The sequence below is a fragment of the Platalea leucorodia genome (genome assembly GCF_965183815.1).
Source record: "Platalea leucorodia genome assembly, chromosome: W".
Classification (NCBI taxonomy): domain Eukaryota; kingdom Metazoa; phylum Chordata; class Aves; order Pelecaniformes; family Threskiornithidae; genus Platalea; species Platalea leucorodia.
This window is the reverse complement of record NC_138859.1, coordinates 36,671,084-36,815,262: the sequence shown is the minus strand read 5'-3', so window position 1 is coordinate 36,815,262 and position 144,179 is coordinate 36,671,084. Positions and strand designations below refer to the sequence as shown.

Genomic DNA, 144,179 nt, shown 5'->3' with positions numbered 1-144,179 from the left:
ACACTCTGTTCTTAGGAGGAGGAGAAAAATAGGAACATTATATTAAAGTGCCTGTTTATTTGGTTTCTTTCATTGGGGATATATCTCTAAGCAACAAGAAGTGAAGCAAATCTCCCATGCTATCTATCTCATCATTCTCTCTTGATCATAAAGGAGTAAAGCCAAAAAGGGGGTTGCTTGTTTCATAGTTTGCATTTGAAATAAAACTTCTGAATGTTGATAAAATGACCTGGGTTTATTTTCTGCATGAAATTAAACCGGGCACCACCACCTTTTTTTGGTAGTAATATTTATACTGCCACAATGTTCTTTTCTCCACCAGTCACACTGGGGATCCCCAAATGGCCAGTTTTAGCTTCAGTGAGCTAGCTGGTGACCTTCCCTTTAATCTGACTTGTTTAATTATTATGCTTAAAACAAGGAACCATTTGATACAGGAATTTTAAATGTTAACGCCTGTAGTTTCTAGCTAGACAAGGCCTGTAACTGATGTCCTATTATGTCAGGTTGTGGCATACAGAGCACTTTGAACCAAGCTGATACAGAAGAAAACCTGAGTCGTGTTCTTTTGAGAAGTGAACTTTCATTGGTGTCCTGCTGGGGAGTACATAGTTCTGGAGTATTTTGAATCTGCATGGCTGTTAGAGGAGCTTTTTAGCAAACACATTTAACAGCCTGGAAGAGTTTTCCCAGAGATAAAGAATTTCCTGAGAAGTAGTATGTTGCTTGAGCCTGGGGTCTGGCCTTTGCTTTTTCACTCTGGTTATGAACTAATAAGTATAAAGGTTCAAGGAATTCAAGGCAAGCCTGTCAGATACTTAGGTTGATCGAGTTGTGTGAAGGATTCTTCCTCAATGAGCTTTGCAAATGATTCTAGAGGGGTTCAAGGCTGCCTTTGTCTTTCTTCATGTAATATTTTAAAATAAGTCTTTATCTTGTTTATATCAGTTTCATTTTTCTGGTCTTGGTTTACATAAGCCCAGCAGTTATTGTTCAATAATGTACATACTCTGTCCTGTGCTACTAACAGGTAGTCTAAGGTTAATCAATTCTGTAGTACCATTTGTGATAATAATTTGATTTCTTCCTGTAGGGCTATAATACTATCTGCAATTTCATTAATGGCTTTTTCTAATTCTTTTGACACATTTACCATAGCTCTTTCTAGTTTTGCAACCCCTAACCATGGGATAAAAGCTCTTACAAACAGGTGGAACTTAGTGCCACGTTCTATCAGAGGGTTGTAACACTTTTTTTTCCATATATACCAGTAGTTATGAGCTACAGAGGCAGAAGAGATACTGGTTCTAACCTGTGCAGATGGTATTAATGCACTTAGAATATACTTTTCAGCTCAGGTTGAGGGTAAATACTTGAATGCCCTTTCTCCACCTATCCAACATTGCCCTGGCAGTTGTGTAAACAGGGTAGTATAATCTTCAAATATATCTGAATCATATAAATTATTTCCTGTAAAAGGGTTAGCATGTGCTGGATTTGGTTGTTTAGGTAAACCAGTAAGGTTCAGACCCAGATTAGATGACTCAGAGCAATCGGGATCCTATAGGCCCGTAGTGGAAACCAATATTTTATAATTATCTTTGGTTTGATTATGGTTTCCTACAGAATACCAAGTTAATCTACCTGCAAATATCCACATTGTCTCGGAGTCTGCAGGGCCTGATAAACTCCATCCAGGAACAAATCTACAGCGTGATGTCTTATTATAATAGGTTTTATGTAAGGGCTTCTGGAGAATTTCCCTTTCATACTCAGTGGATGTAGTATATAGTAAGGTTTTGGAAGAATCTGTGGAGGAACGCCGATTGCCTTTAGGCATAGGAACAGATCTACAGAATATTCCAGCCATAAGAATCCTTTTTTCATCTATATGGTCCCAAGATCTGAATTGTCCATTTCCATTAATTTTATTAATGTTAAAGATATATTGGCATTTTCAATTCCCAGCCCTTACAAAGTGAGCAAGCTTGTCAATAGGTTTGCTCTCCAAGCATACCCAGGGGTCTCCTTTCAAACTAGTGACAAACCCTTCTTGGCGGAAGGGTGGTATCCTTCCTTTTTTTAGTGAAAATCCATAATGTATATGCCCATCCTTGTACCATTGAGAATTCAATGGGACAGAAACCCAGGAGAGTTGATTTCTGGTAGAGGATAGGCTTTTAGCGCATATCCAACAGTCGGGCTTATCTGCTGCTGCTGTATTAGTTTGAACTGTTGCTATGGCCGAATTATGGAATGAATACGTATAATCAGTATTCCACCACAGGCTTATAAGAAAGGGTATCATATTAGAATCTAGGCTTCCAAACCACTATTAACAGGAAAAGCAAACAGACACAAATAGCAAAAATAATTATCCCTTGGTTGCACTCTAATTCTAAGCAAGGATATGGTTCAGTCCACATGCAATTCATAAGTATCAGATTACTTTCCACTTTCCTGTTGTCGAATTCTTATGCAAGATCAGTGGTGTCACAGCCAATCCGCTGGCTCTGCGTAAGTTCCCAGCTGCGGGTGAATCCGTCTCTGCAGCGGTGGATGTTCCCTTAGTGGCAGGAGGGTTTCCTGCTTCCGCTTCCAGACCAGCTGCAGCTTTTAGGTGGGAATGATGGATTCAAGTCGATTTTTCTTCCACCTTTACTGCTGAGAAAGGTTAGCAATACCAAAAATGGTCCCTACCACCGAGGAGATAAGTTATCTTTTCTTTTGTGTACTTTCATCCAAATGTAATTCCCTAGACTGAAGGGGTGCAGAGCCCCTCCTAGAGGTACTGGTTGTATTAGCTGTGCCTGGGCCTGATGGTATTTTAGTAATTTATGAATGTGTAAAATATACTGGGTCACATTTTCATTTCCTGCTAATAAACTTACATGAGCGGGTACATCAGTTCTGAGGAGTTGTATCAGTCTTTCAAATAGTATTTCATAGGGAGACAGTTTTGTTGTTTGTTGGGGTCTTTGTTGAATATTCATTAAAGCTACAGGTAGTGCATGCAAGACACAGTTACCTATTTGGCTGCAGCATAAATTTTTGGTGCGAACTAATTCTTCAGCACTGTGTGGGCTAGTGCAGCAGTCCCAAAATGCCTTAGATGGTGATGCATTTTTGCTATGGGAATTGGATATTGCTTAGGTGAAATAGGAAGGCTTTCCATACTTGCTTTCCATATTCCCTGGGAATTTTTGGTCGCTTCATATCTTTTCCTAGTGTCAATTTCTTCAGCAGGAACAGTCAAACATATCTTCAGGAGTGGGCAACACCAGGTTGGATCATTGGACTGTTTGTAAGCCCAGTGGTTCGTATGGCTGTTGTGCTGCAGCTTTAGTGGCAATATCTGTTAGACTATTTCTTATCTCTTTTGTTCCTTCCGCTGGTATGGGCTGGCTGATGAATGATAGCAAGTTTCTCTGGCAATCGTATGGCTTTTAACAGTTCAGTAATTTGAGGAGCATTTGATATTTTATTTCCACTAGAAGTATAAACCCACACAGCTTCCATAACGGCCCAGTAGCGTGGTATACTCCAAATGCATATTGAGAATCAGTATAAATATTTACAGTCTTTTCTTTGGCCAGCTGATAGGCCTTTGTTAATGCAATTAATTCTGCTGCTTGTACACTGTGCTGAGGACTCCAGAGCTGGATGCAGTACTCTAGGTGGGGTCTCACCAGAGCAGAGTAGAGGGGCAGAATCACCTCCCTCGACCTGCTGGCCACGCTTCTTTTGATGCAGCCCAGGATACGGTTGGCTTTCTGGGCTGCGAGAGCACATTGCTGGCTCATGTCCAGATTTTCATCTACCAGTACCCCCAAGTTCTTCTCCTCAGAGCTGCTCTCAATCCCTTCATCCCCCAGCCTGTATTGATACTGGGGGTTGCCCCGACCCAGGTGCAGGACCTTGCACTTGTCCTTGTGGAACCTCATGAGGTTCATATAGGCCCATTTCTCCAGCTTGACCAGGTCCCTCTGGGTGGCATCCCGTCCCTCAGGCGTGTCGTCTGCACCACTCAGCTTGGTGTCATTTGCAAACTTGCTGAGGGTGCACTCGATCCCGCTATGTCATTGATGAAGATATTGAACAGCACTGGCCCCAGAACGGACCCCTGAGGGACACCACTCATCACTGTTCTCCATCTGGACATGGAGCCATTGACCACTACCCTCTGGATGCGACCATCCAGCCAATTCCTTATCCACCGAACAGTCCACCCATCAAATCCATATCTCTCCAATTTAGAGAGGAGGATGTTGTGGGGGACCGTGTCAAAGGCCTTACAGAAGTCCAGATAGATGACATCCGTAGCTCTTCACTCGTCCACTGATGCAGTCACTCCATCATAGAAGGCCACTAGGTTGGTCAGGCAGGACTTGCCCTTGGTGAAGCCGTGCTGGCTGTCTTGAATCCCCTCCCTGTCCTCCATGTGCCTTAGCATAGCTTCTAGGAGGATCTGTTCCATGACCTTCCCAGGCACAGAGCTGAGGCTGACAGGTCGGTAGTTCCCAGGGTCCTCCTTTCTACCCTTTTTAAAAATGGGTGCAATGTATCCCTTTTTCCAGTCCCCAGGGACTTCACCTGACTGCCATGACTTTTCAAATATCATGGAGAGTGGCTTAGCAACTACATCAGCCTATTCCCTCAGGACTCTGGGATGCATCTCATCAGAACCCATAGACTTATGTATGTACAGGTTCCTCAGGTGGTCGCGAACCTGATCTTCTCTTACAGTGGGAGGACCTCTTCCCCCCTGATCCCCATCAAATGGCCCATTGACTCAGGAGGTGTGAGGAGAGAGGTTGCCAGTGAAGACTGAGGCAAAAAAGTCATTGAGTACCTCAGCCTTCTCCTCGTCTATTGTTACCAGCTCTCCACTTCTGCTCATCAGAGGGGGTATGCTTTCCTTAACCTTCCTTTTCTGGTTGGCATACCTGTAGAAGCCCTTCTTATTATTCTTTGCATCCCTTGCCAGGTTCAGCTCCAGCCGAGGCTTGGCCTTCCTGATCCCATCCTTACACAACCGGGCAGTGTCCCTGTACTCTTCCCAAGATACCAGTCCCTTCTTCCACTGCCTGTGCAATCTCTTCTTGCCCTTTAGTTTGACCCACAGGTCATGGCTCAGCCATGCTGGCCTCTTCCCTTCCTTGCCTGATTTCCTGCACCTGGGGATCGAGAGCTCTTGTGCCCTATGGAAAGCATCCTTGAAGACCTGCCAGCTCTGTTCTGCTCCCTTGTCCCTGAGGGCCATTTCCCAGGGGGTCCTGTTGATTAACTCCTTGAAGAGCTGGAAGTTTGCTTTCCCAAAATTCAGGGTCCTGACTATACTCTTCACCTGACCCTTACCTCTCCAGACTGTGAACTCTACCAGTGTGTGATCACTGCAGCCGAGGCTGCCTCCAGTCCTGACATCACCAATGAGCTCACTTGCATTGGTGACCACCAGGTCCAGTACTGCATCCCCACTGGTAGGGCTATCTATTACCTGGCTTAGGAAGTTGTCCTCCATGCACTCCAGGAGTCTCCTAGATTGCCTACCGCCTGCCGTGTTACTTTCCCAGCAGATGTCAGGGTGGTTGAAATCCCCCATCAGGACAAGAGCCTGTGAGTGCGAAGCTTCCTGTAGTTGGAGAAAAAAGGCTTTGTCAATAGGCTCCCCTTGATCAGGCAGCCTGTAGTAGACCCCAAGCACGAGGTTCCCTTTGTTGCCTCGGTCTCTAATTCTTACCCATAAACTTTCAACCTGCTCGTGGCTATTCTTCAGGGACACTTCTTCACATTCTATCCATTTCTTGAGGTAGAGGGCAACGCCTCCGCCCCTCCTACCTCGCCTGTCCCTTCTGAACAGCCTGTAGCCTTCGATAGCTGAACTCCAGTCATGGGATTCGTCCCACCAAGTTTCAGTGATGGCAACTAGGTCGTAGCTTTCTAGCAGCACGGTAGCTTCCAGCTCCTCCTGTTTGTTGCCCATGCTGCGTGCATTGGTATAGAGAGGCACTTCAGCTGGGCTGTCGTCCTTGTCACCTTCTTGGAGGAACACCCCTTGGTTCCCTTGAGGAATTTCTCTGATATTTCCCTGTTGGCTCCTATTACTTCAAGAGCCCCCTTCTCATCCCCGTAAGACTTCGACTGTGCTGCAGTGTCTCCAGCATGCCTCAGATCAACAGGCTGAGGGCCCCTGCTAGCATCCCATCCCCCACTAGTACCTTGTCCCTCTAACCACAGCGTGCCATCCCACCCCTTGTCACAGGCAAACCTGATATCGACCCCCTCCCCCTTCAAATCTAGTTTAAAGCCCTGTCAATGAGCCCTGCAAGCTCCTGAGCAAAGACCCTCTTCCCCCTTTGAGAAAGGTGAATACCATAAAATTGAGAGGTCCTTTTGGGAAGCCCTTTGGTCATACTGGGCATTCCTGTTTTCAATGACCTTGTTGTCCACAATAATTACAACAGCTTCCTGTTCCTTGAGGCCCATTGTTCCTAAAATTTTTTCCTCTGCTTCTGCCTCGAAGACCTCTGTATCCCCATCCCCTTAGTCTACGATTGCTATTCAGTGTTGCTGCCAATAGACTAGCTTTCTGTTCCTGTTCTTTTTTTCTTTTTTTTTTTCTTCAGCTGTCTTTCATCTCTTCCATTAAACATGAACATAGCAATGTTGACTATTTAATCCAATTCTTTGCCCTGCCATCCAGGCATATGTTTAGAAAAACTTTTTTAATATCTGGTGCTGATTGATCTACAAAGAAAGATACTATTAGAGTCCAATTTTCTTCATTTTCAGGGTTGACCTCTCCAACTATTCTCACTTGTTCAACCAATCGGGCATAATATTCAGAAGGATGTTCAGCATTTCCTTGCTGGCATTCTCGGACCTTAGCCCAATTTACAGTCTTCCTTCCTGCCAGTTCTAAGGATTTTAATAATTCCCCTCTCATTCTTTGCAGCATATCTCTATCAGCTGGTAAATTTGGGGGACTGACCTGGGTCATTGGCTGGTCATGGGGTTCTGCCCTATGCTTTCCCAGGCCATCTGTGATTTGTTTCCCAGATTTTAATTTTTTTCATCAGGAGTAAAGACAGTCTCAAATAGTTGCTGCATGTCAGCCCACATAGGGTTATAAATGTGAAAGATGCCATATATAGTTTGTATCACCTTCTCTGGATCATTCCACAGTCTGGGCACTTCTTGTTGCCCCAAAACCAAATCAGTGGGTGTCAATGGTATGTGGACTGTTCCCAAAGAAAGCTGGCTAGGTTCCAGTCCTGGCCATATATTTTTTGTCGGACAGTTGCTTAAAAACCAGAAGCAGTAGCAATAGCTGAAGCAGAAACCACAGTAGAAGCAGAAAAAAAAAGAGCAGTAGGATAGGCAGGTAGAGCTCAATGTAGAACATCCCTGATTTTCCCGTTCAGCTGGAGATTTTACTCAATTTCCAACCCGAAGGGGAAACTTCTCTCTGTTATCTATAAATCCAGAATGTAAAGAGATCCTATTTTTCCCTTTCATTCAGAGATCCTTACTTATTCTCTTCCGCGGAGGAGAATTTTTTTTTATTATTCCTGATATACCAATAGTCCAGTAATTATCCTAGATATACCAATAGTCCATTTGTGATGGGAACCAATCTTCCAATTCCTGGCATAAATAGCTCAGCTTAATATCATTAAAAGAACCAGACTGTGGCCACATTTGGTACGCTTCACCAAAGACAGTCACTTCTGGCCAAATTTCCTGACACAGGGCTTGGGCTTTTGATGACCCAGCCATCCCATCAATAAATTTCCAGTGTTGCAACAATTCATCTACTGGTGACCTCTTCACTATACTTTGTCTGCCTCCTATTATTACAAAAAAATCACCTCCGTACTGACAAATAAGAACCACGGCTCACTCTCCCTGTGCCTGAGTATCTCGATGTGAACTCACCCACAAGCTGGCAGTGCAGATCATCAGGGTCCAGGTGGTAATGAGACATTGGATCAGGTGAGTCGGCTATGTCCCTTTGTGGTTGCCAAACCATTACGAAACTTTCACAACTGGCCAGTGCCATCGAGGAGAGAGACTAGGATGCAAAGTATAGAATTACAAGAGTAATTCTTTATTCATGTGCATGAGGGGTCCCATTCAAATTGGGGCACCCCAAATGTGGTTTTACACAGGGTTCTTATACCTTTCAAGTGTTCAGGTACAACGTGATTTGACCAATCACTACTTAACACGCACTACTGTTTTGCAAAGCAACTATAATTCTATGGTGTCATCATCTATCTGCTTCTTTCTTGATCTAAATGTCCCTGGAGTCGGTCTTGCTACAGTTACTTATCTATGATGCCAGATAACAGGAGGGTTTCACAGAGGTGTCGGAAAGGCTGGGATGCTGGCGTGATCTGGGTAGTCCAGGAGTACTCTTTATTCTTCAGGGTGGGGGCTGTCATCCTCCTCCTTGCAATGAGCTGGGGTCCTTTAGTCATGCTTACTTAACCATGACTATGCAGTATACAATGTAAACTATATATATCTTAAGAAAGTTCATACAATTTCATACTATAATTGGTACAATGGTTAGGGAATGAGATTTTTCCTAACATTCTTCTGTCTATTTACGTATAAACGAGGCATTTATTTTGTGCTGCTGTAAACTACTTCTCCATTCATATATTGTTTTGAAATTTATAAAATGTATCTAGGATTTTGCAACTATTTGATGATACTGTTTTTCTGTTGAACATAATAAGGTCGTTCCTTGTATTTTACTTACAAAGGTACCTTAAATCCATCAAAAGGAAGAAGAGCATTTAGCGATATAGTGCTGGAGATTGACAACAATGGGCAGAAATGCTTGTTGTATGAGAAATTCAGCTTGTCATTTGTTATAATAACTGGCTGTCAAAAAAAAGTAGGTAGGTCAGTAAAAGATAAACTAGATCCTAGCTGCAATATGGTTGATTGCTGTATGTGTGTGGTGGGTTGACCCTGGCTGGACGCCAGGTGCCCACCAAAGCTGCTCTATCACTCCCCCTCCTCAGCTGGACAAGGGAGAGAAAATATAACGAAAGCCTCATGAGTCAAGATAAGGACAGGGAGAGATCATTCACCAGTTAACGTCATGGGCAAAACACACTCGACTCGGGGAAATTAGTTTAATTTATTACCAATCCAATCAGAGTAAGGTAATGAGAAAATAAAAACCAAATCTTAAAACACCTTCCCCCCACCCCTCCCTTCTTCCTGGGCTCAACTTCACTCTCGATTTCTCTACCTCCTCCTCCCGAGTGGCGCAGGGGGATGGGGAATGGGGGTTGCAGTCAGTTCATCACACGTTGTCTCTGCTGCTCCTTCCTCCTCAGGGGGAGGACTCCTCACACTTTTCCCCTGCTCCAGCGTGGGGTCCCTCCCATGGGAGACAGTCCTCCACAAACTTCTCCATTGTGAGTCCTTCCCATGGGCTGCAGTTCTTCACGAACTGCTCCAGCGTGGATCCCTTCCATGGAATGCAGTCCTTCAGGAACAGACTGCTCCAGCGTGGGTCTCCTGCAGGGTCACAAGTCCTGCCAGCAAACCTGCTCCAACGTGGGCTCCTCTCTCCACAGGTCCACAGGTCCTGCCAGGAGCCTGCTCCAGCGCAGGCTTCCCATGGGGTCACAGCCTCCTTTGGGCATCCACCTGCTCTGGCGTGGGGTCCTCCACGGGCTGCAGGTGGATATCTGCTCCACCATTAACCTCCATGGGCTGCAGGGGGACAGCCTGCCTCACCATGGTCTTCACCATGGGCTGCAGGGGAATCTCTGCTCTGGTGCCTGGATCACCTCCTCCCCCTCCTTCATTGACCTTGGTGTCTGCAGGGCTGTTTCTCTCACATATTCTCACTCCTCTCTCCAGCTGCAATTGCACAGTTTTGTTTTTTTTTTCCCCCCTTCTTAAATATGTTATCACAGATTGGCTTGGCCTTGGCCAGTGGTGGGTCCGTCTTGGAGATGGCTGGCATTGACTCGATCGGACAGAGGGGAAGCTTATGGCAGCTTCTCACAGAAGCCACCCCTGTAGCCCCCCTGCTACCAAAACCTTGCCATGCAAACCCAGTACAATGGGATAGTCATTGTTAGAAAGAGACTTTGCAAAGCTGAGCTTTCTGTGCAGAAGAGTGGCTTTGAGCAATGCGCTAGCTACTTTGAGACTACTGAATGGTGAATTCTGTCCCTTCAGTTGTTAGGAGAGGGTGATATCCTGAGACTTCCTAAATGACTGTGTAGTATGTACTTCTACCAGAAATATCTCCTCTCCCAGATCTGGTCCTTTTACCAAGCATAATGGTTAAGAAAGAAATAAAAAAGTTGAATGTGGTGTAATCAGAAAGCAAGACTAGATATAAAAAGCATTCTTTAAGTAAGTCTCCTGTTCAGCCTTGGTGTTTGACTATGCTTCTGTACTGTAGTTGCACCATATCTAAAAACTGATTGTTTAGGCCTGTTTTGAGGCTGCATTCATCAGTGGTGTTAGAGCTCTGTGCAACTCCTGAACAAAATATGCTGTGCAAGAAACATGCATTCATATGGAGGTAGAATGAGCCTAATTTTGAAGAATTAATTTTAAAGCCAAAGCAATCGAGCTAAATTAGTTTCAAATCAAAGATTGGGGAAAGTCAATAAAAATTGAAACAGAAGAAGGACTGAACGTGGGCTTTCTTCAGAGAGTCTGCAAACTGCTTCTTTTCTTGTGTAAGAGCATAGTTCTGCCTCAGCGTTAGACTATCCTCCATTATAGTTGACTCAGCTAATTTTTTTAACCTGTCCTGTTGCTACTTTTGACAATTGATTTCTTATACTACATATGCTAGTTGAGTTTTTGATTTCACCACAAAAGGAAAGTGTTCCCTCTGGTTTTGCTTGAGTATCGGCAGTTAATGCATGAGGTATTTCTTATAGGACGGATATGATTATACGTGAAATTTTTAAAGGGATGCATACAAAGACAGGTGCAGGCCCAGATGCAGGTAAAGAAGAGATGGAAAAATAAAGTTTCTTTCATGTTTAAAAGGAAATTACAATCAACAAAGATTTTTTTCAGAAATGTTGACTTTGATGCTGATACATGAGCAATGCCTCTGGGTCCATTTAAAATGCAGAGGAATTTTCCCAAGGCCTGTGAAGAAGAAATTCATTGCAGTGACTACCACTAGATAGGTTCCTTCCTTTCCTGGACTAGATCCTACAAGTGGAGTAGCAGTATATGAAACCTTATTGGTTTTAACTCTGAGGAAAGCAGAGTAACATGTCTAAATGATCTATATTAGAAATAATGAAAGAATGGAGACTGCTCAGTGTCCTTCTGTTGTTAATTTCTCCACTTCCTTGCAATATATCAGAAGACGGTATATGAATCTCTAACACATAAGAACAGAGAACAGCATTATTGTACAAGAGGTTTTATTTAAGGAAATGGTTTTATATATGGAAATGCAAAATTAGCGAAGCAAAATGCAGGTGAAATTTAGAAAGTCTTGAAGAAATCTGGAGGCCTAAGAGATCATACAGTTCTGTGCACTGGATGTGTAGATCATAACAAAATACTTTCTCATTAGGTCAGATAATGTTGGAGAAAGAAAGGGACTCTTCCTCCTGTTTTACAGATGGGGGGGAAGAAAAATAGTATATTGCACAAGGATAGCCTCTGGCAGTACCAGAAATTGAATCCACCCTTAAGAAAGCTACAGAATAAAAGGTATGTGAAAGCAGCACTATAGTGTATCACAACTTGATGACACCAAACAAATTTGAAAGGCCATTTAAAATAAATAAAGAAGGGAAGCAACTCAGCTTCTCTGCAGTGTGGGAGGGCACCAACAGAAGTAATTCAAGCTTGCTGTGATAGTAGAGCATTCCATAAAACACTCCCAGCATTTGATAAACTTTTCCATTGTTCAGTTTCTTTAACACAGCGTGAATACTTCATCACTGCTGTAAATAATCAGCAATAGGGCCTTGTGCAGGAAATCAGTAAACTAAAAATGTATTCTTAGCCCAATACACTGGCCAGTTTGTGAGCAAGAGAGAGTGTGCACTTGCTTGGCTAAAAATGTTCTGATTGCCTTGTACTGAGGTTGTACACTCACTGTATTCTTCCAAGTTATTATAATAATCATTTTGCAAGTACGAAGCAATGGTTTAATGAAAATCAAGTTTCTGGACTGGATCATTTGAACAATTTTCCAAAATAAGGGGAATTCTAGTACCATTGCACTGTGCTGTTAGATTCATAATGACCTTGATAGTTCAGGAACTCCTCGTCTTACAGATATTCCTCCTCTTGTTCCCTGTGGGGACAGATGTTCTCAGTTCAGTGACTAGGAGGATCACCATATTGATTCTTTATCCATTAACATTAAAGTGTACCAACAGGGAGCTCCCCTAATACTGTTATGGATGCTTCTTGTTGTCTTTTCTGAATGCATTATAAGAATCTTGTGCTTCTCAGTTTTTTATTAGTTCTCAGAAAAATGAGTTTCGGCAGCAGACATCTGCAAGATAACCTCCTGGTCTTTCCATTTTAATGGAAATTGCTAGAGGCTTCCTTTAATTCATTCTGAATCCTCTGCTTTCTGTAGTTTCAGCTTCCTTCTGTCTTTTCATCTGTCCCTGAATATATTGCCTTGCTTAATTATATCCTGTTTTGTGTTTTGTGGAGAAAGAGAAGGAGGAAGATGTTAATGCTTGTCAAAATGACCAACAATCTCCTTTCCCTGATTCCCTTTCAAATAAAAATGTCTGCCACAATGTTTGGTTAGTTTGTCTAGGTTAGCTGTAAAAACAGATATTCTGTTGGCTTCTCTTCTCAGCTAGTAGAACAGAGACAGAGCTCATCCCAGCATTATACAGATCAGAAACAATTAAAGACTGCAGCGTGCCTGTTTATCCTTCACTTCCAATTCTCCTTCTACTACATCATGGATTAATGGAAGCGTGTAGTGCTGAGGGAGCATGTACATGCACATGTATTGCATTCATGTTGACATGGAGCCAGAGCAATTTTGGCACCAGTCTCCTCTCTTCATTCCCACACAACTGTTTTGAAATTAATTATTAGAATTAACTAGAAAATTCTTTGGCTGAGAAGCTGTTTGTTCTTTGTTTGTATAGTACCTAGCACAGTGGAAACCTGGTCCGAGAGTAAGGATCTTAATAGTAACATACAGTAATTATATCTGATAAATCCCATGGTTGTCCATAACACACACACACAAATCAGTCCCAGCCCTACAAAGCTCATGCAAAGATTTTTTTTAAAGAGTTTTTATAATATGCCTCTGAATAATGGGGAGATTTCTTGTGCCACTTAAGAAACAGTATATTTAGACTTTGTGTAGTTGTTTAGCTCTGCTTTTGGCACTGATGTCTTCTGCATTCTGAAGGCTCTATAGGCAGCAGTACTTTTCCAGGCTTGGTCATCTGTGTAGCCCTCAGCCGTGGGATACAATACATAGAGATTCACTGGGGGGGAAAGAATTAGTGGCTATGTTACTCTGATAAAAGTTCTGGAAAGCATGCTTGCTCATATGGAAGAGCCAACCCTGCCTCTAAATGGTGCTGCAGCTTGGCTCAAGGCTGCAAATATCTGTACATGAGCCCAGCTCAGTCATGGGTGTTTTCTACAGGAAGTGGCAGTCACTTCTGTGCTGGGGACTGAGCCCATTTTTCATGCATACAATTTGAATTGAGAAAGGTTGCGTGCATCTCTTCACACTGGGGTGTGAAATTCAGCCCAGGATCAAGGCAGCAGCTCCTAACGCTGGACTCTTAATTGGTTTTTGAGTCTTTGCCAAAGGTAAAGCTGTCATGGTGCATTCCCCCCCCCCCACCTCTCCTGGACCGCTTTACGATCTCAGGAATTCCCATCAAGACTTGGCCTTTGTACAGTGAGTCTGGCGGTTAAGCATCCCTTGACCATACCAGGAACTCTTGCATGGCTAAGGTGGGGAGCAGCACTGACTGTATCAGGAACTCCGGTTGCCTGGCCAAGGTGGAGAATGAGAGCGCCTTGACCATACTAGGAATAATCAGTCATCCCCTGACAGCCTTGGAACATCTCTTATCTGAATCATAACTCGGGCGGGTCGGTACCAGCATTACTGGAATTTTTGAGAACTCCAGTAATTACCAACCCGGATTGTGGCCAGGATAGAAATTCATAGAATCATAGAATCGTTAAGGTTGGAAAATACCCTTAAGATCATTGAGTCCAACCGTTAACCTATCACTGCCAAATCCACCACTAAACCATGTCCTCAAGCACCACATCTACCCGTCTTTTAAATACCTCCAGGGATGGAGACTCAACCACATCCCTGGGCAGACTGTTCCAATGCCTGACTACCCTTTCGGTGAAGAAGTTTTTCCTAATATGCAACCTAAACCTCCCCTGGCACAGCTTGAGGCCATTTCCTCTTGTCCTGTCCGTTGTTACTTGGGAGAAGAGACTGACCCCCACCTCACTACAACCTCCTTTCACGTAGTTGTAGAGAGCAATAAGGTCTCCCCTCAGCCTCCTCTTCTCCAGGCTAAACAACCCCAGTTCCCTCAGCTGCTCCTCATAAGACTTGTTCTCTAGACCCTTCACCAGCTTCATTGCCCTTCTTTGGACACACTCCAGCACCTCGATGTCCTTCTTGTAGTGAGGGGCCCAAAACTGAACACAGTACTCGAGGTGTGGCCTCACCAGTGCCCAATGCAGGGGCACTATCACCTCCCTGGTCCTGCTGGCCACACTATTCCTGATACAAGCCAGGATGCCATTGGCCCTTTTGGCCCACTCTCTGGGCTCGGCCATTTTGCCAGTTTTTAACCCAGCGGAGAGTGCACTTATCTAAGCCATGAGCAGCCAGCTTCTCCAGGGGAATGCTGTGGGAGACAGTGTCAAAGGCCTTACTAAAGTCCAAGCAGACAACATCCACAGCCTTCCCCTCATCCACTAAGCGGGTCACCTTGTCATAGGAGGAGATCAGGTTAGTGAAGCAGGATCTCCCTTTCATAAACCCATGCTGGCTGAGCCTGATCCCCCGGTTGTCCCGCACGTGCCGCATAATGGCACTCAAGATGACCTGCTCCATGACCTTCCCTGGCACCGAGGTCAGGCTGACAGGCCTGTAGTTCCCCGGATCCTCCTTCCGACCCTTCTTGTAGAGGGGCATCACATTTGCTAGCTTCCAGTCATCTGGGACCTCCCCGGTTGACCAGGACTGCTGGTAAATGATGGAGAGTGGCTTGGTAAGCTCCTCTGCCACCTCCCTCATTATCCTCGAGTGGATCCCATCTGGCCCCGTAGTCTTGTGGGCATTCAGGTGGAGGAGCAGGTCAGTGACTGCCACCTCTTCGACAACTGGGACTTCACTCTGCGTCCTATCTCCATCTCCCAGCTCAGGGCCCTATAAACCCCAAGGATGACCAGTCTGACTATTAAAGACTGAGGCAAAGAAGGCATTAAGTACCTCAGCCTTATCCTCATCCTTTGTGGTAATGTTTCCCTCTGCATCCAACAAAGGAGGGAGATTCTCCCTGGCCCTTCTTTTGTCGCTGATATATTTGTAAAAACATTTTTTGTTGTCTTTAACTGCAGTGGCCAGTTTAAGTTCTAGCTGGGCCTTTACCTTTCTAATCTTCTCCCTGCATAACCTCACAACATCCTTGTAGTCCTCCTGAGTTGCCTGCCCCTTCTTCCAAAGGTGGTAAGCTCTCCTTTTTTTTCTGAGTTCCAGCCAAACCTCTAAAGTGAAACATCTCGCGTCCCTATAAATAGCGGTACCTAGTGAGACCCTTTGAGCTCTCCTGGACTGCAGCAGGCTCTGCCAGTATGTCCCTCTGAGTGGGACGCCTCTCAGAGTTTGCGAACTCTTAAGTTTGCAAAGTACAGAGGCCTGGCGACAGGACCTGGGCTGAACTCCAGTCCCCCTCCACTCCTTGAGGCTCAACCTTCGCCGGTTGAGACATTCATTTGAAGTGTGTATTTCACTGAACTCGAGGGGAATTTTTAATAGGTACCTTTATATGCATATTGTGTGTGTGTGTGTGAATCAATTCAATTATTGTAGTAAATCCATTCTAATCACTTTGTAGATGCTAAATTAATCATTGTTTAATTGCTGCTAAATTCCTGTGATTCTCTCTTTAACTGTGAATAGACCTTAAACTGCTGCTAGCTATTTTCTTTTTTCTTTATATATATTCCATTCATTTAATAAGTAATACAGTGAACCTTGCCATTAACTTTTTGTTAAATCACACTTTTATAAATTTCTATTAAGATCACTTTTTGCAAATATCTTTGATGGTGATTCTTTAAGCGTCCTAACCACTCATCTGTGACATCCATATGTTTTTCATCACTTCTTTTCCAAATACAGAGCAAAGCATATATGGCTGAATAAGGATGAAACAAAAGAGACTGAACTTCAAGTATTTAATTTTACAAATTGGTTGAGCACTGGAATAGTTTGCCTAGGAACACTGCTGAAGCTATGGCATGAGATGTCTCAGAACAGGTTAAAAAAACATCTGTCAGGACCAACACAGCTAGTGCAGGGAGGCAGGGGAGGGCTCTTGTCGTGGTTTAACCCCAGCCAGCAACTAAGCACCACACAGCCGCTTACTCATTCCCCGCCCCTGGTGGGATGGGGGAGAGAATTGGAAGGGTGAAAGTGAGAAAACTTGTCAGTTGAGATAAGAACAGTTTAATAATTGAAGTAAAATAAAATAGAATAGTAGAAGTAGTAGTAGTAGTAATAATAGTAATAGTAGTAATAATAATAATAATATACAATAATAATATACAAAGCAAGTGATACACTGTACCATTCACCACCTGCCGACCGATGCCCAGCATGTCCCCGAGCAGCGATCGCTTGCCCCCAGCCAACTCCCTCAGTTTATATACTGAGCATGATGTCATATGGTATGGCATAGCCCTTTGGCCAGTCTGGGTCAGCTGTCCTGGCTGTGCCCCCTCCCAGCTTCTTGTGCACTGGGCAGAGCATGGGAAGCTGAAAAAGTCCTTGACTAGTGTAAACACTCCTTAGCAACAACTAAAAGGTCAGTGTGTTATCAACATTATTCTCATCCTAAATCCAAAACACAGCACTATACCAGCTACTAGGAAGAAAATTAACTCTATCCCAGCTGAAACCAGGACACTCTCCAGCAGAATTTCCCAGTGTATGAGGCATGCCTCACTAATGAAGAATTTCTAAACACCAATGAAGCATGCAGCACTCCAGGGATGGCCTGTGCTGAGGTGCAATAAATTCTTAAGTGGTTGAAGTGAGGCATGAGTTAGAGAGGCTGGGAAACACCAGGTTACACAAGCTCCAAAGGTTCAGACCCAGCTGTATTTTGATGTAATTCTGATACTTGTTGATGTTGTCAGTCATGGAGCAATATTGCTCTTTGAAGAGACAATACAGTGTTATATAATCAGAAAGGACAAGGTTAAAAAGTACTACAGTGTTTATAGCAATCTCAGTTGCCCTTCATAGATATATCAAGCTATTATTTTATGGTATTCATCTTCTCAGGGGAAAAGCAGTAAGCTTTCTGGAAAGTGAGAAGTTTAAGATATTATGCATTTGTGAAAAGGTCAGATTCTCCCTTCGTACATGCTTAAAGTGTATCAAAGTTTCTCTTACTTGAAAGGGCTAGCTAGAGCTCTTTGGAGAGCATTGATTGACTGCAAAGACAACTACAAACGGATTTATATTTGGGGTCATGAAAGGCAGGGCTTCTGAAACCCACAGTTTATTGATTACAGAATTTGTTTCTATGATAACAGAGAGTCATATTGTCACCTGGACCATTTATCATCCTTTAGGTTTCAGCATAGTCCAAATTGCTGGTACTTGAGAGACTGGACCATCCACAGCTGGATCAGAAAGAGCTTAAAATACAGTGCACAAGACAAAGCCTTATACACATTAAAAAACAAGGTAAGTTTTTACAAGGAAAAGCCATGACTATATTTGATCAGCTTTTTGAGACGTGTGGCTTACCTGGAATTCCTATTGCAGCCAGGTCTGTAGACTGTGGTTTTAAGTTCAGATATTTCTTTGTCAAAACAAAAATTAAAGTTGGACTTAAATTTCAGCTAAAGCTCTTACAGCTTTTATTTCCTCTTCTTTCCCAGGAAGCTTTTTGTTTTTAAACAGTGCTGGTGTCCAAAACATGCTAGATGCAGGAGAGACATAAAAACCTGATAGGCAGCACCCCTCCTGGTCCCAAAGGCTCAGATAAAGCATCAAAAAAAAATCCAGTACATCAAAAGTTAGAAGGTGTACATCACAGGAGCAGTGCTAATAAGCTCCTTGTGATACTTGACTAACTGTCACATTGCACCAGTGTGCAATGCCATGGTTCTGATCTTTCTGATACCTGCAGCACTATGCTTGGGAAGATTTGAACAGCAGATTTTTTCACACTGATTCTTTCCTTCTTCTCTTCAGGTTCAGTATGGAATTTTCCCAGATGATTTTATGTTCAGTGTTTTGTTGGATTTTTTTATAAAGCAGAAGAAATATGAAGGTAAGAAACTGTATACCAATTCTGCATCCTCAGTTGTATGCTCTTAAATCTGCAGAGCCTTTCATTGAATTAAAAACTTTTAGACATATTTTCTTTGAAGTCACCGTAAAAACACACCTTCTCCTTCCTTCTTTAAACTACTTTTCTGCATGTTTATCATAGAATCATAGAATAGCTTGGGTTGGAAGCGACCTTTAAAGGTCATCTAGTCCATCCCCCCTGCAATTGGCAGGGACATGTACAACTAGATCAGGTTGCTCAGAGCCCCATCCAGCCTGGCCTTGAATGTTTCCAAGGATGGGGCATCCACCACCTCTCTGGGCAACTTGTTCTAGTGTTTCACTACCCTCATTGTAAACAATTTCTTCCTTATATCTAGTCTGAATCCACTCTCCTTTAGTTTAAAACCATTACCCCTTGTCCTATCACTACAGGCCCTACTAAAAAGTCTGTTTATGTCTCATTTCTGTTGGGATCTTATTCATCATATAATTTTGAAACACGTGCAATTCACAGAGTTTCTACCATGATTAATCCCATTCCAAATGTAAGCCACCTTCTTTCCAATTTTTATCAAGTCCAGCTTACATGCTAATGATATCTTAGGAGTTATTAATGAGAATTAGAGTGTTATAAGAATTTAAATACATGTTGGTAAGGTTCATCCTACCTATATTTAGCTATTCATAAAGCTGCAGACTTTCTGTCTGTCACTGGAGAGAGCCAGTTATGCTGGATTGCCATGTTGAGGTGCCTGTCTTTCACTATTGACTATTTAAGTGTTGAGATGAATAATACTCTCATGGGATTTTGCCTTCACTTTTCATACACCAAAATGATAAATCCAAATCCTGTTTGCAGAAGTGGTGTGTCATTAGAGATCCATTATCTGACCTTGTGTGGGCTCTTGCTCATTAAAATAAATTGTACTGGGGATGAGACCATTCTGAATTTATTGTCCATTTATGTATTTTATGATTAAGTAGGAATGTTGTATCCTATACTTTTGGTCTGGGGAATTAAGTAAGGCTATATCCCCTCCCTTTTATCTTTAAAAGTCATCACGCTGGTGATGATAACAATGTGAAACACAAACAGTTGTTCATTAGGGCATAGCTATATGATGAGCGCATTTTATTTGATGATTTTATTTCTGATTTGTGCTGTGGTAAAAATCAAATACACCAGGTTAAAACTAATCTGGCCTATAGTTCCAGGAGCAGTAATCTTTTCTTCGGCCGTCAGCTTCCATTGTTGCTGTCACGACCTTTGGACAGTTGTTCTGGACACAGACAGTTGTTCTTCTAAAGAAATTTCAGAAGTTAAAAGACTAGTATCCTATGGTTTCACCTCACCAATACACACTTTTCCCTTGTTTAATTTTTATTTACATAAATTATTTGCCACTAATCTTTAGATATTAAACTTGTTTTTTAGGCACTTTTAGAACTTTCTAATTAAAGTGTTTGGGAATCAGTGGGTGCTCAGCACATGATAATTAATGCCTGGATGAATTACAGTGAGTTAAGTAAACACAAGTGCCCTTTGAAGGAGGGATTGAGACATTTTTATGAGTCTCTCATTGTCCATCCATTGTCTACCCCTGAATAAAATAATGCAGAGTGCTCAAAACAAGGCCTAAATGTCAAATTGGGAACAGACTGGTGCCAAGAGGGTAGTTTTCTCATCACCTCAACCTTTCCAGAAATTCCATAATTAACCCCAGTTCAGGGATTCCCTGGTGTGGTAGTGAGTGCCCTGACATTGAGCCAACAAACCAGTCTCCATCCTTAGCTCTAAGGTCTCACCAGAAAAGTCTGAAGATAAGGAAAGACATAGCCCTTGTGTGAAGTCTAGGCATCCAACAGTAATTTAGATATAAACAAGCCACGATTTCTGGTTGTCTGGATGAGAAAAAGAGTTCTCAAGTCAGAATGCCATTTCAGCTAAGCCTGGAAGAGCTCTCAGACTATTCTCTCAAATCCATTAGGCCAGCAGCAGCTAGTCTTCCCAGTTGAACCCCTGGACACCTACAGGTGTAGTTTAGAGGGCAGAGATAGATGTTCACTAGAAATCCATGTAAGTCTGAGGGAAGGTGGCAGCTCTGAAGCAACCTGGTGATGTTGGCATTCACAGCCACTGTCCCAGCACATTATCTGCCCCTTGTGTGATGTAGCCCCAACACAGAATCTGCACTTCTGCTGCTGAAAACACTTCTGTTGCACTTTGTCTAGCCCTGCATTAGCCAGCATGTCCCAGTCTTTCTCCTGGTGCTCAAAACCAATTGCTTCTGTCTCGTGCTTGCCCAGTTCCCTTTCACAAGTCATACACCTGGGTATGTGAGGAAAAGCGTGTGGATTTGCTCCAGACATACAGTTCCTGCCTAGAACTGTAGCTTGTTCTGCATGGCTTTTGTACACATACTTGGACTTCATGTCTAATACCAACCTTCAGAACAACCATTTGTAGAAGTACCTGAAAAAGCCACGGCAGCCTAACTAACAGATATGATGTGTGAGAGGCAGCATGTCCTTCACTTCCACTAAAACAAACAGGACTTGAGGGCATTTGACTCCTTCCAGATAAAGCCTTTAGAGCTGTGAAGGGAATGAGACATGGACTCCGCATATGAGTTCAGGCAAAGACAAGCGAAGACCCTTTATTTTTACAATCTGTCCCTTTTATAATATGATCTAGTGTTCGCGAGCAAGCAAAACTTATTTCATTGGTTACTGTCTTACGTTCATGCGTCTCTTCCGCGCTGCTTATTGGTTCTTCAAGTTGGTGCACGCGACTTTTCTCTTTCAGAAACGTATCTAATCACATCCTTATTTTGCTGCCTCTAAGTTTTCACAAACTTGTTTGTAACAAGCCTCAAGGGCACAGCTGCATCCCTTCAAACCTGTTTGTAACAAGCCTCAAGGGCACAGCTGCATCTCGTCAAAGTCAAACACAGCTTCATTTATTCCCACAATTCCCCCTTTTTGTTTTTCTACCACAAAAGCTTGTTTACTCATTATAGTAATTAAAAAAAAGATCACAAATCCACAACACCATTTACAGACGGGACAAAGAGACACTCCTGGTCTCCAACGATGGACACAAACTGCTCTCACGTTCGCGTGGGGGTCATTCCCCATCAGTCTTCTCGGAGTTCAGTGTCTTCTGCTGCTCGTTCCTGTTATCCGATGCAAGAGCCGGTCTTACGCACCTTGCAGGTACCCACTTAGGTCCTACATCTGTTGAGACACAAGCATACCCTCGACCCCAAGTTAGTAGCCGATATGGCCCTTCCCAACACCCAGTATTTAAATTTTTCATCATTACCATCGCCTTCTCCTGTGATATATGTGCCATTCCCGACTCCATAGCTTTAAAATGTTTGACTATGGGTATGACATCTTCATGTTGAAAAGGCAGCGATAAATGGTTTAGTACATATATAGCTTTTCCTAATCTGTTTTGGGGAGATTCCTGAGCTTCCCCCTCTTTTTGTTTTTGCAATAGAGTTTTTAAGGTTCTGTTTGCACGTTCTATAATAGCTTGCCCTGTGGGGGAATGGGGTATCCCTGTCTTATGAGTGATACCCCATGTGTGGAAAAATTTTTGTGTCGCATGGCTGACATATGCAGGGCCATTATCTGTTTTTATTTCTTTTGGAATACCAAACGCTGCAAAGGCAGCTCGGAAATGGCTTTGTACGTGCCGGCTAGTTTCACCTGTCATTGCAGTGGCCCAGATTGCATGGGAGTAGGTATCTATGGAAACGTGAACATATCTCTGCCGACCAAAGTCGGGTACATGAGTCACGTCAGTTTGCCAGAGCTGAAGGGAGGAGAGTCCCCTAGGGTTTGTCGCAAACAATGGGCGGGATGGTTGTTGTTGACAGTCTGGACATGTTTGCACAACGAGTTTTGCACCCCCCATAGAGATTGCAAATTGTTTCACAAGAGCTTTGGCAGATTGGTGGAAAAATTGATGCGATAATTGAGCTTGAGAAAGTGTGTTTGGTACTGGGGTATGTAATGCAATGTTCGTTAGGTAATCGGCTCGTGCATTTCCTTCTGTAAAGAACCCGGGTAAGTTTGTATGGCTTCTAATGTGGATTACACAATAGGGATGTTTTCGTTGTTCTATTAAGAATAATAGCTCCTTAAACTTCAAAAACAAGGCTTCTTTCAGTATATGTTTTAGTTGTGCCCTTTCAATGCGTTGCACAATTCCTACAGCATATAGTGAGTCTGATACAATATTTAGTGGAGTTAGAGGCCATTCTCTAAAAGCCATGGTAATGGTGTGCAACTCGACTAATTGAGGTGAACCCTCAGTTTGTTCTATTTTGTGTTGCCATTGACCTTCTTTTTGCCATGTGATGACTGCTTTTCCTGTTTTCCCTGAGCCATCGGTGAACACCGTTTGACCCTTAACCGGTTGCCACTGGTATAGTGGCGCCTCTCCAATTTTTACATTATTGTGAAAGGTGAACATTTTATGAGGGGGGTGATGAGTATCAATTCTTCCACTAAACCCTGCTAAGGCCATTTGAAGTTCTAGACTATTTTGTAAGCACCAATCTAAGTAGTCCTTTACGACAGGAAGGACAATGAGATGAGGCTCTTCTCCAGCCATTTCTACAATTCGTTCTCTGCCCTTTTTTATCAAGGCGGCGAACATTTCGATACGAGTAGCCAGGGTTTTCGCAGGTTGATGTGGCAAACACACCCATTCCAACATTATGAGAGGGTCTATTCCTTTGTTCTCCCATTGTCCGATGATTGCTAGAGGCTGTTGTTTTTGGTTGCAGATATATAATGGTATGGGTAAATTTTCAAGTTGTCGGTGACATTGTTGCAGTGAGAGTTTTTCATTTATGATTCTCAGTGTGTTTTTTGCTTCGGTCGTCCATTGGCGTGGTGCGTTAATATCGGTATCTCCTTTAAGTGGCTCAAATAAGGGTGTTAATGTGTAGTTATCAATATCACACTGCGCTCTAATCCAATTTATGTTTCCCAATAGTTTTTGTACATCATTCAAGGTTTTTATGTCTGCTGAAATGATCACATTTTGAGGTTGGATACTTTGTTATAAGATTTTCCACCCAAGATATTTCCATGGTGCTTCCATTTGAATTTTTTCTGGTGCGATTTGCAGTCCTTTGCTTTGCAATGCATATTTTAAAACAGGTAGTGCTTCACGCACCATGGTGTTCGTGGGGCCTGCTAGTAAAATGTCGTCCATATAGTGATAGATATACATAGTGGCATCAAGACAATCAAAAGGGACTTCAGAGAGCTAGGGCGATTGCTTGAAGGATCAGGAGCACAGGTGGTGTTTTCCTCCATCCCATCAGTAGCCGGGAGGCATATGGAAAGGAACAGGAAGACCCACCTCATCAACACGTGGCTTGGGGGCTGGTGTCAGTGACGGAATTTTGGGTTTTTCGACCATGGGGCAGTTTATACAGCACCAGGCCTGCTGGAGACAGATGGGGTCCACCTGTCGCAAAGGGGGAAAAGGATCCTGGCCCAGGAGTTAGCTGGCCTAGTTGAGAGAGCTTTAAACTAGATGTGAAGGGGGAAGGGGATAAAACCAGTCTTGCTAGGGACGAGCCTAGGGGTGGCATGCCTGTGTTGGAGAAGAGATCTATAGCCCAACTGAAGTGCATTCACACCAATGCGCGCAGCATGGGCAATAAACAGGAGGAGCTGGAAGCCACTGTGCTGCAGGAAAACTATGATGTGGTCGCCATCATGGAAACATGGTGGGATGACTCACACTACTGGAGTGCTGCAATGGATGGCTACAAGCTCTTCTAAAGAGACAGGCTAGGAAAGAGAGGGGGAGGGGTAGCCCTGTATGTTAGGGAGTGTTTTGACTGTCTGGAGCTTAATGACAGTAATGATAAGGTTGAGTGCCTATGGGTAAAGATCGGGGGAACGCTAACAAGGCAGATATCGTGGTGGGAGTCTGTTACAGACCACCCAACCTTGACGAGGAAACAGATGAAGTATTCTACAAGTGGTTGGCTGAAGTCTCACAATCTCTAGCCCTTGTTCTCGTGGGAGACTTCAACTTACCAGATATCTGCTGGAAATACAACACGGCAGAGAGAAAGCAGTCTAGGAGGTTCCTGGAGTGTGTGGGAGATGATAACTTCCTGACGCAGCTGGTAAGCGAGCCAACCAGGGGAGGTGCCCCGCTGGACCTGCTGTTTACAAACAGAGAAGTCCTGGTGGGCGATGTGGTGGTCGGAGGCTGTCTTGGGCACAGCAACCATGACATGATAGAGTTTTCAATTCTTGGAGAAGTAAGGAAGGGGGTCAGCAAGACCGCTACCCTGAAATTTAGAAGGGCAGACTTTGGATTGTTCAGGAGTCTGGTTAACAGAGTCCCTTGGGAAGCAGTCCTGAAGGGCAAAGGAGTCCAGGAAGGCTGGACGTTATTCAAGGAGGAAATCTTAAAGGCGCAGGAGCAGGCCGTCCCCATGTGCCACAAGTCGAGCAGGCGGGGGAGAAGACCGGCCTGGCTGAACAGAGAGCTTTGGCTGGAACTCAGAAAAAAAAGGAGAGCCTACTGCCTTTGGAAGAAGAGGCAGGTGACTCAGGAGGACTACAAGGATGTTGTGAGGATATGCAGGGAGAAGATCAGAAAGGCGAAGGCGCAGCTGGAACTTAAACTGGCCACCGCCGTTAAAGACAACAAAAAAAGTTTCTATAAATATGTTAGTGACAAAAGGAGGGCCAGGGAGAATCTTCCTCCCTTGTTGGCTATAGAAGGTAACCTTGCCATGAAGGATGAGGATAAGGCTGAGGTACTTAATGCCTTCTTTGCCTCAGTCTTTAATAGTCAGACTGGTCATCCTCAGGTTTTTCAGGCCCCTGAGCTGGGAGACGGAGATAGGACGCAGAGTGAAGTCCCAGTTGTTGAAGAGGTGACAATCACTGACCTGCTCCTCCACCTGGATGTGCACAAGTCCATGGGCCCAGATGGGATCCACCCGAGGATAATGAGGGAGCTGGCAGAGGAGCTGGCCAAGCCACTCTCCATCATTTACCAGCAGTCCTGGTCAACCGGGGAGGTCCCAGATGACTGGAAGCTAGCAAATGTGATGCCCCTCTACAAGAAGGGTCGGAAGGAGGATCCCGGGAACTACAGGCCTGTCAGCCTGACCTCGGTGCCGGGGAAGGTCATGGAGCAGGTCATCTTGAGTGCCATTATGAGGCACGTGCGAGACAACCGAGGGATCAGGCCCAGCCAGCATGGGTTTATGAAAGGGAGATCCTGCTTCACTAACCTGGTCTCCTTCTATGACAAGGTGACCCGCTTAGTGGATGAGGGGAAGGCTGTGGATGTTGTCTGCTTGGACTTTAGTAAGGCCTTTGACAGAGTCTCCCACAGCATTCTCCTGGAGAAGCTGGCTGCACACGGCTTGGATGGGTGTGCTCTGCGCTGGGTTAAAAACTGGCTGGACGGCCGAGCCCAGAGAGTGGTGGTGAATGGAGTCAAATCCAGTTGGCGGCCAGTCACGAGTGGTGTTCCCCAGGGCTCAATACTGGGGCCGGTCCTGTTCAACATCTTCACTGATGATCTGGATGAGGGGATTGAGTGCACCCTCAGGAAGTTTGCAGATGACACCAAGCTGGGTGGAAGTGTCGATCTGCTGGAGAGTAGGAAGGCCCTACAGAGGGACCTGGACAGGCTGGATCGATGGGCCGGGGCCAACTGCATGAGATTCAAGAAGGCTAAGTGCCGAGTCCTGCACTTGGGTCACAACAACCCCATGCAACGCTACAGGCTGGGGGAGGAATGGCTGGAGAGCTGCCTGGCAGAAAAGGACCTGGGGGTGTTGGTTGACAGCTGCCTGAACATGAGCTGGCAGTGTGCCCAGGTGGCCAAGAGGGCCAATGGCATCCTGGCCTGTATCAGGAATAGTGTGGCCAACAGGACCATGGAGGTGATAGTGCCCCTGCATTGGGCACTGGTGAGGCTGCACCTCGAATACTGTGTTCATTTTTGGGCCCCTCACTACAAGGAGGACATCGAGGTGCTGGAGCATGTCCAAAGAAGAACAACGAAGCTGGTGAAGGGTCTAGAGCACAAGTCTTATGAGGAGAGGCTGAGGGAGCTGGGGTTGTTTAGCCTGGAGAAGAGGAGGCTGAGGGGAGACCTTATTGCTCTCTACAACTACCTGAAAGGAGGTTGTAGTGAGGTGGGGGTCAGTCTCTTCTCCCTAGTAACAAGCAATAGGATGAGAGGAAACGGCCTCAAGCTGCACCAGGGGAAGTTTAGGTTGGATATTAGGAAAAACTTCTTCGCTGATAGGGTGGTCAAGCATTGGAACAGGCTGCCCAGGGAAGTGGTTGAGTCTCCATCCCTGGAGGTATTTAAAGAACGGATAGATGTGGTGCTCGAGGACATGGTATAGATGGATTTGGCAGTGATAGGTTAACGGTTGGACTCGATGATCTTAAGGGTCTTTTCCAACCTTGACGATTCTACGATTCTATGATTCTATGATTTTTGGGAAGTTTAGTCATACAGGATGTATGGCTTTAGCCACATATGTTTGACAGATCGTTGGAGAATTATTCATTCCTTGAGGCAGGACAGTCCAGTGGTATCTATCCATTGGCTCGCCTCGGTTAATTTTTGGTACTGAAAATGCAAAATGAGGTGCATCCGTAGGATGTAGTGGGATAGTAAAGAAGCAGTCTTTTAAGTCTACTATGATTCTGTCCCAATTTCGGGGTATCATTTTTGGCGAGGGCAAGCCGGGTTGGAGCGCTCCCATTTCTTCCATAGCTTCGTTTATTTGTCTCAAGTCATGTAGCAGTCGCCATTTTCCACTCTTCTTTTTTATAACAAATACAGGAGAATTCATGGGGCTGGTTGTAGGAGTGATATGTCCTTGTTGAAGTTGTTCTTTGACCAGTTCTTGAAGGGCAGCGACCTTTTCTTTGGGGAGCGGCCATTGATCTATCCAAATGGGTGTTTCTTTTTTCCAAATAAGTTTCATTGTTGGTCGCTCATCAATGGCGCGTGGGTTGTGTAATGTAACTGTAAGTGTCAGTCTTGTACTGGCGATGTCTGTGGCCCAAAAAATCGCAGGAGGCCCTGTTGATCCGAATCCCGCGTTGTGCCGCGTGCGATTTTCAGCTCGCGGAACTGTGGCTTTAAACAGGATTAGTTGAGTGATTCTGGTTCCCTTAGGTATAAATACTGGGGGAGAAGGAGTCCAAACCATTGCTTAAATTTGCCCCTCATAGTCGGCATCAATTACTCCAGGCAAAACAAAACAGCCTGTTAAGGTGGTGCTTGATCTACCTAATAATAGTGCACTATATCCTTGTCCAATGGGTCCTTTCACGTTTAGCGGGGTTTTTTGCACACGGGATCCCCAAAGGGTAAGATCTGCTATTGTGGCGACATCCAGTCCGGCACTCCCTCTGGTCTGGGCGGCGAGGGTGCCCACGGGGACGATGTCTGTGAAGTTGCCGTCACTGTTGCAGAAACCGGCCTCTCGGCCAGCATTGCCCTTGGCCGGAAACCTGGCGCTGGCCGTCCTTTCGGTCCGGGAGGCGGTGGAGCTTGTGTCATTGAGCGGCTCCGCCCCATGCTCCGCCTCCCATTTCCCTGCCGTGCTGGCAGGGGTTGTCCTTCCGCATTATATTTCGAGCGGCACTGGTTAGCCCAGTGCCACCCTTTTCCACATCGTGGACATAGGGTAGGAGGATTGGGAGCGGCACTTCGGCCGGCCCGCTGTGGGCAATCAGCAGCTAGGTGTCCGGTGGCATGACACCGATAGCATCGCCGTTCCCCGTTGGCACCCTTCCCAATGTTGAGGGCTGCAGCAAACGCTCCTGCCAACGCGGCAGTATGATGTTCAATAGATCCGACTCGATTACAAGCCTCTATCATCTGCACCAGTGTGGCGTTTACAGGTAGCGCCTGCAGTAATTTTTTACAATCTGTATTTGCATTTTCCACTGCTAGCTTTAGTATTAGGGCTTCTTTTGCCTCACGATTTTCGATTTGTTTATCCAATGCATCTCTTAACCTATCAATGAATTGCATATATGGTTCTTGGGTCCCCTGCCGAATACGATTGCTCTGGCTTTCCCACTTCGGGCGGCCGCAACATCGCCTGAAGAGCTAATGCCGCGGATTGTCGAAGGATATTTGGGTCTAATCTAGCCTGCAACCGGGGATCCAGCAAAGGGTCAGTACCCATCAGCTGGGGTATCCCTGCTCCGGCAAGGGGATCTCCATCCTGTTGCGCTAGATTGTTCAGGGCGGCTACCTCACAGTGTTCCCTCCATTTTTGCTCCCAGAGCAATCGCTGGGTCGGTGTTAAGATCATTGCAGCCACTTGTCGTGAGTCAAATGGGGTTAATAACTGTCCCGTCATAACATTTTCCAACAGTGATTGAGAAAACGGCGTGTTTAAACCGTACACAGTGACGGTTTTCCTTAATTACTTAATCAGATCCCATTGAAAGGGGATCCATTCGTTTGGTCTATTATCTTGTACCCGCACCGGGAACGCGAACCCCGCGGTTTCTCCATCTTTCAGCGCTTCCCTACGGAGCTGCTCCCACCGATCCCGGGGGTCGAAGGCTCGCTCAGGCTGTGGTACAGCCTGCGGCGCGGGCGGCTGCATCGGACACGGGGGACAGGACGGAGTGGGTTTCATTGGAATGGAACTTGGGGGAGGCGGTCTGAGTCCTGTTCCCTTGCTTGTTTCACCCAAGTTCTCATTCTTTTCATTTTCCCCCAAGTCTATAAGAGCTTCCTTGTCTTGGGGCTTGCTTTCACTCAGTTCATCATTCCCTATCTGCACCGCTTGAGCGACTGCATTTTGTACCTTTTTTTCAGCTTGCCATGAGCGCAAGGTCTCAGTCACTAATCTCCAAGTGGTCATGACTTCGGTGGCGGTGGTGTCCCCTCTGGACGCCGCCTCCCAAATCGTCTCCCCTGCCCGTTCCCAAGTTTTCACATCAAATACTGCAGAGACTGTAGAGGGAGCCCCTTGCTTTTGCAAGAACTTCAGTAATAATTTTATTTTATATGTGTCATACTTCACTCCTCGTTTCATAATAGCTGCATTAAAAGTTTAACTATAGCTGCTTCTTCAGCTGATATGTTAGCTCCCATGATTACTGACCAGCTGCTCACCTGTTTCTTAAGGTGATGTCCCAGGATTAAAGCCACGGTCCTGCCGTCAGCTTGAGTCGTTCAGCTGGGTTCCCTCCGGACGCTACTTGCAGCGCTGCCTCCTCCAGATCACGTCGGGGTCACCATTTGAAGGGAATGAGACACGGACTCCGCATATGAGTTCAGGCGAAGACAAGCGAAGACCCTTTATTTTTACAATCTGTCCCTTTTATAATATGATCTAGTGTTCACAAGCAAGCAAAACTTATTTCATTGGTTACTGTCTTATGTTCACGCATCTCTTCCGCGCTGCTTATTGGTTCTTCAAGTTGGTGCACGCGACTTTTCTCTTTCAGAAACGTATCTAATCACATCCTTATTTTGCTGCCTCTAAGTTTTCACAAACTTGTTTGTAACAAGCCTCAAGGGCACAGCTGCATCCCTTCAAACCTGTTTGTAACAAGCCTCAAGGGCACAGCTGCATCTCGTCAAAGTCAAACACAGCCTCATTTATTCCCACAGAGCTGTAATTCATGTTGTAATTACCTGTTTTCAGATCCCGTATGCTAAGGGCTACTACTCAGTACAGTGTTCCTCAGGCAATTCCTTCCATCTGTGTCAATGATCAGCATTTTCATAGAATCATAGAATGCTTTGGGATGGAAGGGACCTTTAAAGGCCATCTAGTCCATCCCCCCTGCAATTGGCAGGGACATCTACAACTAGATCAGGTTGCTCAGAGCCCCATCCAGCCTGTCCTTGAATGTTTCCAAGGATGGGGCATCCACCACCTCTCTGGGTAACCCGTTTCAGTGTTTCACCACCCTCATCGTGAAAAATGTTTTCCTTGCGTTCAGTCTAAATCTACCCTCCCTTAGTTTAAAACCATTACCCCTTGTCCTATTGCAACAGGCCCTGCTAAAGAGTCTGTCCCCATCTTTCTTGTAGGCCCCCTTTAAGTATTGAAAGGCCTCAATAAGGTCTCCCCGCAGCCTTCTCTTCTCCAGGCTGAACCACCCCAGCTCTTTCAGCCTTTCCTCATAGGAGAGGTGTTCCAGCCCTCTGATCATTGTTGTGGCCCTCCTCTGGACCCAATCCAACAGGTCCATGTCCTTCCTGTGCTGAGGACCCCAGAGCTGGATGCAGTACTCTGGGTGGGGTCTCACCAGAGCAGAGTAGAGGGGCAGAATCACCTCCCTCGACCTGCTGCCCACGCTTCTTTTGATGCAGCCCAGGATACAGTTGGCTTTCTGGGCTGCAAGAGCACATTGCTGGCTCATGTCCAGATTTTCATCTACCAGTACCCCCAAGTCCTTCTCCTCAGAGCTGCTCTCAATCCCTTCATCCCCCAGCCTGTATTGATACTGGGGGTTGCCCCGACCCAGGTGCAGGACCTTGCACTTGGCCTTGTTGAACCTCATGAGGTTCATACAGGCCTACTTCTCAAGCTTGTCCAGGTCCCTCTGGGTGGCATCCCGTCCCTCAGGCGTGTCAACTGCACCACTCAGCTTGGTGTCATCTGCAAACTTGCTGAGGGTGCACTCGATCCCGCTATGTCATTGATGAAGATATTCAACAGCACTGGCCCCAGAACGGACCCCTGAGGGACACCACTCGTCGCTGTTCTCCATCTGGACATCGAACCGTTGACCACTACCCTCTGGATGCGACCATCCAGCCAATTTCTCATCCACCGAACAGTCCGCCCATCAAATCCATATCCTTCCAATTTAGAGAGAAGGATATTGTGGGGGACTGTGTCAAAGGCCTTACAGAAGTCCAGATAGATGACATGCGTAGCTCTTCCCTCGTCCACTGATGTATTCACTCCATCATAGAAGGCCACTAGGTTGGTCAGGCAGGACTTGCCCTTGGTGAAGCCATGCCGGCTGTCTCGAATCACCTCCCTGTCCTCCATGTGCCTTAGCATAGCTTCTAGGAGGATCTGTTCCATGACCTTCCCAGGCACAGAGGTGAGGCTGACATGTCAGTAGTTCCCAGGGTCCTCCTTTCTACCCTTTTTAAAAATGGGTGCAATGTATCCTTTTTTCCAGTCCCCAGGGAACATATTTTATCACATAAATGCTAGGAACACCCTCTCTAAAAGCAATGCTCCTTCTCTGACTGTCTGCATGCAGAGCCCTGGAAAATACTTATAAAAATCAATGCTTTAGCCACTTAAGAATGTGCCCTTTTGGTACCTGCAGGACATAGAGCCTTCTACTTTCCTAAATTAGTTTCACTGATGTATCACAGCAGAGCGGGGAAGATTCCAGGAGTTCAGTGGTATCAGTAATGGGTTAGGAGAGAGGTCCTGCTAGTTTCCCGTTTGTTGCATTTCTTCTAGTTCAATTTCATACTGCTTAAGTTCAGCACACAAACCCCCTTTTCAGCACATCCTTGGTAGTGGGTAGTAGGGAGTCTGAATGATCTAACAATTATATTTAAACTGAACATCTAATCTGTAAGCATGATAATAGTTGTCAGGAATTACGTTCCTTCCCCAGACCCCAACTGTACTGTCTCTTCATATTTCTCACTGATGCACTTAATGACATCTCAAACAAAATAGAGATTAATACACCTAAATGTTGCCAAGTTTGGTTTTAGTCCAGTAGCTTCAAAGCCATTGTTTTTGTTTTCATTCTTCATCATAAAATCAAAAAGCCGACAATGCCAAATACCCAAGCCCCTCAGACCTGCATGCCTAGCATTTTAAAGAACCTTTAATCTGCTATCTGTCCAGTTCAAACCTTCAAGGGTCTGGCTAAACACAGCAAAGCCTTTGCAGTTGTGTTGGCTAAGGCAGGGAGAAGTGGAGAGGCCTCAGAGGGGACATCACAGTTTTCTGTGGGAGAACAAGGCAGAGCCTCAAGGCAGGAGCTGAGGGGCAGTGCCTTTGCAGATTATTGCGAGCGTGAGCTGGGGTAAGAGGAACACTGTGGGCCAGCAGCACAGCGTGTAAGCTTCCAGTGATAACTGGGAGTGGAAATGCAGATATCTGCATGGCCCCAGAATTGCCATTTTGTTTGGAGGTAAATGATCCCCACATCTTCTTTCCATCATCCTGCAATGCAAAACAATAGGCTTTATTCAAAGGGCCCATGAAAAAAGCATGGGTGTACCTTTCTTTAGGACACCTACTTACTTTAAACATTTCTGCAAGTGCTCAGCTCAGTAAAACATTTTATTTAAAAGAACAATCAGGAAAATATGTTGCTATCATCTAATGAATGAGCAAGGGTTAAAGAATCTGCCAGTGCCATGTCATCTTCCTCCCCCAGGAAACTCCTCCCTGGTTGTCTGTGTATCTGTATTTTTAAGGCAGTTAATCAGCTTGTTAGTGAGCCATCAGGCTAAAGAGTCCAGAAAGCCAGAAACAGTATGATTCATCTTAAGTGAATTAATATTTTTATGCTTAGTTACAGCTTAGAATATCCCTGAAAAAGTATTATTACTTGCTTTAGTGCTATTGTACAGGCTGTGTAAGCATAGTCAAGCCTCAGATCACAGTAATTAACTGCTGGGGAAAAAAAATTCATGAGAGTTACTTAGTATGCCATTAGTAAGAGAACATTTAAAGTTATTTGCATCTGTTGAGAGGGATGCTAATGCAGGCAGTGTGGAGCAAATCATTCAAGTGTTTTGAGTTAAGACATAAAACCAAGGTGTTTAGATTATATTTGTTGTAGTTGACTGGTCAGCTGATCTTTGTTTATACCAGATAACTGAACTTGGAAAAATAAAGAGAATTTCAATGTTTAATGAAAATGAAATTTCATTGTTTCAGTTTTATTGCTCAAAAAAGTTATTCTAGAGGTTAGCATTTCAAGAAATGGTACCAGCTACCGCAGTCAAAACACTTTGCTAGGATAAAATAGTTACCTGACCTGTATAGCCCAGCTAATAGATTCAAACAGCTATGTATTGGTTGTTATAGGGAAGTATTTTGTGGCTGATGATTGATTATTTTGTGACTGACTGGCTCTCTCCTCGCTTCCCACCAAGTCTCTTTTTATGACAGGAGCTGTACTCTAAGCTGCATTCACTTGGCAATGTTGAATCTGAAAGCCTGTTAATCCTGACCACCCAACTTGTCAAGGAAAAGCTGCCAGCATGTGAAGTGGAAGACACTGCAAAACATGAGCAGAAGCTAAAGGAGTGGGAGCAAGAACAAGCACTTCTCACTGAGAGAGAGAGAGGAGAGAAAAGGCTAAGCAGGAACTGGAAGCTAGGAAGCTAGCTAAAGCATCTGTTTAATACTGGAACTCAGACTACCGTAATGGTATGCATTCCTCTGTTAGTGAACTGAAGTGCTCACCATTATTAATATTTCACTTTAATCCTGCTGCAAGTGTGACTATATGTGACTATTTACTGTATTCAAATTAAACTATTTCTATTTTACCTGTTTCCTGAAGGACACATGGTTTAGAAATCATCATCCTGTAGATGATATATTTCCTTCTACCATAAGCCAGGCACGGGGTGGAATGGAGACAACACAAAGAAACAAGGGCATAAGAAGTAGCTTGCCTGCGATGAAAGGTGTAGAGGGTGGAAGAAACAAAAGAGGGAAGAATTTCAAACACAAGTTCTTTCAATAGGAATTTCTCACAGGAAAGAATGCCTTGGCTACTCTGAACTTCAGACACTAAGAGGATTAACGTATATTGATTGGTTTTTTTTTTCCGCAACCCATTTGGAAAATTCAGGGTACTATACATGGAACTGGAAACCTAACTTTAGACTGTTTCAAAAACTACTTTTAAAGAGTTTTAGCCTAGTGCATTAGCACTTGCACAGGCACTCAGATGTGCCTTCCCTGTAAGGAAGCTAGGAATTTCTGACTTCACTAGCGCTACCCTGCTCCACTTTTAAGGTCAATAGAGAAACATGCACAATCACCTTGGCAAACACCAAGGAGCCTCATACTGCAGTGCAGTTTCCTTTTATTTTCTGGGTGCAGTTTCATGGGGTTTTTGACCTAATTCCCTTTTTGCCTCATCTGTGTACATGGTCCCATGCCTCATTCTTCAGATTGGTAAAACAATGTAGCTATTCACAGAGAGCACAAGGAAATGGCAAGGGCGGAAGGGATCATAGCATATTGGTTGTGAGGTGCATCAGCATTCATCCCTGCTTACATTCCCTGTCACCACAGAATTCAATCAGATGCAGCCAGCAACTTTCTACAGCTCCTGGCAGGGCAAGTTCCTTAAAAATAGGGAGACCCTAGCAACAGCCCTGCTGTATTGCAGCTTATTATGGCAATTACAGTGTTGTCTCATTGTGCTTTACCACAGGGTCTGATAAGTGTTTCCAGTTTTATCATGCACCTGTCTAGTCTTACAGCTATAAAACTTGCATCACAAACTCACTGTAAATCCAGTGAGAACACACTGAAAATCTGTGAAGTGAACTTGTTTTAAGTGTAGGAAAGCATCTTATCCGCATCCACCAAATACCTCTCATTCCCAGTGAATGCCCTAAAAGCCTGATTGCTCTTTCACATCCAAAAACATGGCAGTAAGGTCCTTCACTCCATCTTGTCAGCAAGTCCCATAGTTTCTTCCATACTGCAGTAAGAGAGTGCTGTCTCCAGGTAAGTGGATGATTTTTGTGGCTTGGCCTAACTAAACCAACAGTGAACTTTCCCAAGCAAGTTTTCTCTCTCAGGTCTCCTGAAGTTTTTTCCTCTTTCTTGGTCTAAATGCTTTCTGATTGCTAGGAGGAGAAGTCAGGGAGCCTTAAGGAAGAGTGGGAGGCCAAACACACTCTTAACAATTTTCTTAAAACTGGTGGCTTCAAAGAAGTCATCACTCCTAGTCCAGCCACAGGAGACCCAAGTGTCCCTCCCCTGCCCACACATTTCATAGAATCATAGAATCATTAAGGTTGGAAAAGACCCTTAAGATCATCGAGTCCAACCGTTAACCTATGACTAAGCCCACTACTAAACCATGTCCTCGAGCACCACATCTACCCTTCTTTTAAATACCTCCAGGGATGGAGACTCAACCACTTCTCTGGGCAGCCTGTTCCAACACCTGACTACCATTTTGGTGAAGAAGTTTTTTCTAATATCCAACCTAAACTTCCCCTGGTGCAGCTTGAGGCCGTTTCCTCTCATCCTATCGCTCGTTACTAGGGAGAAGAGACTGACCCCCACCTCACTACAACCTCCTTTCAGGTAGTTGTAGAGAGCAATAAGGTCTCCCCTCAGCCTCCTCTTCTCCAGACTAAACAGCCCCAGTTCCCTCAGCTGCTCCTCATAAGACTTGTGCTCTAGACCCTTCACCAACTTCATTGCCCTTCTTTGGACACGCTCCAGCACCTCAATGTCCTTCTTGTAGTGAGGGGCCCAAAACTGAACACAGTACTCGAGGTGTGGCCTCACCAGTGCCAAATACAGGGGCACTATCACCTCCCTGGTCCTGCTGGCCACACTATTCCTGATACAAGCCAGGATGCCATTGGCCTTCTTGGCCACCTGGGCACACTGCTGGCTCATGTTCAAGCAGCTGTCAACCAACACCCCCAGGTCCTTTTCTGCCAGGCAGCTCTCCAGCCACTCCTCCCCAAGCCTGTAGCATTGCAGGTTTTCTGTATCAGGACATGGGTTGTTCCTCCAAAGGTTTACAATTACTCATACATCCTCCAATTTCTTTCTCAGCTTCTTGCTACAGGCACCACCTCTACTTCCTGGTATCTTCTCTACACCATCACAGTTTTAATACCCTCCTTGCTGACACATGGCCTCTAGCCACTACAGCTGTTGATCCTGTTGCTTATGAGACACTGTTTGGCTAGGCCACAATGGACACTGCCACATTTCTCCTTGTTTCTTGTTAGCATTGTTTTTTTAGCAGCACAAGGAGCCTGTTTCTGACCCTACCTCCACCCTCCCTCACCCTGCTCAGTAGATATGCCAGGCTGCTAATGCTAATTGAGCTCCAGCAAGCTGCCAGCTGCTGTACCACCCCACTCTCTCACAGACCATGCTTCAATTCCCTTGCAACTAACCCCCCCTTTCCATTTATTTAGACTTAACTATTATAGCAGTAGAAAAAAAAAAAATCCTCCTCTAAGCTCTGAGTAACCTGTTAATTAATATTACAGGTTGCCACCTTTTTTTACTGCAGGCATTGTGGGTTTGAATGCTCTGAGCCCATCCTGAAGCCAAAACTCAAACACTGTAGATACAACCTTTCACCCAGACATAGACTTTAAATGAACTGTGGAGAACACATTTTGTGTAGTTTTGTCCTTCAGGAAAGATTTTCCTGCACCACAGGTAAACCGGATACTCTGCATTCAGCTCTAATAGCAACCAGCTTCTGCCAAACCAGTGTTTTCTCACCTAGCAAATTCTCACATTTCCCACAAGCCTACCTGCACCTTCTTGAGCTCACCAGCAATCCTCTTCATCAGTTTTCCCTGCTTCCCCCTTGACCCCCTTCATGTTCCTCCCGTACATCATCTCACATTTATTTCTTCCCCCCTCCAAGGAGGCCAACCATGTATTTTTGCCCCCCTGTCTCAGACAGCAACGCACCCTCAGCTCTGCAGACCACAGCCCGGGGCACCCAGCACTCGGGTGCCCTGAGGTTTCAGGTCCTTGGATGCAGCTCACTCTCAAGAGATTGGAAACATGAATTAGCAACTGAAACTTGAGGGAGGGGGGGAAGGTACTCTTCAGTGCTCTCTCCTGCCTGCTACCTTTGAGCCAGGTCAACAGTGAGGCAGACAAATTGTGAGATGGGGGAATTCAGAGACTATCTGAGACCAGTACTGTTCAGGCATGTGCTCAGCTTCCCAAGGGAGACACAGACAGTAGTTCACCACAAATGCAGCAGCATGAAAAATCAACAATCAACTAACTCAGCTCAACTTACCTGCTTTTCTCCTTCCCAGTCCAGGAAAAGTAAGATAGACTTGACTGTTCGCCCCTTTGCATGATTAACGTTGTACACACAGCCTGTTTTTCAGCTGCTTGCTGGAGTACTCTTAAAAAGGAGTTTGAACAACACTCGTAGCAACACCTAGGAGTGAAACTGGGCCCCAGATAGTCAAAAGCTCTTCCATCTGCATGTCCACGGCTTTGCATGCACTTCTGAGAGCCATCAGTGCTATGATGCAGCCGGCTGCATTTAGAAGGGGGGCACAGAAGCCATACAGCAGCTTTTGATCTGCTGCTGCTTAAATGTGAGCTCTGATGCTAAGGGAAGAATGTGGATGTGTATATACATGCATATAAAAAAGAAAGACTTGTATGCTCTACGAACACAAAAAGCTTCTGAGTTAATCCAGTCCTGTGCCCTGGTACTCATTTGATGCAAGCTCATAACCCAGTTAGCGCTTCCTCACTAGGACATTCTCAAGTTTTTTGAAATGTTGCTGCTCCTTGCTGCAACATTTCAGACAGCTGCCTAGACATTTCTACATATGGATGAGACTGTCAAAATATTTCCTGGAAGGGACAGACCAAAATCTTTCTTGGTAGTAACACTATCTCCTTTTTTTGGATCGCCTCTCCTAGAAAAGTTCCTTCACATCCTGTTTTCTTTTGTGACTACAGCTGTGATTTGGATTAAAGCTATTGCAGTTTCTCCCTTGTCAGTATATTTCTAAATCACAGGAGTGCATCTTTCTTAGTGAAAGTTCCCTAGTCATTATCTTGGTATCTGTATAGCTAAAGGCACAGGAAATCTTCCAGTGCTAGAAGCAATGCATTTGCATGCAGTCACTAAGTTGTGCATGCAAACAAGGTGACTACCAGTCTAAATAATACCTGCCTGCACTAACACTTATGGTACAAGCATTGCCAGATTTGCACATGCTCGGTGGTGTTAACAGCTTCCCCATGTTTTCCCAGGTGTGGGAGAGACCCTTCTCTCGACAATACTAGCCAAAAGAAACAGAAACCAGTACAAATGCAAAGCCTGTTTGGTATGTTGGCATGAATTCGGCTGCTGTTAGGAGAAATGCCAGCACTTTAAGGGTTAAAGCTCTTCCTTTTAATTCAGAAAGCAGCTTCCCAATTCAAATCCATGGCAGACTCCAAATATGTTGCTGATTAGGTAAGCAAATGTATAACTCTTCCTCCCACAAGTGTCACTGGCAGAACACTTCCAGTGAAGCACTGAAGATCATTATCCATTATTCAAAAGAAGAAAATTACATATTTATTGACTTGCAGCTCAAATAAATGTTGCCCAAAGCCTTGCACAGATGAGCTACATTTATGGCAATACCCAACCTTGTCAAAATAAGGTTACTAGATGCACTCGGGCCTGGTCAGACACTGTGTTCTACACACAGCGCTGATATCGAGTCCCTTCCCATAGCTTTGAGCGCCTGCTTCCTGCCTGTCCTCTCTGGTCACCCTAAAACTATGGGATCGTGCCCGTGACCTACTCCAGCTGCAGATGAAGGTTGACTGGTGCAAGGGGGTTTCTGACCTGAACAGCCATCGCTGTGCCGCCACTGAGACAAGCAGAAGACACCCCGGGGCACAGGTTAGTAAGTGTCCTCTCTTCCTCCACCTCCTTAGAAAACTGGAGTCATATTTACAAAAGAGAGTTGCACCACTGACTTCAAGGGATGCAAGATCTGGTCCACTGAACAGCATCTGATTCTGCAAGTACTGTTGCTGATTTTACTGGGCCTGTTTATGTAGAAACTACAACTGAACCTTGCAATATGTATTTCTAGTGAATATTTGAGCACATTTGTGGAAAGTAAAGTTAAATTTAACTTCCCAGATATATAATTATAGGAAATGTTAATATGAGGACAAGGCTCTTCCACTGTAGAAGAGAAACTACTGACATAAGTAAGTGCCAACCTGAACCTGGGATAGTGACTCTTTCAAAATAAAACTGTTGAGAATAAAGTATAGGCCAAGACTTAGTCACAAAACATTAATTCAGGAGTAATTTAAGATAGTAAATGTGATAGAAAACTATGCAATCTACTCTGGGTCAATCTCCCCATGGAAATATTTACACCTTTCAGTAATTACAAAGTTGTTACCAAACTCAGCTAGCCATTGCATAGTACTAATTCTGTTGGTGCTCTTAAACCTTTCTGATAAACTCAAGTCCACCCAACTCATTCTAAATTGCAGATGCCCCAGGCACAGAAATAGCATTAGAGCCCCATTGACAAGCACATTAGATTATCAGGACAAAATTCAGCTTTCAATAGATCTTGTTTATTGCAAATCCTGACAATTCCTCCCTTGAATTGGGAATGAAACTTGCAAGCCTATTCTGCTCTAATACACATGGTAACTGCTGCTATAATTGCATCTTTAGAAACTGTAAACTCTTGCTGGAAATACTGACTTGCACTCTGGGGGAGTCATATTAAGTATTTAAGTGGCTCAGTGGTTCAGTTTACCTTCAATGCTTTAAGCTATGAAAGCAACACAGCTGGGCTGAGATAATATGAGGTTTGTAAAAGCTCAGTCAAAATGAGTTTCTAGACTTTAACAGGTATACAGGACATGACATAACCTCAGTATATATAGAAATAGTTATGTATATTTAGCTTTGTTTGTATTAGGACATAAGTTCCATCTATTTCACTTATCTTCTCTCTGTAATTCACAAGCACAGGTGATGGGCCGAGCTGCAGTATGATGTGTAAATCATGGCATATGCAATCGTTTTGGCAGTGAAGCTGACAGCAGATGCAGTCACACTCTGCCCCTGCCTTGCCAGCTATTCACATTGGGGCCAGTAACACTGGAGTTATTGAACTGCAGAGAAGCAGCTACATCAAGTGATAGGGACCCATGAGAACCAGCAAACAGAGCTCATGCAGACTAGAGTGCCTGCTGATTTAGTTCTTTATTTTTATTCCCTTAAATATTGAAGAGGACTAATTTCATTTCTAGTGGAAACAATGCTGAGCATGCAGCAAATCCTCTGGTAAGTTGAGGGCATTCAACTTTGCTCATGAGACAGCCTCTGGTGGGTGTAGGCTGAATCTGAGGAAAGCATACACAGAGAAACAAAGGATGACGCCCTGAGGGCTTCATGCTAGCCTGGACTGGTCATGCCTGTAGGAGGTGGAGGTAGGGACCACAGCAATAGGTGGTGGTCAAAAACTGTTCACTGAACAAGGGGCACAGGCAGTGCTCATATAGCAGAAGCACTGCAAGCCCAGAGACACCCTCTAGGAAGCCAAGCTTTGCTGTAATGCTAGGAATGAGATGGAGCTATGAAGTATCACCATGGCTATTACTCAGGAGATCCCTGGACACCTCTTTTCATCCCATCCTAGGAACCATGAAAAGCTACAATTTCCTCTCAACCATAAAATGCTAGAAATCAGTATTAAACAGCCTCTAGGTCTGGGATGCCACAAATTCAGTCCTTCATTTTAGATAGACCCAAGAGGGTCATTTTCCCATGCCATCTGAAATACTTCACAAGCTGATTGAATTTGTTCATTAACAACATTAGTGGAAATAAAATTTCTCCTCTTCAGCAGCTGTGTTGAAGAAAAGAGCTTTCACTTGGCCTCTGGAAGCAGCAAGCCAAATGCTACAGACCAAGCTGGCCTACCCCTATCCACAGCTACCATGGGTGGTCCCACCCGTGCAAATCCAGAGCTTCACTCTGCAATTACAGATGAATAATTGAGGCTGAAACCTGACCTGGTCTGTTTTGCACAATTGTTTTAATATATTTTAAGTAGCATTGGGCTACTCTACCACAACATCTCAAAAAAATTAAAGCAAACATATGCAGGATTATACTTGAGATATAAGATTTGAAGCAGTTGATTCCCCTCATCTGATCTTCATTTTTCTCTACTTTGCCGCACTCAGCTCAATTCAAGCCAAGCACAATATTTCTTATTAATGTCATTGGAAGTTACAAAGGAAACCTTAGAAGCTGGAGACGGATAAGGGCCCACAGTACTGCTGTCTGAGGACAAAGGAAATCTCACAGACCCACTGCTTCTCCTGGGAGTGAGCACCCCTTGCTCCGTGCTCCCCAACCTTTACCTGCTTTCATGTGATCACCATCTCTGGCTCACTGTTCACCGAGGAGAAAAATGTAAGCAAGCCTTGAATGCTGCACCTCGCTACAGGAGGCATGGCAGTGTCAAGCAAAACTACAAAGGCAGAAAGCCTGCTCCTACAGCATCCCTTTAACAGGAGTAGAGGACAAGTCTGTTGTTTATAAAGTAAAAAACTCAACTGAGAACCCAGCTTCTCCCAAATGCCCCGTTTCCTCTCACCAGGATTATTGGGCAACAGCGGTTGTGAAGGGTCCATGTCCACCGGAGACAAGCCGCGCATTCTCATTAAACTTGGATTGGATAAGTGCACTTATGGCTTGGATAAGTGCACTCTCTGCTGGGTTAAAAACTGGCTGGACAGCCGAGCCCGGAGAGTGGTGGTGAATGGAGTCAAATCCAGTTGGCGGCCGGCCACAAGTGGTGTTCCCCAGGGCTCAGTGTTGGGGCCAGTCCTGTTCAATATCTTTATCGATGATCTGGACGAGGGGATCGAGTGCACCCTCAGTAAGTTTGCAGATGACACCAAGCTGGGTGGAAGTGTCGATCTGCTGGAGGGTAGGAAGGCCCTACAGAGGGACCTGGACAGGCTGGATCGATGGGCCGGGGCCAACTGTATGCGGTTCAACAAGGCTCAGTGTTGGGTCCTGCACTTGGGTCACAACAACCCCATGCAACGCTACAGGCTGGGGGAGGAGTGGCTGGAGAGCTGCTTGGCAGAAAAGGCCCTGGGGGTGTTGGTTGACAGCCGCCTGAACATGAGCCAGCAGTGTGCCCAGGTGGCCAAGAAGGCCAATGGCATCCTGGCTTGTATCAGGAATAGTGTGGCCAGCAGGACTAGGGAGGTGATAGTGCCCCTGTACTCAGCACTGGTGAGGCTGCACCTCGAGTACTGTGTTCATTTTTGGGCCCCTCACTACAAGAAGGCCATCGAGGTGCTGGAGCATGTCCAAAGAAGAACAATGAAGCTGGTGAAGGGTCTGGAGGACAAGTCTTATGAGGAGCAGCTGAGGGAGCTGGGGTTGTTCAGTTTGGAGAAAAGGAGGCTGAGGGGAGACCTTATTGCTCTCTACAACTACCTGAAAGGAGGTTGTAGCGAGGTGGGGGTCGGTCTCTTCTCCCTAGTAACAAGCATTAGGACAAGAGGAAACGGCCTCAAGCTGCTCCAGGGGAAGTTTAGGTTGGATATTAGGAAAAACTTCTTCACTGAAAGGGTAGTCAGGCATTGGAACAGTCTGCCCAGGGAAGTGGTTGATTCTCTATCCCTGGAGGTATTTAAAAGATGCATAGATGTGGTGCTCGAGGACATGGTTTAGTGGTGGACTTGGCAGTGCTAGGTTAACGGTTGGACTTGATGATCTTAAGGGTCTTTTCCGACCTTAATGATTCTATGATTCTAAACTGCAACAACTTTGGAAAAGACCTCTTTTTCCAAACCAGGGTAGGGTCAGTTTCATAGAATCATAGAATCATTTAGGTTGGAAAAGACCTTTAAGATCACTGAGTGCAACTGCAAACTGCACTGCTGTCCTGGTTTCAGCTGGGATAGAGTTAATTTTCTTCCTAGTAGCTGGTATAGTACTGTGTTTTTGGTTTAGGATGAGAATAATGTTGATACACTGATGCTTTGGTTCTTGCTAAGTAGTGCTAAGCTGTTGCTAAATAGTTGCTAAGTAGTGCTTACACTAGTCAAGGACTTTTCAGCTTCCCATGCTCTGCCAGGTGCACAAGAAGCTGGGAGGGGGCATAGACAGGACAGCTGACCCAGACTGGCCAAGGGGCTATTCCATACCATATGACATCATGCTCAGTATATAAGCTGGGGGAAGGAGGAGGAAGGTGGGGATATTCTGCGTGAAGGCGTTTGTCTTCCCGAGTAACCGTTACGCGTGATGGAGTCCTGCTTTCCTGGAGATGGCTGAACACCTGCCTGCCAATGGGAAGTAGTGAATGAATTCCTTGCTTTGCTTTGTTTGCATGCGCAGCTTTTGCTTTACCTGTTAAACTGTTCTATTTTATTTTACTTCAATTAGTAAACTGTTCTTATCTCAATCCACGAGTTTTCTCCATTTTACCCTTCCAATTCTCTCCCCCATCCCACCAAGGGGGGAGTGAGTGAGCGGCTGCGTGATGCTTAGTTTCTAGCTGGGGTTAAACCACAACAACTGCCAAGTCCACCACTAAACCATGACCCTAAGCACCACATCTACACGTATTTTAAATACCTCCAGGGATGGGGACCCAACCACTTCCCTGGGCAGACTATTCCAGTGCCTGACTACCCTTTCACTGAAGATTTTTTTCCTAATATCCAATCTAAACTTCCCCTGGAGCAGCTTGAGGCCGTTTCCTCTTGTCCTAATGCTTGTTACTAGGGAGAAGAGACCGACCCCCACCTCACTACAACCTCCTTTCAGGTAGTTGTAGAGAGCAATAAGGTCTCCCCTCAGCCTCCTTTTCTCCAGGCTAAACAACCCCAGTTCCCTCAGACACCCTTCATAAGACTTGTGCTCTAGACCCTTCACCAGCTTCATTGTTCTTCTTTGGACACACTCCAGCACCTCAAAGTCCTTCTTGTAGTGAGGGGCCCAAAAATGAACACAGTATTCAAGGTGGGGCCTCACCACTGCCGAGTACAAGGGGATGATCACTTCCCTAGTCCTGCTGGCCACACTATTCCTGATACAAGCCAGGATGCCATTGGCCTTCTTGGCCACCTGAGCACACTGCTGGCTCATGTTCAGGCGGCTGTCAACCAACACCCCCAGGTCCTTTTCCGCCAGGCAGCTCTCCAGCCACTCTTTCCCAAGCCTGTAGCATTGCAAGGGGTTATTGCTACTTCATTCTGCTCCCCGTCCCTGTCTTCCAGCTCAGGGGGCTGGGTACCCTGAGAACAACTGGTCTGACTATTAAAGACTCAGGCAAAGAAGGCATTAACTACCTCAGCCTTTTCCTCAGCCTTTGTCACTATGTTTCCCCCCCCCATCCAGTAAAGGATGGAGAGTCTCCTTAGCCCTCCTTTTGTTGCTAACGTATTTGTAGAAACATTTTTTATTGTCTTTTACAGCAGTAGCCAGATTAAGTTCTAGTTGGGCTTTGGCCCTTCTAATTTTCTCCCTGCATGGCCTCACGACATCCTTGTAGTCCTCCTGAGTTGCCTGCCCCTTCTTCCAAAGGTCATAAACTTTCTTTTTTTGCCCTGACTTCCAACCAAAGCTCTGTGTTCAGCTAGGCTGGTTTTCTCCCCTCCCAGCTCGTCTTTTGGCACATAGGGACAGCCTGCTCCTGTGCCTTTAAGATTTCCTTCTTGAAGAATGTCCAGCCTTCCTGGACTCCTTTGCCCTTCAGGACTGCCTCCCAAGGGACTCTCTCAACCAGGCCTCTAGACAGGCCAAAGTCTGCCCTCCAAAATTCCAAGGCAGCAGTTCTGCTAACTCCCCTCCTTACTTCTCTGAGAATCAAAAACTCTGTCATTTCATGATTGCTGTGCCCAAGACTGCCTCCAGCCATCACATCACCCACAACTCCTTCTCTGTTCGCAAACAACAGGTCCAAACAACAAAGCGCCTTCCCTAGTTGGCTCCCTCACCAGCTGTGTCAGGAAGTTATCATCTTCCACACGCTCCAGGAACCTCCTAGACTGTTTCCTCTCTGCTGTATTGTATTTCCAGCAGGCATCTGGTAAGTTGAAGTTCCCCAGGAGAACAAGGGCTAGCGATTGTGAGACTTCTCCCAGCTGCTTATAGGATATTTCATCTGCCTCTTCATCCTGGTTGGGTGGTCTATAACAGACTCCCACCATGATATCTGCCTTGTTGGCCTTCCTCCTGATACTTACCCATAAACACTCAACCCTGTCATCACCATTGTCAAGCTCTAGACAGTCAAAACAGTCCCTAACATACAGGGATGCCCCACTGCCTCTCCTTCCTTGCCTATCCCTTCTGAAGAGTTTATAGCCATCCATTGCAGCACTCCAGTTGTGCAAGTCATCCCACCATGTTTCCGTGATGGCAACTATATCATAGTTTTCCAGCTGCACAATGGCTTCCAACTCCTCCTGTTTGTTGCTCGTGCTGCGTGCATTGGTATAGATGCACTTCAGTTGGACTGTTGAGCTCGCCACCTTTTTTGAGGGAGAAGCCCTAATTCCCTATGTGACCATTCTCAGATGCTTCCGTGGTTTCTAATATGTCAATAATCCTTGCATCTTTGCTGCCGCATGGATCTCCATCCCCTACCTCCACTGAGATGGCAGACTGAAGGACCTCGCTAGCACACCGTCCCTCAAACATTGGTGTTCCACCCCCAGGCTTATCTCTAGCAAGCCTGGTTTTCTCTCTTTCCCCCTTCCAATCTAGTTTAAAGCTCTTCCAATGAGCCCTGCTAACTCCTGAGCCAGAATCCTTTTCCCCCTTTGAGACAGGTGTACCCCATCTGTCACCAGCAGGCCTGGTGACATGTAGACTGACCCATGATCAAAAAAAACCCCAAAATTCTGCCGGTGACACCAGGCTCGGAGCCAGGTATTGATCTGCTGGCTCTTCCTGTTTCTTCCCTCATCGTTCCCTGCAACTGGAAGGATAGAGGAGAGCACTACTTGTGCTCCTGATCCCTTAACCAGTCGTTCCCAAGGCCCTGAAGTCTCTCTTGATCGCCCTTGGACTTCTAGTTGCAACTTCATTGCTGCCTACCTGAAAAACCAATAATGAATAATAATCCGAGGGCCGTACCAGGGTAGGAAGCTTTCTCTTCACATCTTTAACCTGGGCCCCAGGGAGGCAGCAGACTTCCCTAAGAAGTGGGTCCGGTCTGCATATTGGGCCTTCTGTTCCTCTCAGGAGAGAGTCTCCTATGACAATGACCCATCTTTTTTTCTTTATGGAAGCGGTTTTGATGCAGGGTGTAGGCTGACTTAACCTTGGCAACACCTCCGACCTAGATGAACCATTGTCCTCGTCATTGTTCGGTTCCACTTGCAGAGCCTCGTACCTATTATGCAAGGGCACTTGGGAAGGTGGGGTAGTCACAGAGGAGACACGCTTGCTGTGCCAGGCAGGACCTTGTCACCATTCCCCTCTACCCCTTAAGTCATCATATTCAGCCAGGTGGAGAGAGGATAGGGAATCCTCTGTATCATGGGTCCTGTCTGCCTGGTGGGCCTGTCCCAGGGAAGGTAGGGTGCGGTTCCAGTAGTCTATCTCCCTCTCGGACTCCCTGATACTCCTCAACTTACTCACCTCCTCCCGGAGCTCTGTCACTAAGGGGAGGAGTTCCTCTACCTGGGCACACCTCCCACAGGTGTGCTCACTGCTGCCATCTGGTACTGGCATAAGAGTAGGGCACACCCCGCAGCTTGACACCTGAGTGGCAGTGTGTTCCCACCGGAGCTCTGTCTGGGAAGCTGCATCAGTCGTGGTGGGTTTAGAGCGGACATAGCCTTCTGCCGAGTGGATACCATTGCTCCCTGGTCGAGCCAGCAGAGCTACAGAGCCCTTCCTGCCATGCCACGCCCTATTTGCCCACCCTGTTCACGGTGCTCCTGGTCGCTAGTGCTCCCTAGGGACTTCTTTTATACGTGGGGAGCTTGGCCGCTGTTGCTCCTGGCCCTGCTCAGGTCTCATCATCCGCTGTGTTGGGAGCTGCGGGCTCCTGGCGCCTCTCTTGGCTCCCCCTGAGGTTCCCCCGGTTAAGGAAACCCCCCCTGTGCACCGCACTGATGTGCTCCACTGCGGATCCTGCCAGCACCAGAGCTGCTCGCCTCAGCGATGTAGCTTTATTGGGTATCATCTCTGACACAGCCCCTTGAACGTGTACTTACTGAAAATGAGGTATTTTCTCATGCTGCTGAAGGATACAGAAATGATAACAACAAAAAGCAGCCACATCATGGTACATCATGGTAATCTTTTACACCACAAGAAATAAAAGTAATCTTCAGCATTTATTTCTCAATTTCTAAATAAAGATTGATTCTTATCTAGTATTTAAGTAGTCATTGATCTTTTGAGGAAAAGTCCATATAGTAGATAATCATGATTGAATGAAAGGGAAAACTTACAAATACATACATACACAAAGACAAGAAATGTCAACACCACTTTACCACTTTTGTATTTTATTGTGGAACTGAGTTTGTTTCCTTTACATCAAATATCCTCAGTGGAAGAGGGGACATTGCACACAAATATCATAAAAGCACTACATATTACTTTCACTGGAAACTAATTTTCTACATTAGATATGACTGGATAGAAGTGATGCAGGATTATAAGACATAATACCATACACAGCTGCAGACTGACACAAACACCGTTCAGAACAAGAGAGAAGAGGTGTGTGAGGTGCTTCTCAGCCAGCAACAAGACTGTTTCTTTCCATAGTTTGGAAGATGATGACTGCATGCAAATGCGTGAAAGCATATTTCAGATTTCCTCTTTTACAGTTGTGATTACAGCCCAGTCTTGAAGAGGTAGCTCTGCCATCTGGAGCTCCTAGCTAGTCTACTGCAGAGAAGCTTTTTTTTTTCTGCTTTTTTTTTTCTTTCAATATTTTTATGCCATTGTTTTATTTAGTTACTTATTTTTTTAGATTTTTTTGTAAAGTCACAACAGACTTTTTTCTTTTTTTTTATTTTAGATAGCAAACATTTTTAAACCAGGTGAATAATAATAGCATTCTAAGAAATGCTTACCCCTAGTTGCTTTTAGTGTTTTGTTCAATTAAGTGAAAAGATGAAAGCTTACAGTTTCTTACAAGTGTAAACATTATACTTTTTCCTTTTCTAATAAATCCAGACCAACAAAATTACTATTTCTCTCAAAACATCATTACTGAGCAAGAACCCCTTGCGACAGATGAAGAGAAGCATATGACAGAAATGTCCTAAATGCACAGTAAGTGCTCTTTGGAGCTGACTTGCTTTATGGTGAGAGGGATTGAAAATTCAATTAACAAATTGATTAAATCTTAGTAAATGAGTATCAGAACTCTCCTAAAATGCATAAGCTATCGTAGACAATTAAAAAAACCCATTCATATACAGTTAGCTCCATTCACCACAGTATGTAAGATAATAATAAAAAAATCAAAAGTGAATTCTATGAAAGATGGGGTGAAAAGTAGAGGTCAATGAAGTCATGCCCACCACAGGACTTTGAAAAGGCATGCAAGAGAGGCCCTGTCCAAGTTCAGGAGTGGGGCGTGATCTCTAAAGTTAATTCTTCATTGAATTTTATGAAGCAGTATAGTAATAGCATAAAGATCATGACTGGGGATGCTGTTATGGGTAATACCATCATTTAAATGGAGCGTCCTTTACACTCAGATATTGAATCTTTATAATTAACCAATAACAAACCATGCTTCTAGGAATCTATGCTGATCAACAGCATTCATCATTAATGTACATGGTACATTTTGATGACTGTTACTAAACTAATTGTGTAGTATTATGATTAGCACAGTTAGATTAGTTCCACAGGCAGGGGAGACATTAAGGGCAAGAGGAGCTAATGGAGGAGTTCATTGCTGTGTTACACCCAGGCATGATTACCATTTAAAAGGGAATGGATGGAACAGGCATTACAATACCTCAGAATAGCCAGACTGGGATTTTAATATTCTTGTAGCAGCAAAAAATGAATGAACATTTTAAAGTTGGCTGTAACTGCCTAATTATTATTATTTTTAAAGTAAAACTAATGCTTGAGCCATCACAAACTTACTTGGGGAGATTTAAGGCTTGATTCTAATTTCAGTTACAGTAGGACCAAATGACTGTAACTTCCCTGATTGATTGTAGTGAAATTGCTCCTGATTCACAAGAGTAAGTGTCATAAGTAAGTGAGATTAGTCTCAGGACCACTGCTGTACTTACTTAGATTTTCTACCAAAGACGAGGTACAAACCATTTCAGATATTGTCAGAAAATCAGAAAATCTGTTCCCACCCACTCAAAAAGTTTGAAATCTGACCTGTATAAGTAGACAAAGCAGAATTGTAGAAATAGTACAACTATTCTGCCAAACATTTTGCCTATAACTTTGAAGACTATATATTACAAAAGCAATTTTAAGTGAATGATTATGAGCCCAGCAAACATGCTTGTTTTCACAATACATTTCCATTTGCCTTTTCCGCCATAGTCATTCCGAGTTATTCTTAACGACTTAAAAGGTATAGTAATAAATAAAACAGCATTGCTAGAGATACCTAAAAAAAAGAAGACATTAAAAATAAATCAAAAACCTCAACAACTGACAAACAGTAATTCACAGCATTAAATAGGCCTCAGGAGCCCACATTTAAAGGACCCTAAAGCAGTATAAAAAAAACCCTCATAAAAATTAGGAATGCAAACATATACCTATTAAACAAAAATATCCTAACAACATAAAATTGAAATAAATTATAAGTAAAGAAAATAAAATGAGTCACAGTTCACTACGTTGTGAAACTTAATACCAGCCATAATGGTGAATCATACAGACCAGCACATATATTCATTTTGGAGGCCTTTACACCTTCTTTAAATTCAGATTTGCAAACCTTCTACAATGTAACAAGATTTTTTTATTGGGATAAAACTTCTGAGACTAAAAGATCTAAACTATCTTAAATGATGGAACTGTTCTACATGCTGTTCTGCTGCAAGCAGTCTAGAGAAGGAAAGGAAGGGGGAAAGGAAGAGAGAGAGGAAGGAAGAAAGGAAAGGGACTTATTTTAGCTTATTGCTTATTCTATCTTTTTTCAAGATCTTGTGAGGATTGAGAGTGTAGGTTACACCCTTGTAAATATTAGGCAATCAACATTTCAGATCCCATTTTCCGTCATCATCAATAGGTTAATTTTACCACCAGGGTGCCCCTCCCCACCACCCAAAAAAGGTATTGGCAGTTGACTATTTTCAGTAAATCTTACCTCAATATCCATTCTCACTAGAACCTCAAACAACATTATTAATTTATCTTACAAAACTACTAAAAAAATTGCCTTCACCTGAAAAATTTTTCTTTGCATTTTACTGTAAATGAAAACTTTTCTTAAAAATCTATTAAAAGTTCATGCAGCACTAAAAAAAAAGGTTTCTGTACATTTGTTCCCATATTTACTCTTAAATGAAAAAAATAAAATAAGGTAAGACAAAGGAAGGTTGAATACTGTACAGACTCGCAGGTAACCTTTTTCATCATCCTGAATGTTTCACTAAGTTTTGCAACTCTGATACTGGACGCCACTTCAATCTTGCTTCCACAGTACAAAAGAAGCTTTAAAGAAAAAATGCTCATCTTGCCTTGTTGAGCTGTCCTGGTGCATCAACGAATTGTTCACAGAACTAACATACGCAATTCATAGCACCAAGCCGTTTGACCAGTCAGATAGGTTTGTAGTATCACACATGCACACTCACACTTCTTTACTGGTGTAACTATGATCCTACACAGATGTTTTATAAATTTGCTGTCTCAACATTAAAAAATAAATATATCAAGTTTCTTTGTACATTCAAGTCACTTTCTAAGGCAAATTGTCTACTGTATGTACTCCCAACTGTTTGGTATTTTGCTTCAGTTAATTGACAGTGGACATGGGCATTTAAGCATGTGGACTGATCAGTTCTGACTGGAGTGAGTGGATTTTTACTGGGAGCATGCCTTAGACCAACAATTCTGCATGTTGAAAGAAAGGTTTTAGAATTCTGAATGGGGTTCAAACTACGTGCATATTTCGCCTACGATTGTTATGGTATGTCAGTATGCAGAGTTCAAATTAAAGAAGTGGAAAACTGCTAATGAGCATTAGGTTGTACGTCCCTTCCTAGCCACATTCTGCTTCTTTTTATTTTCCAGCTAACTTAATTCTGTAAAGTAAGGACCTCCTTTGCGATAGCTCAGATATTGATACAAATTTAAAACCTCCTTTTCATGTGAGTGCATAAACAGACTGCAGTAAGCGATACAGCTATTGCCATGAGACTACTGGAGATCTAATTATTTATTACTTTCTTCTCCTACCCCTCTCTTTCTTTCTCTCTCTTTGTGTTTCTTTAGAGGGCAAATGCCTCTACCTGGCAGAAGTCAGTTGGGGTTGGTAGTACATGGTTTCCAAACATTCAGCGGAGATGAAACTGGATCTGTATTTTCGCAGTAATTTGAACCCTACTATGGGAATACCGTTATTTCCCTTAGCAATCAGCAAAGACTGAAAAATATTAATGACTTGCATCGCCGTGATACAGTATAGCATTTTGCAGGTATACAGTTCAGCAGTTGAAATATATGGGTTGAATTTTTAGAAAAGGTGTTTTCAAACTGAAGAATTTCTGAAAACAAAGTTAAATCTTGTGGTGCATGGTCTTGTTCTTACAGTTCAATCTTGCATGCGGGAAAAGATTCATCTTGCATAACAACAGTGCTGCTGCTTGCCAAAACCATTATGTTGAGGTCCTGCTGTTTCTCATGGGTCTCTTGGTACCATTCCCTCATCACTTCCGAGTCATGGGTTGGGATTAAGGTCACCTACAACACAAAACAGGAGAACTCCTGAGGAATGGACAACAGAAACAACTGATAAGAAAAATGTCTTTGTAAGAAGTCCTGGCCAACAAATATGATTCCCTTTTGGATAGAGTGGATCTTTATGCAATAAATACTTAAATAAATGGATGGATAAAAGGAAATAAACAAACATGTAGATAAGATAAAATGACTGTAAAGAAGCAGTTTATCAAAATAAAACCTTGGTTCTCTAAGGTGCTGAGATGCAACTTTCCAGAGAAGTAGCAGTCTGCAGTCTGCACCGATAGCTCTTCAGTTTATGGCCAAATATTTTGTTTACTTATTTATCATGTTGGAAAGGCACATGAAGTTTCCAAGTGTATGTGATTACCATATAAACCATGAAACATTCACTTTTCTTTCCTACTTACAAACTGCAAGGTTTCCAAAGTTGGATCATATATGGTATAGCAACAAGATGAAATAGCCAAATGGCCCTGTAAACCAGTTCCCAAATGTTTTATTCTCCAGAGATAGGTCAGAAGGGCCAGAAATGGGGGAGCAATTGAGTATGGTGCAGCTCTGTGCTTCACTTGGGTGTCCTCTCACATCACTGGTGAAACAAGGTGCCCAGGCCGGGAACTCCTGTCCCCAGCAGCCACCGCCCACTCCAGAGGCACTCTGGCTTCCTGTAATTGCTTCCCAGAGAAGATTAAATTTCCAGGTAGAAATACTAGTGAAGAGCCTACCTGCATGTTACTCTCCCACTGGGCCTTGCCCTCCAGCAGGGAGTCCAGAACAGCCCTGCTTGGCTCCTCAGCTGCAGAATCATTCCCGCTCACCACGTAGTAGGATGACCGCACCCTCTTGAAAAACTCAACATCGACATTCTTGCTATTGCTGTGGTTGGGAATGTACACCAGATCCAAATACGCTGGAGGTCCTGGAGGCATCGCTGTAGATTTTGCTGACTTACTATTCCCAGGTCCTTTGGAAATCAAACAACAAAAGAATATATCACAGGCTGGTTAAAAACATGCATTTATTAATTACCATTATAACCACTGAGATGATATTCTTAAAATTGCTAGTGTTGGTTAAGCATTACATAGCTACAATTGCACTTCTGTGTCCCCTGAAACAATTATGGCATTACCCTCCTACATCCAATGACACGTTCCAGCTTTGTTGTATGCCAGTTACGATTGCACTGGGAGGAAAAAAATGGAATAAAAGTAACTATCTATATAATACAATAAAAACTCACTACCACATAACCAACATTTGACTGAACCTTTCCCAGTAATATACTACTATTATCCAACAATTACTATACAAGGCTGTGATTACTGAATTACCATTCAACAAATGGCACTATTATTTTCCAAGTTAAGAAGTACAGATTTTCGAAAGTCTCAGGTATGCATGATTATAAAAGCTAGAGTCACATGGGGAGCCATGCAGAAGTGGTCCTGAGATTTGGGGTATCAGCACATAGCAAGACATAGTAGCTGTTGATATGCTCATACTGTCTTACAGGTGCATCAGGAAGCTACTACATGTGAGCAGAAAGAGGGGCAAAGAGGAACTTGGGAGAACAGAGAAACTTCCTAAAGCAATTACTTCAGGAAACTGAGAACAAGTGTTTATTTGCCTGCTGGATCCTTATTTGCATACACAAACTAGCCACATAACAAAAAGTAGAGGGAAGCATGTTTTTGCTGCTATACATAGTGTAGTATCTGTTCTAAGAAGAGGTTCAGTCAAAAGGAAGTTCAAAGTTTACACACACATTAAAAATACTACCAAAAAAAGCTGGTTTTGCTACACACTGGATCATGGTGTGAACTGACAATCAGGATTCAACCAGTAATTGTATCCAGATGATCATCATTTATGTTTTATTGGCCTTCTCATGATGTTACAGAGGATGAAGTTTGGTAAACTAAATTATCTGAGCAATACACTCTATTTAGGATCACATATTGTAAAGCCAGGAAAGTCCAATACAATTGTTCAGTGTGACCTGCCGTTCATCATAGGGCAATATGCCAAATAAGCATCATAATATGATAAGATTTCCTGAATTAGAGAGTTTTTAACTATTGGGTATGTTACAAAATCTTTTATCATCTTTCATCATAAAAAATCTGTGATAAATCTTTCTGAATTGTGGATACCAACACTGGATAAAATATTAGACATTACAGTTTACACTTAAATGTCATTATCAAATAGAGCCTTGTCTTCAGCTCTAGCATATACCTGAGAAGTATGCTTCAAGGAAGAAGAATCTAATATAAAGCTAAAGTGCTGGAGAAATGTACAGCATGAGGAACTGTACTGCTGCTTTGAAAAGCATCTACTAACAGAGACATGCAAACGATGATGTAAGAAAGGAACAGCAGACAACTTAAAATAGGGAAGCTACAGATAGCTGAAAGCTGGCTTGCTTGCATTGAATCCTAGACCTGTTCCTTGTAAAAAGCTTTCAATAGAATATCAGTTCTGACAACAGCAAAATCAAAGTATCCCCAAAGCACTCTCTAACAAGATCTGCCGGAAACAACATATTAGCACAATGCCTCCTTCAGTAATCTAATTCATATTTTATTACTACTTAGAATACACAACAGTCATTCAAAATGACATTAAATTTCTGTATGTTTAGTCATCACTGATTGCATAAGACTTTAACTGGATTATATGATATACATGCTCAGCTCACTGAAAGCGCTCTTACTACTGCTATCGTTTTTTAAAAATACTCTTTTTAAAATTAATCCAGCAAAGTAATAAAAGCATCCAATGTCTGATAGTACCTTTGCCTCTCACAATATTAAATTGCATTATTTTATGTTAAGAGCATTGTGCCTACATGATTCTTACAATGAATAAAGTGGATCACTTTACTACTGAATTCACTTCACCTACAAAAGTGGTACTTTTAATTCTATTAGTTGGTTAACAATTCAGACAGCTAGTATTAAGTCCTTTATATTTGATGTACTCTCTCTAATTCTTTACATCTGAGCAAATTGACACATCAAGTTTCTCAGATTGCAAAAGTTAATTCAGTGAATTTAATCCATTTAAATGTGGCCTTAACACGCCAGATTTATATTTAAAACATGGACTTTCTTTGGGGGTTTGCTACAAACCACATTCTCAGCTGATATAAAGGCAACTTAGCTTCGCTGCAACAACTAAGAAAATCTTAACATTAGGGAACTCCTATCTGTCTTTACCTGTGGTTGCAGTCTTTGCTGACTTGGATGTTGTTGTATTTGCTGCATTCTTGGTGTCCTTATCTTTCTCTTCCACTCGAGACTTTACTTCTGGATTAGAGATATTTTTGGTTGCCTTCTCCACAGAATCCTTCTTTTTTGGAGAAGCTGTTTTGGAAATTTTGTCTAAAGATTCTTTTACAGCTGGTTTTGGTGAAGCCACTTGTTTTGATTTACCATCACTTTTTTTAACAGGAGAAGATGACTTGGTCTTAGTACCCTGCTTTTTTGTCTTTGTCTTTTCTTTGAGGTCCTTCTTCAAAGGTTTACCCAAATTCTGATCGATGGGCAAAGTCTCTGGATCAACCATGGAGACATCAGGGTGCCTAGGGGAAGGGCTTTGATCCTGCATTGGGACAGGTGGTGGGTCAATTTGTTTGTATGTAATTGTCTTGTCTGTCGGAATGGTTTCTGACTCATCTTCCGAGTCAATGTTAGCATCTGCAGTGATGGAAGGGCATTCCTCAGTCTCGGGGGGAACATCCGAATCAGTCTGAGATGGGGCAGACTCGCTCACGGATGTGGGAGGAGTTTCATCACACTGCCGCCCTTGCTGCTTTCCCCCAGAAGGTGGCTGGGCTCCCCCACACTGAGTTAATGGCTTCTCTTGATCTTGAGATTGTTCTTTACTTGCAAACCACTCAAGGGGATTTGGGTTGATAAATGAGGGTGAAAGTTCAGTTTTAGGATGTTTATATTCGCAGGAGGACACAAGGCATAAGTCAACATCTTGATGGGATTCTGCTAACGATTTTCCTGGAGTAAAATGTGCACTTGCTTCATAGGAATAGCTAGTAGCTTCAGATGACCTGGTGGTTTTCCCAGTTGTCTTAAATGAGTAATCTGTGTCTTCAGGTGAGCTGGTGGCTTTCCCTGTTGTCTCATAGGAGTAATCCATAGCATCAGGTGATCTGGTAGCTTTCCCTGTTATCTCACAGGAATAATCTGTGGCCTGAGGTGATCCAGATTTTGCAACTGCCTCATAGGAGTAGCTAATATCTTCTGGTGACCTAGTATTTTTCTCTGTGGCCTTGTAAGAATAACTAATTTCTTCTGGTGATCTGCTGCTTTTCTCTGAATCTTCTTTTTCTGGGCTGATTAAAGGTTCTGGACTGTGCTTTGTTAGGGGTTCCTGGTAACCAAATGCTTTGACAGGGGATACTTGTAGCAACAACGAAGATGTATGACTAGCTGACACTGCTTCTGTGATTGCAGGAGGTGAATCTGGAAAACTAGGAGAGTACAGAGGAGAAGATTCCCTTGGAGTTAATGGAGATAGGTCAGACTTTGGTGACAGCTTTTCTCCTAGGCTCTGCACCTTTTCTAAAGTAAAAGAAGAATGCAGTGACATATCTCTGGGTGGAACAGCACCTGAAAAAGTTTCTTCCAGCAGTGGCGAAGTTAACTGGGAAGGTGTATGAGCCGATGAAGTTGAGGATGAAGCCTCAATTTGAGAAACTGAAATAATTTCTGAAATATCCTTCTCCTGAGAGTAAGATGACTGCTCCATGGGGGAAATCTTCTGTGCAAAAGTAGGCTCCTGTATATCTGAAGGGCTATAATCTACTTCTGTTGGTCCATTTTCGGATATATGGTGTATACTAGTGCCTACAGTAGGATAGTCTGGAGATTGCCTACTGAAGTCCATTGCTAAAGACTGCTCAGGGGACTCCTGACCAAATTCCACTGACATCATAGTTGACTGCTCAGGAGATCTGTGATCGTGCACCGGGGTTCTTGATTTTGTGGTTTTAGGTGAGAAATCTAGTGGAGAAATTGACATGGGCCTTGGACACTCTTCCTTAGATGGAGACATGTCTGTTTCCTGAAATGTTGTTGGTGTTTGTACAACTGACACTGAAAGGGAATCATCAACTTCAGTAGAGTGGGGGGATCCAACCTCAGCATGCAAAGAAGGAGATACATCATCAGTAGTTGGTTCTGGAAATGAACTAGTAGCAACAGATGCTGTAGAGACAGAAGCTACTCCTTCTATATGGGAATAGGTGTCTTCTGCTACAACCTCATCAACTGGAGTTGCAGACTTGTCAGAAACAGTGCCTTCAGAAATTGACATTTTGGTGTCTTCTTTTAAGGAACCGAACTGACCAATATCTATTTGAGTAGGTGAGAGATCACCTGCTAGCTTCCGCTCATCCAAGACCAGTGAAGACTGGGAGCTGCTGGGTTCTGTATCCTCCATTTTCCTTTCTAGGCTGAAGCCTTCCTTAATTACCATAAACTCCACGCTTTTTTCATCTTGTTTTTCTTGGCCCACAGAGCTGGCTTCAGAAGCTGGGCTCATCTGAACAGGTGATTTTTCTTTTTCAGGTTTCCCCTCAGAAGGACTTCCATAATCTCTGGTGGGAGACTTTACATCAGCACTCAAAAATGTATCATAAGTGGTCTCTGAACCTATCAGTGGTGGACTCCGTAGAGGCGAGAGAACCTTTTCAATAGGAGATTCTGAATCTGGCACAGGCTCATCCATAGGGCTTATTCTGGGTTTTGCAGGCTCATCCTTAACTTCACTGAGTTCAAAGCTAACAGGAGCTTCTGTTGACTTTTCACTGGTTTCAGAGGGAAGCTGACTGGATTTTTCATCAGTGGGAGACTGATAATAAGGTGTGTGGCCAGCACTACCAGCAGCAGACTGTGAGGGAGATGCTATTTCTAATGTTTTATCTTCAGGGCTTGCACAGTGCTCTTCAGCAACTTCTTGATGTATATCAGGCAATGTAGCAATAGGGACAGGCTCAGCCGAGACCTTGATCTCATTGGGAGTGAGTGAAAAGTTCACACTACGTTCACTCAGTGGTGTTTTGGCAACGGGTGATGGAGGGGACAAACTCTCAGCTGGACTACATTTTCCACCATCTTCTGGATAGGGTTCTTTGATTTCTAATTTGGCAGTGCCTTGGATTTCACTTCCTTTTTGCCAATATACATCTTGGAATGCAGATTTGCAGAATTTGTCTTCCTCTAATGAAGAAGGTGGTGAGATGGTAGAAGCTGAGGCATTATAGTCTTTACCTTCTGTGGCCTCTGTTTTCGATCCTTCTGATAATCCATTAAAAGCATCCAGAAGTGGAGAAAGTTTAGGTCTAGCAAATTCTTGAGAGTACAGTGATGTCTCATGCTTGGTAATGTTCATATACTCCTGAGAAGGTGACTCGCTTTCCTCATTGTTAGTTTCATCACTCATGACATCCCGGGGTGTAGACATTTCATCCATTGGAGTTGGTTCACTTGATATTTCAATGGTAGACTGTGTATAACCTGAAGTAGCAGTGAATTCTTCAGGTTGATCTTCTTTATCTTCTTCATCAGAAACAGTGGCTTCACTTTCTGAACCACCAGGTAATGTTTCATCATGGATAGAAGAGGCTGGTTCAACTGCTGGAGACTGAGGCTCTGAGCGTTTTGTTTGTGTAATTATGAGTAGGCCATATTTATCTTCAACTTCACCAGCTTCTGCAGCTTTGTCTACCACAGCCATCACATAATCTTCTTCAGCTTCTATTTTTTCAGTCTCCTCTTCATCTCTGATGTCTTCTGCTTTGTCTTCCTCCTCTTCTTCAGTTTCTGCCTTTTCTACTGCTTCTTCCCTGTCTTCCTCAGCCCGTTCATCTGATGCCTCATCATCTGCCTTTTCAATATATTTTTCGGCTTTAATGTTAGCATCTGCTTCAGCCATTATTTCTGCTGAAGTCTCTTCCATTTTTCTTGCTTCCTCCATATATGGTTTTGTGATGTCCAGTGGTGTCTTTTCTTCCTCATCTTCACCTCGTTCTTCAGCTTCTTCTGTCTCTGCCTTTTCCTCATAATCTCCTGCTTCATATGATTCTTCCAAGCCAGTTCCCTCATCTTCAAACTTTTCATTGTCATCAACCCTGTGCTTTTCCACAGGTTCCAATTCTTCGGGTGTTTGTTCACACTCACCCTCAGCCTCTGTGGTAGTTATGCCTTCATCAGAGGACTCGGCAGGTCCTTCATTATCTATTTTTTCTTTTTGGACTTCAAAGGCTTCTTTTTGTTCTGTGCCAGTGAGTTTCAGTTCATCCTCTATAAGTGCAACTTGAGGTTTTGTTTCTTTTATTGTTTCTACTTCTTCAGCTTTTAATTCCTCAAAATCCTTTGTTAAATCCTCTGGTGAAGACATAAGAGATCTATCCACTTCAAGTTCTTTTCCACTAGCTGTAATTTCTGCAGCTGCTACAGTTGTGGCGGTGGCTCCAACTGCTGCAAGGGCAGCTTGCACTCCACTGACTTTGATCTCCTTCTTCACAGTCTTAATATTTCCTTTTTCCTTTGGCTTTCCAGTAGGTACTGCTTCTTTTTTAGCAGGTTCCTCCTTCTTTCGTGGTTTAGGCTTTGCTGATAGCTTTTTTACTTCAGTTGAAGAAGCAGCTGTCTTCTTTGTTTCTTTAGGAACCTTTTTGATGTCCTTTTTGGCTTCTTTATCTTCCTTCTTAATTTCCTTCTTCTCTTCTTTTTTACCTTCTTTTTTAGCTTCCTTTGGTGGAGCTTCTTTCTTCACTTCCTTCTTAGTTTCCTTCTTCTCTTCCTTTTTCACCTCTTTTTTAACTTCTTGCTTGATCTCTTCTTTTTTGGGTTTTTCCTCTTTTTTGATGGGTGTTTTCTCCTCTTTTTTAGAAACCTCTTTCTTTGGTTTTTCTTTTTCCTCTTTCTTTTCTTCAGGTTTTGCTTTGACTTCCTTTTTCACTGGCTTCTCCTTTGCCACTTTTGGTTTTACATCTGTAGCTTGTTTTTCAGGAGTTTCGGATTTTACTAATTGCTCTTCTTTACTTGTTATGTCTTTTTCTGCCACTATAGGTTTGGTCTCCACTTTTGCTGGTTTCTCTTTTTTAACTGGAACTTTTTCTTTGCTTTCCAATTTCTGAAGCTTTTCCGGTGCTGGACTAGGCTTTGCAGGCTCTGGTGTTTCTTCTTTAGATTCCTTTCTGACGGGCTTGCTTGATGGTGTCTTTGCAGCAGGCTTCAGACTCTCCTTGCTGTCTGTTTGTTGTTTCAACTTTGCTTGTTTCACAGCTGGACTAGCAATGTTCCCAGTTAGGTCTTTTTGTGTAACCATTGGTTGTTTAAGGAAGTCTAAGTGTTTGAGTTTTTCTAGTCCTTCTAGAATATTATATTGGGTGCTGTTTCCAGGAAACAGAACTCGGATTATTTTTTCTGCAGGATTAGCTGGATGCCACACAATCAGGGATGAGACAGAGGTGAAATAGGATAATGGAATGTCTAGTTCTTGGCCATTTGGTAGCAGGAATTCAGCTTTATTTTTGCTAGTATCACTCCACTGTTGCATAAAATATTGCATCTCTTTGCTATTTTTAACAGGATTAAGCACATACATCTCAAGTTTGCCAACTCCCATTTTCTGAAATAAAATGATGGGGTCAATGGTATTTCCTACATTTCTGAAAAGAGGTTCTGGTTTCATAGACAACTTATGTAAATACTGGAGAGTAAAACAAGCTTCTTCTACACTCCTTTTTACTCTAAAGTTAGGATCCAGGTTCTTCAGGTTCTCAGGTACATTAAGGAATACAACTCCTAAATCAGGTGAGATCAGATTTTTCATCCAGTCACTGTTGGTAGTAGACCCTTGGGACTGTTCCTCTTCTAATTCAGCTATCTTTCGCTGAAGCATGCTATTGATTCCTGGCAGGTTATCATCTCCGATGTGAGTGAGTAGAATAGAATCTACCCTGTCCAAGTGACGGATAAGTTTCCAAAAGCAAGATTTTCTTTCAGATCCTCCATTGATAAGCATGTTGAATCCATTCACTGCAAACAACGCAGAGTCCCCTCTTCCACCCGGGAAAATATAACAGCAGGGTCTGGAGAGTTTCAAGAAGCCTCCTGAAGTTGGAGGTTCCAAAATGTCAAAGGGTGATGGCACTTCTACTGATTCTGACAGATACTCTGTGAATTCAGAGAGTCCTTCCATTTCGGGCAATATGGAAACTGAGTTGAGTTTAATGTTAATAAAGTCTTGAAGGTTGTGTCTGTCAAGGTTGGAATTTTTCCAGTCTCCTTCCTCAGGGCAGAAAAGAGTTAAGCTGGCTTTGTTGGCAGGGTGTGTGGTGCTCAATAATTCACCAATCTAGGGTTGTAAAACAAAAACACAAGAAGATGCATGTAAATTCATTTTTTAATGACAATTATTAATGTCAAAACATAATATTTCCTGATCAGATATAGATAAAACATTTTTCATTCACTTCTGCACTGTTGAGTACCTGTCTCAGAAGCTAAAGGAACCTGTTAGCACAATTCATTTACTACTGTATTTTTTTAAATACAAAGGAGCAGCCTATGAGGAAAGGTCCCTTCCTCATTGCCCAAAGGAGGAAAGTACCCCAAGGTTCCCCCTTCCCTCCTCCACTCTTTATAGGAGGACAGTACAAGCTTTTATATTTAGAGGGGATGAGGACTATGAGGCTAATGCTGCCAGAGCTGCCACTATCTTGGCCATTGGCTCATGAGTCTCCCTGCTGCCCCTGTCCATCCAGAAGAGCCAGCCAAATATCTAAGGGAAACAGCACATCCTCTTAACAGGCAGAGAATAACTGCAGCCCAGAGGCCAGCATCCTCCCGAGGGGCAGCTGCCTTCCTCATCCCCTCCTCACACAGGATGTATTCCATGACACCATCATTACTACAGTTCTTTCTGCAGGCTGGCTCCTGACTCCCAGATTAGCATGACTGACTGCAGGACAGTTTTCCAGGACATGAAGAAATGATTTATTGCATCAAAAATCCAAACAGTTGCAAGTTTTGTATTTGTGAGATTGTGAGGTACATATATTTATATATGCTACATTGTGCTGGTTTTGACTGGGATAGAGTTAATTTTCTTCATAGTAGCTTGTATGGGCCTATGTTTGGGATTTGTGCTGGAAACAGTGTTGATAATACAGGGATGTTTTAGTTACTGCTGAGCAGTGCTTACACAGCATCAAGGCCTTTTCTGCTTCTCACATTGCCCCGCCAGCGAGTAGTCTGGGGGTGCACAAGAAGTTGGGAGGGGACACAGCCAGGACAGATGACTCCAACTGACCAAAGGGATATTCCATACCATATGACATCATGCTCAGCAATAAAAGCTGGGGGAAGAAGAAGGAAGGGGGGATGTTTGGAGTTATGGTGTTTGTCTTCCCAAGTAACCATTATGTGTGATGGAGCCCTGCTTTCTTGGAGATGGCTGAACACCTGCCTGCCAATGGGAAGTAGTGAATGGATTCTTTGTTTTGCTTTGCTTGCATGCACAGCTTTTGCTTTCCCTGTTAAACTGTCTTTATCTCAACCCATGAGTTTTCTAACTTATACTCTTCCGATTCTCTCCAACATCCCACCGTGGGGGAGTGAGCGAGCAGCTGTGTGGTGCTTAGCTGCCGGCTGGGGTTAAACCACAACACGGGCTAATGAATATACTGGGCCAAGGTTTGGGGTTAGTCCTATCCAGTTTATATTATACCATATTTGGATTGCTGTTTCATATTGCTAAATTCTGACTTTTTTTGCTCCTAAAAGTTGGCACACATAATGCAGACAGTGTTAAGCCACTGGTAGCGCAGGCCAATGAAACTTTGTAGAAAAATTATTCCAGACATAGATCATATCTGTTAGGAATAGTGAGTTCAGGAATGCCCTAGAAAAGGCTTTAATGGATTTGCATTTCAAATATCAACAGTTCCATTGCTTACGCTATTTGATAACACAGAGATGTAACTTCTCATTCTCTTCTCTGGATTCAAAGTCACTCTGGGAGCAAAGAAATGTATCTGTGAACCTGATCATCTTTTCAAGCACTGAGATACATCTGTTGAGGAATCCTCAAGTTTTAAAGGTGTTACAGCTGGTGAAGGCAAACAAGTGGGCTGCTCAGAGAAAATACAAGGTTGTTTCATACCCTGGACCACAAAGGTAAAAAAGAAAGGTTTTCCTCTGCTAGCTGTTGTTGCAGAGGCAGTGGAATGGGACATCTTCAATCTTCTGGCATGGAAGAAGTTGAAAACAACACTTTTAGGCATTGCTTGCAGGGAGTTCTGCAAGCTAGAGATGGATTTCTGAATAAGACTTCATAAGATTATCCCTTAAAGAGTATTTGCTTATTTGTAAGCACATCCCATGACCATAGTTTAGGTTTGGTCCAGTGAAATAAAAATGGACAGAGACCAGAAATACCAACTTTACTACAATACTCATCAAACCGTACATGCTTATGGGTCAGGACAGCATGGGAATTCTTTCTTCTAATCACTAGTTAACAAACCACTAACCACTTTTTTCTAGCCCTTTCTTAGAATAGAATAGACTAGACTAGACTAGACTAGACTATTTCAGTTGGAAGGGACCTACACTGATCATCTAGTCCAACTGCCTGACCAATTCAGGGCTGACCAAAAGTTAAAGCATGTTATTAAGGGCATTGTCCAAATGCCTCTTAAACACTGACAGGCTTGGGGCATCGACCACCTCTCTAGGAAGCCTGTTCCAGCGTTTGACCACCCTCTCGGTAAAGAAATGCTTCCTAATGTCAAGTCTGAACCTCCCCTGACGCAGCTTTGAACCATTCCCACATGTCCTGTCACTGGATCCCAGGGAGAAGAGATCAGCACCTCCCTCTCCACTTCCCCTCCTCAGGAAGCTGTAGATACGAGCAATGAGGTTGCCCCTCAGCCTCCTTTTCTCCAAACTAGACAAACCCAGAGTCCTCAGCCGCTCCTCATAGGACATGCCTTCCAGTCCTTTCACCGGCTTTGTTGCCCTCCTCTAGATGCATTCAAGTCCCTTAACATCCTTCTTAAATTGTGGGGCCCAGAACTGCACACAATACTCAAGGTGAGGCTGCACCAATGCTAAATATAGCAGGATAATCACCTCTTTTGACCAGCTGGTTATACTGTGTTTTGATGCACCCCAGGATGTGGTTTTCCCTCTTGGCTGCCAGGGCACACTGCTGACTCATATTGAGCCTACTGTCAACCAGCACTCCCAGATCCCTTTCTGCAGGTCTGCTCTCCAGCCACTCCTCTCCCAATTTATACTTGTGTCTAGCATTACTCCATCCCACATGCAGAATCTGACATTTGGACTTGTTAAATTTCATGCCATTAATGATTGCCCAATGCTCCAATCTGTCCAGATCCCTCAAGAAAGTCAACAGCACCTCCCAGTTTAGTATCATCAGCAAACTTGCTAAGGGTGCATTCAACTACTGCCTCCAGATTGTTGATAAAAATATTGAACAGATCTGGCCCTAGAATTGAGCCCTGAGGAACACCGCTGGTGACTGGTTCGCCAGTCAGATGTATCCCCATTCACTACAACCCTTTGAGCCCTGCCCTTCAGCCAGTTCTTCACCCAGAGCACTGTGACCTGCTCATCCCACAGTTGGACAGCTTGTCCAGAAGGATGCTGTGAGGGACAGTATCAAAAGCCTTACTAAAATCCAGAAAGACTCCATCCACCACCTTCCCTTCATCCACTAGGCAGGTGACCTTATCATAGAAGGATATCAAATTAGTTTGACAGGACTTTCCCTTTGCGAACCCATGTTGACCGTGCCTGAGGATTGCATTATTCTTTAAATGCCTTTCAATAGCACCCAGTATGATCTTCCCCATAATTTTTCCAGGTACTGAGGTTAGACTAACAGGTCTGTAGTTTCCTGGGTCTTCCCTCACACCCTTCTTGTAAACTGGAATAATTGGCTAGCTTCCAGTCAGCAGGGACCTCCCCAGACTCCCAAGACCTTTGGTAGATGATGGAGAGGGGTCCTGCTGTAACATCCACTAGCTCTTTCAGTACTCTGGGATGAATCCCATCAGGCCTCATGGACTTGTGAACATTCAGCTGATACAACTGATCCTTTACAATTTCAGTGTCCACAAATGGAAAGTCACTGTTCCCGCACTCGTGGTCCTCCGACTCAAAGGACTGAGCAGCCCAAGGTCTATCAGTATTATTAAAGACTGAAATTTTTTCTAACCTTTTTTCCAATTTGTAGACTACCTAAAAATTTCCCATTAATGGGACCCTTTAAAAAATGTTACATACACAGACTGCAGTATGGCAAATATGATCTTTCTTTGCTTTTGTAAAATCTTTTAGAAGCAGTGGGAGCCCAAGGTTTCAGAGACAATAAGCTGGAAGCCAACCCTTTAAAACAGCCATGCTGGCTGGCTGGTGAACATGCTGCCAGCAGCAGAGACAAGTCAAGTGAGCTTTACTCAGAGACCATGGGAGTATGCCCTGCATTCCCACCACTGCGGCAATCCTTCAGTGGCTGTAACTCATAGCCAACCACCACTGCTCCGCTTTCCAGCCAATGGTTTGGCTTCCTAACTGTAATGGTAGGATTTGCCCCTAGTTTTGCATGTAGTCATAAAGTAATTATGTGTCGCTAATTAGCCAGTGATGCAAGGAGCTTGCGTTTGCAATTTCACAGAAAAGTAACTGTGAACTGACAGTGACTTTTAGGCATCACGTGTTTCAGAGAGCAGGAATCCAGTTCTTTCCCCAACCCTACAACCAAATGGATACAATAAGGTCACACTGGGGCTCGTGCAAACTTTGCTTTTTCAGTGCTGAACTTTCAAATCTCACTCCACTGAAATGCTCCTAATTAATTTTGGAAGCTAAATACTTAGGGATGCAGCCGTATAGTTTATTCAAATATATGTTTTACAGAGCAGCCAAATTAAGTGTGACAGCTTGTTTACTATGGGTTCCTGCCCTATGGGAGCTTTCAGACACAGTACATTAAGCAAGACAGCAAAATAACAAGTCATGAAAGAAACAGCATTAAATATTGGTATACTTCATACTTATATTTTTGGTATGCAAAAATCACAAAATTTACAGATTTCACTAGCAAAATTTTAAACACTACAGTAAAGAAGCCAAGCAGGTAGGTGGTGCAAAAAACTACAGCCATTCCAACAGATTGCCTCTGTCTTATTTAATGTCACCTATTACTTAGCTGCCACCAGGCAAGAACCTGGTGTCAAATTCAGTTTGACTGCTTTGTATGTGCACCCTAGATAAACAGGCTGTATATTTTAAACACAACACTATCTTCTTCCATTGTCAAAATGCTCCTTGGTTTTCTGTTTCTCGAAGTTACAATTTAATTCCCCAAATTAAAACGTAATTTCTTTGTTAAGCAATTTACATCAAAACTAAAGTAAATTAAATGTCTTGAAAGGAAGCCTATAATGAAGAGTAAAGAGCATCAGCATTAGTTAGCCAATGCTAATTCTAACAACACAGAGGGCCATTTTTATTTTTCTAAAAATCTGTGCCATCACGTGACAATGTATGGAAGACGCTTTTCTGAACACACCTCTTGATCTGTGAAAATCTCAATGAAATTCTGGAAGGAGAAGGTCCCTGACTGAAGAATGAGTTCTCCTGTGCTTTCAAAGCACTGTCCAGTTAGTACAAGGAGCTTGTGTCTTGCAGCATCTGTGATCATTAAGCGCACCTAGAGTGAAGGAGAGAAACACATCAATAATGGGAGTTACCACATGTTTGTACATTCTTCTGAGAACATACAGTTTACCTCATCTAATTTAAAACATATTTTGCACCAGAGTCTCCCAGGACTGTCGAAACATTTTCAAGTTAAAGTGCTGTTTACAAAAGACAACGAGAAAGGAGCAAAAGGGAAAAAAGGAGGCACAAGAAGCGATTAAAGAGAAAGTCTGATGAATAAACCAAACTAATGACATGGGGGAAAAAAGAGCAAGGAGCAGAACAGAACAAAATTTGAATGAAAAAATAATATTTTCAATGAACAAATACATTTCTTGTATAACTCTTGTTGAATTTTATAGCACCGTATCAGGACAGCCTTGGTCAACTGTGTCCCACATGCTAATGAGGGACAACTACATGTGTCAGACTGTTTTTGGAAGGCCAATCTTCTTTTCCCAGTGTACAGCATTACTTGCCATTCAGTTGCAAAAATGTCACTAAAAAGTAACAGCCGCAAATCACACATAAAAGTGGCATATTTAGACTGTCATTCTGTTGTAACTTGAATCATCTACAAAGTTAAAGGATGTTTCTGTTTCACCATAATCATAATCAAGCACTCAGATACAGTCACATGCACCATTTACATCTCATGATGCCAATAATTATGGACACTATAACTTTTTAAAGTGTGCCAGTCCAAGACCTTTTTCAATACACAGTAATAAATTATGTAGATGCCTGATGGCTCAAAGGAGCTTGCTACTGAGAAATAAATTTCTGCATTTTGAAATAACTGTTAAGTATTTAAAACTAGATCATCATTACTTTACTTGACCCTCACTACAGCTAGCAATAATTCCTGTTTCCGCCTCAGGGGGAGATTTACTTGCATGCTAAGAAAAATCCATATATTCAGTATACTTCTGTTGGCTGAATTCTTCTTAAATTGAAGAACAAAACTAAACAAAACCTTTGTAAGATTCTGTACTGTTGAGTAAACCTTTTGCAAATGTGGTGGGTTGACCTTGGCTGGCCACCAGGTGCTCACCAAGCCACTCTCTCACTCCCCCTCCTCAGCAGGATAGGGGGGAGAAAATAAGATGAAAAACTCATGGGTTGAGATAAAGGCAGTTTAATAAAGAAAAGCAAAGGCCATGCGCGGAAGCAAAGGAAACGAAAAAAAAAAGAATAATTCCCTACTTCCCATCAGCAGGCAATGTCCAGCCACTTCCTGGGAAGTAGGGCCTCGGTATGCGTAGCGGTTGCTTCGGAAGACAAGCACCTTAATAACGAATGCCTCCCCCCCCCTTCTCTTAGCTTTTATTGCTGAGCACGACTTCATATGGTATGGAATATCCCTTTGGTCAGTTTGGGTCAGCTGTCCTGGCTATGTCCCCTCCCAACCTCTTGCCCATCCCCAGCCTACTGGCCTTTGGGGCAGGGGGGTTGGAGAGACAGCCCTGATGCTGTGGGAGCACTGCTCAGCAGTAGCTAAAACACTGGTGTGTTATCTGTTCTAGCTACAACTACAAAGCACAGCACTATGAGGGCTGCTATGAGGAAAGTTAACTTATTCCCAGACAGACCCAATACAGCAAATATTTCAAAAGTCTTGTCCAAAACTGAAAAATGAATTCAAATTAAGGTAAGGTATGAATTTCAAGTGCACTAATTCCTCTGTTCGGGAAGAATTAAGTTAAACCAGAATAGTGATTCCAGAATAAGGCTATCCACATATTAAACTAAATGAGCAGAGTCCATCTGGAACAACTCCACATGTAGATATTGCATCCAAACTCCATCTCCATGGAGATGACATAATCACCTCAGCTGTCCTAGCAAGCCATTCTTTCAAATTTTTATATTGATTGTTAAGCAATCAGTTGTTCTAAACAATTCCTGCTCATGTCAGGGAGGCTGAGCCAGGAAAGCTTGACCTAAATCTCTGCTGAACAACTCGTGTTTTCAGTACAAGTAGAAAAGAGCCACTGAAGAGTATCTATTTTAAAGAAGATCCCAACTCTACCACATCTTCATTGTTATTTTATTAAATAAGTGACCTTGACTTTCAGCAACAGAAAGTTCCTTTAATTAAATGCAGGACTAATGCTGGTCTGTCACTAATTGCACTAAATGATTATAAATTCAGCAATATCCTTGCTGGATCAAGTGTATCCATTTTTATTTCATACAAAAATATAGATAAGTGAAGCTGGCTGGCTGATGCGTGGCTGAAATCTTGTCTGGTTTAGTTGTATTAAAACCATAAAAGAACTGGCTTCCTCTTCTATGTTTTCTCTCATTGCTGGCAGCAATTCTCAGCAGTCTGCCAACGTATGTATAAAGTCACCAGGTTTTCCAACAGCAAAATTATTTCCTGACTTGTGAATCACTGATATGCAACTGTCACATAATGCCTCTTCAATCTATTTTATTAACTGATAGTGGAAAAGGTTCTGCAGAGCTAGAAAACTATGGCAGAAAAAAAAATAAACAAATGCTTGCATATTACAGAGCATAATGTATGATACACATGAAAGAAATTCGAGAGACACATAAATTCTGTGTCTGGGTATAATCAAGGCTTCCACTACCAGACTGTTCAGACTACCAGAATTTTGTCTGCTGATTTCAAGACCACTAAAGAAATATTGCAAGGTGATGATTCTGTTCAGCTTTACCCTTGGTTGAAGTCCCAAATTGTTTGAAGAAAGTGAACAGCAAGACTTAGCTTCAGTCAAAAGAGAGTTAAAGACAGAGCGTGAACTGAGACAGGAGTGTAAGCAGATCAGCAGTTTCCAAGACTTATGGTACAGGCGCAGGAGTGTTAGAGCAATGGAGTGGGATCTTCTTAAGAAGGAATTAACTGCTCAAGGGGTTTTCAGAAACTTGTTTTCCTTGGGCAACTGCAATCTCTCTCCTTTTGGGCTTTTCTCTTTTGGGAGGTATTTGGCAGCTGACAGAACATGATAGGAGCTTTGGGCAGAACTATGCTCAGACTACCACCAGTATGGCTATTACCAGCCAGATTAGCAGGAATTTGTTTTAAAATCTTTTGCCTTAGTTTTTCCTGAACTGATAGATTCAATTTCCTCTTCTGGTGAAAGTCAGAGCTCCATGGTATATCACTGTCTCCCCAGATGTAACCTGGAAATCTCTTGATATGTAGAACTAAGTTTTCTATTTGCCATAATGGGCAAAGCATGTCTATTCCAACCTCCAACTTAATTCTTCTGCCTCTTTCTTATCATCTTTTGGCTTTTGTCCAGTGAGAGTCTTGCTTAGCCAGCCAAGGTAAATCTCACTTTGTAACTTCTGACTGTGACCAGTCTGGCAAGATGAAAGCGAAGAAAAGATTGCCTCACAATCTAGCAGAGGAAATTAACAGTAACCTACCCAAACATCTTCCAGAGCCAAAGGAGTAAAGCCAGGGGTCAGAAGGCATTAATCGGCCTCAGACCATGTTCTTCCATGTGGTCATCCATCAAAGGAATGACAAACAACAGTGACAGAAGCAGCATTTCCCTACTTTTGGCAGTTCCTTCAGCTCTTCCCCTCCCCCATCCTTTATAGCTTTTTCCTCTGAAAGCCTGAGTGTATTAAAGAAACCCTAAGAGCTGCTACCCAGCTGACACCCTTGTTCCTTACCAAGTACCTCTAATGCAATGTAAGAGATTTTCACACATAATTTTTTAGTGCATGAGCTGTCATTAACTAAGGTTACTTACTTTTTTAAACTTTTAAAACTTCAGAAATTTCATTTGTTTTGGTGTGTTTCCTCTTGTTTGTGTTTAATATCATTTAAGGTTGGTAACAAAATAGATTTTTCACAAAGTATTGCAAGCAGAGCCACTTCATTTCCCAGAAGTACTTGTACTATGTCAGTGCTTCCCAGCACTGGCTAGCAATGTAATTATCCCTATTTTTTTACAACCTTCAGTCTCACTAGCTAAATTTGTCAATTTTGTCTTTGAGCTACATACTCAGTTCTTTGACTCTACTCTAGCAAGTTCATGAGGAATTGACAGTCCTCTTCTGGGGCACTCTCCAGAGTCCATTGATCATGTCACGTGCTTTTTGAAGGACAGATCACATAGATCAACCTAGAGTCACCACCACATAGATGGTAATTCTTCTCGAAGACCTAAATTTATCTCAGGGCATCTGGTTTCTTTTCAGGCACTTTTTCATATGTAAAATAGGCATCCAGAGCTACCAAACAATGGAGGAGCAGAAGAAAAGCAGATGCAGTTTCACCACAGCTGCCTTCACTTCATCAAGAAAGGAATTTGGTGTGTTATGAGGAAATGAGTGCTGGGATAAATGGTGTGTTTCTGTTCTATGCCTTTGATGCTTTATCAGGAGTCTGGGAAACAAGGAAGAAAATCAAGGGATGGCTGATGTTTTTGATGATATTTGCTCCTAACATGCCCTTTCATCCACAGTTAGGAGCTGCTCTCAACCTGTTCACTTAATGGAGCTTTTATGACACATCCAGTGAAGTATTTCTGACTGACTTACCTCAGTACTAACTGCTTCATCTGAGGGATTGATCAGGACTACAGTTTCTAAGACATCACTTCTGTGGTGAAGAATCTTCTGACCTGCAAGCACAGAGAGAAAAAAAAAAGACATTAAATTCAACCAGCATGGTTTAAACCAGTGCTTTCCCTGAGCTAGTTATACATTCCACTGTGTGACAGCCCTCTGGTTACCCAGGGCAGTGCACACCAGACACAGCAACTACTGTGCTGGCTCATGTCTTCAGAAATACCCATGGCATGTGGTCCTATGGGCCAGAAACACCACTCCAGAAAATTCAGGGTAATGAAAACAAACTGGCAACAGCGCTGGGGCCTGTCCCTTCCCCCAGCAGGAGAAGTCCCTGTTACTCACCTTGGTCTTACTGAGCTGGTGTGGATCAGGGACTGGAGTAACCATCACCAGCTGAGCATCTGCCCCTGGATTTTCATGGATGTATCTATACCACAGATACAGCTGAGATTACACAGTCCTGTAATATGCCTAGGTGGTTTTAAATTAGCTTTTCCAGGAACTATTGGTGGCTTAGCTGCAGCAGGAGGAAAGTCAGCATGGGCTGCAAATTTCCCCTGCAAGAAGCAAAGTGAATACTTGGGCTGTATGCCAGCGCTGCCCATCATGGCTAACGAGCTTTTGTTAATAGGACAGCAGAGGAAGAGAAAATACTACTACTACTTCTACTAACAATAATGATAAAAGAATATACAAAACAAATGATGCACAATGCAATTGCTCACCACCCGCTGACCAATGTCCAGCCCGTCCCCGAGCATTGATCACTGCCCCCTGGCCAACTCCCCCCAGTTTATATACTGAGCATGACATCATATGGTATGGAATAGCCCTTTGGCCAGCCTGGGTCAGCTGTCCTGGCTCTGTCCCCTCCCAACCTCTTGCCCACCCCCAGCCTACTGGCCTTTGGGGCAGGGGGGTTGGAGAGACAGCCTTGATGCTGAGGGAGCACTGCTCAGCAGTAGCCAACACACTGGTGTGTTATCAACACCTTTCTAGCTACAACTACAAAGCACAGCACTATGAGGGCTTCTATGGGGAAAGTTAACTCCATCCCAGACAGACCCAAAGCAAGTGATGCACGATACAATTATACGCCGACCGATGCCCAGCCTGTCCCCAAGCAGCAGTCACTGCCCCCTGGCCAACTCCCCCCAGCTTATATACTGAGCATGATGTCATATGGTATGGAGCAGCCCTTTGGCCAGTCTGGGTCAGCTGTCCTGGCTGTGCCCCCTCCCAGCTTCTTGTGCACCTGGCAGAGCATGGGAAGCTGAAAAGTCCTTGACTAGTACCAACACTACTTAGTAACAACTGAAACATCAGTGTGTTATCAACATTGTTCTCATACTAAATCCAAAACACAGCACTATACCAGCTACTAGGAAGAAAATAATTAACTCTATCCCAACCAAAACCATGACACAAGCACAATTTGTGAGACAAGCAAAGGAGCCCAGGGATGTCCCCACTCCCCACTGCCACCAGCACCATCCTGCACAGCACACACATGCTCCCCGTCACATGCTGTTGGAGCGCTCTCAAGCCAGGCAGCACCTCATGCAGACCACAGGTACACAGCTGCACCAAACAAATCAGGTGAAAGCTGGGACCCACCCTGCCAAAACTCCCTGTTCAGCCTTCTACTAGTATTGATTAACACTGTGACACTGAGAAATTCCCTATCAGGATGGTCAAACTCTTGCCATGCTGGCCTGCTTCATCTTTCTCCTGCTTACAAAAACTATAGCAAGCAATGTTAGGTAACAAGAGTGAACAGACGTACAAAATACATATAGCTCCTGAATGAATAACATCTGGGCAATTTTGGAGCAGCCTCACAGTTCATTGGCTTTCATATTTTGTAGTTAGTCTGTTCTCTGTATTTAATAGTGATCTGACTGGGAGTGGATGCCAGAAAAACACAACAGGACTCTTGTTTTTTTTTTTTTCCTATGGTAATTAGCAAGTTCTTATCAGTGTTTCTTTCTGTAAAAACTGCAGTGAGATTAATTAGCAGCCGTATTGTCCTTCAGAAATCCAGACTGGTAATTTGTCCAAAAACCAGAAGAGCTGTCCCCTCCAAGCAAATTGTAATATTAATCAATTAAAATAATTAATTACGCTTAAAAGGAAGTACTGATACCTGCGAATATAGATAGAAGCTCCTGAATACTCCCCTTTACCAAACAAAAGCAAATCTTTGTGAATAGTTAAGACACTTGTAAGATAAGAAGCTCCTGAATACTCCCCTTTAGACAGCTAGGCCTTGGGAGAGCAGATATGCAGAGCCATGAGGATAAGAAAGTTGCAAGATGACCATTAGACCAGAACAAACCGACCTTGAAGGACATAGTATACGTGATCCCAGAACTGAGTTTGCGCAGAAGCAAAGGTCAGTCAGCGAACACAGTGAAGAATACTACGAGCCTTCATCTGAAGACCCCCAACGACCACCTGAAGACCACCACGGAAGATGATTGCTCATGCGGATCGGACATTTACATATGTTAATAAGTTCCAGGAAATCTCATGTTTATGTAGACGAATTCTCAGAAATCCTATGAATATGTATATTTTCATAGTATATAATTACTGAAAGTCTATCAAGCCTTTGGAGCACTTATGGTGGAATTATCCCCAGTGCTGCCCAGCGCCGCAATAAAGAATGCCTGCTTTCTAAAACTCCAAAATTAAGTTTTAGAGAGCGAATTATTTTGCCGCTTTCTGGTAACAGTATGGGGGACACAGAAGAAGTCACCTATTTGCCAACTTAGTAAAATTCCCCTATAAAGAGATGAGGATGAGAATGGCAATGGTGAAAAGAGCTCTGCATTCCTGAAAACACAAGAGTGGCGTGGAGGCAGTCTGAGAGGGTGGGTAGCCAGCCTTTCCCACACTGCCCTGGCCTCGGGGCAGGCCCTTCCCCCGGCAGGCCCTTCCCCAGGCAGTGGGCCCCTGGAAGCATAAGAGCTTTTAATCAAATTATAGGAAGTGAAGGAGAAGGAAAAAAAGAATGTTCTCAGGTAAAATGAGAGATGGGGTTGTAGTTTACTCTCTTGTGCATGAAAATGCCTAGAGACTTGTGGATAATAATCTAATTTATTTCAAGAAACCTAGTTTTCTTAACACATATTCTTTTTCCTGTACTTACTTGAAAGAAGGAGACAGACTCTATATTATGAAAGGGGAGGAGGGCAAGTCTCCCTCTGCAGCATTCAGTTCTGGCATTACCCTTTGTAATTAAATTTAATAGCTCTGCTTCCTTGCCTAACAGGAATGCATATATAAGACTACATTCAATAAAACATCCAGATGGCTCTGTTACCACAGACTCCTTCAGAAGATGCCCTGTGATCTGATATTTTAGTTATTCTGCAAGTTTCCTTTAAATGAAGACATTAGACAGAGTTTATTGAATCTAATCTTTAGCATTGGGAAGGAAACAGAAGAAATTATCCTGTTCCTTGCGGCAGCATAAGCATAAGGGGGGAAGTAAAAATGGGTCAAAACATTGGCTAAAAATGATCAAGCCCAAACAGAAATATGCAGCTGTAGAGGAATATACAACTTTTGTGCTGAGAAGAACTTTCGATAGCTTAATTCCATAAATTTATCCTAGTTATCCAAATTTGAAGTGAAAGGCGGGTGTGAAGCGGTCCAGTCTTCTAAACACTCATGTTGAGTAGCCAGGTTTACAGTGACTGTCCAGTAAATGTCATATGAGGAGAACTTGCATGATCAGGTCATCATTGATCTTTTTTTTCCCTGATTTTTTTTCCCAAATTAATTTTAGTGTTCTGTGTAAGGGAAGCAGTTTTCCTGTGAGGGAGCATGTTGGAACAGTATGCAAAGTCTGCTCATTTGTGAGGATTCACAAAGGACCTAAAATAGAAGCCATAAATCAAAAACTTTTCAACAGAGAAAGGCAAGGTGAAAGACTTTCTGATGTCAACTAATAAGAAGAAATTATATAATTTGTATAGAAAACAAACGTTTTCCTTTCTAAGTTTTGTGCAGTTTGGATTCATTTACATGGCTGAGTTTGCTACTCATATTATGTATATTCCTTATATATAACTTTATTTTATATGTGTTTATAATACTATATATTTTATATATATTCATATTTTAAAATTTGCACTTTTCACATTATATGTATTATGAACTACACAGTAATGTAATTTTGTAGAAATGTAGCCATCTGAAAAAATGCAGTACGGACCACAATCACCAAGTTAAAAAGTATGCCCAAACTGGCAAATATGGCTGATTTGACTAGTCTGGCATACATGAACCTGCCTTTTCTTTGCTGGAGTCTTCAAATAAAAACTGAATTTGTAGCAAGAAAAGTCTTGTATCTGAAATTGCTTCTGTTGGAAATCAGTTGGAATTTTGCTCTTGATCCCAATGAAGGCAGGATCAGCCCCAACATTATTTATTATTCCTGTTCTCCATAGGTAAGTACTTTTTTCTTAAGAAAGAATCTTCTTGTGCATTTGTACTACTTAGAACTATCATCAGGCGTAGGTCAGTTGGTTAACATCTAATAAGAGTTCTCCTTTTAGTGTAATTCCCTTCTTAGAAAATTAAGTGTGCCAGACTTAAAATGTCTCATGGTTCATATGAAAAAAAGAAAAAGAATGCAACTGCAAGGCAAGACAGTGGAAGCTTCCAGTGGAAATCTAATGGCAACCTTTACATTTCTTTGTCAACAGAAAATATTAAAACTCACAGGATTTCTCTTCCCAAAGAAGAGAGAATACTTTAAATACTGAGTTATTTTAATCTGTGGGGAAAAAATAAAACTACATTTGTGTTATGTACCTTAAGCATCCGCCCTGTGTTGTTTTTTCAACTGATGATGATCCTAAAAGTGTACTTGAGTTGTATTCATTTAATACTGGGTGGGTTAAATTTCTCACCAACGCCAACACTTTGTCATTCTAATGAAGTATAATTCATGAGTGACTATAATTACACAGTCTGTGTGTAATCAGCAAGATTTCTAAAGGGAGTGTATCACATCTAAAATAACATTTTCTGCATTGCACAGTCTAATTTCACCTGACATTTTGCCAGCCAGGGCACAAGCTTTCTGCAAGCAGTAGCAGAGTATCTCTGGTCTTCAGTTGCCACAGAAATTTCTCACTTAATAGTTGTTGACACAGAACACACACTTTGCTTCAGGCCAGACTAAGCCTCACATATGATTAGATATTAACACATTAAACATAGATAGAAAAGAAATGCAGTTATCTACATGCAAAGTTAGACAAAAAGATGCATAGTGTCCACCTGATTCAAAGCATCGTCTTTGGACTTTACTGAAGCTGCTCCAAGTCATGTATCTGTGTAGCTGGGAGGGATTTGACCTGTGGAGTTGCAACTCTCGCTGACCAGCACCGATAGTGGTTAATTACATCCTATGCTCCCATGGGCCAGACGCCCAGCTCCAGTGGTTGCATGGTTTCATGCAACTTGAGATTGATTTCCAGAGGCAAGTGTAGCAGTCTGCACCATATACACGTGCTTGTTTAGAGCTGCTTGTGTGACTGCCTCCCTCTTCAACTCCTTGGCATCAACAAGTGTTACTGCTTATCTTACAGGATGGGGACCCAGCACTGGTAGGGTGTGAGTCACTACGAGGGCTCTCATCCCATGTAAAACTTCAGAAGGGTCTCTACTTGCTGGTATCAGTAACATGGTCCTATATCAACTGCTTGAGAAACAAAACAAAACAAAACAAAATCTCATTTATTAAAACTATTGACAATTTTGTAAGAAAGAGCAACACAGGCTTACTGCTCAGGTTGATACTCAGATGCTCAGCTGGAATGAAGGAAAGTCTCCCATGGGAAGAGTTTTATCAAACAGAAATGAAATATCACAGTGTGGGAGCAGAAAGTAGCAACAGCATTTCAAAAACTGGCAAGAGACTGTGACTTATTAAACTACAGGTGAAGTGGGAGTATCTGAGACTTGTGTAGAAGATCTGGGGTTGCTTTAAATTAAGTCTACCAGATTTTTACAGCATATCTCTACACATTGGACAGAACATTTTTGTGACATGTCAGAGGAAGAAAGGAAGAAACTTCCAGGTTGCACAGAAGTGGTTGGGTAGCTAGATTTTACCCACTTCTAGTTTCTGGAAAGTAGGTCAAAATCCTATCTATCTAAAGATTTCTGGAAATAAATATTTATCATGTTTGGAAGAAATCTAAGTATCTGCTCAGCCTTGATTTTATTAAATAAAGCTTCAAATTAAAAACGGATATGAATAAAGAGTCTTGGAAGATGCATGATTCAGAATCAGTCCAATAGAGAGAAGTAAACAACATGTTTACCATGTTGCTTAAAGGGTGATTTCCACATGCATCATCCTAGTTCCCACAGTCAAATCATAATTGTCTATTATGGGGCTTTAGTGTTTTGGTTTTTTTTTTGGGTAATGTTTGTTTTAGATAAGACCGTTGTCTGAGATAACCTGCTGAGGCAAATGAGAACTCATATAAACAGCTACGAGAGTCCTGAGGGCTCCGTACATTTGAGAGTTCAAATCTTTTGTTTCAACATGGTGCCATATTGAAGCCATAAAAATAAATGCACTGCAATGGGGGAATACTCCAGTACAGGAATCATGATTACATATGGTATCTCATACCAGATGGAGTTGCCTGAACAATGGTGTGGGATCAACAAATGGTTGAGCAGTGTTCTCTTTTAATTTTCAATTTTTTCTTCTTCCTTTCATAGCCCTAATGATGGGCATCCAAATTTTGCATATCTCTTACCAAGGACACCCCCCCCCCCCCCGCTCCTCCCTCTCCCTACCCCAGCTCAACCTTGATGAAATGGTGTTGCTCCAAGCCTCCAATAAACTCTGGTAAGCATGAATTGCACGTTTTACTGGGACGTGACCTTAACTCTCAGTTGTATGGATCACACATAAATGCCACTGTCAACTTCTTCACTGTGGTTGTTGATTATTTTTTTATTATTATTTTTTATTTTTTCAGGAACATGTTCCAAACATACCTATCCCAGAATCTCAAAGCCCTCCAAGCCTTCAGGTTCAGTAAAGATGCTGTTGTTTTTCTGACTTTTGCCAAGGCCGTTAGAACTTGTATGAGTTATCAATAGCTAGCAGGAGAGCATAAGCACCAGCTCAGTAGCCAGGTAAATAAGCGAAGGCCTGTTCCACTGACCTCATTGCCCGTTTTTCGTGTTTCAGCCCTTTGCCACTCTGAATGCCACTGTGACAGAAACAATATAGAGCAGATACTGGCAATGCAATGTAAACATTGGATGTAAGCCCAGTAACAAAGCTAGAAAAGCAGTATTTCAGTTAGCACAACTCTGAAAGAAGAACTGAAACTATGGGAAAGAGTTTTAAGCTTGTCAGCCTCTGGTTTGCCCCACTGGTTTGAAATTGCAGCAGCAGGGATTCTTGCTGAGAAAGGACATCTTTCATCTCCATGCTGCTGTTTGAGAAGCAGGAATGTGCAACCATTTTCCTTGACATTTCTGGATATACATGGCAGGAAAGTCCTAGTGTATTTTAATTCCTACTCAGGACAATACCCTGTTTATTGGTATCCACACATATTCACATCTTAAAAGCTTTAGTTCCCACTGCCTTTACATCCATGGTAAGCAAGAGCTGGATGACTGAAAAATATTACCAGCTAAGGATTTCATATATGTGAGTATATAGGGGGCTTGGAGGAGAGGTGGGAGAAGAAAAGCCAAGGGATTTTACACTCCATTTCTATGCATCCATGCACTAAAGGTCAAGGCATGGGCAAGTCAGGCACTCTTTTACATTTAATTAATTTCATAGAAGAAAATAGGCTTTTAGCAAAAATGGAAGTAATAAATAGCCGGAGGCACACAAAGATCTTTACCACTGAAGAAGATGTCAGATGGAGCACAGTCTTTGAGCTGCTAAGAAAGAAGATCAAGGATGACCACTCATGCCACTGCCACTTGTGAGCCTGAGGAGGAGCAGAAAGGACCTTACGGTTAGTAAGATACAAAAAGGCCTCCAAAGCCTTGAGCTTCTGATCATGGATCTTTCACTACCTCTGAAAAGGACTTTTAAGTTACAAGGAAATAACATTTTAGTACATCAGAGTGCAAGTACTTTGAAAAGGAACAGAAATCTCATCTTCCATCCTGTCTGAAGACATGTAAAAACAAAGCCCGCCAAAATTAGGGACTGTGCAAACATTTTTGAATCGGAAGATCTGAAATATATCACAATGTAAAAGTTTCCCTTTCCATTAATACAGTTTTTAATCACCTATTCAAAGTAGCGTTCATTTAAGTGTTCTCTTGAAACAAGGCTTGAGTTTCTTGTACTGCTATCTTGTGTTCACTGTGTATCCTATTATTGCATGATTCTTCTAAAAAATCCTGGCTACATTTTATAAAATACATCAAATAAATAATAGTTTTAGTAAGACTTGCATGTAGACCTATCATGAGCTGCCATCTCTACTTTCTGTGTGGAGTAGAGAATGAGTGTAAGAAAGACGATGTCTGAATCCATGGCAATATATGCAAAGTCGTCTAATCTGGCAAAGGAAGTTCACAAAACCAGATATAACCATAATGTAATTGTCTGACAAAAAATTGTTTTCTTTCATTTCCTCCTGGGATCTGGGTATATTTCTACTCAGAAGACATCTGACAGTATAAGAGCCTTTGTAATATACCTGTCACAGGAATGGCCCAGCAGTATAGACACAAATAAGACATTTTCAGCATTTTTTTCATAAGCTGTTGGTTTTGAGTGGTTTATAATTTGACTATTGTAATTTGCTTCCCTTAGAAAAAAGCATGGGAAGATAAAAGTCTATTGTACTATTTTTAAACGAGTAATGAAAGTTCACAAAAACATTGGGTTGTAGTTACATTTCTAGCGCCCAAATTGCTTTTGTTTCTTCTACAAATAAAGAAAAAAACCTCTCATTTAAAATTATCTCCCTCAGCTTCAAAGTTTCCTGCGAATCATTTAGTTCTGGACTTTATAATAATGTGCTGGTCTTTTTTTTTATGAAAATTATATATTTCCTATGCTGACAGACTTACTTAGAGTCTAACTAGATGGGAAACCTGCAAAGGAAGTGGAGCAACATTAAGAAACATATGAGAGAGTCCAAGGAAGTGTTAAAAAAGGGTAACACAGACAGAGCGCACTGCAGACTGGGGATCTTTCTCCATGGAAGAGGAACTGGGTTAGCAGCTGCCAGGAGAAGGATCCGACAGTCTGGGAGTATCAAGGGTTTCCAAGAGGACAAGCACACACCATGGGCCCCCAGGGTCCCAGACTCCTGCATCCAGAACAAGGGCACACCTGGATGCTCTGTGGGGGGAATCAAATTCCCTGTATGCCTACGTTTCTATTAAACATAGAATCATAGAATGGTTTGGGTTGGAAGGGACCTTAAAGATCATCTAGTCCCAACCCCCCTGCCATGGGCAGAGACGCCTTCCACTAGACCAGGTCGCTCAAAGCCCCATCCAACCTGGCCTTGAACACTTCCAGGGAGGGGGCATCCACAACTTCTCTGGGCAACCTGTTCTAGTGTCTCACCACCCTCACAGTAAAGAATTTCTTCCTAATATCTAATCTAAATCTACCCTCTTTCAGTTTAAAACCATTACCCCTCGTCCTATCACTATGTGCCCTTGTAAAAAGTCCCTCTCCAGCTTTCTTGTAGGACCCCTTCAGGTACTGGAAGGCTGCTATAAGGTCTCCCCGGAGCCTTCTCTTCTCCAGGCTGAACAACCCCAACTGTCTCAGCCTGTCCTCATAGTGCTGGTGCTCCAGTCCTATGATCATCTTCTGTCTCAGCCTGTCCTCATAGTGCTGGTGCTCCAGCCCTATGATCATCTTCGTGGCCCTCCTCTGGACTTGCTCCAACAGGTCCACGTCTGTCTTGTACTGGGGACACCAGAACTGAACGCAGTACTCCAGGTGGAGTCTCACTAGAGTAGAGTAGAGGGGGAGAATCACCTCCCTCGACCTGCTGGTCACGCTGCTTTGGATGCAGCCCAGGATATGGTTGGCTTTCTGGGCTGCAAGCACACATTGCCGGGTCATTTTGAGCTTCTCGCCAACCAACACCCCCAAGTCCTTCTCCTCAGGGCTGCTCTCTATCCATTCTTCACCCAGCCTGTATTTGTGCTTGGGATTGCCCCGACCCATGTGCAGGAATCATAGAATCATAGAATCATAGAATCGTCAAGGTTGGAAAAGACCTTTAAGATCACCGAGTCCAACCGTCAACCTATCACTGCCAAGTCCATCTATACCATGTCTTCAAGCACCACATCTACCGATCTCAGGAATTCCCATCAAGACTTGGCCTTTGTACAGTGAGTCTGGCGGTTAAGCGTCCCTTGACCATACCAGGAACTCTTGCATGGCTAAGGTGGGGAGCAGCACTGACTGTATCAGGAACTCCGGTTGCCTGGCCAAGGTGGAGAATGAGAGCGCCTTGACCATACTAGGAATAATCAGTCATCCCCTGACAGCCTTGGAACATCTCTTATCTGAATCATAACTCGGGCGGGTCGGTACCAGCATTACTGGAATTTTTGAGAACTCCAGTAATTACCAACCCGGATTGTGGCCAGGATGGAAATTCATAGAATCATAGAATCGTTAAGGTTGGAAAATACCCTTAAGATCATTGAGTCCAACCGTTAACCTATCACTGCCAAGTCCACCACTAAACCATGTCCCTAAGTGCCACATCTACCCGTCTTTTAAATACCTCCAGGGATGGGGACTCAACCACATCCCTGGGCAGCCTGTTCCAATGCTTGACCACCCTCTTGGTGAAGAAGTTTTTCCTAATGTCTAACCTAAACCTCCCCTGGCACAGCTTGAGGCCGTTTCCTCTCGTCCTATCACTCATTACTAGGGAGAAGAGACTGACCCCCACCTCCCTACAACCTCCTTTCAGGTAGTTGTAGAGAGCAATAAGGTCTCCACTCAGCCTCCTTTTCTCCAGACTACACAACCCCAGCTCCCTCAGCCGCTCCTCATAAGACTTGTGCTCTAGACCCTTCACCAACTTCGTTGCCCTTCTTTGGACACTCTCCAGCACCTCAATGTCCTTCTTGTAGTGAGGGGCCCAAAAATGAACACAGTACTCGAGGTGCAGCCTCACCAGTGCCAAATACAGGGGCACTATCACCTCCCTGGTCCTGCTGGCCACACTATTCCTGATACAGGCCAGGATGCCATTGGCCCTCTTGGCCACCTGAGCACACTGCTGGCTCATGTTCAGGTGGCTGTCAACCAACACCCCCAGGTCCTTTTCTGCCAGGCAGCTCTCCAGCCACTCCTCCCCCAGCCTGTAGCATTGCAAGGACCTTGCACTTGGCCTTGTTGCACCTCATGAGGTTCACATAGGCCCACTTCTCCAGCCTGTCCAGGTCCTTCTGGATAGCATCCCTTCCCTCCTGTGTATCATCGACCGCACCACACAGCTTGGTGCTGTTGGCAAACTTGCTGAGGGTGCACTCAGTCCCACTGTCCATGTCCCTGACAAAGATGTTAAACAGTGCTGGTCCCAATACCGACCCCTGAGGAATGCCACTCATCACTGGTCTCTACTTGGACATCAAACTGTTGACTGCAACTCTTTGAGTGTGACCATCCAGCCGATTCCTTATCCACCAAGAGGTCCATCTGTCAAATCCATGTCTCTCCAAGTTAGAGACAAGGATGTTGTGCGGGACAGTGTCAAATGCTTTGCACAAGTCCAGGTAGATGACATCTGCTGCTCTTCCCTTATCCACCAATGCTGTAACCCTGTCGCAGAAGGCCACCAAATTTGTTAGGCACGATTTGCCCTTAGTGAAGCCGTGTTGGCTGTCACCAATCACCTCTCTGTTTTCCATGCGCCTTAGCACAGTTTCCAGGAGGATCTGCTCCACAGAGGTGAGACTGACCGGCCTGTAGTTCCCCAGGTCTTCCTTTTTTCCCTTTTTAAAAATGGGGGTTATGTTTCCCCTTTTCCAGTCAGCAGGAACTTCACCAGACCACCACGACTTCTCAAATATGATGGACAGTAGCTTAGCAACTTCATCTGCCAGTTCCCTCAGGACCCACGAATGCATCTCATCAGGTCCCATGGACTTGCGCACCTTCAGGTGCTATAGAAGTTTTTCTTGTTGCCCTTGATGTCCCTGGCCAGATGTGCTGGTTTTGGCTGGGGTAGAGTTAATTTTCTTCATAGTAGCTAGTATGGGGCTATGTTTTGGATTTCTGACCAAAACAGTGTTGATAATGCAGAGATGTTTTCTTATTGCTGAGCAGTGCTTACACAGAGTCAAGGCCTTTTCTGCTTCTCACACCACCCCACCAGCAAGCAGGCTGGGGGGGTGCACAAGAAGTTGGGAGGGGACACAGCTGGGACAGCTGACCCCAACTGACCAAAGGGATATTTCATACCATATGACGTCATGCTGAACGAAAAACTGGGGAGGTTGACCAGGAGGGCGCAACCGCTGCTCGGGAACTGGCTGGGCATTGGTCAGGGGGTGGTGAGCAATTGCATTGTGCATAACTTGTTTTGTATATTCTTTTATCATTATTATTATTTTCCCTTCCTTTTGTGACCGATTAAATTGTCTTTATCTCAACCCACGAGTTTTACCTTTTTTCTGATTCTCTCCCCCATCCCACTGTGGGAGGAGTGAGCGAATGGCTGTGTGGTGTTTAGGTGCCTGCCGGGTTAAACCACGACACCAGATTTAATTCTATCAGGGCTTTAGCTTTCCTAACCTGATCCCTGGCTGCTCAGACAATTTCTCTGTATTCCTCCCAGGCTACCTGTCCTTGCTTCCACCCTCTGTAGGCTTCCTTTTTGTGTTTGCGTTTGTCCAGGAGCTCCTTGTTCATCCATGCAGGCCTCCTGGCATTTTTGCCTGACTTCCTCTTTGTTGGGATGCATTGCTCCTGAGCTTGAGGAGGTGATCCTTGAATATTAACCAGCTTTCTTGGGCCCCTCTTCCCTCCAGGGCTTTATCCCATAGTACTCTACCAAGCAGATCCCTGCAGAGGTCAAAGTCTGCTCTCCTGAAGTCCAGGGTAGCGAGCTTGCTGTGCACCCTCCTCAGTGCCCTAAGGATCTTGAACTCCACCATTTCATGGTCACTGCAGCCAAGGCTGCCCTTGAGCTTCACATTCCCCACCAGCCCCTCCTTGTTGGTGAGAACAAGGTCCGGCATAGCTCCTCTCCTCATTGGCTCCTCTATAAGGAAGTTATCATCAGTGCATTCCAGGAACCTCCTGGATTGCTTATGCCCTGCTGTGTTGTCCCTCCAACAGATATCGGGGTGGTTGAAGTCCCCCATGAGGACCAGGGCTTGTGAACGTGAGGCTGCTCCTATCTGTCTATAGAGGGCCTCATCCGCTCGGTCTTCCTGGTCGGGTGGCCTGTAGCAGACCCCCACTATAACGTCACCTGTCCCTACCCTCTCTTTAATCCTGACCCATAAGCTCTCGGTCAGCTCCTCATCCATCTCCAGGCGGAGCTCCATGCACTCCAGCTGGTCATTGACATAGAGGGCAACACCCCCTCCTCATCTCCCTTGCCTGTCCTTCCTAAAGAGCCTGTATCCTTCCATTCCAACACACCAGTCATAAGAGCCATCCTACCTCATCTCTGTGATGCCAATAAGATCATAGCCCTGCAGGTGTGCGCATGTCTCTAACTCCTCTTGTTTATTCCCCATGCTGCGTGCATTTGCATAGAGGCATTTAAGTTGGGCCCCTGATGAAGCTGACTTACTGGCTGGAGTGGCTGGAATTCCTTTGTGCTGCTCTTCAGGTGCTCTCCTGCTGACCTGTGATCCTTCTCTAGGCTCTGGGCATCTATTGCTGGCACTGGCATCCAACTGGTAGGAGTGGGATGGATTAAGGTTCCCCTCCCCCGGCAATGCATGCACTATGCTGTGGTCCACATAACTACATGGGCCATAAGACCAATGTGACATCAGCAGAGTTATCTGTAGATATAACGGCTTGTAGCAGCACTCATTAGTCATATTTGATAATACATGGACTATACTCAGTTCCTCTGATATTAATGACAATTTTCTCAGCCTTCTTTCTACAGAAATTCAGAATGGAAATCTGTTTAAATGAGGCACAAAGGGAAGGCTTGGCTTTCCATCTCTTATGTTTCATTAAAGAGGAAGGGAAAGAAAAATGAATACTAAAATCATTTTTCAAAGCATCTCGTGTCAACTTTGGCATTTACATTGTTTATGTAAATTATATAAACAGCTAACTATTTATGTAGAGTAAGCATTCATTTGCAAGATTAGTAGCAGCATGTATGGTCTCCTGCTTGGGGACTTATTACTTTGTTAACAAATGCAGATTTCTCCATAATTAAACTGACCATTTAAAGTTCTGAAGTATGTGACCATGTCAAGATTTGCTGCAATTTCTCCCTAATTAGTAGAGTAGTTAGTACAGTAGAAGGGAACTGTTTGTTAGCAAAGGAATGGGATAACAAAAAATCCAACCCAACTATAAAGAAACAAACACAATACTGAATTATCTTGACCCTCAAATATTATTACACTGACGACTGGTCTGTACAGGTTGTCTGACTATTGAAGAGCCACTCATCTAGTAAAATTTTAAAGGTGTAAGCTTTATAAGAATTCTCCTTTAGTACTGATTAACCTGAAAATTATGTTTGAAGAGTACATGTAACATGGAGTATGTACTGCATTATTTTTTTTTCATGGGAACATAAAAGCAATTTCCAGGTCTGAATTTCAGTATAGGCTATTAACAAGTACTACCTCCAGGGAAAAATCTGTATTACTTTGGAAATCACAAGATTTCGCTTGGGAGGAGGTGACTGGGGGCGTTTTGCTAGAAAGAGCACATTGAAGGGCAGAAAAGGAAGCAGAAACTTCCTCTCCCTCTCTTCAGAGCTTCTGCTAGCAGCAGCCACAAAAAATGTTTTTCTTGTTGGTGTTTTAACATGAAAATATTGGAAAAATGGACATAAGCAAATGGAAATGAATTGAAAGACATTCTTTCAGCCCATGGATTAGTGAACAATGCAGTGACAGTAAATTTCTGCCATTTTATTCTTTTATAGCCATCGGGGACATCCAGAGATTTCATAGAAGGTGAGTAAAAGCCATCCATTCTGTCTGTTTACCACTGATCTTCCCCTTGATATATCCTCAGCCTCTATCATTCCTCCCCCTGAGAGCTGTGGTCACTAACACATCACTCCTCCTCTGCCTTAGAGGAGGGTATCTCCAGCCTTTGAGAGGCTGTGTTAGTGCTGATCTATTCATCATGTGGCAGACAACACTCTCACAGGCAATTCCATTAGCAATACCCATCTCAAAGACAAAGTATGTCTTTTATGTGCCTGGTTTCCAATCACATAGAAGTAAGTGTTGTGCTGGGCCCCTTTTCTTTGACAATGGAAATCATAACCCAGTGCAAGTTGTGTTTATTACCCATTTTATTTCAATCATTATTTTGAATCTTTCAAAATTAGGTGGAGAATACTGGGAAAGGACCCTTACAAGCTATTGGAGCTCTGCTCTTAACTTTACATTGTTATTATTGTTTAAATAAGAAAAGTAATCCAGTGAAAATTAAATGAGCAATTTTCACATGAATGCCTCCAGGCATTATTAAGATTCGCAGTACTAGGTATCATGCTGTTTCATAATAAATTGATCTGAACAAGGTACTAAATACCTACTGCGTTTATAATGGAGAAAACATTTTGAATTACCAATGTTTCTGAAACAGGATGGCTGAACTGATTTTCTCCCTAAATACATAGCCACAGGTTAAATGCTCCAGCATTTTCCAGTGGCAGCATCCATCCTCCTATATTTGGCAACAGGCAAAATAACCCTCATTAAATTAATCAGTGTCTTCAGCTACTGTATGTGCTCATTATCAACCCTCTAACATTGTATGTTCTGAAGATATATTCTTAAGGGCAATAATTGTAGGCATTGGTTCATTAGCAAGTATGAACAATATGGATTATGAAAAGCATTTTTCATGCATAACAAATAGAACAAAATGCTAAAACAATAAAAGAAGCATCTAAGATCTACAGCAGGTCGATCTACATGATGTAATATTTCATTAACATAATTAGAAGCAGATTTATAACAACATAATTTTCTACCTTCTTTTGTCTAAAGGAGACCAGAGATACTCTGCTGCTGCTTGCAGAAAGCTTGTGCCCTGGCTGGCAAAATGTCAGGTGAAATTAGACTGTGCAATGCAGAAAATGTTATTTTAGATGTGATACACTCCCTTTAGAAATCTTGCTGATTACACACAGACTGTGTAATTATAGTCACTCATGAATTATACTTCATTAGAATGACAAAGTGTTGGCGTTGGTGAGAAATTTAACCCACCCAGTATTAAATGAATACAACTCAAGTACACTTTTAGGATCATCATCAGTTGAAAAAACAACACAGGGCGGATGCTTAAGGTACATAACACAAATGTAGTTTTATTTTTTCCCCACAGATTAAAATAACTCAGTATTTAAAGTATTCTCTCTTCTTTGGGAAGAGAAATCCTGTGAGTTTTAATATTTTCTGTTGACAAAGAAATGTAAAGGTTGCCATTAGATTTCCACTGGAAGCTTCCACTGTCTTGCCTTGCAGTTGCATTCTTTTTCTTTTTTTCATATGAACCATGAGACATTTTAAGTCTGGCACACTTAATTTTCTAAGAAGGGAATTACACTAAAAGGAGAACTCTTATTAGATGTTAACCAACTGACCTACGCCTGATGATAGTTCTAAGTAGTACAAATGCACAAGAAGATTCTTTCTTAAGAAAAAAGTACTTACCTATGGAGAACAGGAATAATAAATAATGTTGGGGCTGATCCTGCCTTCATTGGGATCAAGAGCAAAATTCCAACTGATTTCCAACAGAAGCAATTTCAGATACAAGACTTTTCTTGCTACAAATTCAGTTTTTATTTGAAGACTCCAGCAAAGAAAAGGCAGGTTCATGTATGCCAGACTAGTCAAATCAGCCATATTTGCCAGTTTGGGCATACTTTTTAACTTGGTGATTGTGGTCCGTACTGCATTTTTTCAGATGGCTACATTTCTACAAAATTACATTACTGTGTAGTTCATAATACATATAATGTGAAAAGTGCAAATTTTAAAATATGAATATATATAAAATATATAGTATTATAAACACATATAAAATAAAGTTATATATAAGGAATATACATAATATGAGTAGCAAACTCAGCCATGTAAATGAATCCAAACTGCACAAAACTTAGAAAGGAAAACGTTTGTTTTCTATACAAATTATATAATTTCTTCTTATTAGTTGACATCAGAAAGTCTTTCACCTTGCCTTTCTCTGTTGAAAAGTTTTTGATTTATGGCTTCTATTTTAGGTCCTTTGTGAATCCTCACAAATGAGCAGACTTTGCATACTGTTCCAACATGCTCCCTCACAGGAAAACTGCTTCCCTTACACAGAACACTAAAATTAATTTGGGAAAAAAAATCAGGGAAAAAAAAGATCAATGATGACCTGATCATGCAAGTTCTCCTCATATGACATTTACTGGACAGTCACTGTAAACCTGGCTACTCAACATGAGTGTTTAGAAGACTGGACCGCTTCACACCCGCCTTTCACTTCAAATTTGGATAACTAGGATAAATTTATGGAATTAAGCTATCGAAAGTTCTTCTCAGCACAAAAGTTGTATATTCCTCTACAGCTGCATATTTCTGTTTGGGCTTGATCATTTTTAGCCAATGTTTTGACCCATTTTTACTTCCCCCCTTATGCTTATGCTGCCGCAAGGAACAGGAAGCAGTCTCTGAACACAACTCCTTCTATCAAACCTATGTATCCAATTAGAATAGCAAGGCATAGGAACATAGTGGAAGCAGGTGAGAATACATGGTCTGTCAGTGTTAATTCTTTTTAATATTCTGCTTCACACCGGAGAGGATTTGTTTCCTAAATGGCTCTAGGGCCTCTGAATGAGCAAACCTGTCTAAAAGAACAGACATTTACTTGAAAGAATCTTTGTAATAAGTATCGACCTATAATATCAGTAGATCATTCTGGAGACACAGCAATCACTCCTTGCCTAATTAAATTGTGCTAATATGAAAATGCAGGCCAAGCCCATAAGGCACAACAGATCTGCTAGTGTGAAAATGCCTGGAAGTCGCAGGCCTCTTGGAAGAGAGGCACTCAAACTCTGTCTGCATGCTAATGAACTCCACCAGATCATAATCCATACAGATGGAATTTAAATTCTCTTCCACAACTTCATCCTTAAAGTCTTCTAATTAATCTTCTGACATGAGATAAGCAGCCATGCAGAGGCAGGGATGGCATAGCAGAGATGCCAAAGGGAAAGACTACTCCTTGCCATTTCTCTTCCCCCAGGATTTGAAGGTTGTGTCAGTCACTAAGCCAAGCTCTGAAGGTGTTGTGGTTTAATCCCAGTCGGCAACTAAGCACCACACAGCTGCTCGCTCACCCTCCCACCCCCCAAGTGGGATGGGGGAGAGAACCAGAAAAAAAAAAAGTAAAACCCATGGGTTGAGATAAAGACAGTTTAATAGGACAGAAAAGGAAGGGAAAATAATAATAATGATAAAAGAATATACAAAACAAGTGATGCACAATGCAATTGCTCACCACACACTGACCAATGCCCAGCACGTCCCCAAGCAGCAATCGCTGCTCCCCGGCCAACTCCCCCCAGTTTATATACAGAGCATGACCTCATATGGTATGGAATAGCCCTTTGGCCAGTCTGGGTCAGCTGTCCTGGCTGTGCTCCCTCCCAGCTTCTTGTGCACCTGGCAGAGCATGGGAAGCTGAAAAGTCCTTGACTAGTGTAAACTCTACTCAGCAACATCTAAAACATCAGTGTGTTATCAACATTATTCTCATCCTAAATCCAAAACACAGCACTATACCAGCTACTAGGGAGAAAATTAACTCTATCCCAGCCGAAACCAGGACAGAGGGGTAATCAAAATGTCATTTATTTCATCTCCCCATGGCATTTTAACTTTTACCCTGTAAGCATTTCTGGATTTAGGACTGGTAAAAAAGGTTTTAGTAATCACAAAGCACACATTTCCACAAACACGCGGCAGTGCTTAAAAGCATTTCAGTCCCACTTGACATGAAGCTTTGTTAGAGACGGCAGACAATATTTCACCAGCTTGGCTTATGTTGTGCACAACTACTCAGCTTCCTACAGGGGTTTAGGTCTAATGAAAGTCAGCTGATTTATAGCCAACTCCAGCACCGCCCAAACTAGCAAGGAAACCATCCGAGAGAATTGCTGGGATTTATTTCAAGTGTGCCTCAGCAGTGCTGCATTTCATTTTATGCGGAACCCTGTTACAAACTACAACCAATTCCCTCAAACTATCTAGATGGTATCTAGAAAATTGCAATTCTTCAACAGCACTCCAGTGTTGCCCTAATATATAATGGGGTATATCAAAAGGTTTTGCCCATGCAGATGTATGCAGGTGTTCAGTTTCATAAAATGGTCCTCACTTTTTTTTTTTTTTTTTTTAATACAACTCAGAAATCTGAAGGAGTTACACAAATTGGTGAATGGCTAATCTCAGCTTTTCACCTTTTGCGTTATTTTCAAATCAAGTTGAGTGATCCCTGTAGTGATTACTTTCTAACATCTGGCTGGTGGCTTATTTGAAGAGAGTTGGTGGCCTCATTTTGAATTCTAATGAAGACCATGCCACATAAATCACTGACATTAGATTCCCTACTGGCACACTTGGCAGAGCAGTCCTTGATGGGAAGCTGAAGCAAGACAAAAAAATTTAAATGTCATTACGTCTCTGCAACTGAATAATCCAGATCAAGGCTTGTCCACAACAACTGAGTTTGACAGTCACAGACAGTCTTTATGTAGTTGAGGGGCAAAGTTAAGAACTAAACTTTAGGTCTTTTGTGTTCTACAGTCACTTAGAAAGCCATGATTGTTTTTCCATCCCTAAGAAAGGCAAAAGGCCACACTGGGATTTAACTTGTATGAACAAGTATTTTTAGGTAGACAATACTGAAATGCTTTGTCAAACTACATGCTACTGTATTCCTATAATCTTAACAGACAGTCATACCACAGACTGAGACAGGGGAAAAAACTGAGATATACTAAACTTGACAAGTGAGTCAGAGTCTACTTGCTTAGGTCTCAGGTCTTTTATTTCATGTTGTGCTCGAAATTCAGCAAGGGAGAAGAGGCACTACTATACGTCTTGGTGTGGTTATACTGCAGCTTCAAAACAGAGGAAGCTCAGGTCTGTTAGAGGCATTCTGACAATACAGAGAATACATGATCCGTAAGGCTAATTTAACAAGTATTTCCTCAGATATATCTACAGCATGCATTAATTTATGCACAAATATAGCCATATGTATAATAGTCTTGCTTTTTTCCCTACTGGCTCTGCAGAGTTAATGTAATGTTAAGCATTTTCATAAATGATCACTATTTGTGGTCTTCAAACTGTGAGAGCTCTTGCCCTGCCTAAGCTATATTCTGCTTCTATGAGAGATCTGATTTCACATTGAGGGATTCGTCCTTCAAAGTCAACAGATCTGAATTGTCTGAAATTTAAACTCCAAGAAAGATCTCAGAGCAAAATAGAAATATATGTATCACATTAAGTACTACGATCTAAAAACAGTAGAGAAGTATTCATACTGGTTTTAGTATGTGCTCGTTTACTGCACAGCAATGAGTATGGGCACTGAGAATGCCATCTACTGGCAAAAAAGCATGAGTGAGCATAATTCCATGGCAGGCTATTTCCAAAAAAGGGAAAGGGTAAGAAAATATGATGTGGCTTGTTAGTTTCTTGGGTTTTAGTGTTTGGTTTTTTTAAATTGCTCATTTCACTTTTTTTTTTTAAATCAAGTAGTTGTAACTCCATGATATGATGCTGAATTTTATGTAGAAACTTTGCTGGGAATGAGTTTTGAACCTCATTAATATTATTACAAATTAATTTTGTACCAGAAAAGGGTAATGTTTGAAAATAGTAACAATTTAAAAGACATCAGAGATAATGAGAAAATATTAATAGAGCTGCAAGACTGAGATTCCTTTTACTTTCCTATGATGCCTCTTATTTCACAGAATCTCAAAAAATAACTCTCAAGACTTCTTTAAATGTTTGGTGAGAATATTCAGTGTCTAAGCCTTTGATGCTAAAATCTGCAAAAGCATCAAACTCAGCAGTGAAACTGTTTGTTATTGTGCTGTCAGCTATAGCAACCCCGATTCCAAGCTTTACACAGCCATTTCGTGATTTGATCACAAATAGTCACCTTGGTGGAGAATATTTGTCCTATTAACTCCACTTACAAAGCAATAACTGTTGTCATAGCACTATGGCAAGAAAGGCAGATCCACTTAAGCTATATCTCTGCTGGTTTGAAAACATTTTATATTTTTTTTGCAATTATTGATGAGATTTTGTATTGTGTCCAGTCCACACCTAGCCAACAACCAGGTTACCTAGACTATCTAATGAAAAACAGTTGGCCTAATATTGAACCAATATTCTCTGAGAGTGTCCCATCTTTGCAAGTAACAGATATGCAGTAATATTTGGTGGGGAGTACATTACTAATATTTGGTGGGAGAATATTACAGGGAGTAATATTTGGTGGGTTTCAGAAAGGACTTTGGTCTAAATCTAATCTGACCACTGCCTAAATTAAAGTAACAATCACTGACAGAGAGACAGCAATATGCTCAAAAGGAAGACCAAAAAAAAGTTGGAAGTGCCAGAAGTAGCCTCCAACGTATTTAATAGCAGAGGGAAGCCAGGAGTAGTATTAGATGACTACAAAACATCATTTGGGAGCAAAGACGTCCCTGACTACAGCTTTTTCTAAACTCATCTCTTTCTTTAAAAAGTAAAAATTCCTTTGTTGTTAGCTGCAGTGTGGTTCCAAGAAAGGGAGCAAGCCTGGAAGTGCCAGTACTGACAAGGTACCATTCACATTTTACCACTAAATCACCTTGACTTACTGTGACATATAGGAAGACTGCAGGAGGAACAGCAACAGGGAAAGGAAGAAAAGGAAGTGTCATCTAGGATGGACACAAGCTTCTCTGTAAGTCTTGAAAACATCTGCTAATATCAAAACTCTGCATTTCACTCATTTTAGGGAAGCAGAAGGGAATAGGATACAACTTCTAAAATAAACTGAAGAAACAAAAAAATAAATCAGGAAAAAGGGAAAAATAGTTTCAGATGTCAGTGTCACAGAATAAAGTCTTTGATCTATACTTTGTCCATGCAAAAACTGCCCTTGCAGAGACACCAAAGCTGTCTCTGAAACATGGCAGTAGAGCCCTGCCAACACAGTGCTGTGGCAAAGCTAAATACTGATGTGATGAGGAAGATAATCCCTCCTGATGGTCTTCTGAGAGACCACCTTAACTGATGTGATCATTCTGCTCCCAAGGACTGAAGTCTGGGGCTGCACTGTCCTGGGTAGAGATACCAGCTCATCTGGTGCTGGTAGGGTAGCTCTACATAGGGCTGCCTTGCACCACTACTCTTTCACTTCTGATAGTGGAAAAAAAAAGCTTTTAGAGTGGCCCCTTCTTTTAAAGTCATCCCTGCTTTTTTGTGACTACAAGTCAAGACAAGAAGGGACAAAGTGTTACCATGCCAGGACTGAACATTGTCCTGGGCTGAACACACCACACTAACTACCATGTCCCTGGAAAGCAGCAGGCACTGTGTTAAAAACTCATTTGACTCTCAGAGTACTTAGGAAGGCCTGAAAAGCACAGGAGGACACAAGTAATTTCATAGATGCCCAGCTGTGTCCAACATCAGCAGGGAAAAAGAATCAAGTTCGGAATGGACTGAAAGTTAGAAGAACATCAACTCTGCAAATCTATAACATGCTGTGCAAAACTAAAAAAAGTAGACACTCGTAAAACAAAGTAAATCTCTAAGTTTCTTCCAGATTCTCTGCAAGAAACTGATTCCTTGGTCTGGAATTTGCTTTTAGTTTAAACTAATTTAATTACAGAGGGAGCACACAGGCCATGAAACAATCCAGAGGTCAAAACTACACCTTTTTAGGTAAGTACGGTTCTAAAGCATGATCGTATTATACTGTTCAATGGACTGAAGAGTAAGTCTATACTGTTTAAGGAAATCGGAATGCTTTGCATCTCCTCTTTCCTGCGATTACTGTCAATAAATGGTTGTGGAGTACCCACACCCATTAGCATAGCCCAGTAAATGGGTTTCCCCCACTGTAGCAAGGCAACAGCTCTTCTTAACAGATTAATACAATCAGATCCTCCTGTTCAACATGAAATGAGAATGTCAGCAAGGTCTCCTTCTACATGATAAACCCCTACAAATTGTAATTCCTGTTGTAATTACAGGCTTTAATAGGTATAGAGGGTTGTTAGGTGCAGAGCAACTATTCCCACTAGGGACTCTTCAGGAATACAATTGGTGCAGCCAAACTATTTATGCACTTGAGACAGTGCTGTCTCTGCTGATCAAAGGATCCTATCCTTACTTCTAAAGAGTCACTTAAATAATACAACATCTCCATTTGGATTTCTTTCTGGTGACTTCCATGTCTTCCATGTGTTCTGTTGAAAAGTGGTTTGATTTTCATTTGATCCAGCAGTTCACATTTTAGGGCACAATAAAAAGCAAACAAAAGACCATTTCAAACTTCTCTATATATATAGTGGATTAGAAATATAAGAAGAATGGCATTCTGTAATGCAATTATTGAAAAAGTGGACAGAAAGATTAAAACTTACAAAGTTGTTAGGAAATGTTAAATGTACAAAAACCTAATTAGTATTGAAAAATATTTAAATCTTCCAAGTCTAATGAACTTTTAGAATCTGAGCTCTTGACCCATGAGTTTTCTTGCTTTTGCTCTTTCTAGTCTCTCGGGGGGGGGATGTGAGCAGCTGTGCGGGTGCTTGGCTGCTGGCCAGGGTCAATCCACCACAAAGAGCTTACAAGACTTAGAAAAGCTTATTTGTGACTCAAGACATGGGAGCTGAAGCTGGGATCGGTCTTTTCACCAGAAGAGCTACAGAACTGCCATAAAATTGGGACAGCTTCCAAAGGCTGCCTAGCTCAGCAAGGGGGAGTTGACTTCCAGGTGAAAGTCTCCATAGCTCATTAGAGTCACTCAGAGATTACACAGCCTAAGATTATACCACTAAGAACTTGGTTTACCTCCTTGGAAAGGTTTTTTTTGGGGGGTATTTTTTTGGTGGTTTGTTTGTTTGTTTTTTAAATAAAACCCTAAGCTTCCCACAGTTCTGACAGGCAGAATCTCCCACATACAGCTATACAGGAGACAGGGACATAGGGACACAGGAGAATGACTCATCTCACCATTATAGACAAGCTCTCAAGTACCAAAGTACATAAAGTTGCAACATCAAAATAATACTGAAATTCACACAAATTCATTTCTGAATACAAGGCTTAGTTATCATTTTTATATAATTTTAACTTAATTTTGTCTTGTATTGGCAACTGATTTTGAATCATAAACAGACTAATTCCAACCAGTAGAACAGCCAGGAACCAGAAAAATCATGTCCTTACATTTATGAGTCTATGCTGCACACACAGACCCCACACAGACAGCATGCAAACCCAGTTCATCAGGAGCACTGGCTTTTCTTCTCAACTCTAGGAACAGATTGCAACCAGCGACTACAAGCCAAAAGTACCCATCATGTCTTTTTGGTGGGACCATCTGGGGGTTTGATGCAAAAGCATGGGTCTCTTACAGAACTATCCAGCTTTCTATTTGTCACTATTACTGACTAAACTGCATATCTTCCCTACCTACTCATACGGACTATGAGGTACTATGGGATACTCCCAGCAGTCAACAGACAGGAGCACCTGGATCTGCAGCCAGCACTAATGCATCTCTTGCAATGCTTTCTGCATTTGACTCCACAAGGTAGATGATGGCTGGAGCTCCCCATGCTGTTGTGAGGCTGATGGCAGCAGTTACGGTGACACATCTCATGCTATGTTTGGCAACAGGGACGAACATATGCTCCCCATTATACTCAGTCTAGAGACAAGGAGCATCTAAACTCTTCTTCCCAACAAAGGCTGGGTCTGGTCCTATTACTGAATACAATGGAAGGCAAAACACTGTGAATAAAACACCATTTTTATCTGACAAGAAATAGAAGTTAAAATTTTCCCTTTCTCCCTCTTTATGTGAAAATTTGGTCTTTGTTCTACCTTAAAAATACTAGATAATATTTCCTCTAATTTTTAAGGCTTGATACAAAGCCCAATCCAGTTATTTCAGTAGCCTTTGGATCAAGTCTTTTCTCATTATAAAGTCCAATTACAAACATTTAATATTTCTCTCAAGTCATTGATAAACAGTACCAGAAAGTAACAGAAAATCCAGGAAATTAAAAAAGATAAATCTTAGAAAGAAAAACAGGCATCTGAGAAAAATGTTGCCCATGACAACCAGAAACTAGACAAAAAAAAAGGCAATTATGTTCTAGTTAAACATTTATTATAAATTCATGATGGAAGAGATGAGAGGTAGGTCACCTGTAAATGATACTGGGCAAGGGACAAAAATAAAATATTGTTTACATCTTCAGTTTCAGACATTCAACATCATAGACAAAATGTTAACAAAGAAAGATTGAGGAGTCTTGTAAGGGGCAAATTAAGAACTATAATTCTGCAAGTATTTGTTAAATAACCCTTAACAAAATAAGAATATACAATTAGGTATGCTGAATTATCATTCTAATAAAAAGGAATGGGGATTCAAATTTCATAATGGAGTTAAAATTCTATCGTTATTCACCACTAACTTAATCCCATGCCTCTGATAACTGCCTCGCACAGGTCAAAAACCTGTTCCCATAAAATATGGGCTATTCTAAGACAAGTGAACTCATTGTACGTACTTGTGATATGAGGCATTTAAAAATAACCTCTGAGTCATTTTGCTGATTCATGCTAACAGCTTAGCATCAGCAGGTACTGGTGTTTTGGCAGTAATGTAAATTCAAGCTAATTTTCTTTGAGATCATTCCTGAAAAAAAAGCAGAAATGGAAGTCAGTGCCAGAATGATTGTCACAGAAGCGCAACAATTTATTAGCTGATAATAAGCTCCTCATAAGACTTGTGCTCTAGACCCTTCACCAACTTCGTTGTCCTTCTTTGGACATGCTCCAGCACCTCAATGTCTTTCTTGTAGTGAGGGGCCCAAAACCGAACATAGTATTCAAGGTGTGGCCTCACCAGTGCCGAGTACAGGGGGATGATCGCTTCCCTAGTCCTGCTGGCCACACTGTTCCTGATACAAGCTAGGATGCCATTGGCCCTCTTGGCCACCTGAGCACACTGCTGGCTCATGTTCAGCCAGCTGTCGACCAACACCCCCAGGTCCTTTTCTGCTGGGCAGCTCTCCAGCCACTCTTCCCCCAGCCTGTAGCATTGCATGGGGTTGTTGTGACCCAAGTGCAGGACCCAGCACTTTTAGCCTTGTTGAACCTCATACAATTGGCCTTGGCCTAATGGATTTAACTCCATTCACCACAACTCTTTGGGCCTGGCCATCCAGCCAGTTTTTTACCCAGCAAAGAGTACGCTCGTCCAAGCCATGAACAGCCAGTTTCTCCAGGGGAATGCTGTGGGAAACAGTGTCAAAGGCCTTACTAAAGTCCAGGTAGACAACATCCACAGCTTTTCCCTCTTCCACTAAGCGGGTCACCTTGTCATAGAAGGAGATCAGGTTAGTCAAGCAGGACCTGCCTTTCCTAAACCCATGCTGAGTGGACCTCATCCCCTGGGTGTCCTGTACATGCTGCGTGATGGTGCTCAAGATGATCTGCTCCATAACCTTCCCTGGCACCAAGGTCAGGCTGACAGGCCTGTAGTTCCCTGGATCCTCCTTCCGGCCCTTCTTGTAGATGGGCGTCACATTTGCTAACCTCCAGTCAACTGGGACCTCCCCGGTTAGCCAGGACCACTGATAAATGACTCCACTGAATAGCTATTCCAGCTATCATAGTCTCTAATAGCTGTAGAATCATATTTATAGGTTCCCGTAAATGTGCATACCAGACTACTTGAGTTTTTAAGCTGAATTAATTCCTAGGCGCTTAGTGATGGTGCTCAGATACCGGTTGAGAAATCTGGCCTTGACTTCTTAGTTCTTTTTTTTGTGTATTTCATTTTAAGTAAGTGATACGTTTTGCTCAAGTACCTATATCCTCTTACTTGACAAATTTTGATTAACTACAGTTTTCAGTAATATAGCACTAAAACCATGCCCTTTGGGATTTTATCAGCGACTCCATGAGCTGATATTGCAAGCTACTAGGCATGATATTAACTGGGCGTAGATCTGCTTTGACAAAAGCAATAGGACTATTCAGCATTTTGGCAAACTATGGAGTTATGGGTATTGATGACCAAAATTCCCAGATACTAACAATCCTTAATTGTAACTTTTGAAATGGTAACTTCCAGAATGAAAGCTGTTAAGGCTTTTTGGGGTAACGACAGTTTCAAAGAACAGCGGCCTTCTCTAGGATGCCTGAAGGAGGCAAGCCCACTGCCGCTGCTGAGGTAAGCAGCTGCTGAGGGGACACCAAACATGTCTTGCACTTTGCCAAGGTCCTCCCTGGCCATATGCAGGCTGGTGAAAATAAAGTCTTGGGCACAGGTAAAGAAGGACTCACTTAAGCCAGTCCGCTGACTTATGGGCAACAGGAGACCTTCTGGTACTGCTCAGATAGGAAACGTGCCTTCCACAGATCCATGTTCTTCATAACAACAGGACAAAATACAAAGTAGCCACAGTGCATTGCTTGAACAGTACTTCTTAGAAGATTTGGGGTGACTAGCTATTGCACAGCTATTGAAATAAAACAGATTTTAATCTAGACAAGGACTTGAATACACACCAATGAAACAGTGAAGTGTCCCCAGGTGGAAGCTGAGGGACAAAACAGCAGGTGTGGAAGTCTTGCAGAAGGGCCCTCAATGGCTTCATCCACACACAAAATCCTTTTACTCGGTCTTTTGTGAAGCAGTATATTCAGCTTTATGCGGCTGAAACTTTTTTTAATTAAGAATGGTAGCAACAGCTGCAATTTCAACAGAGCTTTTTCCAAGACTCTCCACTTGCTCTGCCTCACTACCAGATACACAGTTCCTTTTCCAGCACATGTTACAACTCATTGTTTGAATTTTTTGTCCTTGTGAAGTTAACATAAGATGGAAGTTATCATCAGTACATGACAGAGAAAACAGAGGCAAGCACTGGAGTACCCATTTTAAGTCATGTTGCCTGTTGTCTTGGCAACCAGTTAATAAGCTCTGTTACTCATTTTTTACCAGCACCTGACAACAACATCTTTGCAAGATTTGGTATTATTAAGGAGTCTGCTAACTCAGCTGCTTTACAAGGTATCAGAAAAGATCTGCTGGCATTTCCATTCTGAATCCTATTTTTCAGGGAATCATAAATCATCCATAAATTACCCAGCAGCCGAATATACTATGCACAAATACCACTGTGACAATCCATTCCCTTGATAAGAGCACAAAAAGAGTGTTGGGATCCGGTCATGCTCCCTGCAATATCAATATGTACACTGCTATTCACTACACATGGAGAAGGATTAGACCTCAGATTCCTCAACTGAAAACACACAAATGCTTTGACAGACATTCTCTTGCATGTCTCTCCTTCGACAGTGCAGGCATATGGCATGGGGACAGGGTTGGCCCTGTTTCCTCCAAGCTTCCTTTTGGAGAAAGAGTCCTACCCTTTACATTGCTGCTGTGTGTATCCTCAAGCTGCTTTGAGAAGCATACAAGCATGTACTGAATTGGCACTGCAATTACCATAATTAAACATTATAATCAAAATGGCTTCAGCCAGTAGTCAGACCTCACTATACTAAGAGCTGTGCAGACACACTAAATGACTCTACCCTTCCTCAAGAGTAAACTGCCCCTATGTTTGAGTCGCACAAAGAATTCAGTCTCAAAAGACTGAAAAAAAGGCTGTTTAATTAAATCCCACAGACTATCCCATCATCTTGGATGAATACTTTCCTTGGACAAGAGGTCACCTAGTTACCCAAATTCCAGAGAATTTCTGAGTTTGGGACCATAACAGAATACGTACTTACAATCATCTCTTTAGTATAAATGTTGCCAGTTTCCCTGGTTAAACACTCAAAATTCAACATTTGTTGAACAGAAATCAAACATTATGAAATTTTATTAACAAATGGCAAGAAAAAACCCTCCTTCTTATCAAACAGTAGAGAAGACACAAAGGAGCCTCATGCAGATTCAACATCAGAGAACCACAGAGAGACTAGAGAGACTAAAATATTGTCCTCTGATGTGTGCAGTGGGATTCTGAAGGTGTCAATGGGCTTCTCCACAAAATCTGAGAAATTAAATTGGTCAAGAGGGCTAGCTTTATTCCTGGATGTTCCCTCTTTCCCGGTTTCAGGCTCCCTTAATGCTTTCAACATAGATTTCGGCAGCTTATTGTTTAAAGATTGAACAATGCTGAAAAACACGTTCATTACTGCTTGTCATAGAGATGTTGATGAATTCCAGTCACATGCAATTAAGCTGCAATTCAACACAATGACAGACTAAATAGGCAAGTCTAGACAAACAAAAAAAACCCAACCAAAAATACAATTCCTAGAGAAAAATTCCTAGAGGATCCTATAATCTTTCTGTTAAAAAAAAGAAGTGCACAATCTTATTTCATTTATCATATGAAAGCAGAGCATTTGCTTTATTTTAATTCATGCAATGCTATCAAGAGGTATCATCTAAACAAGACAGCAAAAAAACCCCTAGACACACTGGAATATTTTGGCTAAACAAGAAGCACAAGATCTTTTTTTTTCCTGAAGTTTTAAAATAAAACACATACATGTTAAAAATGAGGTGCATTGCATATTGCATTCCTTAAAGATAAATTCTGCTAATTTCACTTATTAGAATACCCTCTCTGTAAAACAAGGCAACTGATGCCACTGAGAAGTTGAATTGGCTTCATGACATTTAAATTGAAATGAAAGATGTATTCTAGGCCTGAGTTTACTTCTATGTAATTCAGGAACTACATGCCTTGACCCTAAATCTTCACACTGAGTATTATTGTGTTGGTTCTGTTGTTTTACAAACCAGGGAAAGAATCATAAAGGTATATTTTTTTCTTAAATCTGGCAATGTTTTACTCTCTATAGATATAGGGAGATATGGCAAAATCTGCTATAATCTATGCTGCAAGAGGAAGAATTAGTTACACAAAACATTTTGGTACAATAGTCAAGACCATCAGGTCAATGCTGTCATGCTAGCAAGACGTCAGGATCTCTTTGTCAATAGCGTATAGCAACTGACCCTAGGAATGTGATGCAGAAGTATGATACAACATTTCATAGCCCTTTTCAGCATACTTCAGAGATGTTCCTGAAGCCAGAATTTATAACATTCATCAATACTAGGTTGTACTAGTCAATGTGCACATGGCCACAATAATTTCACCAATGAAAGCAACCTAATACTCCTTGGAGAAGGCTATATATTTTTATATGAAAACCAAGATTAATTTCACACATACTCAGCATTTGTGTTAAAGTAACAAGATGTTAGAAAACTTACTAAACACTTGATTCCCATGCACTCAGAATAAAACCAAATTTTTCACTTCACAAAATTGTTGGGTTTTTTATTTATTTTATGAATCCTCTAAAGGAAGGACAGGCTTGAAGAAAAGGCAGCAGGAGAGATTTAGTCTCATGAGCCCTGTAAAGTTCTAATTTCTTCATACAAGCCAAAGAAAGTTCCTGTGAGTCAAGGTAGACCCTCTACCCCTCAGCTTTTCCATACCAAGAAAGAGAAAAGTCCAAGCCCTTTGGGGACAAACATGGGGCTTGAGCCACACTCATACAACAGCCATGACACCATTTCTGGCTTTATCAAACTGTAGAGCTAACCTTTCAGGTTATTTTCTGTATGTGCTCTACCTACCACAGTGAGGAACAGCTTCAGTCTCCAGGACTACTAGATTTGTGCTACATGAACAAACTGTTCAGTCAAAAAGTGAGTTTCACTTAACTTTAATGGGGTCCTAAAACTAACGTCTACTGCCAAAGTAATCATGGTGAGATACATGAAGCTAACCTAAAAGGCTGATTATTTTAAAGTTTCAGACATTTCCTGTTGTCAGAAAGTTAAAACAAATTATAATTTTCAAGCCATATTTTAAAAGAAAGAAAAAAGTATTCATTGTAAAGAATCACAAATGAAAGTGGGCCATCCAATACCTGAGTGCATTTATTAATTCTGCTCTTAAAAAAAACATACAAAATAAAACTTTGTCAAACACTTCAAAAAACTCACCTCGAATTTCAGGAGAGAATCGAGCTGAATGGCGAGACACAAAAAGCTTCAGTTCTTGATCCAAGTTGCATTCAATCAAGTTTGTGTCCCATGATTGGATTCCTAAAATTCAAAATGCAAAACACATCTAGCTTGATATATGAGCACTGGAAGTTTTAATTGATTATCTCTCCATTTACATTCATGTTATTTGCATATTTCTAAATTCCAACACCAGTCTTTCTTCCTTTCAAGACACACAGCTGTCCTTTGCAAAGTGCTGAGTGCTCAGAAGAAGCACTCTGGACAGGGATCAGTCACAAGCAAAAGGAAATCTGCCTTTCCAAAAGGTAACAATACTTTAAGGCCCCTGCTTTAAGACTGCTGGTTCCCCTATCCTAGTAGCCACATTACGAGAAGTTACTGATGTCCCGGAATTGACTTTAAAATAGCAATACACTGATTTATAAAACTGAAAAGAGTGAATCATTCAGGGGATACCTTAGCCCTATTGCAAGACCATTATATTTGTCCCTTCAAGGAAAAAAAGAAGACAGCATCACCCAGCATGTTGCAAATTAATATTTAAATACAAAGTATCAAATTGCTGACTTCTTCATTCAAAAGCTTTGAAGCATCCCATATTTTAAATTAAAATTTGTGATCTTTTATTTATGAAATATCAAAATTCTAGTTTTGAGATTTTAAAATGCCACGCTTGATCTTTTTTCATTTAAAAAATAAACATCACATCTCTATTCCCTACTGTTTTTCCCCCCAGCTACTTAGAAAGTGAGACACTTGACACATATATGATCATAAAATGTATTATTCCAAAATATATTTTTAAGGATTGAAATTTGACCAGGAAAAAAAAATCACTGCAGCCAAAAGACAAATTTATAGTTTCCTACCATAAGATTTTGATGACTAAATTTAAAAAAAAAAAAAAAAAACAACACAAAACCACAACAAATTAACAGGAGAATATGTTTTAATATTTTTCTATAAGCTTTCTTGTTTTGTTTTGAAAATAATGAGCAGGCAGTTGCACTACTGGTAAGTCCAGGCACTGCTGCGATTTTGAACACCAACATTATAGTGAGTTTTAGTTTTTTTCCTAAAGGAATATCATTAGACTTAGACAAATTAGCTGGCAAATGCAGAAGGGACTGCAGGTGAGGAAGTGTTAGTAGCCCCTCCCCACATGCCTGACCATGTCTTTGCATGAAATTGTTGAGTTAAATCACTTTGGGGTTTGGTACCTTTGGGGTGGAGGAGATGCCTGAAGAGGTGTGTGGCCAACCCCTTACTGTGAGACTAGCACTAACACTTCTGCTGGTAACTCTGTCAGGATTGCAGGCTGCAAACTTTATCAGTGCTGCCTCTCATGCTTTATTCTCTTTCAAGGCAGCAGAAATGTCAAGCCTCGCACTGGCAGAAGCCATATTGTAGGGCTGAAGGATGAGGAGGAGAAAGAGGGGGAAGAGCAGAGAAACCAGATCTGTGCTGCCAGTCTCCCATTGCAGCTCTGGGTAGGTTCTCCATGCAAATATGAACATCTGCATCTCAAGAGCCTGAAGCCTCTTCAGGGAGAATTCATCCAGGGCTTTTCCTTGTCAGCATCCCAGTCAAGGTAGGAGCATGCTTCTTACTTTCTTACTGGGATATGCTACCAGCTATTAAGTAGCTGCCATTTGAAACTAAATAAATTTGGAAATACAGTATCGCCTGTGTGTTTCATAACCACTCAAGAGAAAAATAACTGAACTATAACCAGCCACCTCCACTTCCTGAGTTATGCATCATTGTTCAGAGGCATAAGCAGTGAGTCTCTTCTGTAAGTCTCCTTATTTTCATTTCTCAAAAATCTCTTGGCCATATGGTGCATGTTTGGAGCATAGTTTTGGCAGACAAATACAGCTCAGCAGGCTTTAACATTTTCCAGGTGTTAGAATATTTGAGAGCAAGAAAGTAAAGATGATATAATACTATGCATGTACAGTGCATATGAAAACTATGACTAGTAAACTGACATTGATCACAAAGCTGAAGTACGTTGAATGAATGAGTGCTGAACTTCAAGAAACTAAAAGATAAACAGCTCGCTGGCCTCTGACAGCAAGCTTGTGTGGGGAGACTACAAAGCTTTCCAAAGGTTAATTAAGCAATATGGACTATGATTCAGCAATGCTGCTAATGATAGGATATGTCCACCATCCACCCCTAGCTGCTTTTGTCATGAATCCAAATTTGCAGTAGGGATAAGATTCTGATTAGGCATAGTCAGACTGCTGAGCCAAGCAATGTCCAAAATACAGAACTCGATGTGAAATAAATAAGCAAAAAAAAAAAAAAAAAAAAAGCCTAGACATACCATGCACACATTAGTCCTAGAAGCTGAAATTGGGATTTGGATAGAATATCCCAAATCTGCAGCTGCATGATTCAGCATTCTGGATGCAAAAATTATGCATATACATTATAATGTAGTATAATGTATTATATACATTATATAACCAAATCAGGTTTGGGTAGAACAGAGGTAATTCTGGAACTAAAATCCAAGGTCAATCCAATGATGTATATCATTAACAGCATGGAAGTAACTACTGGAAGTATGACTGAACTGGAGCTATTTCTTTCTTTCTGCAGACTTAGGAGTGCAATGCCACTAGACACAGGACTTATCAGACAGCAGACAGGGCACACCCAGTGGCATCTACCAAATCAGTGGAAAAATCTTGAAGCTTTCTCTTCACTTCCTCCTTCTTTTTTGGTGGATGGTGGGTTGGAGGATTGCCCCCTTAGCAAAGTGACATCCTAAATGTAATTATTGAAAATGCAGCTTTCCACACCATTCCCTCTTCATGATATATTAAGAAATGACTCTGCATTCCACCAGGTTGCGTAGCATCACACCACTGATGTGTTATCAGCAGATGTTTTCTTTGACACGTTGTGCTGCAGTTCAGCACATGAATCCACACTTTTCAGTGATGGTACTTAGGAGATGTACCAGAGAAGACAGTGAGGCAGTTATCAAGAACCCTAAACACATTTAAGGCTCTGTTGAGAATACAGGTTGAAAGAAGCGATTTTTTCCAGACTACAGCATACTTTCCAATGAGAAAGAGATTAGTCAAGCCCATATTTGCCTCATACAGATAGAGCTTCAGACTCCCAGCATACTCATCCAGAACAATGCACCTCAAAATTTGATCAAGGTTTTTTCCTAGCAGGCAAAATCCCAATCAGATCGTCTGACACCAGGAGCAGTGAGGTGACTTCTAATCCAAAATGATGAATAAAAAGGCCAAAGCATTCCCTCTGAACATCTAAAACTGTGAGTGTTATGCTTAGTGGCAAGAGGTAGCAGCAACAGAGCTATGCAGCAGCAACTGTATAATAGAAGCTTCAAGAGACTGAAGAACATTTCTTCAGAGGAAGGATGACATCAAATGTCTTGAGGGCATAAGTTTTATCCATTTGCTCTATAAATTTTAATAATTTAATTAAATGCAGACAATTTACTTCTGACACAACCAAAAATTAGATAGCATTAGGAAAGTGCAATGCTGAAGAGGCTTTGAATGACAAAGCATCTGCCTCAGTAGTTCTCCCTAGGAGACAATGGTAGCAATAAAGATGAACAGGTCACGGTGAAGCTGGTTAGCTGTGATGAGGCAGCCCTTTACCACAAACAGTCATGAAAAAAGAATCAAGAGAAATAGCCAACTAAAGCAACAATAATTGAGAAAACAACAACAGAGACAAATGAAGTCCTAGCTGGACTGCTGAACCACACCTACATGGCAAGGCTGCTACCAATTCCCCTTTCCAAGGTCTCTTTCTCCCTTCTAACAATGGCAGGTTTCTGATATTTCCATTTTCACCAGCCCAGAACAAAAATATGTTACAAAATCATGTATCAATTGAGTTTAACAAACTATAGGGTCCAGCAATAATTTTCTTTGTGCTTCATACCACTATTATGGCAATGGGGCTTTTTTCCCCTCTCCATGTATACTGCAATCTATTGTATCAGAAACCACATCAAGAACTTATAAAACTGTCATTTCACTTGCGATACATTCCTGTCTTAAGAAAAAGGACAAATAAACAATGAGTCATAGCATCCCATAGCAGGACAATGAGGCTGAGCATTCAGGTATTAGCCTTATTACCCATATCTTTTTCTTTATTGAAATATATATGTACATATAATGCTTAGGTACTGAAAAATTCTCCAGCCAAGAGAAAAGTCTCGTTGCCGAAAGTTAGACACAATAGGCACAGCTGCATTCCTGCTCAGGGAGTCTTTGCGACTGAGAAGGAAAACGCCCCGGATCCCGCTGATTTGGTTTCGCGGTGGAGGACAGGGGTTTGCTGGGGAACCGAGGGAAACGCCAAACAGCCTCCCCGCAGCCCAGCCGCCCCAGCCCCAGACGCGGGTTTTTTTCGGCGGCGCGGACGCCCTTTGTCCGCTCCGAGCTGCCATAGGGACCGCAGTGCGGACTGCGCCACGCCCACCCGCCGCTGTCTCCGGGCAGATGGGATCGGCGGCGCTGGGGGCGCTCGGCTCCTGCCGCAGTCCCAGCTCCTCCACCCCAACAGTGGTGAGGAGGGGGCTTGCTCCCTTCGCCCGCTGCTAGCTGCATCCTGGGGATGGACAGCGGGGCGCGGTACGCGCCGAGCTGACTGCGGATCTTTGTGCGGGCGGCAGCAGGGAGCCGCCGCCGCCGGACTCCGCACGGGGCTTCGGCGCTCGCACCCGACGGGGGGCCTCCGAGTCCGGTGGGGCGGAAGGGGCGTGCGCGCAGACGGGACGACGAGCCCCTCGTGAAATAAAAAGAAGAAACCGGAGACCACGACATTCGCAGCTCATGTGTCTGTGCCGTGTGTGTGTGTCGTCCCGACCATGAGCAAGGGGCGGCCGGGCCCCCCGCCCCGCCAGCCGAGCCCCCCGCCCCGCCGGCCGAGCCCGGGCAGCTCCTCCGCTCTCCCCGCGCGGAAGGGGAAAAAATGGGGAGCGGCTGCCTGCCCTCCGCGACGGCCCGCCGGGCCGGGGGACCCCGCCGCGGCCGCTTCCGAGGGGAAGGCGTCGGCGGGGTGGGTGCTCCGGAGGGCTGCGCCGCTGCCTGCGGCGGCCCCGCTCCCCGCCGCCTCACCTCGCTTGATGTTGGCGATAGCCCGCCGCAGGTGCTCCTCGGTCACCAGCTCGCCGATGACCACCAGTAGGTAAAATTTGCTGTCCAGGAAGCGGTGCGAGAGGCTGGGCGAGAGGGAGGTTGGGTTGGGGATGCTACAGGAGGGCTCCGAGTCCACTTCCACCACCACCACGGTGGCCATCGCGGGCGCCCCGCTCCGCCCCGCGGCTCCGGAGCGCTGGGGGGAGAAGGGCCGCTCGGCGGCGGCTCCGCAGGAGGCAGGGAATGAGGGCGGGCGGGGAGGCGGCGGCGCTTTTATACGGAGACGGTACAGGGCAGGGACCTGGTGGGGAGGAGGAGGAGGAGGAGGAGGAGAAGAAGAAGAAGAAGGGGGGGGAGCCGGCGCATCTCCGCACCGCCACTTTTCCAGCATCCACAGCTGATGTCATCTGCGGCAAATCCTCCCCGCGGCGGCCCCCGGAAGCAAGAAGGACGCGGGGTGCGAACAATGCGCCGAGGGGCTGCCGCGAGGGCGGCCTCGAGGTGCGCCCCGGCCTGCCGCGTGACCCCTCTGCCCGTGCTGCCCCGGCCGGCGCAGGTCCCGCGTCCCTTGTGCCCTCCTGCTGTCTTACCCTGTTGGTTTGGTCATCCCATGTCCCTTGTTCCCTCAGGGCCTCACTCTGCTGGCTTGGCCATCTCCCACTTCCCGAGGCCCTCCCAGGGTCTCAGCCTTGAAGCATGGTGGCCGTGCCATGAGGAGCTGCAGGTGATGCCCTGGCAGACCTGGTGAGCTCATCTGGGAAAGCCAGCATCAGGGCTTCAGCTGCACCCCTGATGCTGGATGAAAAAAGCAGCTCCACTTTCCAAGGCCAAGAGTCCAGTCTCCTGCATCTCACTGTAGCACTGCAGCAAAATTTGAGCCATATTTCCCCCCCTCCCAACTGGCAATCTAAATATTCTTGTTACCTTTTTTTTTGTTTGAAAGCAGTTCACTTAATAAGATACTTCAAACATAGGCTTTCTGCACATATTCAAGGCCCATGGATATATGACTTAGCACTGTTTCTGGACAAGCTGCTAAAACCCATACTCTGAAGGCTCCAGAAGTTCAAAGGGCTTTGGGTAACTAATTTTGACCAGGCTCAAGCAACTCCAGGGAGCAATGGTATCAGAAAACATCTACAATTGCCAAAACAAAGGCTTGATTCCTCTTGATAACCACGTAAAAGTTAGACATCTGCTCCCCGATACTCAGACACCCACTCAAGAGAGAAATTTAATCACCTCCTAAAAGTGTTTTATCCTCCCCTAAAATGGGGTGGAGCAGTCTGAGATAAATCAGCCTCTCCAAGATGTTCCTCTCACTTTACTGACAAAAGCCAGGTACTGGTTTACACTAAGCATCTTGTTTATATGGCTAAAGTGATGTGGGAGAAATCTCACTGTGACCTAGGAAAGGATATAAAATTTTATAGCCTGGTTTTTAAGATAACCTCTGGTCCCTGACTGAGAAGACACTTCCTCTGTGTCTAGCTCCTTCCAGTACTGACTGCTCAAATTCCCTGCCTGCTCCTCAGAAACACAGAGTACTTGCCTGGATGAACCAATACATTAGTCCTGTTTTCTTAGAATATGTACTTTGTTTCAGGGCACACTGGACTCATTCTAATTAACATGTCTTATTTGCCTAGAGGAACCCACAAAGATTGAAACTCCTTTCTTGTAGGTGCTGGTAAATGTTATATAATGTTATATCTGCCTATAGCACCTAGTATTTTTAATATGAATAGTTCCTCTGCATAAATACAGCATTGAGAGCCTTGACTAATATGGTGTGATGTGTTTGAACGTTGCATCCAAAGTAGACTATTTTTCTGAGCTGCCATTACACTGAAGGTTGTAGACTGCGGACAAGCATTTTTACAGCCAGATCAGGTGGCTGAGATGACACAGTGATAAAGAGCAGTGGTGCTCATTCTTCACTAGAGCTGACACTGCTAATAGAACAAATGCAATGGCATAGATGCAGAAGAACTAGTAGCAGTTCTAAAGTTGTCGAGGTATTCATGGGTACAGTGTTGCTCTTCGGGTACCCCCATTCGTCTGAGCCCAGCTATGACTTTGGTGTTTCTTCGCTGAGCCTGGCAGTTTCCATGAGATAGTGTAGATGTCTGCCTGGAAATAATGTCCACTCCTCTGTGGTCATGTCCTATATGACCCCCACCCTAATAGTCTGTATTTTAATTATAGATACCCTCAAGACTTGCCACATGGTGCCCACTGGAGGAAGCCAGCTTCTGGCTTCTCCCACTGCAATACATAGCTTTGGGATATGCCTTTATTTCAGTCACCAACAAGAGCATCTGGTCTCTGGAGTGTAGAAGGGGCTTTCCAAGGGGACTTGCTAACTGGTTGTAGAATAGACTGGTAGTGGTTCCCGGACATAAAGGTAAAACAATTACTTGCCTCACAAGCACAGCAGGTTAAATGCATTACTCTGAGAAATGCACGCCAGTATACAAAATGCATTATATGTGCTTTTTAGCACTTTCTTATTTTAAGAAAAAATGAATACATACATAACTGGAAAATTGCCTGTGGATTTGAAAAGTAAAAGGTGAAATGAATGTATTGTGTCAAAGAAGAAAATGCTTACATACAGGTAGGTAGTACAGATATACTTGAAATAGCCTGCTGAGGTACTCCTCTATTTTATATTGCTCTGTAAAAGAATATGGAGCTAGAACATGGTATGATAAAAGGTGAACTGTTACAATCAAACTGTATTGTGATGGGAGATGTTTCACACATTAAAACCCTAAGGACAAGAGGGTGCCTTTGGAAGAAAATGGTCTTGTGCTAAACTCTTTAAGGGATGCAGACCTCTGCCCTCATGTATTCACAAGCATATGCTGCTTCATCTGAGATGGACGTCAGACAAGAAAAGATGCTTTAACCTCATGGATGTCTCTGAGAAAGCTGCAGGTTCCCAGCTCCATGGTCAATGTTCATGCTATAACTTGCCCTTTTGCAGTCTTACTCCAGTAGTTTTGTTTGTCATCATCTTTCCGTATCTGGAAACTCATTTTTATTCTGCAATATGGAGCATATCAACAGATCCACTGCTGGGTGAAATGTGGAGATGTGCTGTATAAAGCTGACTCAGTGTCATGTGACCCTCAATGTTTGAAAGCAATACCAGCTTCCTAGCTGCAGCTAAATGACATAGATATGCCACTTCAGTAGAAAAAATAGCAAAACACATGTGGACTATGGAACATGTCTTGCTGTTTTAAAGAGACAATGATTGATACCCACTGCTGTCTGGCTTTTTGTTTGCTTTGTTTTGGTTCAGTTTTGTTCCTTTAGTATGTTTAATATCAAATTGGTATCCCACAATTGAATATAGTCAAACATTACACAGAGCTGTATTTTTCTTCTAGATCTAGTATTTTTTTAAAGTAAACAGGCAATTTTAAATAAAGCACTTGAAGCCTACAACTAGAACATACTTCTTGATGGTGCATGCCATTTGTTACCCACTAATATTCAGGTTTTGTTCAAGTCCTATCTTCAAGTTTTAAATGAGGTTTCAGTGATGCACAAACCCTTAGGCTGACCCTTTGTCTAAGGCAAGATGTCACTCCTAGCATAAAAGAAATACATATCCATGTGCATTACTTCAGACCAATTTAAGAACTTTAATGAAAGTGAAGTGGTTCAGAAGGCTCTTACATATAGTCTGTCTTCACTGAGTGAAATGTTAATCTGAAGACTGCACAATGAGTCATGAAGTGGGTAGGTTTTCATAAGGAGACGCAATAAGACATAACATATTTTAGAGATGAAGCTTTGCCAGCCTACACCAGAGATCACAGAATCACAGAATGTTTGAGGTTGGAAGGGACCTCTGGAGGTCATCTTGTCCAACCCCCCTGCTCAAGCAGGGCCACCTAGAGCAGGTTGCCCAGGGCCATGTCCAGATGGCTTTTGAATATCTCCAAGGATGGAGACTCCACAACCTGTCTGGGCAACCTGTGCCAGTGCTTGATCACCCTCACAGTGAAAAAGTGTTTCCCGATGCATGATGAAGTCAAGAATATGCAACCAATATTATAGCAAATAATACCCATAACATTTTGTACCTCACCTGATGTCTTCCCAGTGTGACCTATTGTCACTCTCAATACTCCCGCTCCCTCATATGTGACCCTACACTCCTCATTTCCTGCAGTCAGCAGCTCCACCATCCTCACATGGTTCACCCTTTACCTCCCAGAGTCACCTCCTTGTGTTGCTCCTTTACGGCAACTCAGCAGAGCATGCAGCAGCAGCACAAGCACGGAGGGACAGCCAGCACGTTGCCCTGACCCCAGCAGAGCAGATGTGTCATTCTGCAGCCACTGGCCGTGATGTGATTAGTCAGGAGCCCTGCATGTCCCTGCAAGAACCAGGATGTGTGGTTCATAAAGACAACTCCTCTTGCCTTCCCCCATTTTTTTAGACAGGGAGGTATCCTCATCCCTAACAGAAGCATCCTCAAGCTGGCACTGCTGGAGGAGCTTCTCCTGCAGCAGTGATATAGCAAAAGCCAGGGGCATGAGAGCACTGTACCTGAGTGAGCAGCAAGGGACTCGGACTCAGGGAAAGACATTTTAAGAGGGGAAATACTTACTTTACTTTTTAAGATGGCAAACATTATGTTTAACTACATGCTAAATAAAAATTACTTGGCTGACATTCATTTCAAGTATTTCAAATTATATTACTTCAATTTTAATGGCTATTTTTTAAACAGCAAAAGCAAGAAAGTTTTTATTTGCTTATGGTGAAATATCCATTTCATTCAGTATTTCTGCTGTTTCCCACTCCTCCCACTTTCCCCATAGAAAAGGGGGAGTTAAATATTTTTTTTTAAAGTGAGGAAAGCATCACTATTGCTTTTAAAAATAACATTTTCTCTCACTTTCAGCTTTCTCTCTTGAAGTGAGATAAAAATAACACCAAGTAACATTTTGCTTTAGTTTCCAATGGAAAAAAAGTTATTTTTTTTCAGAGTAATTTCCCTCTTTTTATTCAGTGGAAAAAGAAGTTAGAAGTAAAAAAAGGAGGAAAGTGAAAAAATACTTTCTTTCACTTTAGTGAGAATGAAATGGAAAAAAAAAGGAATTTCCTCTTGACTATTAAAAAAAGACAAATTAGAAATTAATGATTTTGAATAAATTTATCCTGAAATTTGTTATGAAAAACACATAGTTTTACATGAAAATAAAATGATTTCTTCTCCACTGTTGGAGAGAAAATAGAGCAGTTTTAAGTAATTAGATCCTGTTTACTAATTGGGATGACACTTCAAAATCAGTGATAAATGATAATAAAGACATTGAAAGCAATGATATCCATTGTACTGCAAAGCTGAATGTATAATTAAAACATCATCATCAACAAAACTAATGGCAAAAGAGTGTGAAACAGCATCAGGCAGTAGTTTTGAGTTTCCTTTGAGCAGTTTTGAACCCTTCTGAACAAGAGAAAGAATAATGGTCTGTTGATATGGGATATAGCTTGGGTTTAAGGCAGTGGGTTCTGCTGGTTTTTAATTCTTGTCAAAGGACTACAAGTTACAGAATTATATTATATTCTCTCCTATCACACCAGCCTGAGGAGTACTGCTGTGCAGAGGCTCAACATATGCTTCCTTTCAAGCCAGTTTCAGAGCTCCCTCGACTTAAGAGGGAAATGAATCAAGCCATGGGTTTTGAATGGCTACATTTACACTATCATCTGCTTAATTTTGGGGGTGGCTGGAAGCTGAGAGTTCCTGCAAGGTGGTGTTGGCCACCATACAGCCTACATTCAGCCTGGTCACAGACCACTTGAAACCCATCTGCCCTTGCAGCACGCCCTATCAGTGGCCCCAATGGAAGACCGTTAGCTGTCTTGTATGTCAGGTGTTAGTCTTGTAACTCACTGCAGGCACAGAGGAGAAAAGTACCTATGAGCTCTTGGTCACATGCTACTGTATCCTAGCTACCTGGGTGGCAAAAGCACATGGAGGTGCTCTAGAGCAAAGGGCAGTTTTTTGTTTTTCCTCCCAGGCTGAATCATCTAAAGCTGCTTTTGGGGACCCAACAGCAAGTAGATATTTTACATGATATTCTCATCTAGCTTTAAGACCTGTCTTAAAATACTTTGCAGAGGTTGCCTGGCTCTGCTAGTTCTGTAGGATTTAAAACTAATTATTTTACAAGAGTCCGTTCTCATGTTGTCTTGAGCACACTACAATAGAAATGCCATATTGCTACTGCATAGAGAATAGGAAGAAAGAAATCCAGGCAAGCATTATTTCATAGAGTACACTGAAAGGTTTGTGAACATGGAAACTGGGCAACTGCTGGATCTGCCTACTGCACAGGTCCAGCAGATCATGGTCCTGCACTGGGAACATCCCAGCTCTTCAAGGCCACAGCGATTTCACATAATCTGTAGCTGCAACCAGGGTAGTGCATTATTCTGCACCCTTGTCCAAGACTTTTTATGCATGCAAACTACATTCCTGCAAGGGTCTTGATGTGGCCTTTCATTCTAGTTCTCTTTCAGCGACTCTGGATTTACAATGAAATGTGGCCTAGTCCTATGAGAATAATTTGTGACTCTGACGGGTTTTAGTCATTCTACAAATGTACTCTTTAGTCTTACTACCACAATAATCCAGTTTTTTAACCTTCGACTACAAAAAAACCTCGTACTTTTTCCATAGAACTTGATACGCTTACAGAATAAAGAGGAGGAATGGTTAACTTCCTTTTACGTGTATCTCAAAACACCGGAGTTGTTCATTCAGACCACCTACAAGACTGATCATCTGCTTCCTTTCCATCTTCTTGCATTTTCTGTTGTAGCTTAATAGCAACATTACTATCAATCAGTACAATTTTGCAGCATCATTTTGGCTTGGTTTTGGCTTCCCTTTGGTTTCTGTCTATATTTCTGTCTATTCCATGCACTCCAATAGGCTCATACAAAGTAAAGATGATTTAAGGATGTTTTTCCTCTGTTCTTTTCTTTCTTTCTGCTTTATCTGGTCTTTAATTTAAGTCATTCCTAGTCATCATTATTTTGCAGTAGGTTAGGATTTGCTGACTAAGGGTCACACTGCAGAATTTAGTCAATGGCCTGAGTAGAAGGCATGCAGCAAGGTTGCCCAGAGAGAGCAGCAAGCAGAGCATTTTGCTCAAGGGTCCCTATTTTGGGAGTGGGCAGAGACCACCACTGTGCATTCTGATATACAGGGGGGTCACAGTCAGTGTTTGCCTTGCGCCCATGGGAGTCTCTACTGGTCCTGCCATGGCAGTGCCCCAGGAGCCCTTGTGGAGCTGGAACTGTGCCAGGGGACGGGCAAGGGTCCTCCACAATTTCTCCCTAAGAATTATCCTGATTTTTGACAGGTATCCCATTTGCCAGATGTTGCTTGACAACTTCTTTGGGCAATGCCAGAGTGCTGCTGTTCTATTTCTGAAATACAGAAAGTTTTGTTCTTCGTTATTTGCAAATGCAGTAGAGTGACAATGTTAGAGCCGTTGCTGAAAAGTATGATTTCCAATACAAAAATATAGCTCCAAAAAATGCAGAAAAGGAGCATTATTTTAACGTTCTTTTCCAAATATTTCATACAGTTTTACCCAAGATAGCTTGAACTTTTTGTGGGCTTTTTTGCCAACTTCTGTTTATGCTTGTTCCAACAACTTTTTAAATTCCACATTTAAAAGGTCATAGTTTAGTCTTCAAAACTGTCATGGTTTAACCCCAGTCGGCAACTAAGCACCACACAGCCGCTCGCTCACTCCCCCCCGGTGGGATGGGGGAGAGAATCGGAAGAGTAAAAGTGAGAAAACTCGTGGGTTGAGATAAAGACAGTTTAATAGGGAAAGCAAAAGCCGCACACACAAGCAAAGCAATGCAAGGAATTCCTTCACTACTTCCCATCAGCAGGCAGGTGTTCAGCCATCCCCAGGAAAGCAGGGCTCCATCATGCATAACAGTTACTTGGGAAGACAAACGCCATCACTCCGAATGTCCCCCCCTTCCTTCTTCCCCCAGCTTATATACTGAGCATGACGTCATATGGTATGGAATAACCCTTTGGCCAGTCTGGGTCAGCTGTCCTGGCTGTGCTCCCTCCCAGCTTCTTGTGCACCTGGCAGAGCATGAGAAGCTGAAAAGTCCTTGACTAGTGTAAGCACTACTTAGCAACAACCAAAACATCAGTGTGTTATCAACATTATTCTCATCCTAAATCCAAAACACAGCACTATACCAGCTACTCGGAAGAAAATAATTAACTCTATCTATCTCAGCCGAAACCAGGACAAAAACTCAAGGAAGGCAGGATTTATATTAGCCAGATCTGATGTATTTTACTGCAGTCACCCTATATACACACTTTTGAGATAGCAGCTATTATATTGGGGGTGTTGGTTGATGAGAAACAACATGACCCGGCAATGTGTGCTTGCAGAAAGCCAGCCATATCCTGGGCTGCATCAAAAGAAGCGTGGCCAGCAGGTCGAGGGAGGTGATTCTGCCCCTCTACTCCGCTCTAGTGAGACTCCACCTGGAGTACTGCGTTCAGTTCTGGTGTCCCCAGTACAAGACAGACGTGGACCTGTTGGAGCAAGTCCAGAGGAGGGCCACGAAGATGATAATAGGGCTGGAACACCTCTCCTATGAGGACAGGCTGAGACAGTTGGGGTTGTTCAGCCTGGAGAAGAGAAGGCTCCGGGGAGACCTTATAGCAGCCTTCCAGTACCTGAAGGGGTCCTACAAGAAAGCTGGAGAGGGACTTTTTACAAGGGCACATAGTGATAGGACAAGGGGTAATGGCTTTAAACTGAAAGAGGGTAGATTTAGATTAGATAGAAGGAAGAAGTTCTTTACTATGAGGGTGGTGAGGCACTGGAACAGGTTGCCCAGTGAAGCTGTGGATGCCCCCTCCCTGGAAGTGTTCAAGGCCAGGTTGGATGGGGCTTTGAGCAACCTGGTCTAGTGGAAGGTGTCCCTGCCCATGGCAGGGGGTTTGGAACTAGATGATCTTTAAGGTCCCTTCCACTCAAACCATTCTATGATTCTATGATTTTATGATTCTATGATATTGTCATTATGTGGCACAATAATATGTATTTGTACATATGATGTACATGATATATATAAATCCTCTTTCTCCTCCCAGTAATTCTGCAACTACAACTTTCTACATACAGGAATAATTTTGTCCAGTGCTGAAATGGTGCTATTTCTGAGATAAAATACAGTATGCTGCAGTTGCACTCGGTTTTGTGAAAAGACGTGAAAAAATATATCCTTTCCAAGCAAAATCATAGAATTACATTGCACAGGCAGAATATAACCCCCATTTTTGGGTAATACAAAGGCTCTGGATTTTAGCAACACGTGGTCAGATTTGTGTTTTCACATATCACTGAGAAAATACCAGTTCCGCAAACCATAATATGTCAACAATAGGAAATAGGTTTACTAATAAATTAAGGGAACAGTGTTATTTATTTGGACATCCTTACCACAAGCACTGCATGTTTTCTTTGGAGGATTTGCACTAGGTAAGTTCAGTCACAGTAGCTTTTGTCATCATTGAGAAAAAGCACTCAGACAATTCCTTATGACCCACGGGCCATGAAATAGTTCGTTATTATATTCCTGCATTCACACGTTCTATTTTTAACAGCATTAAAATAATTTTAGATAATTCATTCAATGAAAATTTTTGCTTATCTCCAGAGGAGTCTCTGATTACCTTTTCATTTTACAACATCTCAAAGCTCTAGGTTCAGGCTTCCAGTTTGACCACAACATTTTCCTCGGGTTCAATTAGTATCTCAATATCGCTTGATATTAACAAGCTCAGTGGGGAGTATTAATCAGCTGCCCATGGCCACTTTTATGGAAAACTAAATTAAGACTGTGGTAGAAGGACCACTGAAACTATATCTAGAAGAAAACTGCTAAAACCAGCTTACAGTTCAAAGTACTGAGAAGAGTCATGAATAGAAGAAGATAAGATTGGGAGACAAAATACAAAGGACATTGGTGAAGTTATAAAAAAATGGACAAAGAGCTATTTTCTCCCTCAGAAAAGTTCTCTGAAGTCTGGGTTTTGGTTTTATGATCCAAGCATGATCAGGGTTGGTAAGCTTTTTTGCTATTGTCTTTTCAGAAGGTCAAGTTAGGTGGCTAGCATGCTGGTCTGGCTCTGAAAGGCATTGCTGACTGGCAAAGCCCATGTTCTGTCAGCACAGAAAAGGGGTAAACACCAAGGATTGTGAGATATTATTAAGAGGAAAAGTTTCTAAGAACAACATGAAATCAAGAAAGAGCCATGTTTAGCTTGGCTGATAAAGATGCCCAGATAGTGTGCATCTTTCTGTGATAATAGCTATTAGTACCTGCTCTCAGGCTGTGGGCACTGGGGGAAAAGTAAAGTAAGAGGTGAATAGCAAGAGGGCCATGGCATTGTGAATGGAATTTGGAAAGTAATTGCATAAATAAAGGATGGGAAGCTGTAGAAAGAGATTTGGACAGATGTAGTAGGAATCTAAAACATTAAAGCTGATCACTTCTCTTCCCATACTCTCTCTTCGGGAGACTCAGTGTCCCAGATGTGGGATGGGAATTCATCATTTGAAAAAAAAGGGAGAGGGTTGATTCTGGCACAATTCCCCTTCTGCCTCAACCCTGCAAAATCCAAGGGACTGCACAAAAGGTAAATCAAGGTGGGCACTGGCCAAAAGAGTCACTTCATCCCTTCAGAAAAGCAGAATGATTTCTTGCAGCAGCAGTTGTCTGCTTTCCCCATGGAGCAGAGCACCGGCCATGCAGTCAGCACCTCCGTGAGCTCCTGACTCTCAGGATCCCTGCAACAGCTCTCATTTTCCCCTCTGGGCACTTATGAAAGGTGACCAGTATGGACTGCACTCATTAACTGTCTCCAGGATTTTAAGATTGATCAAACAGCTCCTTATGATTTTAATGCAATTTCAGCTTTTATCAAATGTATGGACTGTCCTGTGGAGATGCAGATTACCACACTGAGAATTTAAACCTATTGACAACAGACTACATTTTCCAAGTTGCCTTCTACGGCCCCTGAGAGGGCACCTACAGATTTCCATGGACCTACAGACTGGACTAAAAAAACCTGCTGTAATCAGTGGGACTGTCCAAAGCAGGAGCACAGCATCACATCACAGGATTGCTATACAGCATGCTGCTCTTCAACTTCTTTTCAAGCAGTGCCAACATACTCTGGCTCCAAGTCTGAAAGCTAATGGGATGCTCTCATGAGTAAGCATTTTCCAGACTGAGTGTACTATGATCTCTCTGAACTCCATTCCTTTGGGGAGAAATTTCTCAAGATTGCTTGCAGACCCCTGCCTCCCTCTCTCTCTGCATCATGCCACTGATGGCTTGGCCTGTCCATCCACTATTGCACCAGCAACAAGCATACAAGGACTAATCAATCAGGAGCATCTAGCCTATTTCCAACTTGGCATTGCCTTGCTGTCTGACTAGGGGTAGCCACTACAAGTTTCATTCCATAAGAATTGTTTTCCAATGGCTTCTAGACAAATTTCCATTTAAAAGCTTTTTTTAGGGTTTGGTTTTGTTTTGTTATTTTTTTCCTGAGCATGAGCAAGAAAACATACTCTAGAATTTAATAAACACTGAAAGGCAAGCTAGGTTATTTTGGGTTGATGAATCTACAGTGATGTTTTGCACTGAGAATTTAATTAACAGTTCTTTTGATGATAAAAAAACCAGAATAAAATCCAGCTCATCTTCCAAGAGCTGAATTTGTTCTCTACTGCTAATGGCAGAAAAAATTAATAAAATCTTATTTTAGTGAGTAAAGTAAGCTTAGGTAATTCTGAAGAATGAGAGGAGCCAATCTGCCAAGGGAAACAATGTATTTTACGTTTGTCACATAAATGTATTTATATTAAATCATGTATTTGACCTTCATTATTCTCCTGTTTTCTCATTTATATTTCTCATTTTTGGTTGACAGCCGCCTGAACATGAGCCAGCAGTGTGCTTAGGTGGCCAAGAAGGCCAATGGCATCCTGGCTTGTATCAGGAATAGTGTGGCCAGCAGGACCAGGGAGGTGATAGTGCCCCTGTACTCGGCACTGGTGAGGCCGCACCTCGAGTACTGTGTTCATTTTTGGGCCCCTCACTACAAGGAGGACATTGAGGTGCTGGAGCATGTCCAAAGAAGGGCAACGAAGCTGGTGAAGGGTCTAGAGCACAAGTCTTATGAGGAGCGGCTGAGGGAACTGGGGTTGTTTAGTCTGGAGAAGAGGAGGCTGAGGGGAGACCTTATTGCTCTCTACAACTACCTGAAAGGAGGTTGTAGTGAGGTGGGGGTCGGTCTCTTGTCCCTAGTAACAAGCGACAGGACGAGAGGAAACAGCCTCAAGCTGCTCCAGGGGAAGTTTAGGTTGGATATTAGGAAAAACTTCTTCGCTGATAGGGTGGTCAAGCATTGGAACAGGCTGCCCAGGGAAGTGGTTGAGTCTCCATCCCTGGAGGTATTTAAAAGAAGGGTAGACGTGGTGCTTGAGGACATGGTTTAGTGGTAGATGTGGTAGTGATAGGTTAACGGTTGGACTTGATGATCTTAAAGGTCTTTTCCAACCTTAATGATTCTATGATTCTGTGATTCTATAAACTGGAGTTAGTAGTACTTGCTCAGTTTTGGAAAGCTGTTTGAAATACGTGGGAGAAAAGGTAGATATAACAAGGATTAATCATTTTTCAAATTATAAGACATTTGGCCATGTTCTGCCAGAAGATATTCAGTTCTTAGAGAACAACGAAACCAGAGGTATTTCTTCTCTGGATTTTTGTTTACATTTGTTTTCTTCTGCTCAATTCCCTACATGTACTTTTTGCTTTTAAGGAATTTTCTCCTAATGTTACTCAGTTGTTTTTTTTTACCTTAAGCATTTATGCTCTTGATGTCATTGATTTAAAAAGCAAATGAGTGAAGGTGAGATTTTATAACATGACCGGATGATCATTCTCCTTTTGCTTTCCCTTTTGCTGTCTCCTAGTCTGAGGGGTCTGCTCATCTACTCTCCAGATACATTTTAAGCATGCTGTGATAATATTAACAAAAGGAGTTTATAGTATCTCAGAGAATTTAAGATCCAGGCACACTGCAAAGGAGTCTACTGTAAACAGGTGTTATTTTTTTTTTTCTAGAAAAAATATAAGAGACTGAAAAGTTTACTGTGTTGGGGTAATAGTGTATCTAGTACAGTATAGTAGTATAGCTCTCTTTGTACTCGTGATACAATGCCTCTGGCTTAATATAACCTCATTATGCAGTACACTGAGTTTACTGAAATTCTGGAAGCTGATAACAATAATTAAGCAATAAGACATGACAAGTAGTATTTTATTATGCAATCCCAAGATGCCTAGGTGAGTTATTAGGCATACCTACAACTGCTTTGAACCACCTGGAAGAATTATTTTTATACATAACATGGATACTGGTAGGGAATTATCTGATTTGCTTGCAGCTATGCAGTTCTCTCATCCTAACCACCATGATAAGAGCTCATCATCTGCTTAGTAACTAGACTGATATTGACTTAAGTAATAATGATCAGGCGTGAACATTGCTGCTGGTTTAATGACTGACAGGGATAAACACATGGCCCAAGGCATAGCAATAGGCCATTAGTCCCCAAGCAGAGCCCTGAAATGCAGCTCTGTGTGTTATTGTAAACTGAGACTGACTGCAAGTATTTCAGGTTTGGATGAAGGGCCAGAATAAGGCAACATCCTTGGGTAAGCATAGGGTATGCCTAGGGAACAAGGTGTGCATGAGCCACATGATTTAAATGCATGCTCAGCATTTCATAGGGGTTGTAACAATGTGTAAGTTCCCCTGAATAGCTTCTAGTCTTCTTGTTTGAAATAATATATTTGCATTCAATTGACTTAACCTGTCCTAAAAGGTTACATTTCCAGAAAATGGGATATCCTTAATATGGACACTAAATCCTCTTATATCAATTATTTCCATGATTTTCAAATTTGCTTGTGCATCTCTCCAAGCTTTAGCTCACACTGGGTCTAATCTAGGGCCTAATGAAGTCACTGCAGAAATCTGACTTGTTTTAATGGGATGAGAATTGAGGCCTGGTTGTTTTACAGCTTCAGAATACTTGCAGATTAAAATTTGTAGCATTTTTCTAGTCCAGACCACAATAACTGCATCTCTTGTCTTCATTGCAGCCTTAATGATGTAATGGTCTGTCCTTGTGCATTATTACTTACTGCTATCCACAGTGCATACATGTGTATTGGATAATGATCACATTAGGATTTCCCAACAATAACAATTAAGTTAATTAATTAAACAATTAAGCAAGCTAAGTTTGAAAACTGCACTGTGAATATTGGGAACAGTCATTCTGTCTAAGAAAGACACCAAACTTGCGTTTCCAGGTTAGGAAGGAAATCTCTGTCTGCTTCCTGTATTGTCAGGAGAGGATGAGATGGCGTTCAGAGCAGGAGCCTAACTGGGAGTGCTGCTTTTCCTCCGCTCGTTGCAATGGGGACAAGATGAACCTTTCAATTCAGGCCATTAGATTAGATGCCTAAAAAACTAACTATGGTAACTTAAGCTTATAATGTTAAAATTTTATATTGTGTATGGAAAGTGACTGAGTTACCAACTTTGAATGAAGGATAAAGTAGTTTTGGGTGCTCAGCTGATGACAAGTCAAAAGGGCATTGATTCTTAGAAGATATTGAATATCCACCGTTCTTGGTGTGTAAAGGTGGAGTATGAAGCTATGCTGAAGTGAATGAACACTTTATCACTTGTTCAGTGGACTAATTGCTGAGTTTCATCTAAACTTAAATATACCCAAATAAAATGGTAGCTAATGAAATGACTGGATATGAACCTCTTGATTTTGCTTCTTGAAATATTCATTGACCACCAGGCTGCCCAGAGGGAAAAAACATTGATGTATACTTTAGATGAAAGAAAGCTCATTTACTTTGCATTTTTTCCTCTGCCTCCATATCATATTGGTAGATGCTGACCCATAACCTCATCCTATAATATTGATTTGGGTTTGTTCTCACTAAATATCACCTGATTCTCTAGCAACACGCACAGGTCACAGCCATTTTGTGATTCAGGTCATTCTATAAAAGGTTTGTTTTCTATCAAATCATGATATCATGCCATGATATCAAATCATGGCTGATGTTATTGCGGGACCTCTCTCCATTATTTTTCAATGGTCTTGGGAGTCTGGAGAGGTCCCAGTTGACTGGAAGCTGGCAAATGTTGTCCCAATTTTCAAGAAGGGTAAGAAGGAAGGCCCTGGTAATTACAGGCCTGTCGGTCTCACTTCAGTGCCTGGTAAAATTATGGAGAAGGTCATTCTGGGAGTTACTGAAAAACACTCGAGAGACAACGCAGTCATTAGTCATAGCCAGCACAGGTTCATGAGGGAAAGCCCTGCTTAACTTAATTTCCTTTTATGACAAGGTCACCCATCTAGTTGACCAAGGGAAGCCAGTAGATGTGGGGTTTTTTTTGGCTTTTAGCAAAGCTTTTGATACTGTCTCTCACAGTATCCTTCTGGACAAAATGTCCAGCACGCAGCTAGACAAGTCCATAATACGTTGGGTGAGCAATTGGCTGACAGGTCAGGCTCAAAGAGTTCTAGTAAATGGGGTTACATCAGGCTGGTGGCCAGTCACCAGTGGGGTTCCCCAGGGCTCAATTTTAGGGCCAGTGCTCTTTAATGTTTTTATAAATGATCTGGACATGAGCCGGCAATGTGCTCTTGCAGCCCAGAAGGCCAACCGTATCCTTGGCTGCATCAAAAGAAGCGTGGCCAGCAGGTCGAGGGAGGTGATTCTGCCCCTCTACTCTGCTCTAGTGAGACCCCACCTGGAGTACTGCATCCAGCTCTGGAGTCCTCAGCACAGGAAAGACATGGACCTGTTGGATTGGGTCCAGAGGAGGGCCACAACAATGATCAGAGGGATGGAGCACCTCTCTTATGAGGAAAGGCTGAAAGAGCTGGGGTGGTTCAGCCTGGAGAAGAGAAGGCTACGGGGAGACCTTATTGCAGCCTTTCAATACTTAAAGGGGGCCTACAAGAAAGATGGGGACAGACTTTTTAGCAGGGCCAATAGCGATAGGACAAGGGGTAATGGTTTTAAACTAAAAGAGGGTAGATTCAGACTAGACATAAGGAAGAAATTTTTTACTATGAGGGTAGTGAAACACTGGAACGGGTTGCCCAGAGAGGTGGTAGATGCCCCATCCTTGGAAACATTCAAGGTCAGGTTGGATGGGGCTCTGAGCATCCTGATCTAGTTGTAGATGTTCCTGCCAATTGCAGGGGGGATGGACTAGATGACCTTTAAAGGTCCCTTCCATCCCAAAGCATTCTATGATTCTATGGATGCAGGAATTGAATGTACATTAAGTAAGTTTGCCGACGATACTAAACTAGGAGGAGCTGTGGCCTCCCTCAGGGGTAGAGAGGCCTTACAGAGAGATCTGGATAGACTAGAGAGCTGGGCAATCACCAACCGTATGAAATTTAACAAGAGCAAGTGCCGGATTCTGCACCTGGGATGGGGTAATCCTGGGTATATGTACAAATTGGGGGAGGAGAGGCTGGAGAACAGCCCCGTGGAAAGAGATCTGGGGGTTTGGGTTGATGGCAAGTTGAATATGAGTCAACAGCGTGCCCTGGCAGCCAAAAGAGCCAACCATGTCCTGGGGTGCATCAAGCACTGTATTGCTAGCCGGTCGAGGGAGGCGTTTGTCCCACTCTACTCTGCACTGGTGCGGCCCCCCTCGAGTACTGTGGGCAGTTTTGGGCACCTCAATATAAGAAGGACATCAGACTATTAGAGTGTGTCCAGAGGAGGGTGACCAAGATGGTGAAAAGTCTCGAGGGCAAGACTTATGAGGAGCGGCTGAGGTCACTTGGCTTGTTCAGCTTGGAGAAGCGAAGGCTGAGGGAGTGACCTGTTTTCCAGGTGGGATCTGCACCACCACTCTGTTATCTTTATGCTGCATACTACCAGAGTAGTAAGAAAGGTTACTTAAGTCTTCTTTGCAGTTGGGGCCGTCAGGGAGTTGAATTGAACTCTGCAAGGGTTCCCCTGCCCTCCGCCACATTGACTATAATGGAAGGTGGGAAAGACAAGCCTTCTAACTGAGGTCTCTGATATCAATGCCTACAGTGAATATGTACTGAGCAGTATGCAAATTATGCTGAATTTCTAAAAATCCTTGCCTTGGAGCATGAAAGGCAAAGTTATCCCAGTCCCAGAAGAGGAGGAGATTGTGCCATGTGTTTTTACTTTCTCAATGAAAAAAACCTGATGGGACTTTACTAAGCTTTCAGATCTCTCCAGATCTGTACAATGAACCAGTGAGTCACAATACAAAATCTTTAATAATGCCATTATTGAGATGCTTACAAGTACTGTCCCAAGAAGGTGTTTGAAGGAAAAATTGATTTTTTGTTCTTAATAAGTCAAGGGCCTATAAGCAGTTTTTCTTTGAGTGTTGCCTCTGGAACATCGTTTTGTACTACTTTTTTTACACTTCAGAATGCAAATTCAGTAAATGCATTAACACAAAATTCTATGGACCAGTTAGAAACAATCAATTATAAATAAGGTTTATTTTCTTTAAAAATATTTCTAACTAAAATTGGAATGGATATGTTTAATTAAAATTTAATTAAAATTAACAGTGTTCATGGTTAAGCAAATAGCTGCAACTCAGCTTCTTCTGTCTACAATGTTATCCCTTCAGAAACCCCATTATGCTGTTTTCCCATTTTTATGCTAAGTGCTAAATGAGAGCACTGATTATCCTTACCCAGGAGGCCTGACTGGGTCCAGTATTGACGTTATTCCCTTTGTGAGTCTGTGGCTGATGGTGAATATGGTAGATTCTTAAAACAATGTATTGATCAACCTGATGATAGGAACAGAGCAGGATATAAAAGAGCAAAGCCTCTAAGCTAATAAGCTAATTCCTGTGACAGCTTCCAAACAACAAATTTGCAAATTAGTCACTTTTTACCTAGTAAGGTTTTGTCTTGGCATTTTCCTGCTCCTTACCCTGCAGTTCACCGCCTATTTGCCGAACTTCACAGGAGGTCAAGCCAAATCCTTTGGATCAGCTGTTCACCAAGACATCTTTGAACAAAATCCCAAGGGTTTGTGGGAAGGTCTTTCACCTGCATGGCATCATTTTGCTTTTTTATTTCTTTCCTGAGAGTCCTGATGGTTTGTCCTAATATAGTTACATATTTCAAGGTCACAATATGACATTAATAGATTTCAAACTATACGTACAAAGTTTCACTCATATCCACTCTCAGGCTAATAGGGTTGTATTCAGGAACAGCCACAAACACCCAAGCAGTATGGCTGTATTTCCTGGGAATATTTCACCTGCTTTTTGTAAGGTTTGGGGTTCCAGGCACAGCATCCCCAGCTCTCTCCAGCCCTAGTACCACAGTCCCAGATGGGGCCAGCCTTGCTGATCAGCCTGGTGACCTACGGGTCTGTGCACACACTCCTCGATGAGGTAGGAGCCAGCAGCTTTGTGAAGAGATAGCTCTTGGCTGCAACCTCAGCTTTTCACCTGCTCCTGTGCTCTGAGCCTCATGCACTGGAGGAGGAAAAAATGGTGAGTGTCTGCAAACGCAAGTATGTGTGTGGACACCCGTGGACATGTGTGTGCCAAGAGGTTTTACTATGCTTTCATGTCAGTAAAAAGGATCATGTTTTCTGAAAATATTGCTATAAACTGATGCAAGTCAGATCTGCATCAAACTCTGGAAGCATGAGAGCAGAGATTTTGAAAGATGAGCTCCTAAAGCTAGAGATCCATATCTGTATTTAAAGCACAATCTAATTTTTAACTGGAGTTTCCCCACTGGCTTCCTATAGGCAAAGGAATATTACTGGAGATACCTATTAAAAAAAAAAATCCCGGCTGTACATATGCAAACATGTATTTCAGTTATAGACACTGAAAGCAGAAAAGACCACAGATCTACTATATCCCACTGCCAACACAGTTGCCTCCCTGCATTATATTCTCTAATGTTTTTTGTCCTTGGAGTCTTGTAAATCTGTTATTCAGGTTTAAATGAGCACAGCACTAAGTAATGGATCAATAATAGGTATGCCATAGATCCACAGAGGAATGTATAGTAAATCAAGATAATTCCCAGATAAAATGTAGAGAAATATAAATCTCCACTCATTGCACAATACAATGCAACTGAAATGCAGAACAACATTTGAACCTTCCCAACTTGCTGGGTCACATATTCAACCCAAGCATCGGAGCATTTTTGCAATTGTCCTCCATTTGGTATACACCATAATATAATAACATACCAAAGTACTTAGTTGCTGACTGAAGTCCTGGTCTTCTAACATATTCTCTATGTGCTTAACTGTCTGCGTGATCAGTGAGCCTCAAGGGGGAAAACCCAACATGCAGTATGGACAATCAGTGACAAACCTCTGCAGGACCATGACCATGAAGGAAGCTGCATTGCGTTTTTGTGGCAAGGTTTTTGGTAGTGGGGGAATTGGTAGGGACTGCAGGGGTGGCTTCTGTGAGAAGACGCCACAAGCTGCCCCCATGTTGGACAGAGTCAGTTACAGCTGGCTCCAAGACAGACCTGCTGCTGGCCAAAGCTGAGACAATCAGCAACGGTGGTAGTGCCTCTGTGATAACATATTTAAGAGGGGGTAGAAACTGCTGTGCAACAGCAGCCAGAAGAGAGAGGAGTGAGAATATGTGAGAGAAACAACTCTGCAGACACCAAGGTCAGTGAAGAAGGAGGGGGAGGAGGTGATCCAGGCACCAGAGCAGAGATTCCCTTGCAGCCTGTGGTGAAGACCATGGTGAGGCAGGCTGTCCCCCTGCAGCCCATGGAGGTTAACAGTGGAGCAGATATCCACCCTGCAGCCCATGGAGGACCTCACGCCAGAGCAGGTGGATGTGCCCTGAAGAAGCTGTGACCCCATGGAGAGCCCATGCTGGAGCAGGCTCCTGGCAGGACCTGTGATGCCATGGAGAGAGAAGTCCATGCTGGAGCAGGTTTGCTGGCAGGACCTGTGGCCCTGTGGGGGACCCATGCTGGAGCAGTCTGTTCCTGAAGGACTGCACCCCATGGAAGGGACCCACGCTGGAGCAGTTCATGAAGAACTGCCCCTGTGGGAAAGACTCATGTTGAAGTTCATGGAGGACTGTCTCCCGTGGTAGGGACCCCACGCTGGAGCAGGGGAAGAATGTGAGGAGGAAGGAATGGCAGAGACAAAGCATTATGGACTGACCGCAACCCCCATTCCCCATCCCCCTGTGCTGCTCAGGGGGAGGAGGTAGAGAATTTGAGAGTGAAGTTGAGCCTGGGAAGAAGGGAGGGGTGGGAGGAAGGTGTTTTTAGATTTGTTCTTTTTTCTCATTATCCTGCTCTCTTTAATTAGCAATAAATTAAATCAGTGTTCCCCAAGTCGAGTCTGTTTTGCCCGTGATGGTAATTGGTAAGTGATCTCCCTGTCCTTATCTCAACCCATGAGCCTTTTGTCATATTTTCTCTCCCCTGTCCTGTTGAGGAGTGATAGAGCAGCTTGGTGGGCACCTGGTGGCCAGTCAAGGTCAACCCACCACAGAAGCATCAGTGAACAGTGAGGAAACGGGTTTGTGTCCATGGGTTTTGTGCACCTGCAGTGTTTTGGGAATCTGACTCAACTGTCTTCAAGATATTAATAAGAACTTCACACTTCAACTGTACTGTCAGCAGAGCTAATGAATAGTATACTTCATTCCTGCTGGTAGCAATGCTTTCCCTGTTAAAGGAGCAGCAGCTGCCCGAGCATTCACACACCATTCAGGGAGTCGCACACACACCACCCGAGACTTTAACTGCTAGGACCGGAGTCCCTTCGCAGCGGGCAGCTCCACTGAGCTGACGGGTGCCCCTTTTCCACTCCTCGCTCACACACACACTCACCCTCAGGCTCTTTCTCTCCCCTCAGGCTCAGCCCTAGGTTTCCCCAAAGCAGAGTCTCCAACACGACATATGCCAGGCGAATTTATTGAGTGGTACAGCGGTGAAGAGCAGCTTGAGCTGGGTGCCTCCAGGGAGGGACCCCGAACAAAGAAATCCCTAGGCAATTATACCCTTACAGTTTAAGTTCCCCTTCCCTCATGTGACGGTTCAGTCCAATAGTAATATTTGAGTCTGGGGTCTTCTTGTTCCTTATTGGATCCTTTCTCTGTCTCCAGGCAGGACATTCCTTTTCTTGTCTTAATAGTTGCAACTTCTGCTGATGGTTGTGGCTCCCTTATCTTTCTGGTTTGCACGGGTTTCAGGGCCTTCCTTCATGTAGCTAAGAGTTCAGCATACGGTCAGCGTATCTAGGTGAAAGTTCACAGCTTGCAGTCTAAGGTTTCAACAGGTCTTTGGATTCTTATTTGAGCTAAAAAGTGACTTCTACAACATCCCTACGATTTTATTCCTTAGTTTGATGTGGTTTTCTAAATCTGAATTGCATGATAAATTTTGTTCTTCTAGTAAAACAATTTTAAGTAGCAAAATGCAGAGGAAATACTACTGAAAAATGAATGTTATAAAGGAAACTCCTTTTTTTCACTGCTTTAAACTTATATGTACTTTGCTTTTATCAGTGATGGCTTTCTATTTCTAGGTGTACATAAAAACTATAAACAAGGCATCCCCTTTTCAGCACCTTCAGTCTTCAGATAACACACTGTGAAAGCTGGAAAGATTTTTAAAATATGTAACTTAAAAGCAGCTCACATGCAAACAAAATTTTGTTTCCAAACATGAAGTTAACTGAAGCTTAAATATAGTAAAATATTGTTTCTATCTTTAGAGCCAAAATTGCTAATTTTTTAGTTCATTATCTATATACAGTATTTGTTAACCATCATAAGCATTATCCCAAAATTTTATGTATAAGGTTTATTGACTTGCTTTCCCACCAACTCATTAAACTGATTATTTTTCTTTTTTAGAAGCACATTGTCTGAAAAACAAGCTCGCTACTTGCTTTAAATTTTTCTTCTCGTATGATCAGCTCCTTGGCTATGAATTATTTTACTTGTAGAGCACCACACAGGATAGCAGATTTCAGCTCAAGGAAGTAAATGGACAAACAGGTTGATTGCTGATGCATTACCATACTCAGCAGAGCATTAGATAAAGATCCTGTCTTATGAAATTTAAACAAGTGTATTTACCGCATTAAAAATAAGTTCTGTCTTCTCACCCCAGATCATGACTTTTTTTTTCAATATTTTGAGATTTTAAAAAAGAAAATTTTAAAGTTTTTTTTTTTAATTTGCCTTCTGAAATTACTAAGTCTTGTTTCCAAGCTTTTCTCAAAAAACATGCAAGCTAGAAACTGTTGTTAAATGAAAACACAGAGTCTCATATTCACAGGATTCCAGGAGCAGGCACTTTCGTTTAAAAAAAAGCTATATATTCTAAGAAGAATGATTTCAGTCCCTGTTGGCATCTTTTGCCTTCTTTATTTCGATCCTGCTACAATGAGCCCAGCTTTCCCTCCCTATGTTTTCTGCAGTGCTGCAACCTGAGTGCGCCTACTGAGTCTAGCCAAGTGTTATACATACAGCTGAGCAGGATACAGCTGTGGACTAGCCACAGATTACTGCCAAACAGTATATAACAACCACATTTTACTGACTTTCTCTGAAACAGGGGGTGCTGTTTTGGCTCTCTCTACCCTGCCACTAGTGTTCATAATATATGCAGGAACTTAAATGTATTTGTGACATCTTCCACTCTTTCAGACTTGGTTGAAACCTGTCCATAAGTCCAGAAGTCACAAGGAGGAGGAAGGAGGGAAGCCAACAGACAGACAGCTTGATTACACCAGTCCCATGCCCTTCGAAACCCAGCTGGAAATACAGCTCGAATTCCACGAGTCTCAGCAATTTGCTGTAAAACAGAAGGGAATTTGTAACATGTAATGGTAATTTTGGTTGCCTGGCTCAGTGACAGACCAGTTTAGGTGGCCATCTAACGACTTGTTCCTGCACATGCCTTTTAGTCAGGTGGAATACAGTGGAGGGACCAGCTGGGGACAGAAGATGCCATTTGATTTCTCACCTGTGACTATCTGGTCTGTTGGTTTGCTTGTATTGTACCTGATGTAGCATTTAGTAAAAAAATTACATGGCAAAAAAAACCCCAGCATAATACTGATCAATAATTGGGCTGTAGTAAAAATAGATAAGTGCTGCAGGCAGGGAGTTGTGAGCCCATACAGAGGTTGGGGGAGTACAGTATTAACCTGTCGTTTAAATCAATCTCATGAAGGAAAAAATTCAAGCAGAGCTGACATTCTACTTTGAGAAAACAGGAACCTGCAAAATTTCTATGTAAAGATTAATAAGGAGAGCATCTGAATGTATATTTACATGTCATATAAACCCTCCATCTTAGAGAAAACACTTAGCAGAAATCTTTTGGCAGAGTTTATTCATGCAAGTTGCTGACTGCAGTAAAACCTCGAGTGGCACAGGGCATTGTCTCTATAGTAACACTGTCACCAGAGGCTTGGGAACTGTATTTCCAAGAGCCAAGCTAAACAAGATAAGTGGAGCTATCACAGCTTTCCTTTTCCCAGCTTTGGCCCTGCTGCCTTTTGCTTCCCTGGAAGCTTAGAAGAAACATGGCCTGTGACTATACTGCTGCCAGCCCAACATGGCTTCTGCTTCTTGTTATCAAAATGTTCAGCATGCAGTGTAACACTGGAGAGCACAGCAAACCCTGCTTTAAGTTTTAATTTGCTATTGTAAGCTCAATGGAAAATGCCATCCATGGAGTTTTCCATAAAGTATAAAGGGGGAAAGGAGTGGAAAAAAGAAGACAAACGAAGATTTTCTCACTGTGCTACTCTCATTGGTGGCATCATGGGCTCAAAAGCTGGTTTAAAACCAGAGCTCTACAGGTGGCTGCAGAAGACAAGCACAGTCTGTACCACCAGGCTCTGAAGAAATTTCCAGTTAGATTGCTCAGAAGCAAGCTGCCCTGAAAGGTGCTATACCATCAGCAACTGCTGCCAAATGGGCTCCTTCTCTGGAAGTTTCAGGCTTTTAGCTCTAGGATCCCATCCAACTGGAGGCTCAGCAGTGATGATAAAGCAAAGGTTACAATCAGCTAAGCTACGCGGAGAGTAATCTCTTCAATGTAGGCAAGGAAGGTTGCTTGTCTCAAACAGTAGCACTTAAGATTTCCTTTCTATTGTTTGCTTTTCTCACATTTTATCTGGACCAGGGAAATGGGGGACCTCGAGGCTTCTCACATGTATCTTGCTATGAAAATAGGTTAGTATTTCATTCCTCATACAAAACAAGGGGCTATATATTACAATATTTTCATCCTTCACCTCCTAAAAACATTACAATATTTTCACCTCTTTCTCCTGTAGTGATTTCAGACCTCAGTCTTCATTAGTCCTAACTCCTATCTGAAGGCAACACTGGAGGATGGCTGAACTCCCTCGCACAGCACAGGGAGTTGTGCCAGAACAGATTGCAAGGAGAGTGATGCAGCACAACTCAGTTCCCTCCTTCTCCCCTCAAGATAGAAACTGTGCTTTGGAAAAAGCAAACCTCCCCACTAAGCATGCTCAGAAACCACCTACTGTCTACTAATTACTGTCAGCATCCATTTATGGCCTGAAAGGTGAAACAAGAAGTCAAGCTTCAGCCTTTCTCTGGGGTACAATAGAGTGAATCACTGTTTTTGTAATCTTGAAAAATATATTTGATAAACTGCAGATTAACATTGTCTCCTTTTATCTGCACTATATTTATCATGCAGGAACCAACCTAAAATCCACCTACATACAAAAATCACATATCTGCTCCTGTGAAATGAGCTGTTAAGGTAAATGCATTTAGGTGAATCCTAGGTGATAATTAAATTCCCAATATCCTGTACTTTGAATGAAAAAAGACTTTGCCATGACTTATAGATTTTCTCCTGCAAGAGCCAATTTCTTCATCCCTTTCTCTTGGCTTTTTCAAATGTCATAATTTTCAATGCTGTTAGTTTAATTCACCATTGGTAAAGAATTCTGAGAAGTGCTACAACAGTGGTAAATTTTATCACTTCCACTAGAGTGTTGAAGAGATCTGAGAGTGGACAAGTAGCCCCCTGGTTACTCCTGAATGTAGCAGAGTGTCAAGTTGACAAATGAGAGGCAAGGGTAACTTCAAGGATAAGATCACCAGTAAGTATGAGAACAGAAATACCACATTCATAGCAATGTAGAAATCTTAAAAGCCAATTAGTTAGCTGAAATTTTGAGGAAAGACTAAAGATTACTAGATTAAAATAAATTTTCAAATTCTTTTCACATGCTTTTCGTCTGAATGGCTTTATTTAGATTATTGAAGCTAGCACAGAAAGAAAGAACCATTATAACATCTCCTTGACTAAGCACACAGGCTGTACAACTCACATAGCAATATCATTGCTTTTGAACTACCTCACATGGAACACCCCTAAGATCGGATGTGAACATCACTTTATACCTAAGGAGGCACTACACAGCTTTGAAATCACATAGCTTCATATGCTACTAAGCAGCAATAAAGAATATTCCAAACGAAGTCATGGATTACAGGCAATCCCCCAACAGGCTAAACAGTCTCAAATCTATGCACCTCCAAAATAAATAAGTACATAAAACCCCAAACCTGTCACTTAGGAATATCGTATCCATTTTGGGGCCAAATATCTGTCTTTGGTAATGCTCCTGTAGCCTCTTGAATTTAATGGATAACCAAGGGCCACATTCTGCCAAAATGAATGTGAGAATGAGAACAGACATAAAATAAGAGCCATACAGCCTCTTTTTTCTATTGTCATGGGCACTTTCATTCCCAAAAAAGAATGAATAATATCTTTAACTCTGATCTCTGATCCTGGATTGTTTCAGTTACTGGGTCTTATTTTTTCCTAATCAAAACATAACAACCACTTTGATGAATCGACTTTTGGCTAAGAATCAACTTCAGTCAAGTAACAACTTTGAGTTTCTGAAACAGTTCTTACAGGCTTAGGTAAGTACAATTATAGATGAGGATTGGACCTATCCTCGGGTCCATTAGTGAAAATAAGAGCAATGTCATGGTGATCAATGGAATTTATTGCTTCAGATGAAAATGATTTCACAGGGACATTGCAAAGGGACATAAACTGAAATGTTTCTTATGAGATAAATGATCAGAATGGTTTCTATATTGTTTTAAATGCATGTTTGTTCACTTCTATTTTCCAGTGTGATACCCAAAATATACCTTTCTAATCACTTGCCCAAGCGTAGTATTTGGTAATCAGGACACATGATATACAAAACAGTGATTCAGTAGTCTACCTCTCACTGCTGGCACCTGAAACTGCAAAATACAGTAGCAATATAAATATAGAAGAAATATTCTATTCCTTCTTCTGCCGACATTGCATTTACCAAACAAGAGGCATATGCTATGGGTATCATTTTGCCTTCACTTACACCCATCTTATTAATTTTTCCCTCTCTTCCACTGATACAAACAAAAAAATAGTGGAATATGCCAGAGATGGCTGAGCTAAAATATGGTTTAAGGCTGTCTGCATGCTTGATATGTGTGTACAACAGAATTCAACATTTGAAAAAAATAGTGACATAAAGTTTGCTTTGTATAAATATAGGCATTTAACACAAAACAATGGTCTAAGATTCCATAAGACTTTTTTTGACAGCTCCCCTTTAATTTGCAACCTGGGTGATGTTTGGGCTGTTGGATGCATATTATCAGTATAACTCTGAAAATGACTATCCAGACCATTTTGATCTTGTCCTCAATCAGTTTAATGATATCCCAGGAGGCTGATGATGGGATTTCTTATGATTGTGGCATGTCACTCCTTGCAATTTTGATTTTTATACCCTGCAGTCATAAGCTTATGATCTAAGGTCCTGTAAAGGAACACTTCCATACTCCTGCCTTTATAAGTTCCTTTTAAGATAGAATCATGGCCTTTGCATTGTCATTTCATTTGCATTTTTATGTGTCATTTAGCAGTTTCTTGCATATATGTACTGGAATTGATATATTTGTTGCTTATCAATTCACACAACAAATAACTCACAGATGTGGTGAAGGCTCACTATTTGTTAATTTGTAATGATAACTTTGAACTATGACATTATTATTCGTGCTTTGTCCTTATTTCTTTAATCATTACCTTATGGACTTTGTTTTCCTTCACTCAAAAGTTGCCCATTAACACAGTTTCTTCAGTGGTATGATTCCTTGTTCAGCACCAATGTAGCAAACCCCAGACATCTTCATTTCACTGGGGTTCACATTCCTGCCTCAGCTGGAAATGCTGGAAATGTAATAATAAAAAAAGTTAGATGCATACAGAGATCTTCCGATAAATAAGAGATATCCTTTGGCTGTCAATATGGAAAATAATATTGTGTTTTACTGATAAATGGTGTTTACCTTTCATATTTAATGCATGGGAGATAAAATTAAGGCTTTTTTTAATGCTATAACTTGCAAAAGCAAAAAAACTACAAAGGAGTGGTGCTTTCTTTCAAAGCACAGACACATGCTTTGTATCACAGTAGTGACACAATGATACACAGCAGCTACAGTTTCTGTGCCACGCTTCTGGATTAAAGTAATAGAAAATAAATTAAAAAAATGTGGGATTCCAAAATACTGGCCAGAGCTTTTATTTATTCATTTATGTACAAAAAGCTTGCTTTTTAGTGAATGCAGGAGGAGATTGGCAGGCATTTGGATGCACCAGAATGAAACACCAGGAACAGAATTACAGAGCATTCTTTCTTCTGTCAGAAAAAAACATTGCCAATGTCTTATTGTCCAGAGCCAATCACACCAGTGTGAGACTGGGTACTGCTTTCAAAAGACATTGCACTGATCTATATTAATTAATTAATCCCATCTCTTGAGCAGGCATTATTTAACTGCGCACACAGACAAAGTTTACTAGTAGTCAGGTCAGAAAATTCATGGAGGAATCATAATGGCTAGATTTAATCCTAATATTTACTTGCTTGTCAAATTCTTATTCATGAAATAAGAAACAGTGGAGAGTTTCCACTTTGTGATGCTAGTCTGAGATTACATTGAGCTACCAGAACTAGTTCAGCAAGGTTTAGGACACAGGGCAGAGAAAACCCATCTTCCAGGATTTTAAAAAAGGGGTCCCTAGGGCTCTGAAGTGACTTAGAAATTTCTGAAGAGCTGACTGATCACTGTTCTTCAGAATTTAAGGGTTTCAGACTATCATAGAATCATAGAATCGTTAAGGTTGGAAAATACCCTTAAGATCATCAAGTCCAACCGTTAACCTAGCACTGCCAAGTCCACCACTAAACCATGACCCTAAGCACCACATCTACCCATCTTTTAAATACCTCCAGGGATGGGGACCCAACCACTTCCCTGGGCAGCCTGTTCCAATGCTTGACAACCCTTTCTGTGAAGAAATTCTTCCTAATATCCAACCTAAACCTGCCCTGGCGCAGCTTGAGGCCGTTTCCTCTCGTCCTATCGCTTGTTACTAGGGACAAGAGACCGACCCCCACCTCACTACAACCTCCTTTCAGGTAGCTGTAGAGAGCAATAAGGTCTCCCCTCAGCCTCCTTTTCTCCAGGCTAAACAACTCCAGCTCCCTCAGCCGCTCCTCATAAGACTTGTGCTCTAGACCCTTCACCAGCTTCGTTGCCCTTCTTTGGACATGCTCCAGCACCTCAATGTCCTCCTTGTAGTGAGGGGCCCAAAAATGAACACAGTATTCGAGGTGCAGCCTCACCAGTGCCCAATGCAGGGGCACTATCACCTCCCTGGTCCTGCTGGCCACACTATTCCTGATACAAGCCAGGATGCCATCGGCCTTCTTGGCCACCTGAGCACACTGCTGGCTCATGTTCAGGCAGCTGTCGACCAACACCCCCAGGTCCTTTTCCGCCAGGCAGCTCTCCAGCCACTCCTCCCCCAGCCTGTAGCGTTGCATGGGGTTGTTGTGACCCAAGTGCAGGACTCAACACTTTTAGCCTTGTTGAATCTCATACAGTTGGCCTCGGCCCATCGATCCAGCCTGTCCAGGTCCCTCTGTAGGGCCTTCCTGCCCTCCAGCAGATCGACCCTTCCACCCAACTTGGTGTCGTCTGCAAACTTACTGAGGGTGCACTTGATCCCCTCATCCAGATCATTGATAAAGATGTTGAACAGGACTGGCCCCAGTACTGAGCCCTGGGGAACACCACTTGTGACCGGCCACCAACTGGATTTAACTCCACCACCACTCTTTGGGCTCAGCCATCCAGCCAGTTTTTACACAGCAAAGAGCACGTCCGTCCAAGCCATGAGCAGCCAGCTTCTCCAGGGGAATGCTGTGGGAAACAGTGTCAAAGGCCTTACTAAAGTCCAAGTAGACAGCAAACATCCATAGCCTTTCCCTCATCCACTAAGCGGATCACCTTGTCATAGAAGGAGTTCAGGTTAGTCAAGCAGGACCTGCCTTTCCTAAACCCATGCTGACTGGGCCTGATCCCCTGGGTGTCCCATACGTGCCGTGTGATGGCACTCAGGATGATCTGCTCCATAACCTTCCCTGGCACCAAGGTCAGATTGACAGGCCTGTAGTTCCCCGGATCCTCCTTCCGGCCCTTCTTGTAGATGGGCGTCACATTAGCTAACCTCCAGTCAACTGGGACCTCCCAGGTTGGCCAGGACTGCTGATAGATGATGGAAAGTGGCTTGGTGAGCACTTCCGCCAGCTCCCTCAGTGGAGGGGAGGATCCCTTGGGTGTCTCCCATCTGGCCCCATAGACTTGTGTGTGTCTACGTGGCGTAGCAGGTTGCTAACCATTTCCCCTTGCATTATGGGGGCTTCATTCTGCTCCCTGTCCCTGTCTTCCAGCTCAGGGGGCTTGGTGCTCCGAGAACAACTGGTCTGACTATTAAAGACTGAGGCAAAGAAGGCATTAACTACCTCAGCCTTTTCCTCAGCCTTTGTCACTATGTTTCCCCCCGCATCCAATAAAGGATGGAGATTCTCCTTAGCCCTCCTTTTGTTGCTAATGTATTTGTAGAAACATTTTTTGTTTTCTTTTACGGCAGTAGCCAAGAAGGCTACTGAACAAGCAGGGCCTTTTGAACCATCAGGCAAGATAACATGCATTTAGCTGTCTGCTATGTTAAAATCTCTTCTTGGGTAAGGAGCCTTTTTTGCTTAGTGCCATCTCATCTCCATGCACTACCCCCACCCCCCAGAAAAAAACCCCAACAATTTGGAGGTTGCCCTACAGCAAGTGCATAGCTTTTTTTCTTATGCTAGTTGCATCGCCCACAGCAGGCAGTGCCAATCGGCCTGATATGGGTAGAGCAACTCAGCCTGATGTGCTGTGTAGAGATGGTTCTCACTGAGAAGCTCACAGGGTAGTTCTGTGTAGGCAGAGTTCAGGTCAGAGGTACTGCTGCATGTACGTTACATTGCACATGTGCAAAACCTGAGCCCAAGGCCATAGGATTGATTGACTAGGATGGTCCTGCTGCTCTTAAGGTTAAACTATTTTAGGAACATGCGACCAACAATTAATGTGACAGCTGGTAAATAAATGACTGTCAGATTCTCATTGCCATGTGTTGACATCAAAGATAGTGGAGTTAATCTGAATTCATACCAGTAGAAATGAGATGAGCATTCTGCCTTCTGTATGTGAAGGTACAGCAAATATAGAATAGGACAGCATATTAAAATGAAATATGTGCCAGTCTTTTATATACAGCTTTATTATGAAGGAGAAATTCAAATTGTAACTGCTCAGCAGTGGTAGTTTGTGACCAAGGAATGATCTGGCATGGAGGGCAAGAAGGCCCAACTGCAAGAAGGGGTTAAACTGGCTGGAAGCAGGGATGCCAGAGACAGCAGGACTCCCTGCAAGGGACTGAAGTTTCCCTTGGTGATGAGATAAGGAAGAGCTGCAGCATTGTCTTGTAGCCATCCTGGAATGGGAGCGCGCAGGGGTCACCTTTGGGCAGCAGAGCTGGACCAGGGGATGGACCCACTGGCCGGGCTGAGGTGCCCCATGCAACCGCCCACGGGACTGGTGCTGGTGCAAGTGGATATAAGGCATCAGCTCATGATGCATCTTTGCAGACTCCTTGTAGAACCACTTATGGTGGTAGGACCCTGCCCAATGTAGTGTTCTTTTATATATATATATATTTAAGCACAAACGTGTGTTTAATTCTTCTCAAGGGGTACCATAAAAATTCCCCAACACCCTCTTCTTATTTTTGCACATTTCTGCCTCTGAATTTGAGCTGGTGAGTGGTAAAGGTCAAAATGCCAGTGAGATTCAAACTGGTATTTGAGTTCATGTGTGCATCTGCTGAACCTTCCTTTATTTCTCCTTTCAGAATTAGCATTTGTGTCTGTGTGCAAAGGCCAACTAATAAGTATCTAACAATTAATGTATGAATTTGAATGAATGAATACCTGCTTGCATGCAAAAATACATGCCTTGCATCAGTTTCACATACAGTTCTAGAGGCAGGAGTTTAAAAACTAGTACTGGAAATAAAACCTTAAAGTAGGCAGAAGTGGCTAGAGGCTGGAGACAACTTGATGTGATGACTATAAAGAACTGCAGAACTGTCATGAAACAACGTCTACGGTACCAAAGTTGACTTGCATAAGGGTGAGTGATAGCAAAATTACTATGGGTGGTTCAGTAGGTAATGAATTTCAGGTTTTTAATGCTGTGTCAGTCATGGAATATACTATTATATGGCCAAAGGGGGTTGATATGAACAGTGATTAAATCTTGCGACCCCTGAAGCAAATTCAGTATTAGAGATACCATTTGTTGATCCCACACCATTGTTCAGGCAACTCCATCTGGTATGAGATACCATATGTAATCATGATTCCTGTACTGGAGTATTCCCCCATTGCAGTGCATTTATTTTTATGGCTTCAATATGGCACAATGTTGAAACAAAAGATTTGAACTCTCAAATGTACAGAGCCCTCAGGACTCTCGTAGCTGTTTATATGAGTTTTCATTTGCCTCAGCAGGTTATCTCAGAAAACTTTCTGATATAAAACAAACACCACCAAAAAAAAAAAACCAAAACACTGAAGCCCCATTGTCCTGGTTTCAGCTGGGATAGAGTTAATTTTCTTCTTGGTAGCTGGTATGGGGCTGTGTTTTGGATTTAGGATGAGAATAATGTTGATAAGACACTGATGTTTTGGTTCTTGCTGAGTAGAGTTTACACCAGTCAAGGACTTTTTAGCTTCTTGTGCTCTGCCAGGTGCATAAGAAGCTGGGAGGGAGCATAGCTAGGACAGCTGACCCAGACTGGCCAAAGGGCTATTCCATACCATATGACATCATGCTCAGTATATAAGCTGGGGGAAGAAGAAGGAAGGGGGGGACGTTTGGCGTGATGGCGTTTGTCTTCCCAAGTAACCATTACGCGTGATGGAGCCCTGCTTTCCTGGGGATGGCTGAACACCTGCCTGCCGATGGGAAGTAGTGAAGGAATTCCTTGCTTTGCTTTGCTTTGCTTTGCTTGTGCGTGCGGCTTTTGCTTTACCTATTAAACTGTCTTCATCTCAACCCATGAGTTTTCTCCCTTTTACTCTTCCGATTCTCTCCCCCATCCCACCGGGGGGGAGTGAGCGAGCAGCTGTGTGGTGCTTAGTTGCTGGCTGGGATTAAACCACGACACCCATAATAGACAATTATTATCTAATCTGCCTTAAAGGGACATGTATTCTTACCTCTCAGATCCTGAGATGCAGCCTCGAGGAAGAAGGGCAGTCTGGTAGAGACCTAGACAAGTCACCTAGACTGGCCCATTGGCAAAGAAGGACTGAGATCTCAGAAGCAGACAGAATTTCTGAAATGTGTAAACTGCATGTTTATGTGGAAAATTCATCCTCGGAGCTCAGCTGTGCTATTAGGGCCAATGATAGTCTTCCATTAGAAAACATGCAGGTTGTTTCATGCACTGCACGAAAGAGCTGAGATGCCTCTCTTTCTTTTTTTTTTATTTTTTAATTTTTTGTTTGCAGTTAAACAAGATTACTTGTAGGCTGTGGCATATTTTGTGATCTCTTGTTGGAGTCTCAAACAGGTGGATCACCTTGTAGTGAAATTAGGCTTCATCTCCAAAGCATATTTATTGTTCCTTGCTCTGCAGCTGAAATACCTAACCTTGTCCTCTCTCCCTTTCTTGGTCACTGCATAAACGATGTGCTTCTAGACAGGCTTATACTGATCTAAAAACGTCATAAATTTTCCAGGTTCAGATTCAAGTTGCAGTAACCAGAATAGGTAGATCACTGTAAAATGCAATATTCTCAAGAATCAATAAATCCTTTTCTTTTGGAACTGAAGAGGGTTGTCGCTGCTCCCTCCTTCCCACCCCCCTCTTCAGAGGAAAGCAGGAAAACTCGCCACGTAGGAGGAATGGTCACAAACCGAGTCCTCACAGCACCCGTCAGTGTTGCTTCTTCCCATGGCAGCAGCATCCACACTCTGGCTACTAGACTCGGCATAGTTGCAGGAGCAAGAGAGAGGCTGGGGTTGGAAAGTTAATTCAAGTAGCATTGACAGAGCATTTCAGGCTTACCAGTCATCTTGCTGCCTTAATAGTACTGAGGTGTGCCAGGCCTACATCAATCACTTGTCCAGTTTCCTTTAGCATTCCCCTTTTTATTAGGGTCAAGTGTTAAAATTTAATGATGCATGCCAGTGTTTTCTAATTTAATTCCCACAAAAGATTTTTTTTTTCTTGCAAATATCTTTCAGACATCAAGAACAACAGAGCACCATTTTGACTTTTGTCCTCTTCCTGCATATTTTTCATTATAAAAATTACTACCGTGGACATCTGGTTACAACAAAATCTTTGTTGCAAGACATGTTGCTGCATTAGACTTGTTGCTGGCTGCCATGGACAGCTTGTCATGGAAATTTCATCCTGTGCAGCATTTATTCCAGGGCATGGATCTATTTTCAACAAGTGGAGATGAAGTTTCACTACAGTTACTACAGCTACTACAGTTCTGCAACTTTTCACCATACAGAGGATTCATGCAAAGATGTTTCTCATGTTGCCACTGTAGCCAAAGTATCCTGGATAACTGGGAAATGATAAAGAATTGATGGCCTTACAGAGAGATTGGTCAGGGTGAATTCACTGATTCAAGTATCTGAACTCTACTTTTTTGCTTCAGAGTAGGATTTTAATCAAGATATTGTCAAAACCACTTGCCTTTTATTCTTAATGCAAAGAAAATGACAGATCTCACATTCTACTGGTGCCATTAAGAGTTACATATTTAACTCCCATTCCTTTGCTCCCAGTGACTTCAGAAGTGGCTCTGTGAGCGTTCACCTCTCTAATGATCAGGATAGAAATGAAATCTCACTCCATTTATTCCTTTGCAAGTCCTATAATCAGCACCTACCTGTGAAGAATGATACATTTCTTTCGACAACTGAAAACGGTGAATTAAAAGCAATGTCTGATTTTATTCTTGGTGTCTTTATCACCTGGTCTAAGGTCTGGCATAGTACAGTTCCAACAAGTGCTAATTGAACATTAGCGGCAGCAGAGCGGCAGCACAATTAACTCATGCTAACTGACAGTTCAGCAGTACTCGCTCTCATTTCTCCCAAACATCTCACTGATACCTTTACTGGAGGAAGGACCCCTGCATCTAACAGCAGCTTTGCCACTTCAAGGACCAGTGGGTCAACCTGTCCCAGGCCTCCAGCGGAGACGTGATGTCAGGGTTTTCCCCCCATACGTGGAAATGGTCAGCCTGACAAGCCGACAAGAAAGACTGAACTGGACACTTGGGTCAGTATCTCAAAGCTCGGGACAGAGACAAACAAAGCCATCGGCCTGCAGCACCCTGCCAGGGCTCAGTGGGATGCCCCCAGTCTTAAATGGGAATGTTGCCTTTTTTTTAAAAAAGGTCTGACTTCAGCTTTACCAACCTGGGCCCATCCTGGGCTGCCTCAGTTTCCTTTGACTTACAGTTAGAATATTCTGATGTGCTTTTCAAGGAATGAATAAGCTCATTTCAGGTCTTTTTGCTTTAATCTGATGTTTTCAGTCTCAGTTTTCTTTCTAGTCCCTATATTTTTAAGTTTAAAATACTATTTGTCCGTCTTTAAATTTTCTGTTTAATTGATAATTACTCATTAAAAACAGATGACAGATGCACCTAGCAAATCTGTTTATTTCTGTGGAAAAAAAATCAATAGCAGCTTTAGCATTAGGAAAAAAAGAATCACAAAATCATGGAGGCTGGCCAGCACCTCTGGAGATCCTCTAGTCCCACCCCCCCTGCTCAAGCAGGGTCAGGTACAGCAGGTTGCCCTAGAGCATGTCCAGTTGGGTTTTGAATATCTCCAACAATAGAGAATAATATTGTTTCATTATTAATAAAAGTCTCTACAGAGAGCCAGAGTTAGTTATACAACTTCCTTGCTAATTCAGTCTGTAAACAATTTTTGGAAGTATTATAGGCTGAGACAAATGTCTCGTTAACAATTTGGGAACTCCCTCTTTTGTTACCAGGATATTTCCAGCTACTGCATCTTTCCATCTAATCCAAGACAAATACTTCTGCTTTCTTGTTTG

General features: G+C 42.8%; 1 protein-coding gene across 1 annotated transcript; it reads right to left on the bottom strand.

Annotated features, from left to right (window-relative positions):
* Positions 1-52,126: 52,126 nt before the first annotated feature.
* On the bottom strand, positions 52,127-108,505 carry LOC309601903 (microtubule-associated protein 1B-like; the record flags this gene model as incomplete). Its single annotated transcript, XM_082335162.1, has 7 exons — positions 52,127-52,282; positions 53,011-53,249; positions 55,510-61,675; positions 66,923-67,063; positions 71,581-71,663; positions 103,175-103,276; positions 108,325-108,505. 7 exons carry the CDS (start codon positions 108,503-108,505, stop codon positions 52,127-52,129), a joined length of 7,068 nt encoding a protein of 2,355 aa, XP_082191288.1.
* Between the last annotated feature and the right edge of the window lie 35,674 nt (positions 108,506-144,179).